This window comes from Hemicordylus capensis, chromosome 6, assembly GCF_027244095.1.
Source record: "Hemicordylus capensis ecotype Gifberg chromosome 6, rHemCap1.1.pri, whole genome shotgun sequence".
NCBI classification, from domain to species: domain Eukaryota; kingdom Metazoa; phylum Chordata; class Lepidosauria; order Squamata; family Cordylidae; genus Hemicordylus; species Hemicordylus capensis.
Genome location: NC_069662.1, coordinates 140,384,645 through 140,528,823, shown reverse-complemented (window position 1 = coordinate 140,528,823; position 144,179 = coordinate 140,384,645). Strand labels below are relative to the sequence as shown.

Below are 144,179 nucleotides of genomic sequence, written 5' to 3'. Positions count from 1 at the left end.
TTTATTTTTAATAGGACAAGATTTTTTTATTGAACCAACTAACTACCAAAGCATACAGTATGTTGATAGGGCTGAGAGAGAGTCCTGCCTGCAACCTTGGAGAAGCTGCTGCCAGTCTGTGAAGACAATCCCGAGCTAGATAGACCAATGGTCTGACTCAGTATATGGCAGCTTCCTATCTTCCTACACGCAAATAATGCGCCATGCACAGTGTGGCACACAAAAACATTATATCTCACCTCCAGGTCCCCACCTCTGGCTCTGACTTTACAAGAAGTAAGGTCTCCAGGATAGCTGAGAAGAGATAAGTATCTGCCTCTCAAGCTATATTATTTATGGCCTATAGAAGAACAGGTTCATTTCTCATGGGGTTATGAAATCTCATGGCTCCTCTGTCCCTTACAGATTATTATTACATGTATATCCTGCTCTTCCTCCAAGGAGCCCAGAGCAGTGTACTACATACTTGAGTTTCTCTTTCACAACAACCCTGTGAAGTAGGTTAGGCTGAGAGAGAAGTGACTGGCCCAGAGTCACCCAGCTAGTTTCATGGCTGAATGGGGATTTGAACTCGGGTCTCCCCAGTCCTAGTCCAGCACTCTAACCACTACACCACATTTATACATATGCTACATGGAAGATGCTGAAAGGCATAATATCATACTGCACGGGAGATGGCAATGGTAAACCCCTCCTGTATTCTACCTAAGACAACCACATGGCTCTGTGGTCACCAGGAGTAGACACCAACTCAATAGCACACTTTACCTTTACATGTCCAGAACTAAATGAGGAGTGTGTGTGTGTGTGTGTGTGTGTGTGAGAGAGAGAGAGAGAGAGAGAGAGAGAGAGAGAGAGAGAGATCCGTATGTATATTCTTTAAACTAAGGTGTAACATATAAGTAAGGTATTCATTTCACAGCAATTCACTGGCCAGCATGAACAACCACCTTTACATTTTTGCTTACTGTTTTTGAAATATGAATGATAAAGGATGCTTCCTCTTTGAAATGAAACTGTGCCTGTGGTCTTGCTCCCCATGTCTCCTTTCTCCTCACTCTGACCTGAAGAGCCTCCCTCACACATGAGGTGAGGAGTGACTATGTGCATGTACAGAGAGTCTAGCCCAGAAAGCAAACGAGGGGAGGAGAGCCTCTTTCTATGTGGCTCTGGTCAAGTTTGTTTGAGAGTCCCTTTGCAAAACAAAGAGAGTCCCTTTGTTTTGACTTGATGACTTGTTGACTCAGACTGAGCAGAACAAAGGGAAGCCAGTCCACCCACCTCTGCTTAGTCTGTCTATCTTTGCAAATTGCAATCCACCTGTATGCAGATTCCCTGAAAGAGACAGGCAGGCGCCGCAGGACACACAGGAGAGGGTCAGAGCTCAGGCTGAGGACACAGCACATTCTGAGACTGTTGTTGCTTTTCTTCAAGTTCCATCGGTAGCGGCACCTTCCCAGCCCAGTGGGTGGTGCTCTGCACCTTCCAGCAAGCTGTGCCCGCCCCGATGCAATGCGTCTGTTGCATCCTCGGAAAAGCCGCTCCTGCCTGTTATCCTGCCTGCACCCCTGGTGTTTGCCACGGCTACTGCCCTGATCACTACTGCGGCCCTCAACTTGCTGGTACCAAAGGCCGAAGCCACCTCTCCCGCCAATTGCAGTTACATCGGGCCTGGCCGCTCCAGCTCCATTCTCCACCGCTGGTTTGCTGCTGAGTGGGGAGGCATCGGTTTCGACATCGCACTTGGCCTCAACGTTGCTCTCAAAGAAAGGTTTTGCGAGACCTAAAAAAGGGGTGGAGCCTATCTCGGGTCCATCAGGGAAGGCAGCAAGGACAGTGAAGCATCCTGCTGTTCCCCCTGCTATTGACTTGAGTCAGCTTTCAGGCACCGTACTGACAGGGGCTGTACCGTCGGTACTGAAGAAGAAAAAGAAGGCTAAAATACAAGCTCCTTCAGCCCCACCCACAGAGCAATTGCAAGGGGAAAAGAAGATGAAAACTAAGCACCTAAATCCTCCCTTGGTGTCTGCTCCGGCTCTGCCTATTATTGACACTGAGTCAAACCCTGACTCTCTGGATTCCGGGAATGACCCAATTAGCCCCAATTTGACACCCAGATCAAGGAGCTCACCAGGAGCAGAGGGAGGCTGGTGGCGGCCCATGTTTGGCTGCTGCAGCAGCCTCCTGGCCCCGCCCCCACGTCTGACGTCAGACGCAGGGGGCCAGCCAGCCACACCTCTGCGCCTGACATCAGGCGCGAGGGTGTACTCTCCCTCCCAAACAGGGTCATGTGGCCCGTTTGGGAAGGGAGATCAGCTCATACTACATTGGGCAGCGTGGGCCGGAGCAACTCTCCCTGCCTTTAAAGGGGGCTTCCTTTAAAGGCAGGGAGAGCTGTTCCAGCCATGCTGCCAACACAGTGTGGGCCAATCTCCCTCCCAAACGGGGCTGCGTGGCCCCATTTGGGAGGGAGATCAGCCCCACTGCATTGGCAGCGAGGTCAGGAGCAGCTCTCCCTGCGTCACTCCGGCCGCACTGCCAATGCAGCATGGGCTGATTTCGGTTTAAGAGCCAAATAATGCCCCCCGCATCTGACATCAGACACGGGGGGCTTGTCTGGGGCCATGAGGTGCGGCCCCTGGGGGTAGCGGCCCAGGTTCTTTGAACCCGTTTGCCCAATGGTGGATCCGCCCCTGGGGCTCACAAAGTAGAAGCCCAAGCATCTCCTCCAGTAGGTCTAAATGTAAGATGTAAATGGCTGCCCAAATGTAAATGGCCACCCAGAGATGTAAGTTTGGGGAGGGTATAAATTAGATAGATAGATAGATAGATAGATAGATAGATAGATAGATAGATAGACAGATAGAGACACAGAAGCTGCTCATGGGGCAGGTCTTATTCACCTAAAGGACACTATGAGGCAAAGTATTAAAGACTATCTTCAGATGGGGACTCCTCTCAGGGAGGTGATGATCCAGATTTTTATTATGAGGATCCTTTTGACTGCTACCAGTTTTCAAAAAGGCATTACACACCCTTCTATGATTACTATGCACCTGGATGCCATTATTCCTCACTTAGTCTTACCCACATCACACATATGCAAAGAGACCCTGCTATGACTCTTACCATAAGCCAAGGGGCCCCCGTCACAGGTCCAGGTCCCCATCCAGGTCTCAATCTGGATCCCCAAACCAGCCTAAATTGCACTCAAGGTCTCCTCCTAAGCCAAGTTTGCCCAGTGTGCCAGTGATTCCACAGCTTCTGCCTGTTCAGTCTCCTGCTGGTTTGACTCCAGACCAACAGCCTCTGCCTCAAAACCCTCCACCACAGGTCCCTGTGCCAGCAGACCCAGAGTAATCTAGTGGGAGCACAGATTCCATGGATTCTGAGACAACCCCTGACATGGTTACTACCCTGCCAGTCATGGAGGATGGTGCGCAAGAGCTAGTAGAGGATCCCTCACCATAGGAATCCAAACACTATGCTGAACAATTGGAACATAGGGCTACTTCACTAGGTCTGCAAGTCCACCAGCAACTGGTGCAGTTGGAAGATCCCATTTTTTCAACTCATGCAAATGGAATCTCATGTCCCAGTGGCTCTGCCTCTAATGCCAACTCTCATCCAAGTCATTAAAGTATCATGGGAGAAAACAGCCCATTTCTGCTACCTCCAAAAAACTGGAGAACATGTACAGAGTGCAGTCTATTGATACAGCCTTTCTAACCAAGCATCCTGTGCCAAACTGAGTAGTAGTAGAGTTGGCCCAGTCTCGTAACAAGCAACACTTGCTTACTGCAACTGTTGATAAAGAGGGCAGAAAGTTCGACTCCCTGGGCAACAAGGTCTACTCCACAGCTGGCTTCCTAGTGCAGGTGACTAACCACCAAGTGTGCTGGGTGCGTTACCAGCATTTCATTTTGGAGAAACTTGCGCCTTTTCTCCAACACTTCCAGCAAGACCATAAGGATGCCATGTTGCTTTTCCTGAACGAAGGTCTCTTTGTAGCGAAGTAACAGCTATATTCCTCAAGACACTGCACCGGTTGTGGTTCTCATGCCATGGTGTCTGCAGTCTCTATAAGGAGGCACACATGGTTGAGATCTTCTTCCCTGTCTGAAGAAGCCAGGACACGTGTAGAGGACTTGATGGTCCTTTGATGGGGAGGTTCTGTTCGGAGCAAAGATAGATGATACATTAGAAAGAGTGCAAAAACTGTGCACTACAGTAAAATCAATGGGTTTTCCCCAGTCTGCCTCCTCTTCCTCCACTTGACGAAAGCCCTGACCTCATTACTCTCAACCCAAACAATCCCCGTATCACTTGGGAGATTCCTTTAGTCAGCAGCACCATTTCCAGCAGCACAGGGTGCCCAACTCAGAGTCCAACACGAGATACCAATCAACCTTTAAACCAAGAGCATCCTACACCAAACGGCAATGACGTCACTGCTCACCTGCCACTGTTGGCTTTTTACCAGGCCTGTAGGGACAAAACATGAGACTCCTGGGTCCTGGCTATTGTGAGGAACAGGTACAAAGTAGAGTTCAACTCCTTGCCCTGCTTTTCAGGAATCCGTAAAACACCGCCCTCTTTTCACCTGATGATGGAGGTCAAATCCCTCCTCAAAAAAGGAGCCATTCAAAGAGTCAACCGCAATGAAAACTTGGGCATATTTTCCTGATACTTCAAGGTCCCCAAGAAGGACAGGGGTCTGAAACCTATTCTCAGTTTAAGAGAAGTAAATTACTTTGTGGCGTACAGAAGGTTTCTCATGGTGACCATCCCTGCTATCCTCCGTCTCTTCTTCCTGGGCACCAGAATCAGCCTCAATTCGGCAAGCAACACACAACTTCTGCATGTCGCGAAGGCACAGTGCAAGATTTGTGCAGCGGCTCCTGGGCCTGATGTCATCATCCACAGCAGTGCTCCCTCAAGCTCGCCTTCACCTGTGGGCACTTCAGGCCTGGTTCCTGAACAACTTTAGGCCGCAAATTCACTCACAACGCAGGCTTCTAACAGCTCCTCACAGGGTGCAGAGATCATTCCTGGTGGACGAGGGTCTCCAATCTATCGCAAGGGACACCCCACCCTCACTATCACCACAGATGCCTCCAACACGGGGTGGAGAGTGCATTTTGAGGACCTGATGGTCTTGGGACATTGGTCACAGACAGAGTGACGACATCACATCAGTTATTTGGAGCTCCTGGCAATGTTCTGGGCTCTCAGGGCATTCCACCACTGGATATTGGGGTCCTCAGTGATGCTCCTCATAGACAACACGACGGCCAGATCATACTCAAACAGGCAAGGGGGAACAATGTCTCAATCCCTCCTCAAACTGGCAATGCACCTTTGGATGCGGTGCTTGGACTGGGAAAGCTGGCCACATCCAAGGCAAAATCAACACTCTAGTCATCTAATGGATGCCCTGAGTCACTAGAACACCCTATCTCACGAATGGCAGTTAGATCCTGCTCAAATTCTTTCAGTTGTGGGGAAACCCTCTACTGGATTTGTTCGCATCAGACCAGAACACTCAGTGTTTTGCAGCAAGGCAGGGATGGACCCATCATCGGAGGGTGATTCCTTTCTCCTCCATTGGGGCGGAAAGCTTCTGTTTATGTTTCCACCATTTGCTTTAATCCCTCGAGTCCTCCAGAAGATTAATGAGGACAGGACCAGGTGAATCCTGATTGCTCCCTGCTAGCCAAGGCAGTCCTAGTTTACTACACTCCAACAACTGTCACAGGACACTTACCTTCGCCTTCCACCAGTACCATACCTGGGTCGGTGTCTGCACCTAGACGTGGAGACTCTACACATCACAGCCTGGAGGATAGGAATATGACTTTGTTCAGTTGTCAAGTGCAAGAAGTTTTGACAGCCGCAAGGAAATTCTCCACACCAAAACTGTATGCCGCTAAGTGGAAGTGCTTCTCAAAATTTATGGATCACAATGGCCTGTCACCCTCCTAGGAACCCTTGTCATTGATTTTTGAATATCTGCTTATGCTGAAAGACAGTGGGTTGTCCCACTCCTCATTGAGGGTTCATTTGGCTGCCGTAGCAGACAGGCGTTCCACATCTGGCTTGTTCTCTCACAAACTGGTTAAGAAATTTTTGAAAGGGATCCTTCATATGTTTCCTCCTGCACCTAAGTGTTCCCCACCTTGGAACCTGTTGCTAGTTCTTAAGCAGTTGATGAAGCCCCTCTTTGAGCCCATGGTTACATGTAACTTCAAGCTGTTGTCTTTAAAAACTGTTTCCTTGGTTGTAATTACTTTGGCAAGATGAGTAAGTGAGTTAAAAGCATTACATAAGATGCTCCCCATTGACTATTCCACAAAGATGGAATTATTTTGAGACCTGACATCACTTTTCTGCCTAAAGTGGTATCTGAGTTTCACCTGGCACACGACATAACACTACCTACCTTCTTCCCTTCACCTATCATGGGCCTATCATACATTGGACGTAAGAAGAGCCCTGGCCTCCTATATAGACAGGATGTGGCCTTTCCCAGGTCTCAGCCTCTATTTATATCATATGCTGAACTGTCAAAGAGCTTATCTGTTACCTCTCAGAGGATCGCTTCATGAAGGAGGCAATCTCCTTGGTGTATCATCTGAACCGTTGCCTTCCCCTATCAGGGCACATTCCACTCGAGCAATGGCAACCTTTTTACATGGCTTTTTACAGGAGTGTTTAATGGCTTTTTTACAGGAGTTTTTAATGGCTTTTTACAGGAGTGTTTCAATCTTGGACATCTGTAAGGCTGCTACATGGTCCCATCCAACAACATTTGTCGGACATTATGAGCTGGACATCCACTCCAAGTCCCAGGCGGTGTTTGCTTCTGACCTCCAGTCTGCCTTTCAGTGATTCTCCTTCCTCTTTGGTTGCACCCTCCATCCAGGTAAGGAAGATTGCTATTACCCCACGTGTGATGCACAGACCACGAAGAAGAAAGACAGGTTTCTTATCTGTAACTGTAGTTCTTCAGGTGGTCTTCTGTGCATTCACACATCCCACCCTTCCTCCCCGTTGCAGCATGAGTTTAACATTACCTTTGGCTAATTATGGCCTCTGCTCTTAGCTGCGGTGGTCGCTCGGACTGATGGAGTGTGGTAGTCTGTCAGATGGGGGAGCCGTGTTTCCCGCTCTTTTTTCCTAATATGGTAAAGCTCTAGAAATATCCAGATGTTGGCTCTGTGCAGGTGCAAACCCTTGTGTGAATGCACAGAAGACCACTCAAAGAACTACAGTTACAGGTAAGAAACCTGCCTTTCTTTGCATGGCTGCCTCTTTGTTCCCTGCTGCCTCTTCTTCTCTCCTGGCAATCTTCAGCTGCCCATAAGCCTCTGCTTCACTATCTGTGAAACTGAATGATTAAATAATTAGTGAAATGCCTAGACACACATAGAAGGAAATCCCTCTTTTAAAATGGTCCTTGCCCTTGGCAGTTTCTTCTTAAAAACAGTACAACTTACAGTCTACTGCCTGATAAGGTACCTTTTTAGTTAGTTGAAATGTTTTCAGTCAGTTAATATTTCATCCCTACTTAAACATACCTTTGCCAAATTCAGCTCACTTCTTGTTCTCTAGCATGTAACAGTATCCACAACTCTGCTTGGAATAGCTCTAAAAAGCATTTGAGTTAACCCAACAACATATATATCCAAGTCAGTTTTAATGAAGTGTGCTGGAGAATTCCTTCTCCCAGATTTGCTTTGGCCATAGCCCAGACCCAGTAAGGATTTCCCAAGGAGTGGTCTACCACCCACATCAAATGCAAAACATACTTCAGGATCTTCAGTTGACAGCCTGGATGCTTCCAGGCAGAACATGGTCCTTCACTGCTAGATCCTTCAAGTCATGATTGCAGAGTCTGTAGGGTAAGGCAAAAGAACTCATCAGAAAGAGGAACAGGAAGGTCCAGTTCTAACACACCTAAAGGCTGGCATCTGCCCAGAGATCCTGCTACAGCTCTCAAAAGCAAGGGTTGCTCTCCTCTTCTTCTTCTGCTACTACTACTACTACTACTACTACGAATAATTATATACTGCCTTTCAAAAAAAAGGTTCCCAGTGCGGTTTACAAAGATATAAACAAGCAAATAAATAAAATTGCTTCCTGTCCCCAAGGGGTTCACAATCTAAAAAAGAAACATAAGATAGACACCAGCAACAGGCACTGGAGGGATATTGCACTGGGGTTGCTGAGCTCTCCTGGAGGTCCCATCCATGTATCATATTCAAGAGCACATGAGGGAACATTCCTTGGACCAGTCCTCAGTTCCAGATTGTCAGGGGATGCACAATTTGAAAGGCAAACCTCATGGCTGGAGGCTGAGATCCAAGGAAGGTACCTCATCATCATCAACATCAATTTTATTACAGCCTTAAGCCAACCAAAGGAAGGTACCTGAAAATGCATCAGATCAGGCCCAGTCCCAAACACAGCTGCCCACACCCAACCATGGCACACATACCTGAGGACACAATACTCACAATTTTTTGTCAAGTCTCAAAGTCCTGCATATGTGTAAGTGTGTAAAATTCAGAACATTCATCTTCAAAAAACTGGAAAGTATTTTTCTAGGTAACCTGTTCTAAAGCAATTGCATTGGCTACCAATAGGTTTCTGGGCAAAATACAAAGTGCTGGTGATTACCTTTGAAGCCCTAAACGGCTTAGGACCAGGTTACCTAGGAGAGTACCTTCTTCCGCATGATCCTCACCACACATTGAGATAATCGAGAGAGGTCCATCTCCATATGCCGCTGGCTTGTCTGGCAGTGACTTGGGAGCGGGCCTTCTCTGTAGTCGCTCCTAGGCCATGGAATACACTCCTTATAATTATTGTTTTTATTTACTACATTTTAATACCACCTTTCTGCCTTCTGGCAAAGGCACCCAAAGCTGTTTACAATATTAAAAGAAGCAAATTACAGAATGTTAATAAAACGTCGTCTCAGGCTGTCGGTCTTTTCAGGAGCTGAGGGACAAGAGCTCCCTGGCCTGGGTGCCTCCTTCTCAGTGCCTCCTTAGTGTGCCTTCCTCTTAGGGCACACTGGTCTTTCAGTACTCCTGGGAAGGAAGGGGAAGGCCTGCCTCAACAGTCCTCACAGGCTCCAGAGCTGGTCTCTATGGGGGCCGATGTTATGCTCTCCTCTGGCCTAGGCGCCTCCTTTCTTGCCTTCCTCTCAGGGCACACTAAAGACATTTGCAGTTTAATATCTTTGCCAGCCTTCAAAAGAGCCCTTACGACACTTTTTTTTTCCCCAGCCAGGCTTTTAGTAATCTTTTAATGTTTAAAAAATTTTAATTGCTCTTTTTAACAGTTTTCTTGTGTTTTTCTTGTGTGTGTTTTGTGAACCACCTAGACAGCCTTTGGAGTCAGGCGATATATAAAGTAAATAAATAAATAAAAGTTCTGTGAAGATGCAGGAGCTAGATCTTTTTAAGGGGGCATTGTCAGCACCCACTCCAAATTTTAATTCCCAGGAACCTTTGGGGCAAGCCACTATAGCCAGCATTAAACAGATAGATGCCTCCGTAGCATATTTAATCTTTAAATTTACATTCATCCCACTCTTTGACCCAAAGCTAAGGGCATTGTACATACTTCTCTTCCTTCCCCCCACTCAAAAAAAACCCCCTTTTAGACTCACAACAATACTATAAGGTAGGCCAGATGGGGAGAAATTGGCCCAAGGTTGCCCCAGTGAGCTTCATGCTGAGTGAGGATTTTATTTGAACCTGGGTCCTTGTCTGATACTGACTCTTACTACATTTGTTGGGTTGCCATGAAAGGCACAGGAGCAGGGCAGGTAGGTGCTGGCAATTCTAAGGGAAAAGAAAGACCAGAAAGACCATTATTTCTGCTCAAACAACACCAGGGTTCTATTGTTTACTGTCACCATGGTGCTCAACGGCTGCTTTGGATGACAGGGTTGGTAGTCTTTGTGGAATGAAGTCATCTGGTCTGTGTTTGTGCCCAGGGAGAGGAGAGCCAGTTTTTCAAGGCTTGCTGTTCCCCACAGTATGGAGGTGGGCAAGGCAGAGTGGCTTTTCAATGTGTGCACCATTTTATCATGCATGGGGGAACTAGCTACTGCTGTTCTGCTTTGGCTGTGCATTCTGTGGTGCTCTTTTAATTTTTTTTAACTGCCTGCAATCTTTGGAGAAAGGCAGGGTTCACATTGTAAAATAACAGCTAGGTATTTACCTCTGCCGGCTTTTAGGGGCAGGAAGCAAGCCCTGCTCACTGGGCCAAGAGGCACCTCTCAAAGTGGAAATTCCCTTTACATTAAGCAGTGAGGGTGGAGCAAGTGGCTCCATTCATCCCTAGCACAGCATCTCTCCAGTGGCAGTTGCCGGGGTTTCCCTTCGTTCTTCTTTGACTGTGAGCCCTCTGGGAACAGCAAACCTTCTTTCTAGGTAGATTGCTTTGAGAAATTTTGGGTTGAAACACAGTACAGTGGTCCCTCAACTTACGAAGATAATCCGATCCGAACGCACGTTCGTAGGTCGGAATTTTCGTAAGTCGAAAAGCGCATCCACGGAGGTCCGGAACACTCATAAGTCGAGGAAACCGCATCTAAAAATTCGTAGGTCGAGGAAGCCACATCTAAACCGGCAACAACTTCCGGTATTTTTTGTCGTTCGTATATCGAAACATTCAGATGTCGAGTGCTTCGTAAGTCGAGGGACCACTGTATATAAATAATAGGAATAATAAAGCCACAAGAACTGTGCTTTCTGTCTTCTAAAGAACGTTATGTCCTTTTGGCGCGCCCTCTTTCTTGTTTCTGGCTGTCTTGCTTGTGTCCATTCCAGTGCTCAAGTAACTGGAGGTTTTACACACGGGGCGTCTGCCCCGAATCTCCTTCAGAAGAGAGAGAGTGCATTCACACGCCAGCTAAACTTACTTCGAAGTCCCTTCGAGATTTTTGGACCCACTCCACACACGAACCAGGCTTTGTGATGTGAATTCTAGCTTATCTCGACATATGTCCGGGTTTTTAAAATGCTGGTTTTAAACTACTTTTCCTGAAAATGCCGGAACCAATGGGAGAGGCACTGGTGTACAGTCATTAGCATGATAAGAGGCATACCCTCTTCAGAAATGCAGAACTATCTCTGCAGGGGCTCGCTCTCTCTCCCCACTTTGAGGTGGCTTTGCTCAACGTTTACCCCGAAGCCTGATGCCAAGTGTGAATAACTCCCTGGTGAAGGTTTTCTAGTGTGGATTTTCACTGGGGAGGACTAATCTAGTGGCAGCAGATGAACAGAACAGCAGGGGTTGTTTTGGGCTTTTCCCCTTCAAGGAGGTTTCTTTAAAGGTATATTCTGGGGAGTGGTGGCTGAGATAGGAACATAGGGACACAGGAACATAGGAAGCTGCCATATACTGAGTCAGACCATTGGTCTATCTAGCTCAGTATTATCTTTACAAACTGGCAGTAGCTTCTCCAAGGTTGCAGGCAGGAATCTCTCTCAGCCCTATCTTGGAGATGCCAGGGAAGGAACTTGGAACCTTCTGCTCTTCCCAGAGCGGTTCCATCCCCTGAGGGGAATATCTTATAGTGCTCACACTTCTAGTCTCCCTTTCATATGCAACCAGGGTGGACCCTGCTTAGCTAAGGGGACAAGTCATGCTTGCTACCACAAGGCCAGCTCTCCTCTCAGAAAAAAAATAAGCAGCAGGCAGGTGCTCTTCCCAGAGCGGCCCCATCCCCTAAGGGGCTTCTCTTGCAGTGCTCACACAAATAGTCTCCCATTCAAATGAAAACCCAGGCAGACCCTGCTTAGCAAAAGGGTCAATTCATGCTTGCCACCACAAGACCAGCTTCTTTCCTTCCAGGAATCTTCAAGGACCCCCTGGCAGCTTTAGGGAGATATTCAGCTTTAGGGAGATATTTTAGGCAAGATATTCAGATCAAGGCATTACTCTTGGGGGAAGGGGAGGGGTCAGCTCAGCTTTCTGCTGCTCACAGCTACTTCTTGAAGGGAGAAATTCCTTTAGTTATATAATCATAGAAGTTTCCTCAAACCTGGTCTGGCAGAAAGAAGACACAAAGAGAAGAGGACCCTCCTGCCAGCATGGCTGGTAGGCAGGTAGCAAATGGTAGGCAGAAGCAAAGAACCAAAGGCCAATCCTGTTAGATTATTAATTTTTACATCAGTGGGTAAAACAGCAAAGCATTGAGGAATGGGCACACCCTCCCGTTACAGAGTGGGTAGCAGAGGATTCAAGTATACGCTGTTGGGATCTGAGCTGTTGGTGACTGACCAGGAGAGGGATCTTGAGGTCATGGTGGACAGTAAATTGAAAGTGTCGACTCAATGTGCAGCAGCTGTGAAAAAGGCCAATTCCATGCTAGGGATCATTAGGAAGGGGACTGAAAATAAAATGGCTAATATTATAATGCCCTTATACAAAACTATGGTGCAGCCACATCTGGAGTACTGCGTACAATTCTGGTCACCACATCTTTAAAAAGGACATTGTAAAACTGGAAAAGGTGCAGAAGAGGGCAACCAAGATGAGCCAGTGTGGTGTAGTGGTTAGAGTGCTGGACTAGGACCGGGGAGACCTGAGTTCAAATCTCCATTCAGCCATGATACTAGCTGAGTGACTATGGGTCAGTCACTCCTCTCTCAGCCTAACCTACTTCACAGGGTTGTTGTGAGGGGAAACTCAAGTATGTAGTACACCACTCTGGGCTCCTTGGAGGAAGAGCGGGATATAAATGTAAAAAATAAAATAAAATAAAAATAAATAGAGCACCTTTCTTATGAGGCAAGACTACAACACCTGGGGCTATTTAGTTTAGAAAAAAGTCGACTGCAGGGAGACATGATAGAGGTCTATAAAATCATGCATGGTGTGGAGAAAGTGGATAGAGAGAAATTATTCTCCCTCTCACATAACACTAGAACCAGGGGGTCATCCCATGAAATTGATTGCCAGGAAATTTAGGACCAAGAAATTGAAGTACTTTTTCATGCAACGCATAATCAACTTGTGGAATTCTCTGCCACAAGATGTGGTGACAGCCAACAACCTGGATGGGTTTAAGAGGGGTTTGGATAACTTCATGGAGGAGAGGTCTATCATCGGCTACTAGTTGGAGGGCTAAAGGCCACCTCCAGCCTCCAAGGCAGGATGCCTCTGAGTATCAGTTGCAGGGGAGTAACAGCAGGAGAGAGGGCATGCCCTCAACTCCTGCCTGTGGCTTCCAGCGGCATCTGGTGGGCCACTGTGCGAAACAGGATGCTGGACTAGATAGGCCTTGGGCGCCTGATCCAGCAGGGATGTTCTTATGTTCTTATTATATTAGAGAGTTTTTTTAAAAAAACCACACACATGTAATTATTCTTGGGTGTTGGTGTTGGTATGATTGAGTTTAATTATCAAAAGGGGAGTTGTGAGTCCAGGGCCCAGATCTTTTAAGTAACTAGCAACACTGTCATTAATACTGTATTATAATCTAGAATTGTAAAGGATTATTTTATCTTCATAAACCTCTCTAGAGTGGACCTGAAATAATCCTATAGTCTTCCATGGGACTTTAGAGTCATTCTAAGCTTTGTTTCCTACTGCAAAAGTGCAGCTCACTCTCACCCATGAGCATCCCTTGCTCCAGAATTTTCAAAGAGATAGGAAGAAAGATGGAAAGGGAAAGGGAAATGAATAGAAAATGAAAGAGGTAGACAGGGAGAGTGGGAGGGAAGGAAGAAAAGATACAGACAGGCACAGACACAGAAAAAGACACAGAGGAAGCAAGAAAAGTGGAGGTGCTTTGCAAAGAATTGGTGAAAATGGGCTAAGAATCTAATATACTTTTCATATAAGGTTATCAAGATTAAATGGGGAATGTAGTCATCTTTATTTTCTGTTTCCGTTTCTCTTTTGATTTTCTCTTCCATTTCTTTTGAAGAAACAACCTACTTCCTTATTAAATTCTCTAGGTCCAACTGCACAAAAAACAGTTTCCACTGCACAATTTTATTTTATATTCTTTTTGCATAAAATGTATATAGCTCTATGTTAGAATAAACCTTGGGGAGATCTTTGAAATAGTTCAGTTGCAGCAGCCAAAATCCATTCATTATAGATGCATCTTTTAAAAGCAATCCATATTTCAAGTTGGAAAACTATAAGGAGATTTCTCAGTGATCAACATAGTCCTAGCTATGTCAGTAATCAGAAGCAGGTGGTCATATGAATATGTTGGCCCAAGACAGGCACAACCTTTGATGTAAGGAGGACATTTATGCGAAGTCACACCATTTGTTCACCTGATTCTGTATACACTTTGCCTTACTCCATGGGAATAGCTATCCAGAATCTCAGGCAGGATTCTTTTAACTGAGCGTGGTGGTGATTGACCCTAAGCCCGTCTACATGCAAAACATCAGATCACTGATTATGAGTTTTGTCTTTCCCAGTGAATTTACATATGCAATTGTATAATCATCAACCCTCATTTCTATATAAAGGAAAGTTGTGCTACTTGTCAGCATATAATATGTAGATTTCTTCCCACGCTAATGTTTAGAAGTAAAGTGGTAACTGAAGTAAAATTATGCAGTTTAGAAAACTTTTAAAAAATCCTTCAAAACCCACAACATGACAATAATCAAAGAAGTATGTTGTATTCTATCTAGTAATCTTTTATGTTGTGTTGTTGAGAGGTTTGTCCCAGTGGGGATCCTGTTGATAGTGTGGGGGTTGGAGTCAGAAAGGCGAAGAGAGGGAAAGGAGAAGGAAAAAATGGAGTTGTTTCTGAACAAACCTTTAGTAGAGGTGTGCATAAAACCGGCTGGCCCTGTTCAGTTCAAGTCCAAACTAGACCTGGACTGGACCAGGCCAGTTCGGTCCAGCATGCCCTCAAACACTCCCGCGTTCCCTTTGGGTGGGGAGGGGTTCGCAAGCTTTTTTTGGTTAAAAAAATCTTTTTTAATTTTAATTTTTTGTACTTACCCTCTCTGGCGGGGGCTTCTCTGAGGCTGAGTGGGTGAGGATCTCCGGAGTTCCCCTTCCCCCTCATGGGCCTCCATTGTGTATTTTAATCAGTGATTTTTAATATTAAAATTTGTACACCACCTAGGGATGTACATATCAGGTGGTATAAAAATATGATAAATGAATAGTGACTGACAATGGAACATACTTTACCTACCTCATTTGAAATGGCGCAATAATTGCATAACCATGAAATAAAACACAAGACTACTTCCTTGTACCATCTTCGAGGGAATGGCTTAGTGGAAATAATGATCTGTTTAGTGAAAGAGCATTTACAACTGGCTACTACACAACAACAACCCTTGAAAGAGACAACCTGTGAAACTCTATTTGCTTACTGAACTACTCCTCACCCTATTACAGGAAAAGCACCTTTTGGACTGCTGAGAGGACACAAACCTACCACCAAATTTACCCTATGGCAATGACTGTGTAGGGCTTTCCATGCCATCTCACGCTGAGGATGCAGAGATTTGTGACTGCATGAGGGAGAAGCAACAAAAATACAAATTTTATGTAGGTCAGAAACGGTGAGGGACTTTGTTTGAGTACGGCTGCCTTATAAAGTGAGAACGGGATGTTCCTGATATTCTGGACCAAAATAAATAATCGAAACCCAAGGAGATTATGTAATACTGGATGATGGAAAGAAATGGAATAGTTCAAGACTTTCCAGCATACATACTATGAGACAAGAGGGAAGGGAGTCTGATCTCAAGGGAGGAACTGGAGATGACTTTGATCTTGCCTCCAGTTTTGACCCACAGAGGAGGCTGATGAAAGTGATGGATAATCTTCTGTGTCAGAAAAAATATCACTAACAGCTCCTGTGCCAGAGAATCCAAGAACTAGGAGAAGTGTGTGCGACAGGAGGCCACCTAAAAAACTTAAAGACTTTGTCACTAAATTTTATTCTATCTAGTAATCTTTTATGTTTTGTTGTTGAGAAGTTTGTCCCCGTGGGGATCCTGTAGAGTGTGTCTGTGGGGGCTGGGGGGATCAGAAAGGAAAAGGGAGGGAAAGGAGAAGGAGAAAATGAAGTTGTTTCTGAACAAACTCTTAGTTAAATCTGCGCAAAAGAAAATATTTGTGTCTATGAGGGAAGGAGCTATAAAACAGGGGTAATTTTAAGCATTTGCCTATGGTCTAATTTACCTCTTCCCCTGTCTGACTCATTTTCACATGTACATGTTTGTAACATGTGAAATCTTCCACTTTTTGAACATGTGCTTTCTTTAAATGGTTCAGTTATTATTCTAAAACCTTTGCCTGCCAGGAGATAATTTTGCCCATCTTTTGCCATTTTTAGCAAGGTACATTAAGATCTCTCCCTCCGTCTCCCCCCCCTATATATATATATATATATATATATATATATATATATATATATATATATATATTCTATATGTTCTAATCCTTTATGTGTTCCTCAAAGTAAACTGCAGCGTCTGATAGTATTCTTTCCTTACTCTGCTATGTCATGCTTGGATATTATTAAGCAGTTAGCAGTTCCATGGTGAAAACAAAGCCTATTTGCAGTCCGAGTCACCCTCTTCCTCTCCTAGCCCTGCTGTGCTAGCAGTGACCCTGCTGAAGGCACCTGCTGTTATCGGCGGGGTGTGGTGGGGTGGGCATGCATATCTCTCCTACTTCATAAGAAACACAGGAATTTCCGTGCTTCAGCTTAACGGGAACACAGTGTCTGGCCAATGGTCACCCACTATAAGCTGCCCCCAATGGTTTGTGGGGTAGCAGTATAGCTGCCTCTGCTTATAATGGCACCAGCTATAACTGATTTTTTAAAAAACCCAAAAGAAACCCCTCTGTCTTTCTCAAAAGAACAAGAGGCTTGTTCACACCACTACTGACAGGGTAGGAGAAGTGCCCAGCCTTCATCTTAATCTTAAAGATTAATAAATATTACATATGATGTCTTTGTGTCTCTGTAGGAAGCAGCTATAAAACAGAATATTTAGAATAGGTTAGCCTTTGCTAACTGGCGAAAGAGGCACCTTTGCAAGTAGTAGTTCTCCGTCATATACAGCAGCGGGAGAGCAGCAACTGTGTCAGTTCAGCCCACCAGCGTCTTTCCAGGAGGCTGTTGATGGTGCCTAACTTGTCTTTCCTTTCAGGCTGTGAACCCTTCTGAGGCAGATAACCATCTTATTCCTTTTCTGTGCAAACTGCTTTGAGAACTTTTTTTGTTGAAAAGCGAAGAAGAAGAAGAAGAAGAAGAAGAAGAAGAAGAAGAAGAAGAAGAAGAAGAAGAAGAAGAAGAAGAAGAAGAAGAAGAAATAATAATTAATTCAAAACACTGTGATAGCTAAGCTAATTCCTGTCATGTTTCGAGTACTTACTTATCTTACATGTTTGCTGTATCCAGCAGAAAGCGCATTGCCACACATCCAGTTCAGGGTTTTTTGCATTTGTTTGTTTGTTTGTTTGCTTGTTTGTTTGTTTGTTTGTTTGTTTGCATGGCTATGAGATTGCTTGTGAAATGTGCAGTGTGACTACAGCTCCCTCTGTTGGTTTCTGCCCAAATCTGCATTGTGTGTTACATTGTGGACAGGTATGAAAAGGTGCACAGTAGAGATCGATTTGATCTCAAATCAATTCAAGTAGAATCGGGGCAATTCAAGTTTCTCAACACTGAATCACCCTTAAAATAAAGAGCATGATTTGAAATTGAATAGAATCATCCTTGATTCAACTCAAATCAATTTTAGTGATTTGAGCGCCATTTTGAGGCCCATTTTTCCAGGGAGAGCTGGAAAAACGAGCCTCAAAATGGTGCTGTTTTTCCAGGGAGAGCTGGTCTACCAATTGGGGTTATCACGTAGACCAGCCCTCCACTCCAGACTTCATGCTTCTGTCTGCCTCAGAGAACTGGCCAAGTTGGCTGTTTTCAATGAATCAGTTCAAGGATTTTGCTATTTGGTTCAACCTCAAATTGAATTGCAAAATCTGATTTGTGCACACCTCTAGTGCACAGTCTTTGCAGTGGCTGTGCAGCTTGTTCTGCAGCAGGGTCTCAAAGTGTGGCCCTCCTGCAGTTGTTGGCCTACAACTCCCTTCATCCCTGGCTACTGGCCACTGCGACTGACACTGATGGAGTTGTAGTCTAAAAGAAGCTGCAGGCCTACAGTCATTATATATGAACTGCCTTGGGATTTTTTAAATGAAAGGTGGTATACAGATTTAACAATAAATAAATATATATATTTATTTCTAAAGTCCAGCAATCCACTGTGGACATTATGCAACATTTGCACAGCTTTCTAATTGCCACTTCCACATACAGCAGGGCAAATGAAGTTCTTGCCTATGGGCAGTTGAAGAGCAGTATAGGGGATCAGGAGAAGAGAGCAGCGGTCCAGATCATGGGGCAAGATGAGCTTTGGGGCTACTTCTCAGGCAACTACCACGTCCTAAGTGGAAGCCGCCACTGTCCATCAGAGTTCCATCGGTGCCATTGCAAAATAAGGAATTACAGGTGTAGTTTCTGGTTGACATGAACACTAAGGTACATGCAGAGGAAAAACTTTTCATCAAAACATTTTCTAAGAGATTGGCCACTACACAGAGAGAAAGTGGATCTAGCTAACTTGGCAAAGAGGCACCTTTTACTGTGGTGATTCTCTTTATTTAGCAGGGGGAGAGTAACTGGCCCTCTCCACCCCCAGCACAGTACTTCCAGTGACTGTTGCTGGTGTGTGTCTTATGTTTCTTTTTAGAATGTGAGCCCTTTGGGGACAGGGAGCCATCTTATTTGTTTGTTATTTCTCTTTGTAAACCACCCTGAGCCATTTTTGGAAGGGCGGTGTAGAAATCGAAGAATTATTATTATTATTATTATTATTATTATTATTATTATTATTAATGAAATTGAAAGGCTGTGGCAGAAAAAGACCAAAATAATCCCAGTGGTAATTGGCGCCCTGGGTGCAGTTCCAAAAGACCTTGAAGAGCACCTCAACACCATAGGGGCCACAGAAATCACCATCAGCCAATTACAAAAAGCAACTTTACTGGGAACAGCCTATATTTTGCGACGATATCTATAATAACCAACAGTATTGATGATAAAATTCTGGCATCCCAGGTCCTGGGGAAGCACTCGATGTCTGGATGAAACAAACCAGTCAATAACACCTGTCTGACTGTGTAAACAAGAAATAATAATAGCAGTACTTATGGGCTCTCAAGAGTATATACTGCGGCCTGCTGTCAAAAGCCACAGATGGCATTTGAAGCCATGCCACTGACTCTCTTTCTCCCAGGCCTGCAACAGTTAACACGTTGGATTCGTAGGGGTTTGGCTGATACAAAGAAGCTGTGGATTTTAATCAAGTAAAAGATATTTTTAATCAAGCAAGAGGGATGGAGCAATTGCTCAGTGGTAGAGTATCTGCTTTGCATGGAGAAAGTCCCAAGTTCAATCTCTGGCAGCATCTCCAGGTAGGACTGGGAAAGACTCCTGCCTGGAACCTTAGAGAGCTGCTGCCAGTCAGTGCAGTGGTGTAGTTGCAAATTCAGAAATGCAGCCATTCTCCATGGCAGCCCCCATAGCCATGCCCCCGCAATGGCCACATTCCCCACTTAGATAGTTTAGATGCAATACTTTGGGCGGGTTCTGTGACAAGATGTCAAGAATAGGTTCCTAAGCTTAAAGAAATTGAATGTGCGATGTGAATAGGCTGGATGAATACCCAGAAGAGCAGTCTGGATTGTCATGTCAGCCACAATAGGTGGAGGATGCTCCTTGTAACCAAACGAAGTCAGGGAAGATGGTAAGAAATGTTTGGCACCATCTTAGCAGAGACATTTTCTTTTCTTTCATGCAGAGGAGGGAAGATCTCTTCTAAAATAACACTTTGCTGCAAGATATGCATGCACCTTTTAAAAAAAAAAAGATTCCCCCGGCCCCTGCCATTGCTCCTTCACCACTGTGCTGGGAGGGACTATGGGCACAAAGGCAGCCTTGGGGATTGGCAGTAAGCCCTTGACAGCTGCCCACCAATACGAATATGACGACTATTTATATACCGCTTTTCAACAAAAGTTCCCAAAGCAGTTTACATAGATATAAATAATGCCAGCCACCAATGCCAACCACTGATGCCAGCCTTGATTGTATCCTAACATTTCTTTCATCTGGACTGGAGGAAAGTTTCGTGATCCTTGTTGACTGAAGGGCCACTGGAAACCATTTGATGGTTTTGACTGCAGCTAGCACAGAAGACACTGGCCGATATGATACGTAGCAGTAATTCAGGGGGGAAAGGACCGCATGTTTGCAAAGAGTCTTCAGTGTTCTTGTGCTGGAGGATTCTTGTGCAGCTGAGTGGGTGCGGCAGGGAGAGGGGATAATTTTCACAGTCTCCCCTCGCTGCAAAAGACCTTTCCTCTTCCATAAATACGTGCCTGAGGGCAGCATGAGCCTCGGACACATATTTATGTAAGCAGAACAGTCTTTACAGTGAGGCAGAAATGCAAAAATCACTCCTGAAGAAGCCTGCAGTGCAGGGCTGCTGAAAGCAAGTTGCAAATGCACAGTTCTTCTCCTGCTGATTTACTGCTGCATATCATGTTGGCTAGTTTTTCCAGCTGGCTAGCAAGAAGCAACTTTTAAGGGTTAAGAGCTTCCAAGGACATGCTATTACTTTGGGATACTTGACGTTGCCTTGAAGATTAGCAACATCTAGGCACTTGCCTAGTCCCTTGCATTCAATGCTCAGTCTTCCTGAAGAAACTGAACTTGTAAAAGGTAGCCCCTTGAAACTTCTTGCCATTTGGGGAAGCAGAAAGCATGAAACAATATTTACGTTTAAGACAGTTTCGCCCCAATGACTTTTCTGATACGGAATCAACTTAATGAAAGCACCTCACTGGGCCAGATTGTGGATCAGACTGTCAGAATGTTTACACAACAAAATTGTGGCACCAGTTGTGTCTGTGAGGCCAGAGAGTGTGATTCCTTGCCATGAGCTGGACTGGGAGAGACACTCTCCATGCACAGCAGCCACCAATGCTAATAACTCCTACCATGTAAACACGCCTGACCTTTTTTTGACAGTAGCTAATAACATGGCTGGAACATCAACAGTGTTATAATCACTCTCAAAAATATGGCTATGTATATGTGACCTTGCTCTAAGCCCAGACTAGATTTAAAGCAGTGACCTAGAAAACGGAGGTCTCTGAGGCTTTTAACCAGGCCCCTGTGTAATATATTTCCCCTGTCAGGATGCTATAATCCAAACAAACCCCAGGAAGGTTTCAAGGTTTGGGAGTTTGTGGGCTGTGTAACCATCAACCTTCAGAGAAGAGGCTGGATCATCCCCACTTTACATTTCTTGAATTCCAAGGAGAATCTTAACACTGGCTGCCATGATGGGGGAATGTATCTTATCTTATCTTATCTTATCTTATCTTATCTTATCTTATCTTATCTTTCTATTTTGCATATTCTCCCCTATATGTTTCGACACTTAAGTCTTTATTAAGGAAGTTCCAAAGACTCATTTGATGCAATATTAATTTCTCCAAAAGACAGAGGAACAGGATGCTATTAAGCTGAATTCCTTCATATGTCTTCAAATACTTCATTCACTGATCAGATGTAATACTTTTTCCAAAAGAAGAATTCCTACAACAGCATTACATCATGTAATGCTACAAATAATATATATTTTGCATATTTGAATACGGTCCTAACGTTTGTCTCTGGGTGATTTACAAAAAAATATAACATAAAAAGTTAAAAACAATGAAAACATTAAAAACAAGTTAAATGCCTAACTTGTCCTTTTAATTTCAACAGGACTACTTTGAGTAATTTTTGTCATGTCAACCTCTCTCTCTCTCTCTCTCTCTCTCTCTCTCACACACACACACACACACACACACATTCTCTCGCTCTTTCTCTTTCCCTATTGGGATTTGAGAAAGGAACATCCAATAGGCTGGTGTTTAATTATTGTTTACTGTGACTTATTTCTTGGGAGTCCTTCTCTGCCCAAATATTTCTGTGACAGACTGTGTGTGAGTGAAAGACGCTCCAGTCTCCAAGGGGACCTGCCTGAACTATGATGAGTCTTGCTTCTGCCACATTGGGGACACTCTTTTTCTATTACTGTTTTCACAACCCTTAGACTTGATCTGCACCTCGGGTGACAGCTGCTTGTTTAATTGGTTGTCGCTGACATTCCTTCAGGGATGTCACAAGTGAAGACGCAGAGCCCAGAGACAGAAGACTGGATATATTCGCTCACTTCTCATGTACAGGCCTGACAGACGTGTTCCTTATTCCTTCTGGTGTACCATTACCACCCCATCTCAAATGTAGCTGCTGTACCATCATGAAATACACAGGGGAGAGGGAAGCGGGATAAATACACACACACACACACACACACACACACACACACACATATATATATATATATATATATATATATATATATGTAAAAATAATGGTGTGATCACACAGGCTCAAAATACAGGGTTCAAACAGAGATCTGGTGGGGAGGAGAACAGCAGCCAACAGCACCAGCGTTTTCATTATGATTCCAATATTCGCGTTATCACAAAAGCCGGCAGTTTTAATGACAAAGTGCTGTCATCGCATAAAGCATTTTAAGAACTAATAAACCTCTCCTGAATACCAGGGTGAAGCATATTAGGATTCAATTCCTGTATTCATTAGTAAAATCAAATAGCATGTGGTAGGAATATATATTCAGAAATCTATTCAACGTAACTTGATCTCCACTGTCAGGAATAACATGGAACCTCTCTGCTTCCATAGCTTCTCAACCATTGCAGAGCCCACTCTGGCCTTTGTGTTCCTAAGCCGATAGATTTGCATATCATTTTAGATTTACATATTTTAATTTTCAGACCCGCTTGTATTTCACAGTTGACAGGTCTGAGTTGCTTTTTCACATTAATCCCAGTCAGATATAAAAGTTAAGAAAAGCAGGGCACTGACAACATCCAGAAATCGAACATGGTTCACTTCAGCCCTATATGTTTGTTAACAGGAAGTGGTTCCCATACTCTGATGCCTGCTGCCTTCTGGCAAAAAGGACCAAGGGCTGATTCACACAGCTGGTGAGCGTATGGTTACTGAAAGTGGCACACAAATGATTCTGAATGTCACTCATACTGACTCCTGGCTGCACCACTGAATTTAGCAGGAGCTTTTTCAGATGATGATCTTGTCGCAATTTTACTTTGGGAGGGTGGGTGTGCCAGCGTGGTGTAGTGGTTAGAGTGTTGAACTAGGACTAGGGAGACCTGAGTTCAAATCCCCATTCAGCCATGATACTTGCTGGGTGACTCTGGGCCAGTCACTTCTCTCTCAGCCTAACCTACTTCACAGGGTTGTTGTGAGGAGAAACTTAAGTATGTAGTAACACCGCTCTGGGCTCCTTGGAGGAAGAGCGGGATATAAAATGTAATAATAATAATAATAATAATAATAATAATAATTCACATATCGGCCAGATTTACCCTAAAGTCTGTGTGATATTTTAGAGAGCACTTCACACACAATTCGGGTTTTCTCCTCTATATTGGAACCTAGCCTGCTTTATGTCCTGGGTAAAATAAATCCTTTTTTATTTCTTTTTCTTTTTTTGCGTCAGAGTATCCGTTATGCCCCGAACTCGCAGTAAAGCTTCGCAGTAAACCTGTGGTAAAGACTGCTGTCAGAAGAGCCTCAAGCAGTCCATTCTTCTGTGCTAGATCATCTTTTCTCCTATGCCCAGAAAGGGTTGCTGAAATTTCTCCATGTCTGTATCCGGGGATGGATATTTTCAGTGAGCGTTTCTCAGAATTCTGCTTGTTCAGGAACAAACCTTAGATTAGGTATTTATTTCATTTTATTGTAAAACTGTAAACTCCCACTAGATACAAGACAGAGACACTAGTGTACTACACTGGATCACATTAAACTGGTAAGATCTGCATTTAAATTTAAATTAAGCTTATTAGGCATTTAAAAAACTATATGTACTTTACACACAACAATAGTTTGTATAGCGAGAGAGCCCTTCTACATTAAAATATATTACAGGCTTGAGAAGTCTTAAATTAGAGTGAATAAAGGAAGACTTGGCACACCTCTTCTGAAAGTTTACTAACTCCTGGGCTAGATGCTTCCCCTCTCTCCAGATTGGACTGTAGTTTATCCATGGTGAATGGGCTGTGTGAGCGGTTTCCAGACAGCAATAAAGTGTGGCACCTACAAAGCTTTCACACACAATCCAAGTGCAATCTTACTCCTGCAGGCTTCCACACTCCTTCCTAGTGCAATCTTACTCTGTACACACATGCTGAGCAGAGAACTTGTGCAATTTCTGCACCACCACCTACTGGCCAGCTCTTGAATTTCAAGAATAACCACCTTTTTCATCACTACCTTTCTAGCATCTGTGGGAAAGGGTGGATTCTTCCCAGAATGCAAGAACTGGCTGGCAGATGGTGCTGCAAAAATCATGTGAGGTCCCTGTTTGGCATGTTTACAGATGGAAAGATCACACTAGGGAGGAATACAGAAGCTTGCAGGAAGATTGTATGGTAAGTAAGATTATGCTTGGAACTTAACATAAAATCTTTGTGATCCCACATTTTATTGCTCTTGGAAAACTCGTGAGCGGGTGGGATACAGTTGGAGGTATTATTACAAAACTTCCAAAAATGCATGGTGCTACATTTTTGCAGCTGTGGATGTTGATGATCTTGCATGATCTGTTCACCATGAAAAAGCTGCAATTCAACCTGGGTTCACATACACACAAAACCCAATTTCCCCCTTTCTTCATGGTTGTTTTGCCACTCTAGAACAGACCTGATTTCAGTTCAGTCCATATGAAAAAGCCTGAACTATTTTTTTTTAAAAGATGACTTGTTTCACTGAACAAACATAAGCAAACTAGAAACTAGGCTTTTTTCTTAGGCTGTAGGCCATAAACCTTTGAATGGGCTCTGATCTTTTATGGTCTCTCATTTGTATTCCAAAACCAGATTTGAGGATTCAGGGTTTTATTTTATTTATTTATTGTTAGGTTTTTATACCGCCTTTCATCAAAACAATCTCACGGCGGTTTACCAAATGGTTAAAAACAGGACAAAACTATCTCTATGTTTAATTCTCTAAAGTATACCCGTGGCTAATCCCATGTGTGGCAGCTCTTGCAAGAGTTTACAAGCAGCTGCCAGATAGCCATAGGTATGCCGCTGCCAGCTGCGGATGGCGAGGGAAAGTACCACCACCAGGCAGCGAGGGAAAGCACCGGCAGCGGGCTTACAGGTGTTGAGGGAAAGCACCACGGTTGGGTTGACAGGCAGTAAGGAAAAGTGCTGCTGCCACGTGGTGAGGGAAAGAGCCTGCCAGGCCAGTGGGTGGCAAGAGAAAGTGCTGGCGGCGGGCGGCGAGAAAAAGCACCCACTAGGCCAGCCAGCGGCAAGGGAAGGAAAAGCACTGGCCAGGCCTGTAGGGGAGGGAAGAAAAGAGTTGAGTGCTGGCCAGGCCAGCAAGTGGGGGGCGGGAGAAGGGAAAGCAGACTGGGAGGGGGAGAACAGGCTAGGGCTGAAGGAAGGAAGGAAGGAAAGACAAGGAGGACTAGAGGCGCAGATGTTCTGCACCAGATCAACAAATTGAACTATAACAAAAAATACAAATTTAATTACAAGGGTGTTTTTTTAAAAAAAAAGAAATACACAATAAGGCCATAGGACACAGAGCAGAGGCAATGAAAAGAACACTCACATAAAAGCCTGGGTAAAAAGCCAAGATTTTGCTTGTTTTCTAAAAACTGTGATGGAGACTGAGGAGTGGACGTCTACTGGGAGAACATTCCAAAGCCTGGGGGCAATAACTGACAAGGCCCTGTCCAGCATGCACAACAGCCAAGCCTCCCTCATCATTGGCACACATAGCTAAGCCCACTTCAAAGACCTCATCAAGCGGGCAGAAACTCTCGGGAGCGGGCAGTCTCTCAAATATCCAGGGCCCAAACCATTAAAAGTAAAAACCAGCACCTTGAATTGGACCTGGAAACAAATTGGCAGCCTATGTGGGTATTTCAAAATGGGTGTTATATCTGTAATATTTATTTATTTATTTATTTATTATACATATTTTTATACCACCCAAAACTTATGACTCTGGGCAGTTTATAACATAATAAAATCAAAATTAAAACATTAGTTAAAAACAAAAACAAGAAATTTAAAATATGACAATTTAAAAATTGTAAAACAATATTCTAAAACAACATTAAAAACAATCAAAACAGTATCATTTAAAAGCCTGGGTGAACAGGTGCATCTTTAAAGACTTTAAAAATTTGGCAGAGATGGGGAGGCTCTTATTTCACTAGGGAGCGCATTCCAAAGCCTCGGGGCAGCAGCGGAGAAGGCCCATCCCTGAGTAGCCACCAGACGAGCCAGTGGCAAATGCAGACGGACCTCTCCAGATTATCTCAATGGGTGGTGGGGTTCATAACAAAGAAGACGTTTTCTTAAATACCCAGGGCCCAAGCTGTTTAGGGCTTTATAGGTTATAACTATCACCTTGTGTTTTGCCCGGAAACATATCGTCAACCAGTGTTACTCCTTCAATACAGGAGTAATATGGTCTCTCCTAGATGCCCCAGAGACCAGCCTGGCTGCCACATTCTGGACCAACTGTAGTTTCCAGACTACATACAAGGGCAGCCCCACATAGAGCGCATTACAGTAATCCAGTCTGGAGGTTACCAGCAGATGTACCACTGTTTTGAGGTTGTCTATCTCAAGAAACGGATGCAGCTGGTGTAGCAGCCAAAGCTGATAGAAGGCACCTCTGGCCACTGCCTCAACCTGGGACACCAGGGAGAGACTTGGAGATCTCTTTACAACAGCTGATTAAGTAGTCCACTGTTTCATCAGCTTCTTTACAAAGGCGGCACTTGCTGTTTGTTGTTGTCTTTTCTACTTTTGCTCTTATTGCATTTGTTCTTAGCGCCTGTTCTTGGGCAGCCAGTATTAAACCCTCTGTTTCTTTCTTCAAGTTGCCATTTCTTAAGCCATTGTCAGGTCTTGGTGATGTTTGATTTTCCACTTATATTGTGCAAATATTGACCATGCAGTGGCTTATTTTTCCATGTTTCTGCTCGGTTCTTGACTTGTTCTTTCTTGTAGGCCTGCTTTGTTTCATTGGTGTTTATATCCTTTATATATCCTTTATGTCCTTTATATATTCTTCAAGGCCTCTTTTCTCCTCCTCTACTGTTTGATGAACTTGCAGCATTCCAGCTCATTCCACCTGAGCTGCGAGGGAGGTAGAGCCCATCTACATCACTGCAGGGGTGCAGAGCATGATTGATGGTCATGATTTTCCTGGTCTTACGATCTAGCGTCTCTAGCTCTGCCTGGGTCCAGTCTATTATTCCTGCAGTGTATCTGATAACAGGTATAGCCCAGGTGTTTATGGCATGTATGGTGTTCCCACCATTGAGTTTGGAGTTTAGAATTTTTCTAACTCTCCTGTTGTATTCACTTCCAATATTTATTATTATTATTATTACTATTATTATATTTATATCCCGCTCTTCCTCCAAGGCGCCCAGAGCAGTGTACCACATACTTAAGTTTCTCTTTCACAACAACCCTGTGAAGTAGGTTAGGCTGAGAGAGAAGTGACTGGCCCAGAGTCACCCAGCTAGTTTCATGGCTGAATCGGGATTTGAACTCAGGTCTCCCCTGTCCTAGTCCAGCACTCTAACCACTACACCATGCTGGCTTCTCCCAAAGAATTCTGTAAGCTAGTTTGATGAGGATGCTGAGAATTCTCTGCTGCAGGTCCCTAACCCCCTCACAGAATTCCCAGGATTCTCTGGGAAGAGAAAATGAAGGTCCAACCTGTAGTGCAGATAATGCCTTAGAGTTGCTAACTTCCATTTCCTTCAATTATCTGCAGTAGATAGCAAGATAAACTGAAACTTTACTGAAGGTCAGGGGCGTAAACGTCATGAGGGCAGCAGGGCTCAAGTCCCTTCCGGGATTTCCTGGAGGGGTCAATGCCCCTGCCATGCTGCCAGGTGGGGGCTGTGGGGCTCAAGCCCTCCTCTGGATTTCCTGAGGTAGGCAATGCCTCCTCAGCTGCCAGGTAGCATCAGCAAGCTTGCATACTCAAGTTCATCAGTCAGTTGAGCAATTTGTGTTGCCTTTGTAGCAACTCTACAAGTTCTTAGGAGGCACAGCTGCCTCTCAGGGTCCTTTCACTCTATCATTCTCTGATTACAAGTAGTATAGCAAGGAGAAAAGCTAATGATAACTGGCTTGACCAGTTTGAAATGACCAGGCTAATGTCTTTCAATGATCAGTGAACACCACATTGGGATACAAATTCCACCCACCCCCCATGAAAGGTGGGAGGGGTTGCAGAAATGTGGATTAATTGAGATTGGCCTACACATTGTCTTTCCCTGGTCTACAGTAAAGCTGTGACAATACAAGAGACCATGAGGTAAATAATTATTTTATCTTCTTTCACACACACACACACACACACACACACACAGTCTGATTCCCAGCCAGCAGCTACCCTGTTTGTTAGGTATTGGCGGGGGGGGGGCATTCCATCCTGGGTACTATACTCTTTTGTAGGGTTGTGGTGGGGGAGAGAGTGGGAGATTGTCATAAATCTGCTAGCTCGGCTAACCCAACAGGATTTACAACCCCCTTCAGCACTCCCCGGTGAGTTAACAGAAAGCGGCAGCAGAACTGCATGAGTGAAAAATAAAAGGCTCACAAAGAAAAACAGTAAATGAATTAAGTCCCCTGAACTGCACTAGGTACCCCAGTCTAACAATAACTGAGTAATAAGTGAAAGAAAACACAGAGCAAAGGAATGAAAATAGCAAAGGACAACAGAAGCAAGGAAATAACAGAACAAAGCAGGAAGCATAAACAAGGCAAACTGGAACTCAGACAAAGTTTGGGAATTCAATGGCACACTGTCTGCAGCCAGCGAACGTTGCAAACAGTACCTGAACAATTGAGAGACTGCCAAATATATATGGCTCAAGAGAACCAGCAGCCAATCAGGCTTCCCTGAGTCAGCACTTCGGCTTCCTCTCTAGTGATCTCCTGAGCCTGAGTGTCTTCCACTGAGCCTGCCTCTTGAGACGCCTTCTCAAGACAGGTGAAATCCCAGGCTCCTCCCCATCAGAAATCATGTCTGGCAGCTGTTGCAAATCCTCAGCTCCAGAGTCTGGGCTCCCTGCCAAGTCCTGTTGCTGTGCCTCTGAGCCCTCACTAGCAGGCGAATCCTCCCATTCCTGCTCTGACTCTTCTGAGTCAGAAGTCTGAGCCATGACAGAGATTTTCATTTGCTTCCTAATTGCAAAGAGGTGAAAGAAAATGAGAATCCTTATGTTTGTGTGGCTGGGAAAAGGTCCTATGTTTCCTATGTGTAGAGTCCCGTGTCCATCCAGTCCAGCATCCTGTTTCACACAGTGGCCCACCAGAGGCCTCTGAGAAGCCTACAGGCAAGAGCTGAGTGGGGCATGCCCTCTCTTTTGCTGTTGCTCCCCTGCAACTGGTATTTGGAGGCATCTTGCTTCTGAGGTGACTGGAGCTGGCTGCACACAACCTGGTAGGAATAAGAGAAATGCTTCTATCTGCCATGCTAGATTGCTGAAAATGCTTTTTGTGTGTTCATTTTATGGGAAGTGTTTGAGGACCATGTTTGTTCTGATCCTGTGTATGTTTGTACTTTGTTGTGCTATTTCTAGTATGCTATCTAGACTATGATGAGTTGGAAGTCTAGTATTCCCCAAAACTCACTGGTGATGTTTAAGCTACCCTGACCTTTTGGATGTTGTCCCATTTTTAGCAGTATCCAGAAGAACACTTTCCCCACTGGAACAGGTCGGGGTGGGGGGCAGGATGTGATGGAATGGGCCTTCATTCTGCTTTAAAATGCATTCGTTTCATATCAGAACTTCCTTCAATTCCAAAAGCCAGTTTTGACGTGGGCCACTTGCTCTTCCCTTGTGGATTTCTTGTGTCTCACTTCTTTGTCAGGAATCTTGCTCCTATTGTTCAGAAAACTCTACCATGAGGGAAAAACATCAAGCTTTTGATTATTTTGCTATCTCCAAGAGGGGATAGTTAACCTCTTGTTAGGTGAGGAGAGGGATTCTTGAGGTTGCTATTTCCAACATGTTACTTTGGTGTTAGTTTAGCTTTGTTAGCAGAGACCAGGCTGTAAGGCTCCTGGGAGTGTGCAGACTTCACCCTGATGCAAGCTTTTGTTTTCTGAACTGCAGTTTAAGACCTAAGAGCTACTGATCCTTCTGTCGAACACCAGTCAGGAAGAAAGGTATCTTGCTTGTGCATTTTTACCACTTTGCTTTGTTTGCCTGTGAACTGGCCTACTTTTTATATCTATTTAAATAAACTAGCTTTTGATTGTTTTAAACTTGATCTGGCTAGAAACATGCTCCATTCTGTCTCCCTACGTGCCTGCTCTGGTGGGCCACTGTGTGGAACAGGATGCTGGACTAGATGGGCCTTGGGCCTGATCCAGCAGGGCTGTTCTTATGTTCTTATGTACCCACTCTTTAAAGAGGTTTTAAGGCATTTGGGCTATATTTTGAGTTCACCCTGGTTCTAGATAGAACAGGGAAGGTTTTAAGGTTATTTTTGTCTTATAGAAGACTGGTGGCAGCTCTGCCAGAGGATTCATTTAATTCATGTAAAACGTTACTTGATTTTTATTTTATTTTTTATTTCATTCTATTTTATTTATTTTATTTTTACATTTATATCCCGCTCTTTCTCCAAGAAGTACATGATTATTTTTATCCTCACAACAACCTTGTGAGGTAGGTTAAGATGAGAGATAAATGACTGGCCAAGAGTCACCCAGAGAGTTTCATGGTTGAATGAGGATTCAGACTTGGCTCTTCCCAGTCCTAGTCCAACACACTAACCACTATGCAATGCTGGCTCTCAAGCCCACCACACCCAGTATTCCCAGGTGGTCTCCCATCCAAGTACTAACCAGGCCTGACCCTGCTTAGCTTTCAAGATCAGATTAGATCGGGCACGTTCAGGGTAATATGGCCACATTGTGGGCTTCAATTTACAGAGTGAAAAATATATTCCATTTTTAAAACTATGTGATCAATTATTGATGAAGAGTTTTTTTCTAGAAATATAAATAATGAATACATATAGATAAATAAACCTGTGCCTAGGAAGTTGCCCTATACTGAGTCAGATCTTTGGTCCATCTAGCTCAGTATTTGGATCATCTAGCACAGGTCCATCTAGCTCAGTGTTTTCGACACAGACTGGCAGCAGCTTCTCCAAAATTGCAGGCAGGAGTCTCTCTCAGCCCTGTTGCTACCAGGGAGGGGAGGGCACCTGGAACCTTCTGCCTGCAAGCAAGTAGGTGCTCTTGCCAGAGTGATCCATCCCCTAGGGCAGTGGTTCCCAAACTGGGAGCCTCCAGATGTTGCTGAACTACAACTCCCATCAGCCCCAGCTGCAATTTATTGTGGCTGGGGATGATGGGAGCTGTAGTTCAGCAACATCTGGAGGCTCCCAGTTTGGGAACCACTGCCCTAGGGGAATATCTTACAGTGCTCACACATGTAGTCTCCCATTCAAATGCAAACCAGGGTAGACCCTGCTTAGCAAGAGGGAGAATTCATGCTTGCTACCACAAGACCTCTCCTCCCATGTGCCCCGTGGGCCCGGGGACATTGAGAAGTCTATGCCCCTGCTCAAGGTGAACAGTAAGGCAGCCAAGTTTAGACTCCTGTCATGCTCCCTTTAAAATCAAGGAGTGTGTCATTCTCCTTTTTCACAGCTAAGACCATGGAGCAGCTCAGAAGCCTGATTCTGCAGAGCCCTACTGTAACATGATTCAGCCGCCCTTCATATTTCTTTTCGGCAGTGACTCTGGAAAAAGAAAACATGTAACTTATCAGTCCTCCCGGCTCTGCCACACTGTGAAACCAGACACCCCTAGAAGGGCCCCACAACAAAGAATGAAAAGATTAATAAGAATATTGCTCAGTGTTCAGTGTGTAGCCATGGGTTACCTCGCTGTTGGCTCACGTTACCTCCAAGCTTTCAGAAAGGCCCGTTTTCAGCTATACCAGCCCAGTTTTCATATGAATAGAAGTAGGGTTAGAGAAGAACTTCCCTTTTGCTGCCTTTTTTTTTTTAACTCACAGAGAAAAAAGCATATGAATGAGAACAAAATAAAAGCCATTAGAACTCTTCTCAAGATTTGCAAATTAGCTAATTTTAAACAAGGATGTTTGTACCCCGGAAAACCAATCAATAAAAGGCCTCCTAAGGAATAATTGCATGCTGTCTAAAAGATAGCTGGGGCACATTCTACTCCCTCTTTTAATGAGCCCCCCCCCCCCGAACAGGGCTACCCCAAGCCCCACCCCAGTATCTGAGTTGGTGAGACAAAGAACCACACTCCTCTTTAAATGGTGCCATTCTATGTGCAAACTAGGCCCCCTATCTGGCCATAATACACACCCCTTATCCAGGGCTGGGCTGTTTCTGATCTTCTTTCCCCCTCCCTCTTACCCAATGGCACACTAGCACCACCACTTCAACTCCTCCTCTTCCTTCCCTTCCCACTATTTTAAGAAGGGGAAAGAGCAGAGGCGGGGAGGGAAGGGTTAGACTGTGGGTTAGAGTAGACACTCTTGCCCACAGTCTCCTCTGCTCCACACACCCTCTTTCACTCCCTTTCCCCCCTTTTAAAGCAGAGGAGAGTGTGGGTTAAACTAGACACTCTAGTCCACATTCTCTTCTGCCCCACACTTCCTTTCCCCCTCCCCTCTTTTAAAATAGAGACATTTGTGGATTAGTCTCTACACTCTAGCCCACTGTCCGCTCTACTTCACACACCCTCTTTCACTCCCTTCTCCCCTTTTAAAACAGAGGAGAGTGTGAGCAAGCTCTTCGGAGTCATTTCAGGCAGCACTTGCTGCCTGAAAGCATCTATTCTTCCTTTCTCTCCCTTTCTCAAACGCTGCCTGAAATAAATGGCAAGTGCTCACTGGGGGTGAGGGAATCACAAGGGGTTGACTGTCTGTCTGTACACGGAGCTGTAATCATGTTAGAAAGGGACAAGCTGAATTTTAAAGCAGCAGTTGCTCCATAAATGGCTGTTGAATGCTGCTCTTTTTATTTTTGCTGGAGCCAGACCCAAAGAGAAGAACTTGCAAAACTGAAAAGAGCAAGCCATCCTAAATATGATGGGAGATTGTAAGCTAGATCTGCAGAATGTGTGCTCCCATTTGGCCATTTCCTTGCATCAAAATCTGCCCACGATGAGCAAATTTTGGGGATGTTTCAGGTTGTCTTATTTAAGCCTAGTGAGGGCATGGCTCTGCTTTAATAGCTTCAAACAAGTAAGAGAGAGAGAGAGAGAGTGTGTGTGTGTGTGTGTGTGTGCGTGTAGCAGAGGGGAGGGAGGATGGAATGATAAATGATTTAATGTCCAGTCTTTGAGGAATCAAGTTCTGATTATTTATTTATTTATTTATTTATTTATTCGGTTTCTATACCGCCCATCCAAAAATGGCTCAGGGTGGTTTACACAGAGACATAATAAATAAATAAGATGGATCCCTGTCCCAAAAGGGCTCACAATCTAAACAGAAACATCATATAGACACCAACAACCAGTCACTGGAGGTACTGTGCTGGGGATGGAGAGGGCCAGTCACTCTCCCTCTGCTAAATAAAGAAAATCACCACATTAAAAAGGTGCCTCTTTGCCCAGTTAGCAGGGGTTAAAGCAAACAAACATCAGGCAGCTGATGTAGTCCATATTAGGAACAATGGTGACCAGGATTATACCATTCCCTTTGTGAACTCCTACAAAATGGTGATTTAGTCATGGATTTTAGTTTTAATTGCTCTCTTTGTCAACTAAGGCAGTGCATATCTTCTCTAAAATGGCCATCTTCTAGTTTTCCTAACTTTGAAATTGTAACATAAAACAAAGCATAAATGCATGAACAAAACAAAAAATAAGCATCATGACTCAATATACATGTATTCTTGCAGTCAGAAGTAAAACAATGATGTACCAGAACAAGTGGGGGGAGCATATTAGAGGTTTCAGACTCAGTTGTTAAAATCAGACCTAGAGCCAACAAAGAATCCATGCTGCAGACCCTCCACTATATCACAAAGGAAACTTTGTGAAGTATTTGGGGGTATGCTTGTAGTGAGATGTGCTTGTAACACACTGTTCTGCAAAAGCCCAGCCTTCCACTGATTTAAAAGCAAAGAGGGTGTTTGCTGTTTTGGTTAAACATATATATTTAATTAACATAATTGTATGATGATCTGCTATACCAGTTTAAAATGTTTGGACAGGGCGGCGGGGGGGGGGGCAATTTCAGTGCTTGCCCTTGGCACCATTTTCCCTAGTTACGCCTCTGCCTAGATCCACTGGTTTTGAAATATGTCGCTGAGAGAATTCCTGCCATGTCCTGCACATGAGCAGAATTTTTGACATTTTTTGTTTGCAGCAGTCACAAACAAGTCTATCGTTGGGGAGCCCCATTTGTTGAACACCACCTGCAGGTAGGTGCTGTTCAGCTCCCATTCACGGGTCTGATTCTTCAGCAGCGTGCGACTGAGTTGGTCCGCTTGCAGATTGTCCTCCCTCTGTATGTGTATTGCAGAGGGAGTTATGTTGTGAGTTAAACACCAGCTCCACAGCTGTTGACTCAAACGACATAGAGAGTGGAACACTGTTCCGCCTTGCTTGTTCAGGTAAGCAATAGCCGTGGTGGTGTCCAACTGGACCTGGACCACAGTATTTCACAGCACTGGCAGGAAGGCTTTCATTGCCAAGAATACCACTAACAGCTTGAGATAATGTACATGTTTCCTTCGCTGCACAGCTGTCCACCGACCCTGCACCTGATGGTGGGCACAGTGAGACCCCCAGCCCCACAATGATGTGTCTGTTGTCAGCTCTGTCATTGGGGTGGGTGTCTGAAAGGGCATTCTAGCTCACAAATTGGCCTCCACTGTCCACCATCTCAGAGTAAGCAGCACATTTCCTGCAACGTGAGGATCTTTTGCTGGGAGTCTCGATTTGGATGGAACTCCAGAGATACCACATTTGAAGAGTCCTCATATGAAGTCGGGTGTTGCACACTGTGGTGGCACAAGAAGCCATCAACCCAAGTAACTTCTGAATGGTCTCCGCAGGTTGTTGCAGTGTTCTGGTGAAGAGAGTTATTACCTCCTTGAACTGTACATATCAGCTCTCTGGCAGGTAGGCTCTTTTCGCCTCCATGTCCAGTTCTGCCCCTATGTAACTTATGCATCTTTGAGGCTCCAAAGTGGACTTTTTCCAATTCACATTGATGCCTAAGTCCTACAGGAGATGCAACACAAACTGGATCTGCGAAAGTAACCGTTCTTTGTTTTCACTGACCAGTAGCCAGTCGTCCAAAAAAGAACAAATCACTACTCCTTGTGTCCTTAAGTATGCCACGACAACTGCCACAACCTTCGTGAAAGCACGTGATACTGTAGAAAGGCCGTATGGCAAAAAAACATACTGGTGTAGAATTATGCTAGCTTTGTGATAGTAGTGATGCATAAAGAACTTGGCTAACTTGCAAGTTTATAAAGATCCAGAAATAAGAAACAATATATTAATTTGTAACAATGAAATACTTGGCTGAATCGCAAGCTTATAATGATCTAGAGATAAGAAACAATATACTAATTTGTAATAGCTCATTTCTGTAACCCTATGAGCCATGTGATCTTGACAAATTAAGAAACTTAGCTAGTACGTGCAAACAGTATGTATGGAAGAATGCATGAGTGAGCAACATCAAGTGTGCGCCACCCCCACTCTCTCTCGAACACAAACAATGTTGGGAAAGACGCCAAAGGCCTGAAGAATCGGTGAAAACTGGGGAGAACTGCCAAAGACATTGTAAAGGAGAAAGAACTGGGAATAGAACAAAAAGATAAGATGAGTACGTCTTGTGATCACGGAAATGGAAGTGGACTGCAGACGTACCAACCGGAGTGGAAACATCCCTTTATAAGTCAGGCAGGAAACCAGAAGACCCCTGAGAAGCATCACCACCCAGTGTGAGGCCTCCACGCTTCTTCCAACACCCCTTTCAAAGACTGATCATCTTTGGAGTGGGGCTGGTGAGTATGAGTGTGTGTGTGTGTGTGTGTGTGTGTGTGTGTGTGTGTGTGTGTGTGTGTGAATTAGGAGCTAGCTTGCTGTTTAACTGACTATAACAAACATGAATCATTGATTGACTAAAATTAGCTGGTGTCTGTGTCCGTTTTCCTGGGGCTACCTTGTTGTTGGGCCGTGCAGTGCTAGAGGACTTAGAGTAAATAAAGGGTCCCACACTGGTACACTATATCTCCAACTGTGAATCGTAGGTATTTTCGATGTTATTTGGGTATTCCCACGTGAAAATAAGTGTCCTTCAAATCCAAGGTTGCCGTCCATTCCACTCTGGCCAGGAGATGTGAAATACCCTGGAGAGTTATCATCCTGAACTTCAGAGTGTCTATGAATTGATTCAAGTCCCTCAGGTCCATTATTGCTCGGATTCCCCCATCCTTCTTGGGAATTTGGAAATATCTGGAAAAGAAGCCTGACATCCTGTCCACCCACCGCACCTGAACAATTGCCTCCTTCTGTAGCAACGCTTGTACTTCATCTTGCAGAACCGTGGTTTGTCTGGTTTATTTTATACCCTGGAATGGTGGCAAAGCTTTGAACTCTATTGCGTAACCAGACCTTATGATCTTCAACACCCACTGGTCTGATGTTATGCTGTGCCATGCTTGAGCAAATGCCAAGCAAATGCTGGCTGTCACAAGGCTGATGTTTGGAGCCTTGGGTGCTTCTTCTTGCATTGCTGTGCATATGTACAGTGGATGGACCTGACCATCAAAGAGACTGCTTGGATTGCTCTCTGCTTTGTTTTTTGCCTCTTGGCTTCTGCCCATAGGGCTTATTGCGTTGAAATGGCCAGTATTGTTTCTTATAATCTCTCTTATCTTGTCTATAGGATGGGCGATGTTGCTGCCTACCATACAAGTGATTACGGCCGGACTGGCCTTACGTTGATGTAGACACCATGAATGATTTTGCAGTGAAGTTTGATTTCTTCCATGACTCCATGGTAGCATCTGTAGTTTCTGCAAACAGTCCTTTTCCATCATAAGGTAAGTTCTCTATTTTATCCTTCATTTCAAACTGTAAATTAATGGATCCCAGCCAGGCGTGGCATTGCAAGGTTACTGCAGTGATCATTGCCCGAGACTCAGTCTCTGCCAAGTGTTTGAATGTGCTGAGAAGACGCCTGGTCACCACGGTGGACTTCTCATATGTTTGTGCAAACTTCTCCTGCAATTCTGAGGGGGTCATCATAAGGTAGTCCTAGAAAAGGACATCTCAGAGATAATGTCCATATCTTGCCAGGCAGGCTGAATAATTGGCTATCTTGATCGCCAAGCAAAAAGTAGCTTAAATTTTACAGCCCCAAACATCATGTTTCCTTCCCTCTTTCTCCACAGGAGTAGTATATCGTTGCCCTCCTCTTGAGGATGCACATTCTACAACAATGGAATTTGGAACTGGGTGCTGTATGAGGTAGGTGTTCTCCTCCTCTTGTATCCGATACAAGTTTTCTAATTTCCTTGACGTGGCTGTAGAAGTGCGCAGCACCTCCCATGCTGACTGTGCAATAACTTTTGTTATTGCAGGGAGCATGGGAAGAGACACTGGGTGCGATAACTTGGCCTTTGCCATCATGTTGTAAACTGGGTCTTTGAGTTCCACGTCTGGCAGTTTAATTTCAAGTCCCAATGCCTCCACCATCTCTCTTATTTGCACGTGATATGCTTTATGTTCCTCTGTTGGCGAAACAGAAGTCCTTGGTGCTACCTCTTCAGGAGAATCAGATTCCATTAGGTTTGTTTCTACTGTACTCTCATCTTCAGTTTCAGATGCATAAGAGGTGTCGTCATCACCCTCCTCAGAGGGCCCTGCATGTGGTTTATCTAGTCGAGTAGGTGCTGGTCTACATGGTTGATTATGCAGAACAGGTAAGCCTGAGTCACATACCGGAGATGCAATACATGTCACCCTTACTACTGTTTCCTTCTGCAATGGCCTTGACTGCAAAAGCTGCAGTTCCTGCTGCACCTTCCAAATTTTATATTTGGCATAGTCAGCAGGGTAAATTACTGGTGGATTATGTTTGAAATCCACATCTATGGGAAATATGGCCATGTCTCTGAGTCGCAGCATAAGGCGCATAGGTAGCAACAGGTTGCGGGAACATGGGTATCAATCTGGCCATTCCCATTCTGTCAGTCGTTTGTGTCATTTGGAGTGCAATTGGACTCATCGCTGCTGAAACTAGGTTCAGTGGTGCCGGCACCGATGGCCGTACTGGGTCCAACAGTATTGATCTAATCAGGAACATTGAGGGTGTCTTCAGTACCGAGCACACCCCTTTTTCAGTACCGCACTCGGCTGCTTGCTCGGTATCGAGGGTAGAGAAGCCTCTGAAAGTTGAGCCTGAAAGTGTGCTTTCGCTGGATTCCAAGAGCATAATAAGAGAAGTCTTAGCCTTCGGGTCCAATGCAATTTCCTGTCCCGCCACATATCTCTCTCTGAAGTCTAAATAGTCTTCTGTCTCGTAGGTGGCCTGCAGTGTCTCCGCCGGGGACTGGATTGGGGTACGAGCTGGAGTAAAAGACATTCAGCTGTGGTGCACGACCATAGATGTAGTCAACGTTGGCGGCATGATGCTTGTGGTCACTTCCTTCGGTGCTGACACCAGTACCATCATCTATGTCGCCAGGGTGCCTGGTGAAGCAGTAGTCAACTGCACCCATGACAAAGGCGCGACCTCCAGCACAGTATCCCACTCCTTCGATTCAGTTTGTAAATTTGTCGGGGATGGAGTCCTGCTTCTCAGATGTGTTTACTTTGTTCTCTTCCTCGGCGACGAGGACTCACTTTCTCCATCCGTAGATGACTGGCACCTATGTTTTTTATGGTGATGCTGCCTCTTTTCGACAGACCCTGGCTTTTTTAATTCGCTTCCTTCAGTGGCTTTCGATTGCTGCCTTGCAGATTCCACCGCCCCATTCTCGGGGCCTGAAGAGGACCTTTCAGTCGTCATCTTCCTCAATACCACTGCTCTCAGTATTGATGGGCCAGTCGCCGATCTTGAAAACGACGGGCTTGACACCGATTTCATTGTCATCATCATCGATGGTCTCAGTGTTGGCAGGCGAAGTGCATCATCATACAATGCAGCCCTTAATCGCAAAGCATAGTTCTTTAACATCTGCTTTGAAAAAGAGCAACATATGTTACAACTTGCCGGGGTATGTTGTTCACCGAGGCAGAGTAAGCATGCTTCATGGCTGTCTGTCGACGGCAGTTTTGTGTGGCATTTCGTAGAGCATTTAAAGGTCATTTTTGCTGTGGGTTTAGAGGCCATCCTTAAGCCTTTAGCCAAGCCGCAATACAAGATTTCATTCTCTCTTTTTTCTTTCTTTCTTTCTAAAAAATTCAAACTATGTCCATTAGCTGCCTCCCCTGGACAAGTCCGGGGGAAACTCACGTTGATCTGCTTGTTTGAAAGGATATTCCTAGCTGTTTCCATAGTCTTTTCCGAGTCAAAATACCAGTTCGTTTTCCTCCTACTTTCCGAGTCAGTTACCGAGACCTATCAAGTTTTTTTGTTAAACAAGGAGCAAATAGTTCCAAGGTCTAGATGCAACAGCAGTCTAAAAGAAACTGAGAGAGACACGCCCCAACTGCCTAGTAAAACGGAAGCATAGACCAGGGCAGGGCAGCTGGGGGCGGCATGAGGAGCTAGTCAATCTATCCGCAAGGTCCCTGTGCAGATGCAGAACCCATTCCTTATGAATACAATGGATCACGATCCAGATCACTGGGTTATGGGCCCAGATGTGAAGCAATGGGTTATGAGTTAACAAAGAGTTTGTAGGCAAAAAAAAAGCTAGACAAGAGAACTACTTCATCATCTATGTGGAGGCACCTCACTGCTCAATGAAACAAACTACAGAAAATAGACCTTCAGAATGAAGGTGTTGCTTAATATTCTTGGACTATCATATGTTCTGGAGGAACAAAGACTAACAGAAAATGAAGAGAAACAGTGAGAATGGGATTCTGCAAAGAAGCAAGCCATGGGACACATATCTCTGACTGTAAGTGATCAGTTAATTTATCATATAGAACAGGGATCCTCAATGTTGGGCCCCCAGATGTTCTTGGACTTCAACTCACATAATCCCCAGCCAAAGGCCACTGGGCCTGGGGATTATGGGAGTTGAAGTCCAAGAAAATCTGGGGGCCCAACGTTGAGGATTCCTGATATAGAAGATGAAAATACAGCAAAAGAGATGTGGGAAAGATTAAAGAAGGTCTTTCAACAGACAACCATGAATACTCAAGTTTCTCTTATGCTGCGTTGTGTAACAAAAGATTCAAAGAGGGAGAGAGTCTGCAGGAGCACGTATGCACATTTTTGGCAACACTGAGAGAGTTGCCAAAAATGTGCATATGTAAGAGATAAATGCATATGCATATGCAACAGATAAATATGCCAGAACAAGCAAAAACTGGACTTTTGCTTAATACCTTGCCGAAAGAATATGATAATATTGTCAGTTTTCTGCAAATTAAAGAAAATGCGACTTTCAGTTTTGTGCAGGAACATTTGCAAAAGTTTACTTTGAAAAGGCAAACAGAAAAGGAGGAATAAGTTAAAATTCAAGCCTACAAAGTTGCTGATGGTAGGCAATTTTTATATGTGTCCTAGTAAAGAGCAAGGGAATTATGCTCAACAGAGAAAAGGGAGTTAAACTAAATTCCAGAAAAAATGACTTTCTAAAAAACGTACTTATGCAAAAGTGAAAGCAATGAAAATAATACCAAGAAAAATGAAAAACTGTATGCTGCAAAAGAAATCATCTGCAGGGTTGATGCAAGTTAAAGTAGAAACAAAATATATTTGGATAGTGGAGCTACTTCACATTTCTTCAATAATTTGCAAGATTTATCAGAGATAAGTATAGAACATTAAAAATCCTATATACTTTGCTAATGGGCAGCAATTTTTTTAAGAAGGAAAGGGGACAGTTTATATGAAGTCTAATCTTGGTGCAAATAGAGTGAACGAAGTGTGTATTCCAGGAGCATACTATGTTCCAAGTTTGCAAAACAGTTTAATAAGTGTAAAAACAGACACACAGTATGAGTGTAGAGTTCTTTTCAAAAGGGACTGTTGCTTTATTTTCAAAGGAGAAAAGCTTCCGATGAAAGGCATGTTGAAAGATTGTGAACTGTGTGAAATAGATTGCAAAAGAGAGCAAACTAATGTTGCAAGTGAATGTGCACACAAAGATTGCACTAGTCTTTGGCATTGCCAATTTGGACATCCAAGCAAGGCATGCATTTCAAAATTAGTTTTAAAAAGAACAATTCGCAAGAAACCTTCAAGTTAATCCATGCAAATCCGAAGTCAAATGCACTGAATGTGTTAAAATAAAAGAAACAAGGGGCATATATTCATCAGCCACAGAAAGGCAATCGAGTGAGGTTTTGGGTTTGATTCACAGTGATATTTGTGGGCCCTTTCCAGTAATGGAAAAGATGATAAGATTATTTTTCTCCCTATAAGAACCTAAAAGATTGTCACTGGCAGCCAGAGAGGAGAAAGTGCCAGAACCTACAGATTGGCAGAAAATTGAAGGCATGCCAGATTCAGAGATGGATAAATTGTTGCAATCAGGAAAATAAAATATTGCACCACACCATAAAATAAAACATGGGACTTGAAATTCAAGAATGAAACAATGCGAAGGGGAACCTTGGGGGTTTGCAAAGAAGTTGTCTCAGTTCTCTGTGTGGTCATGCTTGTATATATTTGAATGTATCTATGTACTGGCTTGGGGGTGGAGTCACAGTGTGTTTGTCTCCTCCTCACTTGCTGTCCTGAATTCAAACTGTGAGATTCTCCCTCTGTCTGTATAAGAGACTAGTGATGTGCACGGACCGGTCTGGATGCCATTCTAAAGGCCTCCGGACTGGTCCGGACATGGGGCAGTTCAGCGGTTCGACGCCAAGGGGGTGGTTCCTTTAAGGGTGGGGGGAGGGTGTACTTACCCCCTCATCTCTTTCCCCCCACCAGCGCATGTATTTTAGTAAGCATTTGGGGCGGCAGGGTACCTCCCTGCCGCCCCTTCCCCCAGTCATCAGCAAAAGGCCTCAGAAAGCCTTTTGTGCATGCGCACAATGTGCGTGCACATCATGTTTCCGTGACGTGCGCGCATGTGACGCGGAGACGTGACACATGCACATGACTTGCGCATGTGCAAAAGGCTTTCTGAAGCCTTTTGGTGACAACCAGGGGAAGGGGCAGCAGGGAGGTACCCTGCTGCCTCAAATGCTTACTAAAATACGTACGCTGGTGGGGGGAAAGCATTGAGAGGAGTAAGTACACCTGCCCCCCACCCTCAAAAGAACCCCCCACCCCAGTGCTGGATCGCAGCTCCGTGGTTCCGTGCACATCCCTATAAGAGACTATTAGCCGGCTCATTGTTTTCTTAGCCTATGTTTTAGTTAGTAATAAATATCAAACTCTTGTTTCTCAGTTAAAGTTGGCTTCCTGTTCAGTTACTTATAGAGCATAAGTAATTTCTCTGAAACAGGTTTTTGATGTTTCCTTGCCCTCCCCTCTCTCATTGAAAGGCACAAATAATTGAGAATGGGGACTTTTATTTCTCTGATTCTTTTTTTAGTTTGAAACGCAATCTGTCTGCAGGCTTGCCTGCTTTGAAAAGTGAGAACATGGAGAATAGTACAGTGGGAGATATTTATAATTTTCCCTGCTTTTCTCTGAATTGTCATGCAGATGAGAAGCACATGTTCTGCTCTTTGTATACAGAAGACATCAATAAAGCTGGTAGCCCCAATGAGGCTGTAAGAAAAATAAATCCAAAGCTTAGAATGTTCATGAAACAAAGTGGAACAGGTCCCTTCATCGTTTGTTCTTGCTCAACTAGCAAAGAAGAATGTCGATCTTTTGCATTTAAAGGTATAGTGCATCAATTAGGATCTGTGCCATGCTGTCCAAACCTATATGCTTCCTTGGAAGTAAACCTCACTATGTCTCATGGGGCTTACTCCCAAGCAATTGAGCCCAAGATTGCAATTTTAAGAGCTTTCTCATAAGGCCTACAATGCAGATTGTGATGGTTACTCTCTTAATGCTAAAAGCAAAGATTACACATAGTATAACTCATATAGCTGTTTGCCCCAGACCATGACAAAGACCATGGCGTATATTTTCAAATGCATAAACTCTGCATTTCACTCTTGGCAAGCACCATTTATTACATCTGAAAACTTTATCCAAGTCACAGACTAATTGTGCTTACATTGAGAATTTAATATTCTCCTGCTTCCAGTGCACAGTTCAGTTCAAAGTATTTTTATCTTATACAATTTGAGCTAACACAGAAGCTTTTTGTCTTGAGGTACATTATGTCTTTTTGCACAGTTCAATAGTTCACAGTGTTTGCTCTTAAGGAGTAAAAACAATTTCATCCTTGCTTTCCAACACCAAATTGGAGAGAGAATGGCCATTGTGATCATGAGAGTGCCGAAGGCCTGAGCAAAAAAAAAAAAATCAAGATTCTGCACCAGTGCTCAGAATAGGCATTATGAAAAGCTGGATTCTGCATCCTGTATCAATTATGTATTGTTAGCAAATTTGCGTATCCTCACATTCTTTACAGAATTCTGCTAGGGAGAACACCCCGGTGTTCTGCAGGACACTGCAGGGAATGGAGCCATAGTTCAGTGGCAGAGCATCTGCTTTGCAGGCACAAGGTCCTAGGTTCAGTCCCTGGCTTCTCCACGTAAGACTAAGAAAGATCCGTGCCTGAAACCTTGAAGAGCTGCTGCCACTCACTGTTGGCATTAATTTCTAATGCTGAAATTATTTATTTATTTATTTATTCAATACCTTTCTATACTGCCCAAAATGCAAGTTCTCTGGGTGGTTTACAAAACAATAAAAACAGCCAATAAAAGATTAAAACATTTCAACAATTAAAATTAAAAAGTTAAAACTATTTGAAATTGAGCTCAGAAGAATATTGGGTAACTATTCTTTTTTATTGTGAAAAAGAAAAGTTAAGGATTAATTAAGATAAGACAAAGGTGGTGGTCTTCGGCAGTAGGAAAAACAAACAGATGGTTGCTTGGTTGGTTAATTAATGCCCAGCAAATTAAACAGTGCTCCTCCTCCAAATATTTGGGAGTGATTTTTCAGGACTTCCTTTCATGGAGAGTGCACCTTAACACTGTGCTTATAACTGCACACTGAATAGTGGTGGCCATTTAAAATTCTTCTATTTTAAGGGCAGCCAGCTTATATTCCTCGCACTTGAAAATTTTCAGGGTAAAGTAATTGCTCAGTTTCTATACATGTAGAGATCTGGGGTGGAATGAGAAATTGGTTGCCCAGTTGAAAATAATCCAGAATAATTTTTAAGGAAGATTCTTGGTCTTCCCCAGGGTACTCTTGCCATGCATCTAGGAATGGAAATAGATTTGCCCTCCATTTCTTTCAGAGTTCATCTGGAATTGTTAAGTTATTATAAGAAACTTGATGGGCTTTTGGAAAACAATCTAGTGAAATTCTGCTATTTGTGCTATCTGAAAGGGAGGCAGTGGGCTAAAAAGTTGTCTTACAGCAATTCTCTTTACCATTGTTGGAGAAGCTGAAGCTCTGGGATAGGAAGAAGACATGTGATTGGCTTTTTCAGTGGGATGCTAGCCGGGATATTGATTCAGTTCAGAATTCTAAATTTTCTGTATGGGATCCTTACTTTAATAGTGCACATCACTTGGTCAATCTCACTAGAAGGGTTTTCACCAGCTTACAATTCCAGACCATGTCATCGGAATATCTTGAAAGCAGATACCATAAAAACTGGCCATTTTGGAGGCCGCTGCGCATGTGCAAATGGCCTCTGCAAGGCCTGGCATGGCCGTTTGCGCATGCGTGGAGGCCATTTTTTTCTGGCAGCGGAACGTTCGCGGACCCCCCCGCGGCCTATATAAAGCCCCCTGAAGGGGCAGAAGGTAATTAAATTTATTTTTTTTAAAAAAAAATTAAATATTGCTAACCCCCCGGGCCAGACCAGACTGGGGGAGGGGTTCGAAGGGTGCTGGACCGAACTGGTCTAGTCAGGTTCGAGTCTGGTCTGGACTCGAACCAAACTGGGCCAGCCGGTTCTATGCACACACCTAAGTAACAATGCAATTTTTATTTAAATTTTTAAAAAATTCATGAGCTGGCTGGGGGGATTTGGTACCGATCCGGATGGAACCGGGGCGGGGGGGTGGATTGGTTTGACTCTGAACCCCCAAACCCCTGAACTGGACCACTGGACCTGTTTGCACATCCCTATTTTTACTTACAGTTGCTATGACCTATGATTACAGCAATAAATTTATTCAGTTCAACTCAGCCAGTCACTGTAGAAATACTGAGCAAGATGGACCAATCGTTTGACTTGGTATAAGGCAGATTCTTATGTTTCTATGACCAAAAACATTGAACATTTTTAACAATGGGCCAATTCAGACTTCATGTGGAACAACTTGATTCAGCACTACGCTCCCAAGCTGCAAGAGCTTCCACAGAATTGTACTTCCAATTGTGATTAAAAACAAACCAAGATCAGACCCAATGTCTGATCAATCATAGTTTATTCTAACCAACTTCTCTAAAATAAACTGAGATCAAACCTGGAGTTCAGATCTCTGTTTAGTTCAAGGAAGTTGATTAGAATAAACCAAGACTGATTGGTTCAGACATCACAACCGATCTTGGTTTATTCTTATAATTTAACAACAGATTAAATTAGGGGAGTAGATTAATTCTACTGACCTGTAAGAGAGAGGAAGCATCTGCTCCCAAGGCTTGAGGATGTCACACAGAACCAAGATTTAAATGTGGTTCTGTATGATATCTGAATTGATTTAAGCAGTGAAATGAGAATTGCTGGTTATCAAGGCAATGCACACAAGCACTGAGATCATCATATTTACCTGAACAGAAGATGATTCCAAGTTTAAGACAACTGCTTGAAAAACAGAGGTTAAATACAGGTTATATTATCTGTATTTACCCAAAAGGAAGATGACTTAGAATTTAAGATGATCCCCTGATTTCTTGGGGGAAAGAACTTGGGAGGTTCATGCTGATTTCAGCATGTTTGAATCAGCAGTGGGAATACTGTTATAGCCAGGTAGGTCAATAGGTCAGGAGGATTGGGTAGGAGCATATGGCCATTCTTGGCTGTGCCAAGTCCCTTCTATACCATTACTGGCCTTTTGTACTGACAAAATTTCTTTAAAGACAGGAGGAGTTCTCAAAAGAAGCCAACTCCCAATTTCCAGGCAAGGCTAGTTAGTTCATGGAGACCCTTCAGCAGCTAGTGCAGAGAATCAAGCTCATCCTCTTCTCCCAAACATGCATTTCTTATCTTGATGTGTATCCCCTAATTTGATCTTTTGTTAAGCATACACCAATACTGCACAACAGTAATTGTCTAATTGGTATTCACACTAACCCAAATTATAGGGCTGCCTTCAGCATGCAGTGTTTTATGCCAACGCCCATATTATTTATGTATTGTTTAAAAGAAAAATAAGAAACTATTAATTTTTATACAATAGAGCGAACACTGGCAGAGCTTAATTATTTACTTAATTAAGTGTAACTTGATTGCTAAGATATTGTAAAAATCAATAAAACTTTAAAATGGCAAAATGGGCATGCCAGCTAAAAATTGCACAGCTTCCACCAGCAGTTGAACCAATTAAATTTTTAATTTAAAAAGTTCCTATAAGTGCTAAAACTTTCTTTTTGCTTTAATTTTGCAGTGTTTCAAAGGAACTTTAACTTTTTGACGAGGATGTTACATTTTATTTATTTATTTATTTATTTATTTATTTAGTGCAGTGCATTTTTATACCGCCCTAACCCAAGGTCTCAGGGCAGTTGAGATTTCTCTCTGAGATAATTCTCATAATGAGTTGCTCTCCTAAAAACAAAATATTTCCTTGATTATCACATTGATGATGATGACAATTACATATTTACTTGGAGGTAAAGACTAATTCACACCACCATCTGATCACTCATTGGCTACAAAGAGTGCACCACTGAGTGACCATATTGATTCCCAGACACTATAACAAACTACAGCAAACTGGCCATGCATATCCATAGCCAAATGCAAGTTGCAATGTTCATCCACCACAACTGCACATTTGCAATGGTGTACAAAAAGTCAGCTCTGCATGTAGCAATGAATATGCACAACCAGTTGCCAAACAGGAAGCAACAACATACACTATGCTTCCCCTATGTGTGTTATATATCCATATAGTTGTGTGGAAAGGCTTTAAGATCCAGTCATTTCCATGGAATCTTCTTTTAGAAAGAGTGGAATTCAGATGGCGAAATGTGGATTGCATCCAAAGTGTGTCTAAAATGGTAGCCTAACCATCCTATAACAATCCTATCCAATCCTATAAAGATCAATAGCTGCAATGGTACTTCACATTACCTGTATCAATTTAACTACAGGAGTATTCCATGATTGGCAGATACCCCATCCTGTTATTCTGCTTGTCAGCTGCCACCACATTATATAAGCTTGGTTAAGCTTGGTTACTTCCATATGTTAGGCATGGATTGCACTGATATCGGTGATCTGTGGTGGTTTGGGTGTATTTTGAATGAGCCGAGTAGTTAGCCATTCTTCTTCACATCACCTTGACCTGCATTTCAGTATTAAAAACTATTATGTCACTACATGGCTCCTGAATTTTGTGGGTATATTTATTTATACCTATTACTAAACACAATTCAATGGGAAATTGCCCTCTACACAGCATGTTAAAATGAATGGGGTCCAATCCAAACAGCCATTTCAAGGTAGCTTGCACAGAACTTCCTGATAGACTTTACTTATTCAGTGAACCATCTAGCCAAAGTTAAACTTTTTTAGGTCTCATTGATTTTAATAGGAGGTGTGCATGTCTATGCATGTTTCAGTTGGATTCAGTTGAACTTACTCCTCGGTAAGCTTGTACCAGACTGCAGAGTTGAGTGTCTGCTTAATTTCTCTCACTAAATCAATGGAATTTATTAATCTTATGTAATTTTCCTTGTTTTAATATTGTAAACAGCTTTGGGTGTCTTTGTTAAGGCAGGAAGGCAGTATAAAATGCAACAAATAAATAATAATTAATAAACAGGATTTAAAAGGTCTTGATTTTGACAGGATCATGCCTTGGGTTTTTATCCCACCCTGTCCAAAAGGCTCACATCAGGAAAGGTTGCAATTTAAAGTAAGAGAGAGAGAGTGTGTGTGTGTGTGTGTGTGTGTGTGTGTGTGTGTGTGTGTGTGTGTGTGTGTGTGAGAGAGAGAGAGAGAGAGAGAGAGAGAGAGAGAGAGAGAGAGAGAGAGAGAGAGAGAGTGAGAGAGAGAGAAGGGGAAACACAATAAATAATACAATAAAATACCAGAAAACATTATGCTTAGGACCAACAAAATGAACAGAGAAAGAGAACAGCTACAGCCCGTTCTCTTCTTGTTCTTCCCCCTAACTTGACTTGTATGCTCCTGCTCTATGGGGATCATCACCACCCCACTTCAAAGACCAACATATCCACTGTGAACAGGCATCCTCTAATCCAAACAGCCAACAGCTCCCCAAAACTTCTGATTCTTACAGAGTTTCAGGGTAAGATGGAATTGTGGCAGATTGCTGGCCAGATTGGAGTATAGTTATAATTAAACAAGCTGTGGGGGATAAATGTCCCCGGGCTTCCGTGGGATGGGGCCCAGTGGCTGGGTGATAACTAGCTCTTCTAAAGTAAAGATCGGGGGGAGGCAAAGAAGGCCAGGGCCTTGGGGGCAGGGGCCCATCTTCACTTTTTGTCCCAGATCCCATTTCAACCTTGCTATGCCCTGGGGCCAGATGGTTGCTGCAGTATAATATCTTTCCCTCCTTCCAAAAACAAAGGACTGCAGGATTTTGTCCCAGCTGCTGCAGCTTTCTGGGTTGGTGGCAAGAATGTTCTCATCAGCTGGCCAAATCTTAACAACTGGTTTCAGCTGCATGAGTGTTGGGGCAGCCCTTTAGTGAGGCAGGGTGAAGTGGGCGCCTCAGGCGTGGGAACAAGGAGGGGTGTGAGGGAGGCAAGTGCCAGTCCATGGGCCTCCCTGCCGCTGTCCTCCCTGCCACAAGTACCCATCTGGGGCCATGCTGTTCATTTTCCGCTCCTCGCCCTACTACTCTCTCTTTCCTCTCCCCCCACAACAGGAACTAGGAACACCCCTGCCACCATTGCCTGACATGGTGGCATAAGCCGAGAGTGCTTGTGTGCTGCCTCCGCCGCCGCATCATGGCTTGAGAATGCTGAGCACCTTCCCATGGGGAGCATCACACTGTCCTTTGCCTCAGGCAGCAAGATGTCTTGGGCCTCCCCTGAATGGTGTTCAAGTGAATCAGACTTTTCCCTTCTTCTCCAAGGGCTATGAAGACTTAAGGGGCCCTAGCGCTCGCCTCCCACTTTCTGGTTTGGTAGCAGCATAAAGCCTTTTAACTCCTTGGCTTGTATAGCTGGGCAGATGCTATGTGCCAGTCAAATGTCCTGGTCATGAATGTGCTGACACAGCAGCACTGCACACACATGCACACAGACACATACACACACTCCCCAAAACCAATCCCGGCTCATTAGCACCATGGTTCATACACAACCAGAATCCCCATAAAGGCAAGATACAACATCCACATTTTGATAAAAGAGTGTTGCCTAACAACACATGTCCTTTGTTTTATACTGTTGTTCAAATGCCATTGAACAGCAACTTCCAACAAGTTCTGGATACAGAGCACATATATGTCAAACATTTACATATATCTAGAAGACATGCTACTTCTTAAAGATATGTCAAGAAGACTCTTGACATATCCTTAAGACTCTTCTTAAGGAGAGTTTCTTTGTGCTCTCCAGCAACATTACCTCAGCAATAACTGGCTTTTTCCCAGCCCGTTTAAATGGAAGGGACCTGATCTAGCTGAAACACAGAACTGCTAATGGTGTTGGGTCCACTTTGATTCCCTTGGCAAGATGGTTCATTTTTTTCAGGCCCAGGATGCAGGCATAGCCTGACCTAGCTGAGAACCAGGTCCATGAGGGTAGTGGTGAAAGGCGTGGTCTACTAATTCTTTAAAATGACTTGCTCAAAATGATATAAGAAAGCCACAAAGCAAGATCAGTATCTTGATTCGAGGTCCATAGAAGCAGAATGCAGAAGTCTATTGTGGGAAAATATTTCTTGTTTGGATGCACATCCAAGACTAATTTTGCTTCTGGACTGAAACCCTTGATGTTGTTCCCCCCGCCCCTGCCGCCTTCCAAGCCATTAGAAAATTGCAGACTTACCAGGACTCTATAGCAGGGGTGGCTCACCTGAGGTTCTCCAGCCATTGTTGGACTACAACTATCATCATTCCTAGCTGTAATTTATTGCAACTGGAGATAATGGGAGTAATAGACCAGCTAGAGAGCTGTGTGTGGGCCATCCTTGCTGTATAGAAGGGGACACAGGGACAGTTGATGCTGCGATGGGCAGAGAAAGATACGAAAGACACAGTTCCACTCCCTCTTGTTGGGGGGGGGGGTCCTTGGAGTATAAGGCCACTAGTGACCACCAGAAAAGGCATTCTTGGTGAGTGATTCACGTCTACACCATTCCCTTCCATTGGACATTAATCAGAGCATCTTTCCAAAAGAATACAAGACCTTGCTACTTGAGATGCATTTCAATTATCAGGGCAAGTATGAATGAATGACCAAACTGGAATAACCTATACTAGGTTATTGAAGACAGACAAAAGTCAAAGAGTGCATGGAATGTTAATCTTAAGTGGTTTTTCTGCAGTGCTTGACAGAAGTAACATTCCCACTTTGAAATACCCCTTGACTCATATCTATTATGGATCTTTAGGGAGACGTTGAGGCCAAGATAAAACACAAGACATTGGCTTTACAAAATTGAAATATTTTGTTCTTGAATGCAGAGTTTTATTTGATAATATCAGGTACCATCATGTTGGGTAATGAGGAGTTTGTTGGGATGTGGTTTTTAAAAACTTTCTTTTAGATGTTGTGGGAACCAGAAGTCTTGAGCAATCCGCAAGCAAGATTCAAAGCAAGACTTGTTTTCAATGTTCCTTTAGCTACTTACAAGCAGTCTGCTACCCAAATAACAGCTGTCCTGAAATCTACTGAGTTACAGAGGGATGAAATTGCACCATTAAAAGCTTGGGTGCTAAAAGATCAAACACCCATCAATTTACCAGTCACATGCTAGATCTTCAAGATGTCCAGGAAAGAGTGCTGAGGTTGAGGTGATGCAAGGGTTAAACAAGAAGTGGGAGCAGGAGGGCCAGTTTGCCACTTATTTGCTCATCTGAAGTCAATTCCAGCAATAGGACAAGGCAATAGTCCTGCAAACTACTTCAGTGCAAGTCCACTGAAATGAATAAAGGCTGTGCAGCTCCAGTGCTTCACATATGTATGGCGCTGTAATCCTCTAGCACAATCATCTCAGAAGATCAGATCGGACAGCTGCTTTGAAGATTGCCAACATATTCAAAAAGAACGCTGGACCCTCCATTGTCAAGGCCTCCAGAAATTCTGAGACATGCCAACCTCTTAATAAACGTACATGGCAGTTTTCCCCCCCTTAGTTTACATTTCCAGAAAACCACACATGGATTAAAGATGTCTTCTTGTTGTCCTAACTGATTGGTAACAGAACAGAAGGTATTATATCTCTCAAACTAGAATTTCCCAAACTATATTTGCTTGCCACTCAAAAAGACAAATAGGAAATAGAGTGATTTTTCTATTGCAAATGCTGAAGAGCTTATAGAACTGGCTGATAATGTTCGACCCTTTCCAGAAGTGCTTCGGAATATCCAGGGGAATAATATCTGAAAGAGAGGAGAAAAAGAAGTGCCTTGATTAAAACTCATCATGCTAAATACAAAAACTATAGTCTAACTCAGAATTAGGCACAATTCAGTCTGGTGAAATAAATCATTAGACAACCTCCAGGCTAATAATGCATGTGCCAAAGAGCCTTTTGCACATGCAATGGAAGAAGGGTTATTTTTGTTGATTCCCCCCTTTCCTCTGCAGTCCTCTGTACCTCCCAAAAATATGTCCTTGGGAGTCCCACAACTGAGGATCAGTGAAAAATTGCCTCTGCCCCATAGCACATGCAAAATGTCACTTTGATTAAGGTAGATCAACTTTTTAAACTGGGTGACTGCCCACCAACTGGGCTTTGAGGGAATGTTTTCTAGCAGCCTGATGCCTTCTGAACTCACATGCTTACATCAAAACAAGATAGCATTAGAAGACCAGGGTTTTCAAAGTGATTATTGGGACAGGGACAGGCCTAGTTAGATGCAGGGATGGCCAACCAGAGCCTCTCCAACTGTTGTTGGACTACTACAACATCATCATTGGCTGGGGATGATGGGAGTTGTAGTCCAACAACAGCTGAAGAAGCTCAAGTTGGCCACCTTTGGTCTTATGTATATATAAATCCCTATCACCAAACAGAACACTTGTTCACATGACCAGTGGATAGTGCTGGGATATCCCTGTGCTGGCGTGGAGAACTCCGGGTGAATAGGAGCTATTCCAGGGCGGGGCTCCCGCCACATGGCTCTTCCCAGCTTTGCCAGCCATGGGGAGAGCACAGCACTGAGTGGGCCACCTGTGTCGGCTTTGACTGACCCCCACAGAGAGTGAGCGAGACGCCGACACAGAATGGCGTAGTCTCGCGAGACTTGAGGGGGTCTCTCGTTAGATCTCGCTCCAAGATCTCAGCCAGTGCCAAGGTCTTGCAAGAGTTACCTTGAGTGTCAGGGAATATATAAAGGAGGACTGGCCGATGATGAGGGGCCAGTCCAGGATGAGGGCTTCTACTGGAAAGAGCCCTGTGACTTCTACTGGGCACTGGGGAGCAAGACTGGGAAAGGTGTGTGAGCAGAACAAGCCAGGCAGTAGCTCTTGATTCCCAGTGACTGCCCGACTCTGAGGCTGACATCACCGCCATTCTTCTCCACCAAAGGGCAATCAAGCCTTCTATCCCCCCACCCCACCTTGTGGGCTTGCTCCTGATTTTTGGTCCTGTGAGAGTAAAAAGTAAGGTAGGAGGTTGGGAGTGTGGTCATCTGCTAAGCCTCAGCTGGGTAGGATGAGCGTACCCTGCCCAGATTCCATCTCCAGCTTCTGAACGAGGTAGGAGGAAAAACAGTCCTACACAGCTGGTGCTTAGCAGACGATCACGCTTTCACCTTGCATTTTACTTGAACACGACCAAAAATCAGGAGTGTACACAGCTCCAGAAGCTGGGTAGAACACTTGTGCTACTCACTTAACAGTCATGTGAACAAGCTGCTGTAACTTGACCTGCCATGACGGAGAATGCTGCAATCAATGGAGCAACTCTCTACTCTTTCCAGATTGTTTTATGCTTCTCTGAAGTCTATTTCTCAGTGAACTGAAGCATGCCAGGGAAACATGGCCTAGCCCCTTCACTTTCCTCAGGGTGCAAATATAATTTAAATGCCAAGTTAATTTCTAGTGTGCTTTGAACATACAAATCCTTCCCAAGGATAAATCAACAACAGGAAAACTAGTCTGACTTGTTCTCTTCCAAGCTACTCCAGAAAGTTGTGTCCAATTTTTCACAGGTGTGAAAAACTACATTCTGCTCAAGTTCACTCTTCACTGAGAAGCTGCTATCTCTACAGTTGCCTGGGAGAACAACACACACTAAAAAGTTGTTTCCATAGCTCTGATTTCCCCTGTGGAAAATCCTGCATGTCCGAGACACGTCAGAAAGCAGACTGAGAACTGGACACCGACCAGACATTAAACTGTTTCTTCACCTTCTGCATATTGGGCGCTGTGTTGTGATGTGGCCCTGGCTGTTTGCAATTTGTCACTAGAGCCTAAGAAATGGATCCCTTTGTTCAGCACAGGGCTGGAACCTCAAAACAAGTTCAGCTGGCGTCCCTCTATTTAAAATGTTGATTTCCCAACACTGCTTATTCCTGTTAAGATTTGTCAAGAAGATGTTGCAAGAAAAAGAGCTGCACATTCTTCTTCAAGGGGTGCCCTTTAGGGAAGGCAGGTGTGTGCCAAAGGGTCAAAGGAACCCTTCTACAAACAAACTCTGGTTGACAAATCTGTAGGGACTGGTGCCTGAATAGGCTTGTTTTTCTCTTGCCTTCCCATCCCTTTTGTATCATTTCTGTTAGACTGTAAGCTAGCAGGCAAGGCCTGTGTGGTTTTTTAACCTATGCACAGTGCCTAGAAAATTGTAGGAACAACAACAACATGATTTATTTCTCAGGAACACCTATTCCAGATGATTAGAAGGCAAACATGGTAACCACAACAAATGCCTTTCAAGTGAAAGCTCCTTCGTTTGTACTTTAATCTTGAATATATTTCCAAGAACTGGCCTTTGACCCCTGCTGAGAAATGCACTTTCCCCCTTCTGCCTTCACTGAAACCTAAAATTGCACCCCTGCTTCCTTGCTGTTTTGCTTAGAGATAGCAAAGAAAAACACAAGTGTCCAAAGACTTCTCCTGAGAGAGCTGTCTCAATGGTTGTCAGATCCCTCAAAGATTTTACTTGGAAAAATTTACGGCTGTCTAACTATTCCCTCTTGGGCAGGAATTCAAAGTATAGAAATGTGTCCTCCTCACCACCCTCATATCCCAGTATAAAGGTCAGCTCTAAGAGCAGTATGTGGTATTTACACACACAGAGGGTAAGAAACTGTATAGGCAGAACTAGGGGAGAAAATAGTTCCTTAATATTTCAGACCACACCCACACGGTCTTTTCTAGACAAACACAAAAGTGTCTGCGAAGGCACAGTAAGGCTTAGGGTCAAAGTAGACAATAGGGCTATTCAAACAGCCAGGTGGGCAGGGAAGCAGGTGGGTGGGTGAAGGCTGCGCAAACCTTACCTTCACCCCAGACAAGTACACATATGTTGTTGGGAGCGCAAACCGTGCTCCCAGATGAGCAGTGCTTTTCTGAGCAGCGTGCAGCTCCGGAGGTTGGGATAAGACGTCCCAGCTAGATGCTCTACCACTGAGCTACAGCCCCATCCCCAAAAGGTGGCATACGCAGGTCTTCTATCCAGGCATGGACCACACCAAGTCCTGCTTAGCTTCAGCAAGGTGGCTATATCATGTGCCCTTAGACGACGATCTGGGAATGGGGGGATGGCCAGCTTTCCCCGCCACATGCACAATGGTCCAGATCCAGATTCAAGTCAGAGGCCCCAGGGAAGGGGGGGGGTGGGGGAAACCAAGTACACGAGAAACTATCAAGTGCTTAATGTATTGTCTACTTTGACCCTTATCTCTAGGTGAAACTGCAAACAATTAAAAATACAAAACAAACAAGTTGATCTTTCACTGAACCAACATTTCTTGATGTGGGAGGATGCAATTGTTTGAATAACATAGACAATGCTATTACTTTAACACTGTTTGAGTGCTATGTAAATAGAAATCTGGCTGCATTGTATACATTTACTAACAATGTGAACATCTGTTGAAAAACCTACATGCACTTTCTTGGAAATAAGTCCCACGGAAATGAGTGGTTTCCTTGAGAGAATATATATATATATATATATATATATATATATATATATATATATATATATATATATATATATGGGGGCACACACTGCATGGACAATTATTAAAAATATCTATCTGCCACTTTTCAGCAAAAGCTCTCAAAGTGATTCATTTGCACAGCAAAAGGAATGAAGATATGGTTCCCTGTCCCAAAAGGCTCATAATCTAAAAAGAAACACAAGGGAGACACCAGCGGCAGCCACTGGGAGGGAAGCTATGTCAGCATGAATAGAAACAGCTACTTTGTCCCTGCTAAAGGTGCCTCTTTGCCCAGTTAGCAGGAGCTTACACCAGATAAAATGAACTGGCACCTTGATCCTAGTCATGGAGGTCATTCACACAATCAAAAGCTGTTCTACCGGGGTTTGGGAGCTTTGTGTGCTCCCAATTTTCAGTTGTGTGGAAGCAAGGTTAAAGAGAAACCTGGGTAGAGTGATTGTGTGGAAGCAAGGTAGGAGGGAATCCTGGGTAGCTTTTCTTCTTATCTTGCTTCCCCACAATCACTTCTACCCAAGTTTTCCTCTTACCTTGCTTCCAAAATTGGGAGCACACATAGCTCCCAAACTCAGGTAGAACATAGTTTTTGATTGTGTGAATTATCTCATTGTCTTTAGCACATCTGCCTATCAGACCAGCCTAGCAAGTTTTCTGTGATGTTAATATAAAGGTGTGTTCCGTACTGGAGACAGCAACCCTGGACACCTTTTGTGGGAAATATTAGACCTTCCCCACCCTCGTCCCACCCCCTCTACTGGTTCCTTCTGGGAGAAATAAAAAGAACTCTGTTGAACCTTCCCAACTGCGGGAGCAAGCCACGACACACTACTACATTTCTATGGAATTCTCACACAGATGGCCAACAGAGAGAATGCAGCCGCACGGCACTTTTGTGATCTGGGTGAAGTAATGTCCTTGCAGAGCAGGGCTGCCCAAGTTTGGCTCCTCAGCTGCTATTGGACTAGAACTCCCATCGTCCCCAGCTACAGTGGGGACATCATCCCCAGCTACAACCATCAGGAATGATGGGGGTTGTAGTCCAAAACCAGCTGGAGGGCCGAAGTTGTGTAACCCCATTGTAGAGGATAGGCCAACTTCTTACACCGACTTCACTAATGTAGCTGGTTGGGAGACAATTGCACTCCAGGAAAGGGGGTGGTGGGAGCATTAAGGGAAGTTGAAATCCAGTTTAGGAGCCTAAGATTTAGGCAGGTGGGTAAAAACTGATACCAACCATTTGAGGATGAGGCCACAAAGCTAAGGAACAGAGGGCTACGACTATATCTCCTATATTCTGTCTCTCTCCTTGATTAGCCTTCTTGTCCAGATAAGATCATCTTTATAGCTAGATGCTACCTGTAGGCCTCCAGTTAGCCAGCTGTTGCTAAGCAGAATTATGGAGGATCGTTGCCTCTGCACTGTGTGACTTTATGACTGGAAACATTGGACGGTAATCAATTTCATAGCATATTTATTAGGGCCAAAACCTGCCCTCTGTTCTGCTGTTTGCTATCTGTGCTATGCTTGGCATTCTCCAGAAACAAATGTTCTGGAGAATGCCCAGAGTATTCTTTGTGTGCAATCATCCTGAATACTAAGATTGAGAAGTACTTCCCAATACAAGGAAGTATTTTACTTCCCAATACAGAGAAGATAATAATACAGGTAGATCATATGCACATTTAGGAAGATCACATCACAATACAGGTAGGTCAAATACATATGCATTCTGCTATATATGCTATGTAGAGCATTCCAAAAATTCACGTTTTTGTATACAATCATCTTGAATACTGTGGTTGAGGACCACTTCCCCAAACAGGGAAGTAGATCACAATACAAGTGGGTTACCTGTATTAAATATGCACATTTTTCACAAATGTGCAACTGGTTTTGAGTTAGTAAAAAGATAAGGAAACATCTGGAAAACACAGTCTCATCCCAATATATGCTCAGCAGCATGGGATGTATCAACTGTCACACACGTACTGTGTCCAGAAAGTGATGTTATATGGCATTAAATGCAGATGAAATAAGTACATACTTAGGATCAAGATGCAGCCATTTTATTTTGTAGAAAAGTTTCTTAGGCAGAACTCCTTTATTTTGTCATGTTGAATGCTGCACCCTTTGTTCATCATCAGCATCCTCTTCTGCTGAATCGCTGTCAGGTGTAAAACATACAGTGGATTCTTCCTTTTGGTCATATTGCCTTGATTCTTTCTCCAACAAAACAGGCTCTAAGTTTGGCAGTTCGCTGGTGGTTGGTTTTTCATTTTCACTGAAGTATGCTACATTGCATATTTTAATTGTTTCTGTGGCAAGATCTAAAATCCTATATCCTTTACATCCTATAGAATAGCCAACAAGTATTCCTTCCTCATATCTACAGTTGAGTTTAGTCCTTTTGGCTTTTGATATATTATACCTACAAAGATTAGAATCATTCAGACAATGGTTTTTCCTGTGGCACTCTATGGATGCGAAAACTGGTCTTTGAAGAACCAAGATAGAAAAAGTATTGACGCTTTTGAACTTTGGTGCTGGTGAAGACTTTTGAGGATGCCATGGACAGCCAGGAAAACAAACAAATGGATCATAGAACAAATCAATCCAGAATTTTCACTCAAGGCACAAATGACCAGGCTCAAACTATCATACTTCAGATACATTATGCGAAAAACCAGCTCCCTAATGCTATTATGCATTATGAAGTCCATAATGCTAGGAAAAGTTGAAGGAAAGAGAAGAAAAGGACGAGCAGCAGCAAGGTGGATGGACTCGATTATGACAGCAATGAAGAGAGACCTTACTGAGAGACCTTAAAGGCCAAGCTGAAGACTGATCATCCTGGAAAGAATCTATCTATGTGGTCGCTATGAGTCGATGTCGACTTGATGGCACTTAATCAATCAATCAATCAATCAATCTTGGTGTATTCTTTAGATCCAAACACTCTTATATGTCTCAAAGTGGGCTTGTTGCCATGCCATAACTTATGTGGCGTTGTTCCTGTGGCCTTTGTTGGCAATCTGTTTTGCAGGAAAGTAGCAGTCATCACTGCCTCTCCACAAAATTTAGTAGCCAAACTAGCATCTACAAGTATGCCTCTCATCATTTCCATAAGAGAACGGTTCATTCTTTCTGCCACTCCATTTTGCTCTGCAGTATAAGGAACAGTATTTTTATGTTCAATGCCCTCCGCCTTTAGGAATCTTATGACATCATTCCCAGTGTATTCACAACCATTGTCAGTACGGAGATTCTGTAGCTTTCTCCCAAACTTGTTGCTCACTCTTGCAACATATTATTTTAGTCTTTCAAGTACTTGTCCCTTTTCATTTAACAGGTATGTATATGTGTTTCTAGAATAGTCATCAGTGAAAGTAATAACATATCTATTCCCACCTGATGTATTAACTTGCATAGGTCTACAAACATCACTATGAATCAGTTCCAAAGGATGCTATGTTTCCCTTTCTTTGCATGGAAGAAAAGCAGGCCATGTTGCCTTTGCTCCTATAGAGCATGCACACTTTGATTCAGTGCTGCAGGGGGCTATTTTTAGCCCCTTTACCAAATCCAACTTTTCAGCCTGACATATCATTTTGGCATCTCTATGGCCTAACCTTCTGTGCCACAGATTCAGACATCCTTTGTGTGTGCATTCCTTCACTGTTTTGGCTTTTTCAGTCACACATTCTACTTCAAACAATCCATTCTTTTGTAAAACTGCTTTCATAAGCAATTCCTGTTTATGAGTAATGAAACAGTGCCTTCCTTTAAATTTTACTTTGTAGCCCCTTTCTGTAGCATATTTTACAGACATCGCACTTGTTTCTAGAGTAGGCACATACAAAGCTTCTTCAATTGTTAATCCAATGGTTTCTCCTTTCTCCAGTTTGCAGAGCAACTGTGCAGATCCTTTCCCTTCTGCATACATCAGTTTCCCATCTGCCAAGTATATAGGGACTTTACAACTTCTATCTAGGTGTATAAATCTCTCCCTTCTCTAATCAGGTTGCACGTATCACCTGGGTCAGTGCAAATGCCACTGCTGCATTTCTCAGACTTCTCTTCCAAAGCTTTGTCTGTCCTTGCAAGTTATGTCCTTTGCTTATTAGCTTTAGTCCCTTATTCCTTGTAAGTTCTGTACTCTGTGTTCCCAGATGACTCACTCTCTTTGCAACTTTGTTTTGCTTGCCTTTTGTCAGAACTCTTTATTCTTGGGACACTTGTTCTGTAAGTGTTTGGGGCTTCCACAAATAAAGTATTTCTTATTTCTTTGCAAGGTTCTAAATGCATTTTCTTCACTTTCCTTTGGTTGCCTCTCATCCCATCTTCACAAATCAAAGTTCTCTAGACAGTTAATTACAAATTGTAAGTCTGCCATCCTCCTTGACTTCCAAGGCACTAGTAACACTATCAAAGCAATATGGCAAACTATTCAACAGCAATCCTATCAAAACTGCATCTGGCATGATTACTTCTTGAGCTTACAGTTGCCTAGATATTTCTAACATTTCATGTATGTGCTTGGACAGGCTTTCTCCTTCTCTAAGTCTTTTATTGCTCAGTTTTCTTACTAGATGCACTTTGGAAACTACAGACTTCTTTTTATATAATGTCTTCAGAGTTTCCCACATATCGTTTGCATTTTCTTTGTCTCTTAGATGCACTAAGATTGGGTCATTCATTGCCAAACAAATAATTCCTGATGCCTTTTCATCTGTTCTGCCCCATTCTTTCTGCTCCTTTCCTGCATCTGCAGGACGCTGAGTGTGCAGAACACTGCCAAGCCCATGACTCTTGAGGAGCATATCCATCTTGAAAGACCAGAGTTCATACTCAGAATCTTGCAACTTTTCAGTCATTTGGAATCCTTTTGCTGTCTCCATTTTCAAAGCTTTTCTCTTTTCTCTGCTCACTGTTTAACGTTCTAGGCTTTTCTTTTTTATTTACTGGCTTCTGGGCTCATAAACCTTTGTAGGGGAAGAATGGCATTTCAGTCCCCAAATAGCGGAACAAAACCAGTTTGGTGAGAAAGCAGCAAAGCAAGAGGTCTTGCAACAGTTCTTTAGTATTGAAGAACTACAAGGATTTATTTAAAGAAAAGGTTACAAACAGCTTATTTTAGCTGTAGCTCGTGGCTGAAGAGAGTGACCAAACAAACAGCCATCTCTGGAGAGACAAAATGGAGACTAACACTGGAAGAACCAAGAGGGGAGGAGTCCAGCACTTTTATCCATGACCTTAACCCCCCACCTGCCAGTGGTCACTATGAGACACTGCAGCTGAGAGCTAATGCTGCCAGGGTCCTAGCTCCAACAGTTCTCAATATCTCGGGCAGGCAATCACAAGACTGATTTTGGTTACGAGACTCAACACTAACTTTTGGCTGGGACATTATGGCCAAGATCCAAAGATACTTTCAGGCAGTCCAAAGCACTTGTGTGCAACAAATGGGATCTTTGTAGAACTGGAACACTGTAGAACTAGAAAAGGTACAGAAGAGGGCAACCAAGAACATCAGGGGCCTGGAACACCTTCCTTATGAGGCAAGGCTCATAAGTCTTTTATTTTATGAAGAAAGGCTCATAAGTCTTTTACACCTGGGGCTTTTTAATTTAGAAAAAAGAAGACCGAGAGGAGATATGACAGAGGTCTATAAAATCACGCATGGTGTGGAAAATGTTGACAGAGAGAAATTTTTCTCCCTCTCACATTCAGGGGTCATCCCATGAAACTGATCACCAAGAAATTTAGGACTGACAAAAGTACTTTTTCCCCACACAACCCATAATCAACCTATGGAATTCTATGCCACAAGATGTGGTGACAGCCAACAGCCTGGATGACTTTAAGAGAGGTTTAGATAAATTCATGGAGGACAGGTGTACCAACGGCTACTAGTCTGAGGGCTATAGGCCACCTCCAGCCTCAGAGGCAGGATGCCCTGAATACCAGTTGCAAGGGAGTAACAGCAGGAAAGAGGGCATGCCCTCTGCTCTTGCCTGTGGGCTTCCGAGAGCCCACAGGCTCTTTCCAACTCAGCTCTTGCCTGTGGGCTTCCCAGAGGCATCTGGTGGGCCACTGTGTGAAACAGGAGGCTGGACTAGATAGGCCTTGGGCCTGATCCAGCAGAGCTTTTCTGATGTTCTTATATATTCTTATGTTCTCTCCCCACCTTTGAACTGCGGGTCCCCATGCTTGCCACATCACAAACTACTTTTGGAGCATGACATCAACGCAGAGGAGCTTCAAAAACACAAGCACAAACAAGTTGGACCTGGGCTCGCATTTCCTTTTAAGTAAATTAATACATAAATATACAAAACTTAATACAAACGAAACAGTTCTCCAGACAGTAGAATTCTTGAGGAACATTAGTGATCCAGTTGCCGTGTTGTGCAAAGTGCCATTATTGATGGGACTGAAAAAGAAAGTCACATAAGCAGCTTGAATTATACAATAAACCTCCCATCTGTAGGCACTGCTTTGAAGAGAGCAAAAGTGAAAATCCAGCATCCTTTTCACCCCCTCACCTGACTATTTCTTCTGGATAACAATTGTTAATCGTGTTGATGTACTCTTGAAGAAGTGATCCTGGCTCTGCTTTTATCTCTTGAACCTTCTGAAGGCCACCGCTTGTTACAAAAAGGCGCCGGGCTTTGGTATCATGTGGCAGAACCTGTTAAAATTGAAGATCAGAATACGAAACTCAGTCTTGCTTTTCAGAGGTTCTTCTCTACCGCAAAGATTTGATCCATGAAAATGAAGTTTGAGAGACACAGAGGGCACAACCCAGCAGAAAGTTCTCTTGTGCAAACTTCACTGAGATGAAATGGAGCAGGATGAAAGCATGGCTCCAGTGGGGATTTTGCAGGAGAACTTCCTGCTGGTTTGCATGCTAAGAACATGGAGAGCAAAAAGGAACTGCAGATGCTACTCAGGGCACTTTCATGCACAATTAAAGCAGGTTTTGCTGTCATTACATATAATATGAATGGACAAACTATATTGGACAGAATGCACATTTGAATTATCAATGCTCTCTTCGGCTTTCTGTTCCACTTTAGCAATGCTTTATCCCATGCTCACATCAGGAGAGGCTCAAAAGCGAGGTCAGCCTTACCTGTAAAAATGCCCTCAGTCAAGTACAAACAAATAAATATTGTTTTACTTTGAAACTTGGCATTCCCTAGACAGCATCTCTACATCAGCACCTCACAGCACCAGCAATGCAAAACCTATCGCGTGGGTAGCAGCTTTTCTAATCTGAACCGTCTCGGTCCGCTTAGCTTGCATTGCATCGTAGGTTTTCCACTCGATCTGACTCAGGCCATAACCCTCCTAATAAAATCTTAAAAGCAGAAAGGTTATCCTTTATTTCACCTTGCCCTCAGTGATTATTTCTAATAATTTAAGGTCCACTGAGCATTGACACTAACCTGTACTACAGAGTGGAAAGAAAGATTCAGCTGAGGTCACTGGGGCTAAGTTAGATGTAGTATGATCCGGGTGGTGACCATGGGGGAGAGAATATATATCAGAGTTCTTTCAGGATTCATCCCTCCTGCCCAAAAGCACTAACAGGCAAAAAGGGACTGGGGAGGTGGGGGGGACGGGACAACTCTTCAAAAGGAAAGGTGATCCTCAGAACAAATAACACTTGTTCCATATAAAGCTACCCCCCTCGCAAAAGGGCTTCAATGAACCCTAATAGGTGGGCCACTTCCAACACAGAGTTTTTGCTGCATGAGGGTAAAAAGCCCTCTAATTTCCAGAGGGCTTGTCCACATTAAGAAATAAAGCCTACCAGAATCAGTCATGCTTGGAGGCAGAGAATGACCCACTGCAGTGTTTACTATGAGACAGCTACTAGATCTGGGCGGCTACATGGCAGCAAACCCACCTATGTAGCCTCCCTTCAAGATGAGGTTAAGGGAGTGATTGCTCCCTTAACCTAATTTTTCTGCTCTGGCACACTCGGGGGAGGGGGATCCCAATAACGCACCGCACACTTGCATGGTGCATTATTGGAGCTCCAAGGGCAGGGCAGCGTGCGGCAGCACTTCCCTGCACCCCAACCCTCAGAGCAACAGAGGAAGCCGCCACTCGTCTGAGCGGGCGATCTGCCCACCCAGGGAAGGAGAGGGAATGATCTGCAGGGAGGGTGAGTGTAACCCACTCTCCCTGCAGACTGCCCCAGAGCTCTTCTCACTGATTGTGAAAAGAGCTCCATAGTTTAGAAACCAAACCATGGTTCAACCTTCCAAATGCACAACAGATAAACCATGGTTTGGAGCTGCTTGTCTGCTCTTGTTTTCCTTCTGCTTATAACTCAGCTTCAGGCATGTAGTGAAGGGTGGGGGTGCCCAGGGACAGTGCGCTGGTACTTCTCGGCTTTTCTGGCTCTCTGGGTGGGCATGGCCATGGGGGATATCATGGAGAGCACCTGCACTTCTGAATGTGCGACTACACTACTATTCAGCTTCATTAGTTCATTTCCGTCTCCATGCAGCCTCTTCAGATGGAACAATGACTATAACCGCAGTTTGACAACTGTTTGTGAACTCACAGCTACCACGAACTGGTTTGAAAACCAGCTTCAAACTATAGTTTGATACAGGACTTGACAAATCCTGGGTGCCAGTGAGACATTATGCCTAAAAATTTAACTGTGGTGCCTAGATTAGGATATTGATGTAGAGTTATGTAATGAAGTCTTTATTTGTCCCAGACAGCCATGCTTCTGTTCTAAGTATGTTACTTGTAAAGGAGATAATGCCCATTTTCTCTTCCCCTCCACAATGACAGTCACTGAATCCAGTAATTCTATCAAGGGTCCATTGTCTGGTTACTAAATTCTTCTTCGGCTGGCTCCAAGATTCAAAGAAAATCTGTCAAGATCTGGTTTGATATCCTAGTTTGCCCGCCCTCAAAAACCACAGTTTGTGACATCAGTACAGATATCAAAACAAATCCCAGCTTGGATTTAAAAACCATGGTTTGGCATGATGTCTGAAAGCAGCAATAGGGCCTTTCAAGTCCTCTTCAAGCACAGAGGGGACAAAGTTTTGCAACACTGATCCCTGCAATTGCACACAGTACAAAGCTTCTGGACTGGCAGCCAGTATAAAGACTAAGAGCCTAACCTTCTTCCCTTGCCTAGTTCACAAAGCAGAAATGTCTGCCTGCTGCATTCTCAACTACCAGCCACTGAATTGGAGAACACTCCGGAACCAGATTCAGGTACTGCTGCCCACAGATAAACAAAGAGGGATCACAAGTAGCTGAAAGAAACAAGACCAGCAATCCCCTCCAGCTTAAAGAATCATATGCAAATGTCCATTTACCTTACTGAACTGACCAACTATGTGCTTCAGAACATTGGGAGGAGCATCTTGCAACAAGGGTTCGAGTGCTGGCAGATGAGTACACTTCTGCAGAATATTCTTTAAAGCCTTCTTTGTCTATCAAAAGGCAAAACATTTGCAGTCAACATCAGCTGACAATCCTCATCAGGAATTGAACAAGCCCACTTGTAAAACCCAGCCCAAGTTACCTCAGCAATGCACAAACTTCAGGTGTCCTTTCAAGCCCTTCAACAATCTTGAAAATACTTCTCGTATATCAAAGTCTGGTTTCTTACAGAAGACAGTAACATTGTGTGCACAACCAGATTTTTTTTAAAGTTAGCAACAACCTTACAAATGTAATGTGCAATACACGTCCCAATGAAATCGATAGGATTTAGGCTGCAATGAATGGCATAACTATCATTGGGTGGACATGTCCTACAAATACGAGCTGCCCCAGACCCTACAAGAAGAGGGCCTGCCAAGTAACACTCACCTGCAGTTCGTCCCCCCCACCATGCTGCTCACCTGTTACCTCCATAGCAGCCCCACTAAGCCCACAGTCACTCCCCCCCCACCCCGGCAGTCCACCTTGGCTTGCCATGGCACAGTTTAATGATGTCATGGCCCGTCAGCAAGCACTGGGCTGTGACATCATCATACTGTGCTGAAGTGGAGAGTGGCGAGGGGAAGCAGTGGCGGCAATGAGGGAAGCAGGAGGTGGCAGGAGGCAGGCAGCAAAGGCAGGCGGAGGAGCCCATCTTCAAACATGGCCCATGGCCACCTTTGGCACTGGAGAAAAGGTCCCCCTCAAAAAAAAAAAAAAATTGGCGGTGCCATGAGCACTGCTAGAACAAGGGGGCCAATGTGCAATTATTACACACGGACCCCTTCTGAGCTTGTTATTCCACTGGCCACAATCCTATGTACACTTACTTGGGAGTAAGCTTCACTGAACACAGTGAGACTTATCTCTGAATAGACATGCATAGGATTGCACAATACAACCTGCATAACTTAGTGTCAGATTGTGGCTACTAAGTCTCATTCCACACAATGAAAATGAAGAAAACAGGCAAAGCAACCCCTGAAATGAAAGGTTGTGTAAAATAAGTACCAGCTTTACTGTATTTAATGTAATGAATTGTCTCAACATTTGCCCAAATGACCATTCCTTACCTGTTTTGCACAATACCACCTTTACCACTAATGCAGACTAGGAATGAAGATCTAATTTTATGTGGGCAAATGATTATACAGAGACTTTACAGTCTATTCAGAGACTATGCTAGTGTCAATACTGTGAAAACTGCCTGATACAGACACAAGCTGACGAAAAAACCAGGAAGCACCCAAACAGAATAGCGAAAAAGGAGACAGTCTGATGGTGCTGTGGAAACCAAGCTTGGTGTAAGAAGGCAAAGGTTCACTTGTAAAAAGGTCTCTTGGAAATACTACAATATTTGCCCCTGAAGAAGGCTTTGGCTGAAACGTGTTAAACGTGCTAATAAAAGTTTCCACAGCACCGTGAGACTGTCTCCTTTTTCACTTTTCGATACAGACACAACCCAATATGTATACAGCTTCTCTTCTGCATTTAAATGTGTGTGGCAGGCTATGTGGAATCTGGTCTAGACATTTGGATTCTTGAACATTTCACACCCACCTACCAAGCCCTTTAGGTGACTAGCCCTCATTGTAGAGAGTTCTGAAAACGTGCAGGCAGTTTCTACAAAGTGTTTCATTAGTCCAAAAAGGGGGCTCCTGTATCCTGCAGGGATACCTGTCCCTTCCTCATGACCTCCTGCACTCTAACTTCAAATGCAATTAGATAATGACATGACATTCTATCCCTCTGCACTAATGTTGCAAGTGGATTAAAATGTTGCAATGATTAACAGGGTATATAGAGCTTCCCTTTTCAAGAGTTTAAAGGCAGACACAACTGAAGCTACCCATGGCTCGGTCTCTAAGGCCTTTGTGTGGTTAACTAACATTAATCACTCAATAGCCACTCCGACCCATGACTTTAGCAGTTTGGGGAGGGGCTGGAGCTCAGTGGCAGAGCACATCCTTGTATGTAGAAAGGCCCAAGTAGCTGCAGTGCTATCACTCAGAGCAGACAATCCTGGGCTAGGTGGGCCAATTGTCTGATTTGCTATGAACTGTTGATGTGTTGCAGGACCCTTACATTTTTATTTTCCCTAACAGAACAAGTACGGTATTGGTTTTCGAATCAGTGGAGGACCAGAATTATTATTTAAAATTATTTATATACCACTTTTCAATCAAAAGCTCTCAAAGCACTTACATAGCAAAAGAGAGGAGGAAAGGGTTCCTTTTCCCAAAAGGGCTCATCATCTCAAGAACAAGCCAAACACAAAGGAAACGCCAGAGCTTCTATGCTGGGCTGAACAAGGACAGTTGCTCTTCCCCTGCTAAATATAAGAGCGCCACCACTTTAAAAGCAGAGGCGCACATGTCCTGCAGCATTAGAAGGGCAGAAGCTGTGTTTTTGGACAAGGCTGCTTCAGAGCTCAGCTAGAGCATTGCCAAGGAGCCAAAAGTGCACAGACAGGGAAGAGGGAGCGATTGTTACTGATCTCCCCTCCCTCTAAAAGTGCTATCTGGCTCCCAGGAAAATGTTCATGAGGGTCACACAGCCCTCAGAGACATATTTATCCCAGGTTTGAGTCCCTGGGATAGACTGCAGCCAAGAGTGCACTAGAAGCTACACCATTTTGAAATCTGGCAGTGGTGGAGGACTGTAGCTCCATGAAAGAGCATCTGCTTTGCATGCAGAAGGTCCTGGATTCAATTCCCGGCATCACCAGTTAGGAATAGAAAATACCCCTGTCTGACAGCCTGGAGAGCCACTGACACACTGTGCAGACATTCTCAGGAGCCCCTGGTGCTTCTCCCTGTTCAGCCCAGCATAGCAGCTCTCCATTGCCTATTGCTGGTGTTCCCTTTGTGTTTTCTTTGCTCTTGAGATTATGATCCCTTTTGGGAGAAGGAGCCATTCTCTCATACCTTTTGCTATGTAAAGCGCTTACATAGGAATGTAGGAAGCTGCCTTATACCAAGTCAGACCGTTGGTCCATCTAGCTCAGCATTGTCTGCAAAGACTGGCAGTGGCTTCTCCAAGGTTGCAGGCAGGAGTCTCTCTCAGCCCTATCTTGGAGATGCCAGGGATGGAACTTAGAACCTTCTACATGCAAGCATGCTCTTCCCAGTGTCCCCACCGCCTAAGGGGAATATTTTTACAGGCTCACATGTAGAGGTCATTAACACAATCAAAAACTGTGTTCTACCTGGGTTTGGGAGTTGTGGGTGCTTCCAATTTTAGGTTGTATGGAAGCAAGGTAGGAGGAAAACCTGGGTTGAAGTGATTATGTGGAAGCATGGTAGGAGGGTTAGCTTTTCCTCCTACCTTGATTCCACACAGAGAGGCGATTCACACGATGGGAGAAAATCAGGCTAGAGGAAGACCATCGTGTGAACCACCATCATGTGAACCACCGGGCTCGGCTGCGAGCCCGGTGGTTCATAAGCGGTTCACCCGCCAAACTACCCCTACCCTTAAACCAGGTTAGTTTTTTGTAACCGTGAGTAGCCGCAGCTACTCACGAGTAGACCCTCGACCGGGAGGATGAAGAGTAGCCTCCCGGCTCGGGGGTCTCTCCAGCATGTCCTGCACACTCGCACAGGGCATGCTGGAGCTTCCGGGGCTGCACAGCCCCCCAACTCCCCAGTGACGGAGCTCCCCGTGATGGAGCCAGCAGTCATGTGGTCAGCCACCCAGAACAGACTGCTGCTCGTGTGCGGGGAGAGCGGGCTTAGCCTGCTTTCCCACAAACCCCCTAGAGGCTCTTCTCACTAATCGTGAGAATGGCCTCTATGAGGCTATTCTCACGGTCTGGCAAAATCGGGCTAAGGGAGTCTAGTCCAATTTTGCCAGACCATGAGAACCACCGGGCTCACAGGCGAGCCCGGTTTCTCCTAAGCGGGTCACCCGCTTAACTCCCCCTCCCCTAAACCCAGGTTAGCAGACCGAGCGCTCCGCTAACCCGGGCTTTCGGATCATGTGTTGCTGCGGCACGACTCCGCACCATGGCAACTCACAAGGAGACCCCCAACCAGGAGGCTAAAAAGCAGCCTCCCAGCTCAGGGATCTCTCTAGCATGCTCTGCGCACTCGTGCAGAGCATGCTGGAACTTCTGGGGGCTGTGCGGTCCCTGATCCTCACAGCCCCCACCGGCTCCATGACAGAGCCAGCAGTCGTGTGGGCAGCCGATCTGACTGCCCAGGGCTGCATCAGGGATCGTCTGCAGGGAGAGTGGGCTAAGCCGTTATGGCGGTTCTCACCGATCATGAGACCCGCCTCAATCACTTCTACCCAGGTTATCCTCTTACCTTGCTTCCACACAACTGAAAACTGGGAGAGCGCACACAGCTTCCAAACCCAGGTAGAACACAGTTTTCGATTGTGTGAATGGCCTCCTGGTCTCCCATTCAAATACAAGCCAGGGTGGATCCTTAGTGAAGGGGACAATTCATGCTCACCACAATACCATTCCCGGGCTGTGGAATGTGCTCCCTGCTGAAATCCGTAATTTGCATTCTCTATTAGCCTTCAGGAAAGCCCTTAGAACGTATCTGTTTGGCCTGGCTTTCCAGGGTTTTTTAATCATTTTTAATATTTTAACCCGGTTTCAGGGTTTTTAATTACTGCCACTGTTTAATTGTTGTTTTAAAATGTTTTTTAATTGTTGTTATATTGTTTTTTAATTTTTGTTTTAGTTCTTTACTGTTTTAATGGTTTGTTTAAATTGTAAACCACCCTGAGCCATTTTGGAAGGGTGGTATAAAAATCAAATCAAATCAAAATCAATCAATAAAGTACCAGCTCTCCTCTTTCATTGAAAAGCCATATATAAATAATTTAAAATAATAATTCTTGTCCACTGATTCAAAAACCAAGAGAGCTTGTTTTATTGAGGAAAATAAACCTGTAAGGGTCCTACAATGCATAGATAGACTAATGGTCTAAGTGAGTATAAGCTTGCTTCCTATGTAACGCTTGGTATGTGACTTGGGATGTTTCAAACATGTCCCTCTTTTCAACTGTGAAGTATTGGCGGGGAGGGTACACATTTCCCCGGTGTGGGTGCAGCTGTGCCAGTAGCAGACACAGAGAGGGCAGGGCCAGCTCCCAGGGTTGCAAGGTCACATGAGCAGACTAGAACCCAGTGCTGGATGCTTCTGTAAGCAACAGAGCACAACATCGGGTTTTTAATCTTCTCAGATCAAAATACTTCAGCAGCACCAGGGTGAGGATTGTGGGGGGAGCCCAATTATGCCTGATTTCCACATGGCTCTGAAGCACACAAATTAAATGCTGAACGGATTCCACAAACTCAAGCACACACATGTGTGCACACAGCATGGCCCTCACTGGCCTGTGTTGTGGTGGATGATGTGATACTTGGTCGCCACCAGGGGGCTCCCGGGAAAAGTAGAAGGGCCTGATCCATACAGTGCCAGACTCTTGTGGCTTGCGTGGCTTGATGACATTATCACACCTACTCCATGAAAACCAGCTTCGACATGCTTCTTCCATTCCCCACCCACCTCCCCAGTAGTGCATGGTGCACGGTGCAGCATGGCCTGATTATGCAGTGCAATCAGCTGGGTATGCCCCTCTGCATAGACATCATCATGGCACAAACTGGGCCCTTTCTCCAGCTGCAAAACAGGCCAAGAAAATCCTGTTAGCAGTCCTACAGGCATCCCCGGTCATAAAAAGCGATTTCCTCCCTGGGGTTCTCTGATGTTTGCCTTGAATTATGACTCTTGGATTTAGAGAGATGATTGGGAGCTCCTTGGATGGACGGCCATCTGGAAGGCTATATGTGTGCTCAAGTCTACAGAAGCAAGTGAAGTTTAAGAGATGCGTGACCAGGAGAAGCAGAGAAACACACACAGAAGAAGAAGAGAAGAGAAAGGAAAATACACCTGTGGAGTCCATGATTGTGTGAGCTTTGGGGTTTCTTGTGGGGAGTGCAACTTGTCCTCTTTGCTACTTTCCATTTGCTTCTCCCCAGTCTGACTGTAATTTACGCATTGCTCTCCAGCTGCTATCCTCAAAAGGAAGCAACATCTAGAGAGGCCCCCAAACTTTCCATGACTCAGACAACATTGTGTCATATCCTGTGCAGCAGAAATGGCAAAGACAAACACCCTGGACTGAACTATTTCTCTTGGAAGCGAGGCCCAATTGATATGTTACTGCAACACTGGGGGGAGCCACTTCCATGTTGCTTCTTCTTCCCAGGCAGCTCTGGCAATGGCCTGGGGTACACATGAAGCAGAACGTACCATTTCAGACTGCAGGTAGGGAGAACCACACGGTCTAAAATTCTCACACATTAGAAAAAAGGAAAAGGAAAACTGCAAAGTGGAACTTCTGTCCCTGCTACACTAATGTTCCATGTGCAGGAAGTTTTCCTTTTACACAGGCAATTATTCTGTTGGAGGCAGGGATCTAGCTATAACACAGCGGATGGGTTCAAAAAACCTGAGGACCCCCAGCTCCTGAGAGCTGCCTGGCACACCCCTCCCTATTTTCTTCATTTTCTCCCTCGCTCCGCTCCGAGGGGCCCCTGGGGATAGGGGTAAACACAAGCCTCCGCTCCCCTAGCTATGCCCCTGGTTGGAGGTGGTGGTAGCACACTCCACCACCTCAGGATGCTCACCCCCACCACCTCATCCTGATGCTTATGTGGACCTGGCCAAAAGTCTAGGAAGAGCCAGACGGAAGGGCCAGATGTTGTGGTTCCTTTCCACGCAAAATCACCCTTAGAAGATCATGCGGCAAAAGAATGATGCCACATGGCCCATCCAAGTGCTTCTTCCATCCAGCCAAGGCTGCACAACTTTGGCCCTCTGGCTGTAGCTGGACTATGGGTCACAATGGCCAATATTCAGGGATGACAGGAGTTGCAATCCAATGACAGCTGGAGGGCTGAAGTTTGTGCAGCCCTGATCTAGACCTTACCAGAATGGCATAGGAAGGGGTCACAGGGAAGTGGCTTTCAGAGTGTTGCATTGGGGTGCACACTGGCCTACCTCCCACCTGGCTTAACTACTTAAGTACTTAAGCCAGGGTACTTGCTTCCACATCAGTGGCTTGGATCACAGCATATGGGGCAGTTCAATTGAGTCAGGAGGTCTCAACATGAGAATGCTGCAGATTTGTTTATTTACTACACGGATGTCTCTCGCCTGTCTTCAGTCATGAAACTCATGTTGGGTTAAATGGGATTCCCAGGTGCTCCCGCATCCAGGCACTGACAAAACCTAGATCTGCTTAGCTTCAGCAAATATAATGGCGGTGGCGAGCAAACAGCAGTGCCGGCGGGTGCAAGGAGAAGGCAGGGGCGGGTGGGAGAAAATGGTGGCGGTGGCGGGGAGGGTGGGTGGGGGAGGAAATGGCAACGGGGAGAACTAGAAAGCGCCAGCCAAGCACCGAAGGAAAGCCCTGCCAGCCAGGGGTGTAACTATAATAGGGCAAGGGGAGACAGTTGTTTGGGGGCCCACGGCCTTGGGCACCCCCCCAGAGGCAAGTCACATGACTGACTCCCCCAGCTGCGCACCAGCCCGGGCTTCTTTAAGTTGTATTCATCCTCCAAAACTGATGTGAGTGTTAAGACCTGGAGCTACCAGAACAGCATGTCTTTCTCCAGTACCATTAAATATCTTGCATCACCCACAATTTACAAAACCTTTTTGAGCTGAGCTTCAGTGAGGGGGCGCCCATTTTAAAATCTTGTCTCTGGCTCCACTCCAACCTTGCTACGCCCCGGCTGCCAGCATGCACCAGCCAGGCCGGCTGGCGAAGGAAAGAGGACTGGGAGGGGGAGATAGACGGGGACTGAAGGTGGGGGAGAATGAAGTTAGGGAGGAGAAACAGGGAGAACTAGGGGCGCAGATGGTCTGTGCTGAATCAGCTAATTCTACTTAACATCAGTGTTAAACTAGTTGCTATTTCCAACCCAATGTTAATTTTTTAATCTAGATTTTTTTTAGTCCACTCTGGCTCAAAACTCAGGATGGTCAGTAATTAATAAAACATAATAACATAACAGCAATTAAGAATAAAAATCATGCAATTACTGTTACATTTTATTTTTAAAATGTTGAAATGTAAAGTTTAAATTTCTAGGCCACATTTTGATTCAAATTAAGCTATCCAAGTGGCTTTAAGTAATAATGGGTTGTTAAAACCACATAAAAACAGCAGATATAAAAACAACAGACATAAAAACAAACTATCTTAAAAATGCAGCAGCAATGGCCTTTGGCCAAAAGCAATAACGATTTGACGGAGTGACTACAATGCAGCAGAGAGATCACAGAGAAATCCAAGTCAATAGCATTTTTAAAAGTGCAATTAAACATAAAGGCTATAATCCCATACATAAAAGGGACCCCCCACCCAATAAAACTCAATGGAGCTTTGTTTCTTCCCTGTTGTTGTTGTTATCCCGCTCTCCCTCCAAGGAGCCCAGAGCGGTGTACTACATACTTAAGTTTCTCCTCACAACAACCCTGTGAAGTAGGCTAGGCTGAGAGAGAAGTTACTAGCCCAGAGTCACCCAGCTAGTATCATGGCTGAATGGGGATTTGAACTCAGGTCTCCTCGGTCCTAGTCCAGCACTCTAACCACTATACCACGTTGGCTACTACTCGTCCCACCTACTCGTCTCTATGGCTTAAATCAACTGAAGGCTGACATCCCAGGTTGGCACCTTTAGGCTGCTCCAAAGAGCCAGTGCCCTGCTGTGGCAGAGCAACTGTCGCAGCCAGGAGAGTCTCTCTACTGACACTTTCTCCAGGCCATCCCATCTGCAAATGGGAACTCCCTCCAGAAGTCCACCTCTTCCTTTCCTCCCGCAAATGGGAGCCTCCCTGCAGAGGCTGCCAAGGGAAGCCAGTAGACTGAGGGCTCCTTCAGACCCAGAGCTGGCTCTGCATAACTTGACCACCTAGGAAAAAAGCGCTTGGTAGCAGTGATATGGGAAGAGCACACGGAAATCCCATTTTCTGCATGGAAAGAGAGGCAGGGAAGAAAGGGGGATCTGTAGAGTCCTATGGGCAGCCCTGAAGACACGGTTGTGTTATACCAAGTCAGACCATTACAGTCAGTCCAGTATTGTCTACTTTGACAATACTGAGGTGGGGTGATTTTAATTGTTTTACTACATGTGTTTTTAGCTGTTTGTTTTGTTTTTAGATTTTATGTAAGCCACCTGGAGCTTTATATATTAGACAGTATACAAACGTGAGAAATAGAAAAGAAAATGAATGAATGAATGAATGGCTATGAGTGAGAGCAGCTCTCCAAGGATTCAGATGTGGGCCTTCCCTGCCCTGCTACCTGAGATCCATTTTTTAAGTGGAATACAAATACGACAAATATTTATATACCGCTTTTCAAGAAAAGTTCCCAAAGCGGGATAGATAGATAGATAGATAGATAGATAGATAGATAGATAGATAGATAGATAGATAGATAGAAAAATGACTCCCTGTCCCAGAAGGGTTCACAATCTAAAAAAGAAACATAAGATAGACACCAGCAAACAGCCACTGGAGAGATGATGTGCTGGAGATGGATAGGGCCAGTTGCTCTCCCCCTGCTAAATAAAGAGACTCACTACTTTAAAAAGGTGCTTCTTTGCTCAGTTATCAGGAGATGTGAGGAACTGAACCTGGGACCTTCAGCATGCAACACACATGCCTTATTGTTGACCTATAGCCCCTCCTTTTGCTGGTACTGTGCTCATGCAGAGAAGCTTCAAACCTGCAATATAATGGGGGCCGAGCGGGGAGATAAACTTCCCACTATTATCCACTAGCTCAATCCAACTAGGGGTCATTTATGCATAGAGCCCTATTCTTAGTTGGATGTGAATGCTGCTGCAGCCAGAGGCATCAGGTTTGGAGCCCCAGTTAGAATCTCTGCATACTACCAATCATCTATCCAGGAGAAGCATGTCGGGAAGCCAGGATTTAATACATCCTTCCTCTCCTTGCTTATTTGTGGTTGTTGTTAAAAAATAGTTATATTTTTTATTTTATTTTTTTTATTATTTATTTTATTAAAACGTTCTTATACTGCCCAAAACTTATGTCTCTGGGCAGTTTACAACAGAATAAAAACAAAGTAAAACATTCCTTAAGACAAAAATGAGGGGCGGGGCAGGGACACAGATATTACAACAATTTTAAAATTGTAAAATAATTTAAAAATGTAAAAACAGCATTAAAACCATTAAAACAACATTAATTAAAAGCCTGGGTGAAGAGATGTGTTTTTAAAGACTTTTTAAAAGCTGTCAGAGATGGGGAGGCTCTTATTTCACTAGGGGACGCATTCCAAAGCCTCGGGGCAGCAGCGGAGAAGGCCCGTCCCCGAGTGGCCACCAGACGAGCCGGTGGCAGCTGCAGACGGACCTCTCCAACAGATCTCAGTGGGCGCTGGGGTTCATGCCGAAGAAGGCGTTCCCTTAAATACCCAGGGCCCAAACTGTTTAGGGCTTTATAGGTTATAACCAGCACCTTGTATTTTGTCCGGAAGCATATCGGCAGCCAGTGTAGTTCCTTCAATACGGGAGTTATATGGTCTCTCTGAGATGACCCAGAGACCCCTAGACTGCGTACCTGTTCCTTCTGGGGAAGTGTGACCCCATCCAGAACAGGCAGATCAAAATCATCTCTTGAGTTCCGACCCCGCACAATGAGTAGCTCTGTCTTAGCCGGATTCAGTCTCAGTTTGTTATCCCTCATCCAGCCCATCACCGACTCCAGGCAGGCATTTAGGGAGGTTATGCCCTCTCCCGATGATGCTGACATGGAGAAATAGATTTGGGTGTCATCAGCATACTAATAGCACCCTGCACCAAATCTCCAGATGATCTCTCCCAGCGGTTTCATGTAGATATTAAACAACATTTGAGACAATATGGAGCCCTGGGGAACACCATACAAAAGTTCAGATTTTGAAGAACAGCAGTCTCCAAGGGACGCCATCTGGAACCTGCCCGAGAGGTAGTAGTGGAACCACTGCAAAGCAGTGCCTCCAACTCCCAATTATATACCAATTTTCAGAATAAGAAGAAAGTTATTAAAGCCATTTACACAGAAAAAATTAATAAGATGTTTCTCTGCCCCCAAAAGGGCTCACAATCTAAAAAGGACGACAACGGAAACAGCAACAATAGCCACTACAACACACTGTGCTGAGGCTGGATAGGGCCGATTGTTCTCTGCCTGTTAAATATAAGAGTCATCACTTTAAAAGGTGCCTCTTTGCTCAGTCAGCAGGGGCTAATCAAAGAGTCTCTAAGTGGAGCTATGAACATGCAGCCTTGTCTGCTGCATGTGAAGAAGTATGGATTGGGGCCTGAGCAATCAATCAAATTAACAGACAAAAAGTGGGGGCTTGCACATGGTCTTACTTTGACCTGAAGATCTTCTGAACTTTCACGTGCCATATACAGAGAAAGCAGCACAGGTAACACATTTGCTACCGCAACGGCACGGGCATGTTCTGGAGTGTGCCTCCCGATCTGTCCCAAAGACCAAGCAGCTGCCGCCTTAATGTGATCTTCTGGTTCTTCTGACAAGCACACCGCCAGTTGTGGAACCCCCTGTGGCATTTGATCAAAAGCACAGAACATTGTGAATCCAGGCAAGGTTTGGAGAACCTTGTAGACAGGATTGCTAGGAGGGAGGAAAAACAAAAACTATTTAAAAAGTTAAATGCTTAGCTCAAAGCACTACTCTGTTGCTTGTATGGGCTGTAAGGATCATTCCTGAACACTATGAATTGAAGGATCAGAAGTATATTAAATCTGCCAATTTCTCTGAGATAAGGGCAGTTAAAGCTGACACATTTATGGCTTCAAAGGATTCAGAGAGCAGGTGCCACAATTCAGGCCACAACAGAGAGCAAAGCTAGTGCTTTTATCAGGCACTGAAATTCCAGGGTTTCGGGTTTCCTTCGCAGGTTTTCTGGAAAGCAACCAAGCCCTGCACCCCTTCCATTCATTTCAAGAAGACTCGCTTGGGGCTTCCGCATAAGCCCCACCGAAATGAATGGATGAGGTGCAGTTGCAGTGCTTGGAGGGGGGTCGTTGCTTCTCCTCCCCCTTCTCCCCAGCAGGAATCTTTTATATATTTAGGCTCTTTTCTTCCTTCTTTCACCACACACAATAAATTTAAACATGACTAACAAGTTATTATTCATGCAGGCACTGACCCTTATGGATGTATATTGGAACTTTCATCAGTCAGATTGCCTTTTAGTCCTGACAATTTTATAATTAGAATACTTTGCAAAAAAAAAAAAATCAATAAAATTCTACCATCCACCAGTAACCATTTGATGCATTAAAAAGTGGGGGGAGTGGGGACAGACAGACAGATACAATACTATCAATACCTATATTGCGCATGTGGCTTTGAAATATTAGATTTTTTTCTTCACTGTCAGGTTATCTAGCAGAACCCATTTCAGGCTGAAAACACGCAGACACAAAAGCTTTCCCTAGCAGCCTGTCCATTTCAAATAAAGCAATGATATTTTGTGTTTTAGGAAGAGATTGTTCAGTTCCTATGATACTTGCATGTTCAAGAAGGTTCCACAATTGCCAGTCTTTTGATAACCGACTGGAGAATACATATTGGGTTTTCTTTGTCTCATTTTTTAACAAGCACATAGTCTTCCTTGCCTTAAATGTACTACAACAGGAGCAAGGCAGACATCCTGACGTAACAAAAGATGGCCCATTTTATCCATTCTCCTTTTAAAAGACAATTAAAGCTAGACATCAAATATTTATTCTAAGAAGCTATTTGCCAGTTTCCTGTCTGCTATTTGGAAAAATGCAACTCAATTAGCATCTCATAAAAATGCAGAACTATGCTAGCAAACTAATCCATAACCTTTAAAAAACAAAACAACCAAGAGTCTACTATTCCACTGCATTCTAAGTACAATGTGTAGGGACATAATTCAGGTTGAGGAGTACAAGCTAATATAGTAAATGATATTTTTGTTCTGGAAACAAAAACATTCTACCTTGGCTGTATATTCTTTTTTATATATGTCATTTTTAACATGCAATTTTCTTTTTTGCCCTTAAAACAACCCTTGGCAGTAAATCATTACTATCTCCATGGCATTTGTAAAGGATAGAAATAATGCAAGCTACTTAGTAAACAACAGGGGAAATCCAGTGAAATGTCAACACTTTTAAGTCCCACTGATTTCAATGAGATAAACATGTGCTTAAATTTCCCTTTGAAATCCATGGGATTTAGAACTGGTTAACTCTGATGAGACTGTGACTAAAATATTCTTTCTATACTGTGCATATAGACATTATGGAGTATAGCAAACTCTAAGAGAAATAAATGTTTTATTAACAGTTTTATGAGTGTGATCCTGAACTTCCTCTTTCTGAAGTAACGGCCACTAAAATCAACAAAAGCTGATCTCTAAATAATTGTGTTTAGATGTCACAATGAACAGGAATTCCAGTACACATCTGAAAATTGTTTATGTATGTTCTTTGAGGCAATTCTCTTCAGCATTGTTCTCCCAATCATGATGTATATATGTTGATGTTTCCAGTGTTCATGATGTGCTCTAGTTTAATGGTTTATGTTTCCTCTGGTTTTTGCCCCCACTGCTGTTTTAACTTCGATTGGCTGACATTCTGCCCAGGGTAATGCTGACAATTTAGTACCATCCATTCCACTGCAAGTGTTAAACACTGCCCTTGGAGTTGTGGAAAAGCTCTAGTCCGCTGAGAGCCTGAGACAGTTCTGTAACACTACATACATAATTTCCAGTGGACACAGCATTGGGCAAGTGAGGTTGTGCAAAACAGGGCTGTTCTGTAACATTCTGGGTAGCGTTTTAGACACTTGCAGCAGTGAGGGTGGTGCTGAATAATCTGTGTTGCCCTGCACAGAATGTGAGCCCTTATTTAGGATGTTTTTAATCAGATACTTGAAAGTTGCTTGTTGGCTATCTTGGTGATCTTGCTAAGAGACTAAAGGCGGGATATCCATTTTAAAATAAACACTTTGGATAGTATCCAGACTAAGTTAATCATGACTAAGTCCCAGTTAAATTAATTTAAATGGAACACAGTCATTACTAACAGCTCTCATTGATTTCAATATTGCTTAGCCGTGACTGCATGCTACCCACCCAAATGTCTGAATAAGCTGCTACACCGCAGTGCTTTTCCAACTGCAGTACCATGGCAATAGAGTGGGTAAGATGTTCACAGTGAATTCAGACAGCAAAAACAAAGGAAGAGATGCATATGCCATAGCCATCCAATATTTTTTTAAGGGCATTCCGTGCCTTTGGTGTGTTTGGCCAGTCCAGTGAACAGATAGTTGTGTTGCCTGACATGCGCAACCCTGCACATGGATTGTATTTTTTGCAGGGGACCGGGAAACCAGAACTAACCTTAGAGATTATAACCGCCATGGCCAGGTTCTCCGAATGAGCTGCCACATATCCCAGCATCATGATCCCAGGGAGTCTAACATTTCCTTTGCAGCTGCCAATACAATCAATCACAGCAGCAACTCCCCCTGTATTCACTATAAGTTGCGAAAGCTGGAAGCAGATAAGCCAGAAAGGTTAGAGATGCTACAGTCCCAAGGAACTGTCAAACTATATGGTCAAGCCAGTCCATTTAAACAGATATAATTGGACAGGGGAAGCCCCTAGTGGTCAATCAGCTCCATTATGTGCAGAATGCTGCAAATCCTTAACGGCTTGGGTCCAAGGTATTTAAGAGAGCACCTTCTTTGTAATGAACCCTATTGTCTACTAAGATCATCTGGGGAGGTCCGGTTACAGTTGCTGATGGCTCATTTGGTGGCAACTCAGGACCGGGCCTTCTCTGTGGCTGCCCCAAGGCTTTGGAATATGCTCCCTGTTGAAATAAGGCAGTATAGAAATATGATAAATAAATAAATATATGGGGAATTCAGATTTAACAAGTTCAGTGCTATCCTGGGTACTCATTTTTGCCCCATGGACAGTTCAGAATGTAATGTTACATGCTGATTTGAAAAATATGGGACTTTACTCCTAAGCAATGGGACATATTAAATGTTAAGTGATCAACTGGATCCAGTGATTGTTGTAGGGACAGAGGTTTGAGAGTTCACAAGGACAAGAATCTTCATCCTGTTCTATCTCAAAGGCTCAGAGGGAGTCCCAAGATAGAACCCAACCAAAATGTTGCCCAATAGCAGCCTAACCTTTGCCATTCAAGTAGCCCATGAAGGAAATTGTACAATACTTCCAAAAACAACCACTCTTTAGCTTAGGTATGTGTCCAGTGGGAGGGAACTGTAGAGAAACCATAAAAATTGTGCCTTCATCAGCCAGAATAGCTAAATTAAAATTAATATCACTTTTGTAGCCTGCCCTTCCTCCATGGAACTCAATATGGCATGCAAGGGGTTAGCTAACTGCATATTTACAGCAACACTGTGAAATAGGTTAAGCTGATAGACAGTGGCCATATTCAGAGCAACACACTTCAGATGCATCAGAAAGATATGTCCACACTGCAGAAAGCTTTCCTAGCTGCACAGCATCAGGCACGCAGCACAGCGGAGCAAATTTTGACAATTTGCACTGCCTCCAGAAGTGCCCTGTGTTTCCCAAAAAGGTGTCCCTGAGGGTCACGCAATCCTCAGGGACATATTTTCAAGTGACACAGTCTGTGCCGCTAGGAAAGCTTCCCACAGCACACATTTATCTTCCGAGCACATCCAAGGTGTGTTGCTCTAGATGTCAGTCACTTACTATGAACATCACTTCTGTGTGCTTTATGGCTAACTGGGGGCTTGAAACCAAGTCTCCCCAGTTCAGAGTCTGTTCACAGACAAAAGGGTTCTCAAAGATTGCAACTTAAAGATCTATATGTGACTGGGAGAGGAAATAGCCTCATCAATATCTGGAACTGTATAAAGCTGTAAAGGTCAAAAAAATCAGCACCTTGAATTGTGCTTGGAAGGCAATTGGGAGCTGTCAAAGAGTTTGGATCACAAGAACAGTATTTGTACTAGTATTCCAAACAACCCACCTCCTCTTTTCATAAGGTAGTGGGTTCACCCTTTTCAAACTGACATTAAAAAGCAGCACATCACAATGGTTTATGGTGAACATGTTTCACCGAAAAGAAATTACACTGAAAAAAGCTTAGCCCTCCTTCATGCTGCCATCCTGCATATATTTACTCCATGCATAAAGGTCCTCTGAAATCCATGGGATTTACAGACACATCAGTGGGTGCCAGGACCACATCCTTAAAGCATTTTTAAAAAGTCTTTCTGAGACTCCACTTATTCTAGAGTCCTCTATATCACACTGTGAAGATGCTGTCAATAAGCATAGAGCTAATCTTTTCTTATTTTGAGGACTCCTCCGATTTACTCAGAATACCAACTATAGAAAATGATCAGTCTGGCTGGGATGGTTTAATAGCCCAGCTTAGCAGATTTAGTTATGGTGAAAGCTTTTCTGCCTCTGTCAACATTTAGGGTCAAACAGGCTATGCACCAATTTAATTTTTAACAAGACCAGCTAACCTGATAAATGCATGTGAAACCATGTAACTAATATTACGTTTCACATCAATTTAGCATCACCATGAGACACCAATTTTGTTCACTAAAGCAGCGTGTGTGTATGTGTGTGTGTGTAAAACACATACACATACATAAGAAAAGCCCTCCTGGATCAGCCCAAAGGCCTATCCAGTCTAGCATCCTTTCTCACACACTGTCCTTTGAAAAGCAAGAATCAACAGGATTCTCTCAAGATCAAATCCTACATCCAAGTAGAAGCCTGGTGAGAAAGAAATCCTCACACTGGAGTGCAACAGCAGATAGATTCACTCCACAGAGACTGCTGCAGCCTGCAATTCAACCAGCCCCTCCCCCCTCCGTCTCCTTTGCTTCAAATGCATGAGCTTTTAGGCACAGAGCGAGGACTCCTGTGGAGATTGTGCTCAGTGGCACAAAGGAAGTTTTGACTACAGCGAGGATTCCCCAAATCCTTCCTCCCCCCCCACCCCCACCCAGCAACATCAGAGCTGCTAAAACGACACCTCTCACATTATCCTTGTGACATCTGGGGGGGTTTCCCTAAAGCCCAAGAGCACCTGAAATAATGAGAATATCGGATTTCGATGTGAGGTTTTGTGGCTTAAATTAATAAAAAGCTCTCAATAATGAGACCCTAGTGCGCTCTAAATGTTCATGAACCACAAGAGAAAACCCCTTCTCCATTCCCTTTTAACACATTATGACCTTTTCGGCCTACTTCATGATTTTTGAATACCAGTTGTTTCATCTAATTTTTGAGAACTTGGAGATGTTCTGAAGTACTGAGGTTTCACAATAGCAGCAGAAGCAGCTTAAAAAATAATGTCCAGAATCTCCTTGGACCTTGACACATGGCACTGCACATTTGTTTTAAAAGTCTGCAGGAGACAATTACTTGGTACATAATTTTCTTTATTCAACTCAGTGGAGATGAGGTGGATGACTGGCTTGGTTTTCTGTTCCTTTTTATTTTATCAGACTTCATAATCGATGCATGGAGCTTTGCTTTGATCCTCTCAACATAACACTGTGGTTTTTGCATTTAGAGATTTTTACGCATGTTTACATAAAGCATTTTAAAGATAATGCCGTCATCATCATCTTAATAAGGAAGCCTATTTTTAACTTGATTTCCAGTTCGTTCACTAATTTGACATTCAGAGTCCATGTTAAAAAAAACCCGGAGGTGCCACAATCCAATACACCATTAAACACGCACACATCCATTGACTTCAGTAGTTAAAGCATGCTTCATCATGCATTGGATCGTGGCCTCCGAATCAGATTTCATAATAGCCTTCAATACACTACCCTCTGCCTCCCTTTAAGCATCCTCTCTGCAGTAACACCCACCAACAAGGAAAGCTGATTTTGCCTATTTCCCTATTTGTATTCCAAGCACATCCAATAACAGCAACAAACATTTCCTCTTTCCCCCCACTTTCTTCTTTGCACCAATGGAAATTCCATAGAGCTTTTTGCTTTGCCTAATGACAGAATAATACTGGGGATTTTTTGAAAACATTTGTTTAAAGTATAAACACTAATAATGTGACCTTGTATTTGCATTCTCAAGGTTTTTACCTCAGGCGTATGCCTTGCTATCTCTCTAATTAGAGTTGCAGCATTTTTCTTGACGTATTCATCCGAGTCCTTCAGGCATGTGAGTACAACAGGGAAAATTTCTGCTTCAACCACCATTTCTGCCAGATCCACAGAATGCTTTGCTATCTGGCTGAGAGCTGAAAGCACCTGACGCTGGTAAATAAGAATGATTGTTTTATAAATGGCTTATTGGGCAAACACTTTCCAAGCAGAAAAAGAGAGAGGAGGAGGAGGAGGAGGAGGAGGAAAACTTCCCCTCTGACTAGGAAGGTACCAAACCACCCACAACTGTTACAAAATTCAGTCTGTCCATGTTCCAATTTAACAGCAAAACAAAACATCACCTTTTCTTGATCAACATTTCTCCTCAGTAAATAAAAACATATTTACTTCGAAGAAAGTTTAATAAAATTCAATGGAGCTGCTTCTGAGTAAATGTAATTAGGAATTCAAAAGGGAAGAAAATGAACTTACACTACAACAAACGCAAAACAGAAGGCAAGCAGTTTATTGCTGTCTTTGAACAGCGTTAGACATGAGATAATTGCTTGTTTCTTTTTAGTTACAAAGTACAGACCTCACAAATCTTCATCAGCTGTTGTCATTTAAATATTAACATTTGAAATAAATTTTTAAAGTTGCTATTTTAATTAAATGTGCATGTGGAAAATGCTCTTTGCTGTTAAATTTTCACAAAGTGCCGCATTGTTAAAAAGACAAAAGGGGTTGAGGTACATTAGATACTATTATTAAATACTATAACTATCCAGCTGATTGTGCCATGGTCTTCTGTACGCAAAGGCCTAGGACATAAACAAGTAAAAACGAAAACATGCATACACCTCACTGGAAACCTACAGCCCTATACCCAGATCCTAATGGAAAGCAAGTTCCACTGAAATAAAGACAACTACTTTCAAAACAAACATGTTTTGAAATCCAGAATTACAAACACTCAGAAGTGCAATTATTATATTTGCATAGTATCTAAATTACAAATGTTGGGCCCACTCAAACAATTTTAGGAACGTTTCAAATAAAAAACAAGACTACAGTATGTCAGATTAACTAGTATAGAAATCTGCTCCTATAATGCTAAGGGCACTAACACAAGATCCCTAGAAACCCAGTAATCTCAGCTTAAAGATGTATTTGCTCCTTCCTTACCCACCAGTTATTTCCACCATGTATACCCCAGTGACATCTCCCCTTTGTTACCAGTAGCCCAGTTAGGACTTTTGTATTCTGGGAGAAGAGCCCCTTTCGATTAACGCGCTTTTCCAGAATCCCATCATAACTGGGAGGCTGGCTGCAATTCTTGGGGAAGGAGAAATAGTTGGGAAAGTACCTTCAGTTTGGCATCAGGGTTGAGGATCATCTGAGCCAAGTGAGCAATTGCCCCCGCATCCACCACCGTCTGCGCTAACTCTGGAGAATGCTTTGAAATATCACTGAGTGCCGAAGCTGCAATCCTTCTCAAAGCAATCTCTGGCTCCTGGATACAGAGCACTAAGAGAGGAATGGCTCCCGCATCCACCACAGCCTGTGACAGTTCTGTTGGACCAATGAAAGTAATTAAGCGAGTATGGGTGAGTGACCCTTGTGCGAGCCATTTTTCACCCTGACAGATACAGCAGGAGGGGGAGAGGGGAGGGTGTACTTCAGTGCCTTGACATCTGCATTTCAAATCAGCTCTCCTGGTTTCATAAACCATGTGGACCAATCCTCGGCTGAAAAGAATACAGGTCACTAGATGGACCCCCATTTACATGTACACATTTGAGGTAGATTAGGCTGAAATGGTTTGTTACCCTGTGAGTGAGTATGTGTGTGTGCGTGTGCGGGTGTGTTGTTTAAAAAGAGTAAGCAGATGTCAGCTGTTTAAGCCCTGCCGGTTGTGCCCTGATCAATAGGCAAGGAGTTTTTGCACAGCGAACAACAAAGAAAAGCCAAAATGCCAAAATCTGCCCCTCTGCCCCGCAATGCTAATTTAGATGGCACTTCATCCTGTTCACACATGAGAAGCAGAAAATAATATGCCTAAAATACATTAATGCATTTTTAAAGCTGCATGTGGTATTTTCCAGCTCCTTTTTACATCAAAACACATTCTTCTAAAAAGAAAAGTACATTTTTCATCAGTAAACTATCAATAATATTCCTTTCCCACATTAAATTATTGCAGCAGACAGTTGGATTAAGCCAACATAGCCAGTTGCTTGCATCTTAACCTGAGAACCCACAATTAACTGATACAGTCAGTGCACTGTTATAGCAGAAATTCATTACCCTCCCTCCACATATTTGTCATTAGCTTCAGTAGTGAAGTAGAAAATTATGGGATAGCAAATGCAAGGATTACAACAAGGGCTATTTTTGAGATGATGAAAAATGAACACAAAAACCCATTAATTTCAAATAGGCTATTCTAGGTTCTTAGATAAGGGTGGGTTGGGTTTTTTTTAGGTCTTCTCCTTGTTACACACATACTCTCTTATCTTTAACATTTAACCTGCCTTACACTGCCATGGCAACAAATAGCTGTTGTAATTCAAGGACCCAACTTTGATTTTGCATTTACAGTCCATCAGTCAAAGCTCTCTTCAGAACTTTCTTAATCACAATGTTATACAGTACCCACACAATTTCCCCGTGAGTAAACATGTGGTAACGGATATATTGTATTATTATTTATTTCACAGATATAGCACCTACAATGTACAAAGTGCTTTGCGCCTATGTTGTTGCCAAAAGAACATTTTGACTTCCATACAAAACAAAAAAATAGAAAATCAGTAGACCACTGATGGCTGAAAGGATGAAGCTCCAGTGTCTTATCAGACTATACCTAGGATTGTACCCAAGATATAAACACAGATTTTTCAGTGTGATCTCCATCCAAACCTGTATTGAATTCACAACCTAACAGCAAATGTATGTGGTGCATTTGTCTCAGAACTGAATATAGCTACTGGAAAAGTCTACTCCAACCCCACAAATTTGCTTCATCTTGCAATACATGCAGGATTAATTTACAGCGTAGCCTTAGTGGGAAAGAGAAAGGTATCTCTAATAACCTATCAATACAACAAAGTTCTGGGTAGTAGCACTGAATGGACTAAAAGCTACTAAGGAAATTGCCTCAAAGAAGGCCCCCACTACGAAGAACACTATCCTCACATTTTACATAGGACAAAGAAAAAGGGTGAGAATGTAAAGATTATAGCTATACCAAACACCTTACAAAATATTAAGAGCACTCCAAACAAAATTTTAAAAGAGATCATAAGCCAATAGCTCGTGTAGTAAGAACTTCAGCATGATTTATTACTCTTTCTGTTTTGACTGCCTCACAGTTTGGCATTCTGTTACTAAATGCTCTTGGTTGTATTTGAAGAAATATCTATATTCCCAATATCAAACTGGCTTATGGATAAAGATAGAATTAAAATGATCCCTAGGTGTGTTAGCCTGGAGAAGAGAGGATCAGGGAGGAGGGGGCATACAACAGCACTCTTCAAATACCTGAAGGAGGACTGTCATATAGATGAAGGCCAAGGGTTATTCTCTGCTGCCCCACAGGACAATGTTACAGGGAGGTAGATTTTGGCTAAACATTAGGAGAACAGTAAGAGCACTTTGACAATGGTACCAGTTACCTTGGGAGTGGCGAAGCTTTTGCCTGCTGGAGGTCTTAAAATAGAGGCAGCTGTCTGTGTCCTAACTCTGGATTCCCTACATCATGCAGGGAACTGGACTAGATAATCTACAAGAACCTTCCAATTCTATGATTTCTATGACAACATATTTCAACTTAGTTTTAAAAGCAGAGTTCAATTTTAAACCCAGTTCTTCCAGTTTTCTGTCTCAAAACCTTCGGCAACACTATCCTGTATTTCCCCAAAGGTATAAAATTAAGGTATGCATGTACAAAGCTTACTTTCTCACTCTCAAAATAAAAACAATATGATTTATTTTTACATTGTTTCTCACACTCTCTAGTGAGTTCCCTTCTTTTTCTCTTCTCCACAATCTGGATTACAAAACAAAACAAAAAAGATGACAAAACACTTTTAAATAAAGAAAATCAGGCTATTGAGATGAACTCCAGATGAAAGGCCTGAAATGTTTCTGGATAGAGAATAAGGAGTTTCAATAAAGGGAGCAGAGGGGAGACCTCTGTGAAGGGAGTTGATAGAGACAGAAATCGGCTTATATTTTCATGTATTCGCTGAACTGTGGCCATCTTGAATTGAGTTCCCATCATGCCTGGTAAATCAGAATTAGGTCAGGAGGTAAGGAATTAAAGGTTAAGCTAGTCTCAATATACACTGAAACCCTTAACAGCCATTGTGAAGGTCTTCCTTTGAACTCCAAGGTGTGCTTTTCTGCCCACTGGGATGCCAACACCAGGGATCAACTTTCCCTTCAGCTTTCCTGTTTTGTTACCTGTGACAATCTGCATACTAATTGTCCATGCTTAATTGGGGCACTTCAAACAAGTGTTCTGCGATTGGCTATGCCCCCAGTAAGTCTGATGTCACTCTGAATCAGTCATTACTCTGAGAAGGAGGATTCCCCAGTCCTCTGTGCGCTGCGTATTACTGTTTCCATGGACACAAGTTCTCTCCGTGTCTGAATCTACGATTGCTTCATGAGGGGAGAAGAGACATTGCTCTCTGGAAGCATGCTCTGGTGATTTATAAACTCCTTATAACAAGTATTTTGCCCTGTCTTCTGGTCTTCATCACAAAACTAGGACAGTGTACACGACAGAAATTGATTCAATTTTACTTTCATTCCACCCACCACCACCCCCATATGCCTGGATTTATGTTCTGGGTTTTTTCCTAAATAAAACTTACCTTTGTTTTAGGAATTCATTGTTTTGCCTCTAGTTTCTTTAGAAGCTTTGACATGCAGAAAAGTCTCCTCTCACTTGGAGAACAAAGAACTTTTGATCATACAAAGGAGGATTTGAAAGGCATGGGCAGAGCTGCACATACTAAACAATAATAATAATTTGGTCCTTTCTGGCTTGGAACATACTTAGCAGAAACTGGACAGATAGCAAATAGGGAACACTCTTTAACAGACTGATCCAGAACACCAATTCTGATGAATGCTTGTTGGTGTAATATGATATAGCCTCAAGTCCCCAGATGGACTGCAACTCCTGTCCTTCACATCCACATCCTTTCATCCATTGTGTGGCTGAGGATGATGGAAGTTGTAGTCCACCAGCATCTGGGGGAACCCAAGGCTCAAGCTGGGAACTCCTGTGCTATGTTATCTGTATGTCTGAAGTGGCAGAGAGAGAAAAGCAGACACTTAAACCAGTGGGTGAAAGAGGACAACTCAGCAAGCACAGAGGCAGTATTTAATTCCCCATCAAAGTTGCCAACTAAGGGGAAATTTTTTTTTTAAAGTCTCTATATAGTGACAGTAGTAGCAGACAAGATATTATAATTAACATTTATATAGCAGTTTTTGAGTTGTCAGACTGTTGAATCCTCACACACCACCCTGTTAGGTCAGTATTATTATCCCCATATTCACAGGAGAGGCAAAATTTGAACTAATTAGCATACACACACACACACCCTGACCTCCCTCCAAGGAACTGGACACAGTGTACATCATTCTTCTCCCACCGAGCCCACCATTTTATCCTCACAACAACACTATGAAGTAGAATAGGCTGAGAGTCCAAGTTCACTCAGTAAGTGGGCTTTTAAACATGAATCTCACCACTCCTTAGAACAGGTCTGCTCTGCAGATGTTGGCCTACAACTCCCATAATCTCGGGCTATCCCCACTTTGGCTGGGGATTACGGGAGTTGTAGTCCAAAAACAACTGGTAGCAGGCCTGCCTTAGAATGACACTCTAACCACTAGACCACACTGCCTCTTCTCGGCAGCTGTTACATCTGGCACATGCCACCCCATGAAGCTGTCATGGTTTTCACATGGCTTGCTACCTGTTAATTTGGGGGCACAAAAGCCGACGACATTTATCACACAACTGGCACTAAAGAAACACTAAGACATTAGGAACACCGTTACCTGCATTGTGTCTTGCTATATAGCCAAGAGCCCAGGATGCGGCTTCTTTGACTCCAGGATCAAAATCTTCCAAGCAAATCACCAGTGTATCTAGTGCTCCACAGTCCACTATTGCTTGGGCTAGCTGAGGAGAATGTTTCCCAACTGCTCGTAAAACAAAGGCAGCTGCTTTCTTGTAGAAACGCTATAGAAAGGCATGTGGGGGAGGAGGAGAAAGTAAGAATCAACTGCAGCAATGCATGGTGGATTTTCTTAAGCAAATCAGAAAGTAAAGTAGTTAATTATTACAGCTGGTTGTTTCTGCAGCACTAGGGGCACTAGCTTCTCATTCAAGTCAAAGGATTCAGTTTAAAATGTTTTAAACTTTTTGTTTTTGTTTTAACTAATGTTTTACTTTTTGTTTTTATTTTGTTGTAAACCTCCCAGAGACGTAAGTTTTGGGCGGTCTAAAAATATGTCAAATAATAAATAATAAATTAATAAATTAATAAATAATAAATTCTCATTGTCAAAATGCACACAGGAAATTCTGCAGTCTGTTCTCATTGTATATATCTATCAAATTTGTAGACTGCCCCAAACAGATTAAAAATGAAAACCTTAAAACAATTTAAAATCACAGTCAAGTTAAAAAGATTGGGTGAAAAAATAAGTCTTTAGATACTTTTTTTTAAAAAAGTTGTCAGAGAAGAAGAGGCTCTTATTTCAGCAGGGAGCGCGTTCCAGAATCTCGGGGCAGCAACAGAGAAGGCCTGTCCCTGTGTAGCCACCAGACAAGCTGGTGGCAACAGACAAACCTCTCCAGATGATCTCAGTGGGCAGTGGGGCTCATGGTGAAGAAGACGTTCTCTTAAATTCCTCAGGCCTACACTGTTTAGGGCTTAATAGGTTATAAGCAGCACTCTGTATTTTGCCTGGAAAGTTACTATCGGAGTAATATGGTCTCCAAGATGCCGCAGAGACCAACCTGGCTGCCTCATTCTGTATCAACTGCCATTTCTGGACTACATATAAGGGCAGCCCCACATAGAGCGCATTGCAGTAGTCAAGTCTGGAAGTTACCGGCATATGTACCACCAGGGGTGTAACTACCATTAGGCAAGGGGAGGCAGTCGTCTTGGGGCCCCACTGCCTCAAGGGGCCCCCCCAGAGGCACATCACATGACTACCCACCTGCCCATCTTGCACCCCCTATGAATTATGTTGAGTCTCTTGGAGATCGGCAGGAGTAGAGAGTAAAAAAACTAGATTCAATGTGAACTAGATATTCACCATATTCATAATGGGGATGTGAGTGCACTATATATTGTGAAGTGTGTTTGTGTGTGTGTATCAGCGAGGGGCCCATTTTAAAATCTTGTCTCTGGGCCTCCTCCAACCTTGCTACGCCCCTGTGTACCACTGTTCTGAGGTAGTTTATCTCAAGAAATGGACGCCGCTGGCATATCAGCCAAAACTGAAAGAACACAGCTCTGGCTACTACCTCCACCTAGGACACCAGGGAGAGATTTTAGGTCCAGTAGCACACCCAGACTGTGCACCTGTTCCTTTTGAGGATGTGTGATCCCACCAACAGGTCAAGAACTTATCTGTTCGTGAGAGTTCAGTGCGTAAGCAAATGAATAAATTTATATTCTGGTTCCCTAGGAAGCTGGAAAGAAATGGTTCAACACACATATACACTCTAGTGTCGCATGTACACACGTGCAGATCTGTATGCACGTATAATGATTCACACATTCTGTTCCATGCACCTATAAGTAGTACACTTCCTATGTACACCCTAGATTTGAGGGTCTCTATCCAGGTTCACTTTTAAAATGAACACATGTACAGTCATTCATGCGAAATCATGTACAAGAGTACAGATACCTGTACACACAGCTTAATGTCGGAATAGGGCTATAGTGTGCAAGACTACTCCCTCCAGGTGTGTGCACATATGAAGCTAGAGAGCGACTCTCCAAGGGAGTCAAATAGAATCCTCCCTCACCCTGTGAACCATTGCCATGCCCAGGGCAGTCCCTTCATGAGGCAAGGTGAGGCAATTGCCTCAAGCAGTGGGTTGTTGGGGTGGCAGCAAGATGCCTACTGCTGCCTCAGGTGCTGCCTGCTGCCCACTGCCACTGAGCTCTTTAGAGCCACTCTGACCCTTGCAAGGCGAGAAGACGGCTGCCCTCCTCTCCTTACTTTCCCTGTATAGCTTGCAAGATGTATAAGCAGAGGAGGAAGCTGCCCCCTTCCCAACGTTCCTTCCACCCCTCCCTCTGTGCCACTTTTAAAGCTTGCAAAGGTCCTTTCTGAAAGGGGGCTGCCCCTGCAGGGGTGGTGGGCAAGACAGCATTTGGTGCCTCACCTCAAGCGCTGCAATACCTCAGGCCACCCTGGGCCATGCCTGCGTGCTCCCTCACCCTGTAACCTATAACAGAGATGCCCAGCTGTTATTGACTGCAACTCCCATGATCCCCAGCTGCAATGGTCTTTAGCTGGGGGATTGTGGGAACTGTAGTCCACGACATCTGGGAATCCTTGTTATAGGGAACACTGCCCCATACAGTCAAGCGTGTTCCCTCAAGTTGAGGCCCTTCCTCACTTTACATGGGACAGCCCAGCAGCCTGCTTGCTGCTCAAGCCCCACACGCAGCCCAGCTCCAGCTGCCACAGAGAGCAGCTAGTGAATGTAGGGCACAAGGATGGGGAAGCTGCTGGCTTGTCCCATACAAAGCATGAAAGGGTTCCTGCTTCACACAAAGAGGTTGGGTGGGTTGTTGCATTTGTTTTTAAAGAAAAACAAGAGCTTCTCAGGAGGCAGGGCCTCAGTTCAGACACGGCCCAGAAGTCAGTCTTTCTGTGCAGTAAAGGACTGGAGAAAGGTCCCTCACCTCCATCATGCATCTAAATATCCCCTGCTAACTGGGCAAAGAGGCACCTTTTACCGTGGTGATTCTCTTTATTTAGCAGGGGGAGAGTAACTGGCCCTATCCACCCCCAGCACAGTACCTCCAGTGACTGTTGCTGGTGTCTATCTTGTGTTTCTTTTAGAATGTGAGCCGTTTGGGGACAGGGAGCCATCTTATTTATTTAGTATTTCTCTGTGTAAACCGCCCTGAGCCATTTTGGAAGGGCGGTATAGAAACTGAATTAATAATAATAATGCATGGTCAATATTTGCACAATATAAGTGGAAAATCAGACATCACCAAGACATCAGACATCACCAATCAGACATCACCAAGACCTGGCATGGCTTAAGAATGGCAACTTGAAGAAAGAAACAGAGGGTTTAATACTGGCTGCACAAGAACAGGCACTAAGAACAAATGCAATAAGAGCCAAAGTCGAAAAATCCACAACAAACAGCAAGTGCCGCCTTTGTAAAGAAGCAGATGAAACAGTGGACCACCTGATCAGCTGTTGTAAAAAGATCACACAGACTGACTACAAACAAAGGCATGACAAGGTCGCAGGGATGATACATTGGAACATCTGCAAAAAATACAAGCTACCTGTAGCCAAAGATTGGTGGGACCATAAAATTGAAAAAGTTGTTGAAAATGAAGATGTAAAAATATTATGGGACTTCCGACTACAAACAGACAAACATTTGCCACACAATACACCAGATATAACTGTAATCGAGAAGAAAGAAAAACAAGTTAAAATAATCGACATAGCAATACCAAGGGATAGCAGAATAGAAGAAAAAGAAATAGAAAAAAATCACAAAATACAAAGATGTACAAATTGAAATTGAAAGGCTGTGGCAGAAAAAGACCCAAATAATCCCAGTGGTAATTGGCACCCTACATGCAATTCCAAAACAACTTGAAGAGTACCTCAACACCATAGGGACCACAGAAATCACCATCAGCCAATTACAAAAAGCAACTTTACTGGGAACAGCCTATATTTTGCGACGATATCTATAATAACCAACAGTATTGATGATAAAATTCAGCCATCCCAGTGGTAATTGGCGCCCTGGGTGCAGTTCCAAAAGACCTTGAAGAGCACCTCAATCTGGATAAAACAAACCAGTCAATAACACCTGTCTCACTGTGTAAACAAGAAATAATAATAAAATGATGGGTGATGGGGCCCACTATGAGGTTTGTATAAGCATGGGCCTCTTCATGCATTCTCCCCACTCTTTTTTTGAGGGGGAAGGATAATGTGAATTGGGCCTCATACAGATGGATGAACCTTTCCGGGAACAGCCCATGTCACTCGTCAGTTTACGGGTGAAATAAAGGGGAGGGGTGTGTGCTCCTCCAAACAAACAGATCAACTGGCTGGGTAAATGTGTGAACCAGAATAGAGTTAATATTATTATTAGTGGCTCAGGCCGACATCCTGATGAATGCTGTGCTTATGCAACCAGCAAAGTTCATGCAGCTGCTCTACATCACAGGGGTTTTCAGAAGTGCACTATTGCAGTTTTGCACAAACGTCTCCTGCCAAACATACGAGGCATGCCACAGATTGCACATCTTGTAGTCTGGAATGCAAGCTCCAGACTTAGCGCAACAGCCTTCTGCAAGCACAACGTTAATGAGGGTGTCACCCAGGATTAGTAATATTTTTTAACAAACATCTTTATATATTCCTTTTCAACAGATTTTTTTTCTCTCTACAGAGAAAAAGAATTTCCTTCAAATGGTTTCCTGTTCCCAAAGGGCTCACAACAAAGCATACACACACCAGACACCACCAACAGCCACTGGAGGGATGTTATGCTGGGGGTGAACAGGGACAGCTGCTCTCCCCCTGCTAAATATAAGCAAGCCACCACTTTACCAGGTGCCTCTTTGCCCCGTTAGCAAGGGTTGCCGAGGACTCCCCCTTTTGCACTCTTTAATCATCCTGCTATATTAAAAAGGTAAAGAGTGGGCTTCTATGATTTCCGTGCATGTATACAGAAGAGATGGGGTATTAGGAACCCATTTAGTGACTGAAAAGATGGAGCCAAGAATGGCAGTTCTTTCAGATTTAATTAAAAGGGGGCAAAAGCATGTGATCTCACAGAATAACAGTGCTTAAGCAGGGCAGCAGCAACAGCCCTGAAATGGGCTGGTTGGCTGCCATCTCTCTACACATAAACAGAGGAACTGTGTAATGTTCACACATAAGAGACTGCTATGGTTAAAAAAGAAAAAAAGAAGGGAAAATACCCCAAGAATGGTCAGTGTGAAAAGGCTGTGACATTGAAACAGAAAAATGTAAGCGGTTGTTGTCTTCCAAACAGCAATAACATTATAATAGACTATAAAATGCTGTGAAATGTTGATGCCTGCTCAAAGAACAATTTAAGAGCACTAGCACTATTATTAGCAAGTACTTGTATGCGCAGCAGAGCATGCATATTATTACTTTCAAATAATTATGTTTTAAGCAGGAAGCCATATTTCGAAGGATTTTTAATATCAGTAGGTGAAATCCGCTGGGAGGTTCCTCCATGCAATTCCCATTCATTTCACTGGTGCCTGCACCACGAAATCCCCAATGGATTGCATCCATTATTATTATTCAAAATGAGCTACTTCTGAAATAATGCACATTACAAACAGTCACGATGGACCCAGGGGCTGATGTAGTGGAGCCGACATGCTTCACACACTCAAGAGTCAGCTCCAGGGCGGCTTTTAATACATGAGAGGAAACAAGCTAACCAAGTTTCACATTCCTGCAGAATCCAAGATAGCTGTCACTTCTCTGCCGTGTTTTATGTCTGGGCATGTAGAGTTCCGGGGTAGCACACTAAAATGGGGTTTGCTGGTACTGAGATCAAAACTATGCACCCCTTTCTTCTTCACTACAGGGGTATTTTCAATCTCAATAGTTACCTTCCTAAAGAATCATTTATCTAAGCAGCAAACAGAGGTTGACTGGCTTATGTACAATGCAATGCCCTGCCAGTCCAAGAGCAGGGCACATGCTCTGGCTCTGTGCATCCTCAAATCCCACGAACATTGCTAGCAAGCTCACAGAGGCTCCATCGCTAGTAACCGTTGTGTCATTGCTGCAGCAACGATTCTCCCAAGGAGAATTGTGCAGATCCAGGGCAGGGATCTGGATCGGCAGGGCACAGTGCAGTATGTAAGCCACTCACTGGTAGATCAGAGCTTCTGAATAATTCAAGGCAAAAAACAACACTCTTAAACCTTTTTGTCATGAACCCCACTGCCCATTGAGATCATCAGGAGAGGTCCATCTGCAGTTGCCACCGGCTCCTCTGGTGGCTACTTGGGGATGGGCCTTCTCCACTGCTGCCCCTCCCCATCTCTGACAATTTTTTAAAAAATCTGTAAAGACACATCTGTTCACCCAGGCTTTTAATTAAATACCGTTTTAACATTGTTTTAAAATATTGTTTTAAAATTTTAAATTGTTGTAATGTTTTAACTTTTTGCTGTCATTTATTTTAACCAGTGTTTTAATCTCTCTGTTGTCATTTATTTGTTTTAACTAATGTTTTAACATTTCTATTGTCATCTTTTTGTTGTAAACCGCTCAGAGACATAAGTTTTGGGCGGTATAAAAATATGTTAAATAAACAAATACATACATACATACATACATAAAATAAAATAAACAAAGGAAAAGGTTTGTTCATGGAAAACAGAAGGGATCATACAATCAGACATTTAAGGGAACGGACATAAAAATAGCACATTGATGTCGCTAAAACAAAACATCTTACTCAGAGATGGAAAATTCAGAGTCGAAACAAAGTAGGCCTAGCCTACATGTGCCACAGAATCAGGTGGCAGAATGGACTGTGCCACTTCATAATATAGCTGAGTGGTCATATTGTTGAATGGTCTCCTATGTTAAAAAAACAACAACAACAACTCTTGCAAATAGAAAACCAGCCCAGGGAACAAAGGGCTGGTACAGAAATGTTCTCCCTGCTGTGCTAGCTTTCTATTTACAGAGATGTTTGCTCTGAGCATTCAAAACTGGAATTCACCAGCAGCAGTCTGAAATGGTGAAGTCCATGCTAACACCTATCACATTCTCCGGCATGTATAGGCCAGCAGGCCCTAGGTCTAACATATCCATAGTTAGAGAGAAAGCTACTACTTGGGTTGGGACTTGGGGACACAGTTATATGGTGGCTCCGCTCCTACCTAGTGGGTCGTACTCAGAAGGTGGTGCTGAGGGATGCCTGCTCCACCCCTTGGCCTTTGGCCTATGGGGTGCCACAAGGATCTATTCTGTCCCCCATGCTGTTTAACACTTACATGAAGCCCCTGGGAGAGGTCATCTGTAGGTGTGGGCTGCGGTGCCATCAATATGCTGAAGACACCAAGCTCTACCTATCTTTTAAGACAGCAGACACCAGGGAGGCAGTGGATGCTTTCAAACGGGGCTTGGAGGCTGTTCTAGACTGGATGAGGGCAAACAAGCTGAAACTTAATCCAGATAAGATGGAAGTGCTCTGGGTTGGTAGAACATCCGAGTAATGAGGTAAATCTGATCTTGGACGGGGTCACACTCCCTCTTAAAGACAAAGTCCACGGCTTGGGGGTGCTCCTGGACCCAACGCTGACCTTGGAGGCGCAGGTGGTGGCGGTGTGCAGAAGTGCCTTTTACCAACTACGGCTGGTACGCCAGCTGCAACCCTACTTGGAGAAGTCAGACCTGACCTCAGTCACTCATGCATTGGTAACATCCAGATTGGACTACTGCAATGCGCTCTACGTGGGGCTGCCCTTGAAGAGTGCTCAGAAGCTTCAGCAGGTTCAGAATACTGCCGCAAGGATGCTCATGGGTACAAGTCGCTTCATGAGTATTACACCCATCCTGCATCAGCTTCATTGCCCACTTCTGGGCTAGATTCAAGGTGCTGGTATTGACCTTTAAAGCCCTACACGGCTTGGGGCCAGGGTACCTGTCGGACCACATTCACCCATATGAATCTGCCAGGGCCCTCCGCTCATCATCTCAGGCACTGATCATGACCCCACCACTAACAGAGATCCGGTTGGCGGGGACTAGAAACAGGGCCTTTTCGGTTGTGACCCCTCGGCTTTGGAACGCCCTCCCTGAAGAGCTTCGCCATGCTCCCTCCCTCAGTGTTCTTAAAAAACATCTTAAAATGCACCTTTTTAAGGAGGCTTTTTAATGCTCAATTTTTTTGTTATTTCTGGTAGGTTCTTTAGCTTTTCATAATTTTCAGTTTTTAGCTTGTAAATAACCTTTAATTTGAACCTAATAATGATTGTGGTTTTTAATCTGACAACCTTTTGTTTAATTTAGTTAATTTTATTACTTTTATTGTATCTTGCAAAGCAACCATTTTTCTCACATCGAGAAAAGTAGATTCCAAAAAAACATCCTTCCAGTCCAAGAAGGGAAAACCCTATATTTGTTTATAGAAGAGAGCTGTAACAAGCAGAATTCTGAGTGAGCTACATCTGTAAGGAAGGGGATGGATGACCTGAACAGGGAAGAAGTGGGCAAGAAACATCACAGATGGCTCACCTCCTGCTTTGCTGGCGATTTTAAAGAGAAAGCACAAATCACCAATTTTAGCCTGGCAACCCTAGCAAGGAAGCAGTGCCTTACTGTAAGACCTGAAGAAGTCCTCTGCCCACTCCTCTGCTTAAACAAGAGGTGGCCAGATGATTCCTACACCATGGCAATCCAGAGCAAGGCTAGCACTAGCCAGTTTAACAACAACAAATATTTATATACCGCTTTTCAAGAAAAGTTTCCAAAGCGGTTTACATAGAGAAATAATAAATAAATGGCTCCTTGTCCCCAAAGGACTCACAGTAGAAAAACAAACATAAGATAGACACCAGCAACAGTCACTAGAGGTACTGTGCTGGGGGTGGATAGGGCCAGTTACTCTCCCCCTGCTCAATAAAGAGAATTGCCACGTCAAAAAGGTGCCTCTTTGCCCAGTTAGCATTAATTGATGTTTATTTTAAGTATTTATATACCACTTTGCAGGCAAACCTTGCCAAGTGTTTATGCTATGTATGTAATTTAATATTTCATTTCCAGGGGGGAAAGCTATGTCAGTCTGCTGCAGCAAAAACAAGAAGAGAGTATTGTAGCAGCTTAAAGGCTAATACATGTATTGTCACATAAGCTTTTGTGAACTGCTAGATCTGCAAAATTCTATCTGATGCATGAGATATTATTCCTAGCTGGCATATAAGTATAGGGGGGAGGAGGGGGGGAGGGAGCAGTGTTCTCTCTAATTTTTTTCGTCTGTGTGTGGAATGAATTTTGTTCTGGGCAGCAGTATCAAGGCAGTGTGCACACACATGCATTCAAAGTGGGGCCTTCCTGATTAACTGAGTGGACATCAAAAAATTAATCATCAAATTAAGTGAGTGGACATCAAAAAATGTGTGAGCGTGTGCACACACGCATGCCTTAGAGGGAGGGAGGGCGAGGGCGAGAATGGATATAACTGCTTACAGATTTGTTTTCTCTACACTTTCTCATCCTTGAGACCACAGCTCAGGGGTAGGCAACCTTGGCTCTCTAGCTATTTCTGAACAACAACTTCCATCATCCCCAGCCACAATTTATTGCAAAATGCATATATTGTGGTTGGGGATGATGGGAGTTGTAGTTCTAACAACTGAAGAGCCAAGTTTGCCTACCCCTGCCCTAAATGTTGTTGGACTACAACTCCCATACAATAGCGACCACTGTGGCTAGGGATGATGGGAGGTGTAGTCCAATAACATCGGGTGCCCCAAGATCGAGCACCCCCTGCTCTATACCAGAGAGTGTGTGCATGTGCATGCATACACACACAAACACATGCACACTCCGGCCAGCTGAATATAGTACTCACGCATCTGATGACGTGAACTCTAATTGTCCATGAAAGTGCTACAATAAGTGTGTTAGCCTTTAAGGTGCCACAAACCCCGTTGTTATAATATTTCATGTCACAGAGCAAACAAGTGGATCAAACCCTTTACTATATGGCCTATTTATGAGCAAATATAAAAGCTTTTAACATATTTCACTGTGCAACATATCAATATATTTGAGTGTTCAGTGCTATGGATTTCTAGACTTTCACACGCCTTGCAGTATGATCTATGGAATAACAGAAGTTTACTCTATACGCATTTTCCGAACAGTCGTTAACGGCTGCTTCTAGCTAATTACTAGCAGAGCATTTCTGATTATTACCATTTATAAAGAAGCCTTCTCCAAACCATCATTTTATTAAACAATCCTGAAAATAGAATTACCAGTAATGTACTTCAGCTAAGGAAGTAAAAATAAAATCATTTTTGGAAAGCAAGGGGGGGGGGAATCATTAAATCACAATTATGGACACCTTCTGTCAAGAGAGATCAATGCACTTACCATATATGGTGCAGCAATAACAATACACAAATCTAAAGAGACTTATTAAATATCTAATTAAGACAGAAATTTTTTAACCTCATTTGGCAGCTAGAAAAGACTTGTTTAAGAAAATAAGAGTTCCTTACATTCTGTTCAGCCAATGAATACACGAGCTGTGGAAGAATATCTCCCTTAACTACAGCTTCTGCCAGGTCATCATTATAGTTGGCAAGCCTCCCAAGGGCCAGAGCAGCCGTCTGTTGAATATTTGGAACCACATCCAATAGGAGCGGCCTCAGCAGAGCCATTACACCTGAGTTATGAGAGAGGAGGAGGAAAGAAAAGCCCACATGGTAATTAGAGAAACAACTCCAAGGCAACTTTAGAAAAGAAAAACAACACCACATTACATGCTAACTTGAAGAAAATAAGGAAAAAGCTGCAAAGGAAACCTAGGCTGAGTGTGTTCCACGGCAGCTATTCCCAGCTGTTGGTGGAATATACATTTTAGAATACATATAACTTTCAATCAGTGCTGCATTTAATGTGGGGTCCAGAATTGAGAAATCCCAGCTTTCATTTTAAAACACATGTTCAAGCATTTGTAGACTCCTTTTTCTGTCCCAATTCAATGTGGCTGAAATGTAGAATCACATTCTGATGCTTCACAGTGTCACATGTTGATCATTCAGATCTAGATATTAAAAGAACTAAGTAGAATTAAGACCTTAAAAGACCAAGCTGAAGACAGATCATCCGGGAGAGAATCTTTCTGTGTGGTCGCTGAGAGTCGGCTCTAACTTGACAGCACTTAAGCAAGCAAGCAAGCAGCTAAACAATGACCAACATCCTAATGCTGTGCTTGCACTCAGATGTGCAAGGCAGGGGCGTAGCTATAATTGAACGAAAGGGTTCAAAGAACACGGGCCCCCAGCTCCTGAGGGCCCTCCAGCTCCACCCCTCCCTATTTTCTTCATTATCTTCCTCACTCTGGAGGGGCCGCCAGAGAGAGGGATGAACACAGGCCCCCTCCCCCCTAGCTATGCCCCTGGTGCAAGGCTATCATGCTAGCTACTTGTCCTTACTAGTGTTGTGCTCATGCAAGTGTGCTTCCGCTAACACAAGGTATGCAACCTGAGGAACACCCAATATGTTTTGCAGGGCACCTTTTGGAAGAACACCACAGCACAATTCCAGAAATCCCCATGACATTGTGCAGCTACATAATCTTCTTGCACTAGCACACCTTTGTTCATTGTGCAGGCACAGCATTAGTCAGGAAGATGAATAACTTCAGAGTTACTCATCTGATGCCTCTCAATACCAGTTGCAGGGCAGCAACAGCAAGAGAGAGGGCATGCCCACACCTCTTGTCTGTGGGGTCCTCAGAGGCATCTTGTGGGCCACTGTATGAAACAGGATGCTAGACCAGATAGGCCTTGGGTCTGATTCAGCCAGTATCATTTTTCTAATTAACTAAACTCAAACCTCCAACATTTCACAGATTAAAACAGGAACATGCTTCCAACACCCAGTTCTCATACACATAGGCTCCAACAGTCTACAACTACTATTTTCTAGAATCTATCCCTGGTAAATCACTGTCCCTATTTTTGCCTCTTGAGGATGCCATTCCGCCCCCTGCATGCTGGAGGTGTAATTCTTCAGGATTCAGCACCCTCCCCAGAATCTCTAGAAATTAAATCTCCAGTTGAGATGCATCACGTCTCTAGGGCACCATGCATCGTGTCTCTAGGATACCTGCATGCAAATGGGTGCAGAATACTAAGGCATGATGCAGTGTACAGCGTAGAGTGGGTGGGATCCCGTCTTCCGCAATGTGTAATGGCGGAGAGCGGGGCCTTGGGTAGTAATCTTTGATAGGAGAATACGTGGTTACAAGTGCAATCCGAGGTTCATCCATGAAATGTTAAGGGTGTGTGGGCTTGGCTCATCTGCTTTGGTAATCTGGAAAAATATACTCTGCAGTCTGCACACACTTAATTACCTGCGTCCAGTTGTGGCATGCTGGTAGTCAATCAATCGGTTTATTGCGATCAAAGAACAGATACTGATTGTAGTCAGAACTGTATGCATAGCAAGGTTTGAGAACTCCGCCCCCTCCATTGGTAAACACTGAGGGAAAGCTCTTCACCACCTGGCTGGATGCTGTATTCATCCATTTATTCTGCAGGTCCCCTGTCCACCACCAGCTTAAAAGCCTGGACTCGGATTTATGTTCTTTTGGTTAAAGATATACTGAGCCCTTTCTCACAACCAGTGAGAAAGGGCAAGGGGGCTAGCAGGGAAGAAGCCGTAAAAAGCTTACCACCCTGCAGACAACTGAGGGCTCCTTTTTCAGCGGGCGGATTGCCTGCCCAGACGATTACCAGCTACCACCAGTAGCTCGGAGGGTCGGTGTGCCAGGACGTGTCACCCTGCATCCCAACCCCCCCTCAGAGAGCACATAATGCACTGCAAAAGTGTGTGGAGCATTATGAGGAACTTCCCTCCCCTCCCCAAAGCTGGCCGGGACTCCGGGAGCCCTGCAGTCTGCCAGCCCTGGTTGCACACCCTGGTTGCAAGCAGCCAGGGCTGGCAGGCGATCAGAAAAACGGGGTTAGGAGAGAACTTGCTCTCCTAACCTTGTTTAGGAGGGTGGCTCCAGAGGCAGGTTTGCCACCGTGGTCCTGCCAGGAGTAGGCTTGATCCCGGCAGTGCACATGCACAGGCAAAACCAGGCTGGGCTTCCTTAGCCTGGTTTTGCCTGCGCGTGTGAATAGCTTCACTACCTAGAGAAACAGAATTGTCTTATGCTATGTTCTCAATAGTTCAAAATCAGCTGCAATGCATGAAATGGCAGGTGGCACGCTGCACTCCTGTAGCCTCAGCATCCATACACCTGCATTTATCTACACCTGTGCACACGCGAGACAAAATGCATCCTCCCTCCCACTTCTACAGAGCCTGGGGAGGGAGTCAGTGACCCTGAAGTGACACCAGCAAATCACACAAGTCATTCAGTGTTCCCTCTGTGCACATGTGCGCATGCTTGCACACCTTTTGATGTGCACTCAGTTAATTTTAGATCCTAATCAGGCTGAATCAGGAAGATCCCACTCTGAATGCATGTGCACAGACACTGACTTGATACTGCCGCCCAGAACAAAAATCATTCCGCACACAGATGAAAAAAATTAGAGAGAATGCTGAAGCCATTCCCCTCACCCAAAAAGGCAAAAATAGGGGCCGTGCTTTATCAGAAACAGGCCCAGTTCACACTTAACAGGAAACCAGAGGTCCCTTCACTTCCAGTTCCCAAACCTGAACATGTGAACCAGGCAATTGCAGGTGTTGTTGTTGTTTTTTAACGGACCCGCGGTTTCCCTCCCCAAACTATGTATTGTCACCTTCAGTTTGCTCTAAGTTTCCTTTGTCTGTCTCCGGTTTTCCTTTGCCAACATTACATACAAACACTGGCACACAGTTTCACAGCTCAAAAACTAGAGTTAAGGGAGGAAGCTCCTCCCTCACTCTGGCTCCTATTGGCTGTGCAGGCTGTCCTTCAGGAAAGAAGGAAGCCTGCACAGCCAGCTCCTCTGGCTCTCTGCATTGTGACTGGAAAGCGGGTGGAGGTGGGTGTGTGGAACCTTGGGTCCACTGGACCCGCGGTTCACAGTAACGTATGACCCGGCCCATAGAGACCAGAACAAAAAGACTCTTGCAGTTATCCAGCTCAGTTTCTGGGGTGGGCCTTTTATGAGGCAAAATGAGGCAGCTGCCTCAAGTGGTAGATTGTTGAGGTGCCAGCAGGGCAGCAAGATGTCTCCTGCAGCTATTGTTGGAACAGCTTTTTGGGACCAATCTGATCCATGCAAGCTTTGCAAGGAACACTCCTCGCAAAGTTTGCAAGAAGCATGAGGAGAGAAGAGGGGTTTGCTGGAACCTTTCCCTCCTCCCTGCTCCCCATGCACTTTCAAAGCTTCCAAGGACTGGTTTTGAAAGGGGGCTGACCCCCACATGGGGCAAGACAGCATTGGGCACCTCACCTCAGGCACAGCAGTACCTTGGGCTGCCCTGATCAGCTTGGGAGCAGCACATGTAAGATGAGCTACAGAGTAAGGCACAAAGCAAAAGTATATCTGAAAAGAAAAAGTCTTCACATGCTTTCTAAAGCCCCCCTAATGTGAGACTGGTTTCCCTGAAGGAAATCTGCAATCAGAGATGTGGAGAAACCACCTGAGAAAATTCTCCTTGGGAGAAACCTGAAATTATATCAGCATCAAATCAGTTTTAGCAGATTAATCATATGTCTTTTAAAGCATTGATTTAATCAGTTTTTTAAAAATGTGCACATCACTGAATCCTAGTATCTTGAATATTTCTGAGAGAACGTTTTCTGCTCCACCTGGAGCAGGGCTCTCGTGCATGGAGATGCCTAGGTAGGGCTGTCCTTAGAGAGCCCTGGCAGGGTGCAGAGCCCAAGGCAAATCAGCCAGTGCGGGGCCCCTTCCAATTAATTCTCATAGGGAATTATGGGGGTTAAAAGAGCATGGCCTGGGGCAGTTGCCCTGCTTGCCATGCCCTACGGACCCCCCTGGACATAGGCTTCCAAGACCTAACAGGTGTGGAAAGGCTTGAAAGCAGGTGGCTGATGCTGAAATTTCAGAAGCAGAGCGTGAAGCCAAGTGGGACTTCCTGCAGAGCTTCATTGCTCTCCGAAAATTACTAGCCCTACCCCACTGTCCCCAAGGAGAGCTGAAAGAGAGAGCAGTCACCATTAATTACAGGCACAACTGTATTTTTTTTTTAAGATAGCATTGAATCTTCTGGAAGTTTTCCTCTCCAGCTAGGTATTGGGACCCTCTAGTGATGTCCTTGTCTCTTGTAAGGTCTTCAGAGCATCATGCAAATAAAAAGTTCTATTGACCTAACTCCCTATATTTATGCCCTTCGTGTAGAGAAATGCAATACTCTACAGGCCATTCTCTTGTTTTCAGAGGTGCACCTAGGTAATTTTGGAGCCTGGGCCTAAAGGCCTTTGGAGCCCCGCTGCCCCCCGCTGCAAGTTAAGCATCATTTTTTAACATGTAGGTTCTTGAGGGCACAAGCCATACAACCCACGACAGACTAAAGAGAATTTGGAAGCCCCAGGGGATGTGGGGGCCCTGGACTTTGGCCCCAAAGTGCCTCTGTATGTTTTCATTAAGGTAGGTCTGCTCTTAGTGATTTAAGGAAGCCATGCTTCTTCATCTCACTGTTCCTAGGCAGCTTAACCATAGCACATTCTTAGGCTGCTCCATCCCTGGGATGGCTCCGTCACAAAATAGCAGACTCCTGGTTCAGACTCCAGTCTGGCACTTGCAAACTCCATGAGGCTCCCCACATGGGGGGGGTTGTGGGGAGAGCGGGCTTGACCCGCTTTCCCCGCACACAAGCATGCAGCTCACCCTGCTCTGTTACTGACTCCGTCACAGAGCTGATAGGAGCGGCGGGGATCAGGGGCCTCCTGGCCCCTGGAAGTCCCAGAATGCCCAGCCCGAGTGTAGCTTGTTGTAGCCTCCCGGTGGGGGGTCTCCTCATGAGTCACCGTGGCGCGGAGCCATGCCGCGGCGACACATAACCACAAAAATGGGGTTAGCGGAGTGAACCCCCTGCTAACCTTCTTTGCGGGGGGCATTGAGGCCGGCTTGCTGCCGGGAGCTGTGTGGCTCCCATTGCAACACACGACCCGGCGAAACCGGGCTAGGCTCCCTTAATGAGAACAGCCTCCATGTCTGTCAGAGCAGACACAAATTAAGCAAAATAAGTAACTATATGGAAATGTGCTTAATTTGCTTCCTTTATGTAGGTCACAGGATTCAGTCTTTCTTGGCACAAAACTTCAATTACTTTGGCACAGAAATTCTTTTTTTCTTTTTTAGCACAAAATACACACAGCCCTGAGTAAACCATTAAAAATAAACACAACCTATGCCAAGCTCTTCAGATTCAGCAAAGCTTTCACTTCCAGCTCCATTTCAGCCAATGAGGGCACTTTTTTTTTTTTTTAACACAAACACACATGACATACTGTTTGTAGTTATTCAGTGGCCAGTGATTCATTTCAAGAAAGAGATGAGCCAGATCTAATCTCTTCCTGTAAGTCTCATTCTGGGACATAGAGGCCCTGTCCCCTAATCTCAAATACGGCTGGAGCTACTAGGTGGGGAAAGGCCCAGGCCCAGGCTGAACTTGCTGTGTGCTCAATCCTCACCTTCAGCCCTCTTGCAATAAGAACAAGGCAGGAATTGGAGCACATGAGAATTAGAACAAACGTGATCTGGCTGACTTTTTTTGGACTCCCAAAAAGCTTTTGACAGAGTTCCCCACCAAAGGCTCTTGAGTACACAGAGCAGTCATGGGATAAGGGGATAGGTTCATGTGTGGATTGGTAACTGGTTGACAGACAGGAAATAGAGAGCAGGAATAAATGGACAGTTTTCACAAAAGAGGGAAGTAAGAAGTGGGGTCCCCCAGAGATCTGTACTGGGACCTGTGCTCTTTAATTTGTTCATAAATTATCTAGAAGCTGGGGTAAGCAGCAAAGTGGCCAGATTTGCAGATGACACTAAACTATTTAGGGTAGTGAAATCCCAAACAGATTGAGGAGCTCCAAAAGGATCTCTCCAAACCGGGGGTGTGGGCAAATGGCAAACACGGTTTAATGTAAGGTAGTGTAAAGTTATGCATATTGGGGCAAAAAATCCAACTTCACATATACACTGATGGGGACTCAGCTATTGGTGACTGACCAGGAGAGAGATCTTGGGGTCATGGAGGACAGCTTGTTGAACGTGTTGACTCAGTATGCAGCAGCAGTGAAAAAGGCCAATTCCTGCTAGGGATCATTAGGAAAGGGATTAAAAATAAAAATGCTAATATTATAATGCCCTTATACAAATCTATGGTGTGGCCACATTTGGCAGTTCTGGTCACCATATCTTAAGAAGGATGCTATAGAACTAGAAAGGGTGCAGAAGAGGGCAACCAAGATGCCCAGGGGCCTGAAGCACCTTCCTTATAAGGCAACACTACAGCATTTAGGCCCTTTTAGTTTGGAAAAGAGGTGATTATGGGGAGACATGATAGAGGTGTATAAAATTATGCATGAGAGAGTAGAAAGAGAGACATTTTTCTCCCTCTTTCACAACACTAGAACCAGGAGTCATTCGATGAAACTGAAGGTCAGAAAATTTAAGTTAAGTAAGTAAGTGTGCTGTTGAGTCGGTGTCAACTCCTGATGACCACAGAGCCCTGTAGTTGTATTTGGTAGAATACAGGAGGGGTTCACCATTGCCTCCTCCCTCACAGTCTGAATGATGTCTTTCAGCATCTTCCTATATTGCTGCTGCCCGATATACGTAACCACGGAGATCCAAACCAGCAACCTCATGCTTGCTAGGCAAGTCATCTCTCGCTTAGCCATTAGGTGACTATCTGGAAAATTTAGGAGCGACAAAAGGAAGTATTGGTACACACAGCACATAATTAATCTATGGAATTCTCTGCCATGGGAGGTGGTGATGGCCACTAGCTTGGATGGCTTTAATAGGGGTTTAGACAAATTCACAGACAGTTCTATCAATGGCTACTAGTCTGGTGGTTATAGGCCACCTCCAGCCTCAGAGGCAAGATGCCTACCAGTTGCAGGGTAGCAACACGCCTTCAGCTCTTGCCTGTGGACTTCTCAGAGGCATCTGGTGGGCCACTGTGTGAAACAGGAAGCTGGACTGGATGGGCCTTGGGCCTCTTCCAGCAGGGCTGTTCTTATATTCCTGTGCTAAACTAGGGCATGGACGGCCAAACTGCAACATAGGTCATAAGGCTTTGTGACACAGAACAGCAGGAGTTCCCGTGGGCCCAGCCATGGACCGGAAGCAGACCTGTGCTGCCAACTCTCCAGCTCCACAGACTAGGGGCAAAGAGATACCAAGACATTGCCATTTGCAGTATTATTTCATTTTCTATATTTATATTCTAAGGAGTGCAGGGAAATGCACAGTTCTCTTCTCTTCTTTTTTCCTCACAACAACCCTGTGAGGGAAGTTAGGCTGAGAGGTAGTGATGAGCCCAATGACACCCAGTGGGCTTCATGGCTGAGCAGGAACTTGATCTCCCTGGTACTTGTCCTGGAACATAGGAAGCTGCCTTATACTGAGTCAGACCATTGATCCAACAAGCTCAGTATTGTCTACACAGACTGGCAGCAGCTTCTCCAAGGTTACAGGCAGGAGTCTCTCCCAGTCCTACCTGGAGATGCCAGAGAGGGAACTTGGAACCTTTTGCATGTAAGAATGCAGATACTCTTCCTAGAGCAGTTCCATCCCCTATGGAGGACATCTTACAGAGCTCACATGTAGTCTCCCATTCAAATACAAACCAAGGTAGACCCTGCTTGACAATTCATGCTTCCTACCACAAGATCAGCTCTCCTCTAGACTTGCTCTCCTCCTTTCTAACCACTACACCACACTGTATTGCACACTTTGGGACTGATACACACACACGCAAAATAAGACTGGCTACCATTGGGCTAAAGTCACTTTGTTTACATGGCCAGAGCCACACCATTGCTGTTTGCAAAGGAAAGATATGGCCAGGACCAGCCCCAAGATATTTGGCTGACTGAGGCAAAAGCCTATATGATGCCCTCCATCTGTGGGCGGCTGCACCCAGGGTGGTACGAGGGCACTTGCTACTTCCTGTGCCTCTCTTCACACTCACACCTGGGGCGACCACCTCACCCTTCCACATGGAAGGGTCACCTCTAGATGTAGCCACTGAGCACTTTTAAGCCCAAGATACTGAACAAGCAAGATGGTTCAGTGGGTGGACTATTTCCCTCATTCATGTAGCTCAACACCTCCAATTGTGAATGACACTCACTCACTTAGGGCCGGTTTCTATTGGGTACAAAAGACAGGGCCTTTTCGGTTGTGGCCCCTCGGCTTTGGAACACCCTCCCCAAAGACCTCCGCCATGCTCCCTCCCTCGGTGTTTTTAAAAAAACAATTAAAAACAAATCTTTTAAAAGAGGCTTTTTAATGTTTTATCTGCTGCTTATATCTGGTCGGTTCCTTAGTTTTTACAGTTCTCAGTTTTTAGCTTTTTAAATAACTTAATTTGAAATTTTCCTTTTTTTAAAAAAAATATAATTTTAAATGTGGTTTTAGCCTGGTATTTTAATGTAACTTGTTTAACTTTATTAGTCTTATTTTACATTGTATGTTTTATTAATGTTATGAGATGCCCTGAGCAGCAGTGTACTGGAGGGGTGGGGTATAAATATTGCAAATAAATAAATAAATAAAACACCACTCTGAAATTCCTGCCTGTGTCAGCTGCCTGCCTACAGCCACCTGGTTGTGTGCAGCTGCTGCCACCTGCAAGACACCACTTTTTTCTCTTTTTTTGCACACAGCTGCAAATTTCAGTTCACAAGGCATTTGCAGTGGCATCCAACAAGGCTTAATCTGGTACATGGTTCCTCCACATGACAAACTGGCCCTGGAAAGGGTCTGCCATGCCATAATTTCAGGTACCAGCTGCATGAATCAGCTCCAAGTTGCAACTATCAGTTTAAGTGTGTAGACATCTCTTCTTTGAGAGACAGCAAACATTGCATACAATTGCTGACTAACAATGCTATATGGTCAGTCAGCAACATACTCAACCCTCCCTATTCCTGTTTGTGAGTGACAGCTTGTAGGATTTAAAATGATAGCTTGTTGGATTTAAAATGTTCAGAGACAAAAAGGAACTAAGTAAAAATTGTGGCCAAATCAGAGTGGGGTGTTGTGTTTGGAAATTCCCAGTTTCAAGGTGCTGGCTGATATCCAGACTCATAGGGAGCCAACATACCAGAATTATCCGTCACACAGCAGCGAAGAGATTTTTGACACTCTCCTCTTCCCTTTGCAGTCACTTGTACCTCCCAAAACTATGTCCCTGAGGGTCACGCAACCTTCACAGACATAGTTTTGGGAGGCACATACGAATGCAGAGGGAAGAACACTGACAATCTCCCCTCTCCCATGCACAATGGAAAACGCTGGCATATTAGCACAGCATTAACCTGGATGTCAGCTGCTATTCTGTACCTTCTCAGAGAATCAAAACTGGTTCTCATATGACAGGATAGCATAGTTATCAATACTCCATATTGGCTTTCTATACTGCTCCACTAACATTCAAACATGGAGTGCATGTGGAAAGGGTTAACAGTGTGTCCTATCACAATAGTGCTGGCAACATTTTGAGTACTGTGTACAGTTCTGGTCACTGTATCTTGACATTGTACAACTGGAAAAGGTGCAGAAGAGGTCAACCAAGATGACCAGGGGCCTGAAGCACCTTCCTTATGAGGCAAGGCTACAGCATCTGGGGCTTTTTAGTTTGGAAAAGAGGAGACTAAAGGGAGACATGACAGAGGTCTTAAAAAGCATGCATGGTGTAGAGAGAGTGGACAGAGATAATTTTTTTCTCCCTCTCACAGCACCAGAAGGTTTTTTCTCCCTCTCTCACAACACTCTCTCACAACATCCCATGAAACTGAAGGCCGGGAAGTTTCGGACCGACAAAAAAGAAATACTTTTTCACACAGCACACAATTGATCTATTTTTTGCCATGGGATGTGGTGATGGCTTGGGTGACTTTAAAAAGGGCTTGGAAAAAATCATGGAAGACAGATCTATCAATGGCTACTAGTCTGGTGGCTATAGTCTACCTCCAGCCTCAGAGGAAAGATGCCTCTAAATACCAGGGGATCAACAGCAGGAGAGAGGGCATGCACTCACCTCTTGCCTGTGGGCTTCTCAGAGGCATCTGGTGGGCCACTGTGAAACAGGATGCTAGACTAGATAGGCCATGGGCTTGATCCAGCAGAGCTGTTCTTATATTCTTATAAAGCAGTGTGGGACAGAGCCATGGCAAACCAGCTACCAGAGGTGAGACAGGTGGTGACAGAAGTGAGAGACAGGTGGTGACCAGAAACATGGCCTTTTTTTGTAGCGGCACAAAATGTAAATCTGTTTATTATTGGGTTGCTGTTGCTGATGCATTTTAATTGCTGATATTACTGGTTTTATTGTATGATTTTAAATTACATTCTAAGCAATCTGGAAATCCCAGGATTGAAGAGCAGTGGCCCTTTACAACAGAAAATTGGGACTTGTTGACAATTTATTGTACACTAGAGCATTTATTGTACACTGGGGACCTTGGGGCCCCAGAAATGGCCACTGTGGTTGGGGATGGTTTATTTATTTATTTATTTATTTATTTAGCAAATTCATGTACTGCCCACTACCGAAGTGTCTAGGCGGTTTACAGCACAAAACAAAGCAAGAATTTAACACTTAAAACTTATAAAAAATCAAATTATTCATAAAAACACAAAGATCAAAATACCTATAAAAACACACCAACTAACTAAAAAACTTGACTGAAGAGATGTGTCTTTAGTTGTTTCCTAAAAACCAACAGGGATGGAGCAGCTCTAAGCTCAGCAGGAAGTGCGTTCCGCAGCCCTGGGGCAACTACAGATAAGACTCGCCTTTGAGTCGCCACCACACATGCCGGCAGCACCCTCAGACAGACCTCCCCTGAAGATCCTAATAGGCGGCAGGGTTCATAATGAAGAAGGCGTTTTCTTAAATACCATGGGACCAAGCCATTAAGGACTTTATAGGTAACTAGTGAATTTAAGCCCGTTAAATTAACGGGCACTAGTAGACCGCTATTGAGGCTTGCTCTTTGGGGCTGGCTGTTCCCTTCTCTCTCCTGCCCCACTCTCCCTCCCTCCCTTCTGCCCCACACTCTTGCCTCTCTTCCCCTCCCTCCCACCCCACTCTCTTGCCCTTCCTCCCCCTCCCACCCCTCTCTCTCACCCTCCCCTCCCTCTCAGCATCCGCTGTGGGCGGCCGGGCGGAGAGTTCCGCCGCCACCGCCGCCAAGAGTGCCGCCCGCCGCTGCTGCTGCCTCTTCCCTCCCCGCAGTCCCTCCGTTCCCGCAGCCGCCGCTTCTGGCCTTCCCGTGGCCGGGCCGGCCATCCAGCCAACATGGCCGCCTGGTGCCTGCAGCCGTATCTTCCTCGGACGTTCTGGGCATGCGCTCCACGCATGCCCAGAACGGCCGAGGAAGACACGGGCGCAGAGACACGGGCGCACACCCAAGACTTTTATTATAGAGGATAACCAGCACTTTGTATTTTGCCTGGAAACCTATTAGTAGCCAGTGTAGATCTTTTAGAACCGGAGTAATATGGTCTTTACAGGATGTCCCGGAGAACAATCTGGCAGGAGTTGATGGATGTTGTTGATAGTCCATCTGGGGACCCAAGGTTTCAGACCCCTGCTCTAGAGCAACATTAAGCCTATACAAACCAAGCCATAAAAGGAAAGGGACCAAAGGATTCTCTGCAGATACCTGGAAGGGCTGCTTCTGTGGTTTAATGTATTTACCATCTGCCAAGTCCATCTGCCCTAAACGAAAGAGCCTGGATCCTAGATTATATCACCAACTAATAGGGACCAGAAAATCCTGCCACACATTGCCTTATTGTCTGTTAGTTCAACTCCTGCCTGTGGCTTCCAGAGGCATCTCGTGGGCCACTATGCGAAACAGGGTGCTGGACTAGATGGGCCTTGGGCCTGATCCAGCAGGGCTGTTCTTATGTTCTTACCCCCACATACCCGTTTTGTAAAATTGTACCGTTTGTGTGTTTTAATTATAATTAAACACTGCTTTGTGAGCCAATAAGTTAAAAAGCAGATTCGTTCTAAGAACACATTTGCATCATTTGAACAAGACTGCACCCTTATATTCCGTGTTTAATTAACCTCCTCCCAATTGTGTCTGTAACTTTCATTTCACCCATATGCATACAAAGAACAGATGATGAAATAATCCTTTTACCAACCCAAGTTTGACAAGGTTATTAAAGGGCAATTAATCTGAATTAAGCAATCTGTAATAAGCACCCTCTGATTTACCTTTGCTATCTTGACAGTACCACCTCACAATAGATTTGGCTCTAATGTATCCAGCCACTATGAAGCATGAGTTACTTGTGTGATAAATTACAGGAAACCCAAATAAAAGGACTTTGCTCACATAAAACACATCAATGGGCTTAGTAGGGAGCATTAAATACTAAACAAAGGGTTATCACTGTGAACTCTCTTGGGATGTTCCCAGCACACTGTGAGATCTTATAATATAATTATCATCTCAGCTTCAAAAAGAGAAGAAAGGCTAAGATTCTGACAAGGATAATGGAGCAGTTTCCTGCTCTGAGCTAGACTAGTGCTAGACTAGAAGAACTTCAAGGTCCCTTCTAATTCTAAAATTCATTTTAGACATCATTATTGCACTGAATACTGGAAACGGAAGCATCTTACGCCTCCAAGAACAAGTCTATTTTCTTTTTTTAAAGCAACATTTTGAAAGTTATTTCAAAAGCATCAACTAAGATTTAGTGATACGAAAAAATATTTAAATCTAATTAAAAGTTAGGCAATTGATGAACTAAAAATTATTTAATCAGACAGATCTTGCTCATTTAGGAAATGAAAAGAGAATAGTATCACAGCATGTTGTGTTCTAAAAGCAACACTTTAAAAATGAATACTATAGGGAAACATATGCAAATATGTTAATGAAGACATGCAAACACACACAAATTCCATCTTGGGTCCAAAACTTTCATGAGCGTCACGTGTTGATTTATCAACCCACCAGAATTTCTTGATAGGATTACATCAGATTATGCATATTAGACACTACTAATCTAAGAAGCAGCCTCTGTAATCTATTGTCCATAAGGTAGCAATTACAAGGAAACCTCAGTGACTTTTGTTTATTTATATGCTTAATTACAGTAGCTCCCACAGCATTTATGCTGAGTCAAAGTGAGACAATGGCATCATCTCTAGGTGAAAGATTCCGTGTGTGCAGACTGAGAGATGCAGCATTTCTAAGCAGTATGTTCTGTAGCTAAGTGAAACTGGCCGTCTACAGAGACTCCCCAAATTACTCAGCAGCAGCTTTCAGCCACTTTCAGCTACATATATTTCTGACAGAAAAAATCCCAGAGAAAAATACATCATATGCATGGAAAGAACAAAATGTACAAGCAAGCTTGAATACTAAGTGCATAATCAAGCACCATCATAGATGTTTATGAAATTATGAGTGGGGTGGAGAGAAAGACATTTTTTCTCCTGCTCACTTATAGTGTTACAACTCCATATCACCCGGTGAAGTTAATTTGCAGTCGTTTTAAAGGTAAAGTGTGCCATCGAGTCACTGTCGACTCCTGGCAACCACAGAGCCCTGTGGTTGTCTTTGGTAGAATACCGGAGGGGTTTACCATTGCCGCCTCCCCCGCAGTATGAGATGATGCCTTTCAGCATCTTCGCATCTATCGCTGCTGCCCACTATAGGTGTTCCTCATAGGCTGGAAAACATACTAGCGGGGATTCGAACCAGCAACCTCTGGCTTGCTAGTCAAATCATTTCCCACTGCGCCATGTTAGGACAGACAAAATAAAATGCTCATCCCACTGTGCATTAACTTACCCTTATTTGCTACCCTAAGATGTGGTGATGGCCACTACTTAAACAGCTGTTTTAAAGAATTAGACAAACTCATATGAAGCGGTTCTATACAGAATTAGACTATTGCTCCATCTAGCACATGGTCTGTCATCAGCTCTCTAGGTTTTTCACACAGAGATCCTTCTCAAGGATTGAACCAAGGACCTTCTGCATGTAAAGCAGGTGACGCTCATGGAGGACAGACCTCGGTTCAGTTCCTGGTATCTCTCTTATCTTCCCTCCCTTTTGGGGAGACTATTAACCATAATAGCTAAATGGGATCTCTATTTACAAACAACAGGGGGTGGGCATCACATTCATGCTAGTGCATAAACATCTGACTAGCCACTATTGGAAACAGAATTACTGGACTAGTCAAATTGACTCTGGTCTGTTCCAGCAAAGGAATTCACAACATTTAGGAAACATCAACGAACATCAACGAACCAGAAATTCTTGGATTGTAACTAAGTCATCCTATTGGCTAAACTAGGTTAAGAGAAGGTTGTCTGGTTAGCTGGTTTGGAGACAGGGCTGAAGCAAACACAATTTGTTGGTACACATGTGATTTAACATCATGGCTATGGTATCCTGGTGTGTTTTCATCTTCCCCACAGATGACAAGCTTCAGAAGCCTTCTGGTAATCTGTGCCTCCTAGGGGCAAATATTTCAGAGCAGTCAGATTGTAAAGCCAAAGATATTGATTGATTGATTGATTGATTGATTGTTGAATACACAGAATTTAAAACAAAATTATAAAAGTGACACAAAATATTAAGCTAAAAATATAAAACAAATCTGATTAAAATTTAAAACACAAGCATAAAAACAGTACAAAATACAAAGAAGCAGCAGTAGAGACAATCATATAAAAGCCTGGGTAAAAAGCCAAGATTTAACAAGCTTTCTAAAAACTATGATGGAGACCGAGGAGCGAATAGCCACTGGGAGAGCATTCCAGAGGCTGGGGGCAGCAACAGAGAAGGCCCTGTCCAGCGTGCATGACAACTGAGCCTCCTTCATTGTCGGCCCCGGGCGTAACTATAATAGGGCAAGGGGAGACAGTTGTCTGAGGGCCCACTGCCTTGGGGGGCCCCCCAGAGGCAAGTCACATGACTGACTCCCCCAGCCATGCACCTCCCTGGGCTTCCTTCAGTTGTAGTCATCCTCAAAAACTGATGTGAGTGTTAAGACCTGGAGCTACCAGAACAGCACATCTTTCTCTATTACCATTAAATGACTTTCATCGTCCACAATTTACAAAACCTTTTAAAAAATAATTTAGGATGATGTTCTATTGGGGCACATAGGTTATATATATATATAAATTTTACTATGCTTTTTGTTACCACTATTCAGCCTCATTTAAGATTTCTTTACTTCATACGCTGAGCTTCAGTGAGTGGGGGGGCCCCATTTTAAAATATTGTCTCTGGGCCCACTCCAACCTTGCTATGCCCCTGTTGTTGGCACCCGGAGCAGAGCCCCCTCAGATCATCTCGTCAAGCGGGCAGAAACCCTTGGGAGCAGGCCGTCCCTCAGGTATCCCGGGCCCAAACCGTTAAGGGCTTTAAAGGTCAAACCAGCACCTTGAATTGGACCCAGAAACAAACTGGTAGCCAGTGAAGCTCTTTCAAAATGGGTGCGATGTGATCCCACCGGGCAGCTCCAGATAAAACCCTAGCTGCTGCATTTTGCACTAGCTGCAGTTTCCGGATATTCTTCAAGGGCAGCCCAACATAGAGCACATTACAGTAATCCAGCCATGACGTGACTAAGGCATGGGTAACAGTGGTCAGATCTGCCTTCTCGAGAAAGGGACGCAGCTGGCACACTAGCCGAAGCCATGCAAAGGCACCCCTGGCCACCGCCTCCACCTGAGCCTCCAAAAGCAGAACCGGGTCCAGTAATACCCTCAAGTTGCGTACTTGCTCCTTCAAGGGGAGTGCAACCCCATCCAGAACCGGTAAAATCTCCTCATTCCAACTAGCTCTCCTACTAACTACGTCCATCTTGTCCAGATTCAATTTCAGCTTAAAGCCCACATCCAACCCATCACGGCCTCCAGACCCCGATTCAGGACATCCACTGCCTCCCTAGAATCAGGTGACAAGGAGAGATAGAGCTGGGTGTCATCCACATATTGCCGACAACTCAATCAAAGTCCCCAGATAACCTGTCCCAGCGGTTTCATTTAGATGTTGAACAGCATGCGGGACAAGACCAAACCTTGGAGGACCCCACAGGACAATGGTGACGGAGCCAAGCAGTAGTCCCCCAGCACCACTTTCTGGACCCTCCCCCCAAGAAAGGACCAGAACCACTCCAACACAGTACCTCCGATATAAGCCCCATGTATACAATCAGCCATGCATGCAGAGGGAAATAGACTCAGGTTTACCTACCCCTAATGTTCACATGCTGGGCATCGCATTGGCAGGGGTCTGTACAGCTAGTGCCCATCTACACTAGCTTTATAGACCCCTAGATCATGACACTAGAACAGTCGTAGGCCCCAAAGTCATGATCTATACACCCTGCTTTGTGGTGTACAGAACATTCAGCTGGGGCATACACATATATTCCATGTGCATAATGATGTTCTATGAAAATGAAGATCCAGTACCTGAACCTTGGAGGTTGGAAGGTATGAGCATAATTCCAATCCCCTCTCCACACATTCAAACAAATGTATGTGTAGGATATAAGACTGAGCCATCCAGCATTAACTGCTTCAATTCCTCCAGATTAAGAAAGTAAATTTTTGGTTGTGTTCCTACAGTATTTCTCTTAGAGTAGACTGACACACACATTTTCCCCTGCTAACTGAGCAAAGAGGCAACTTTTAAAAGTGGTGATTCTCTTTATTTAGCAGGGGGAGAGCAACTCGCCCTATCCATCCCCAGCACAGCATCCCTCCAGAGGCTGTTGCTAGTATCTATCTTATGTTTCTTTATAGATTGTGAGCCCTTTAGGGACAGGGAGCCATTTTATTTTATTTATTTATCTGTTTTTATCTATGTAAACCGCTTTGGGAACTTTTGTTGAAAAGCGGTATATAAACATTTGTCGTATTCGTATATTCAACAGGAAAAGCTTTTCTTGCCATGGAAATAAAAGTGATGAGAAAAATCGATTTAATTGCTGTATGTTAGGCTACTGTTGAAAGCATAAAGCAATTAAAAAATAAACAGCAACCCCGAGAATTAGCAGGAGGTACACTTAACAGAGTTCTCAAGGTTTCTTTACTAGCTCTGCTCTGTACCAAGAAAATGGTTACCTACTAAATTTCCATGAGTCAAGCTGCTCTAGAAGGCACAGAAAACGGAGTTGGCAACCTTAGTTCTTAACCACAAGAGAATTGTGAAGTCCCCTCCCATTACTAATGGAAAAAGCTGTCTTCACCCATTTGTTTCAAAACACTCATTTGCAGACGACATAAAAAGCCTTTAGGTATAACAGTCATTCTCGGCCCAATGTGTGCCCTCCCCACAAGAACATTATTCATATTCCTCGGCTCACCCTTCTTATATCTGGGTACACACACAAATAGCCAGGTCATTGGTGCTGCTGAATGCATCCAGATAACTGAAGTTTTCAATAATGGGAGAAATCTTCAACCTTATTAACAGGCCCACTTTTGGATAACGGAGTTTGCGGTAATTGAGATTTGTTTAATCTCTGTAATGGCCCAGCCCTTGTTTGTCAGCAGGGTTAGAGAGGCTAGAAGAAGCCAGTGGTTGGCAGCTGCCTTTTCAAAGTTGTGCCCCACAGCAGTTTCACAGACTGCAGCGATACAGGGCAAAGGCAGAAGGTTACAAAGCAGTGTGAACTCTGTTAGCCAAAACCCAACAAGACCTCCTCTGCATGGGACATGGAGAGGGCAGAACTATGCAGATGGGGTGGGCCTAATTCTTAATGGCTCCCACCGAGTTATACGAAACAAAGTCAATGGGCTGCAGCCTGGGAATACTGAGAAAGGACAAAAGCTACTTCTCATTCTAAATCAGGGATTCTCAATCTTGGGTCTACAGGTGTTGTTGGGTTGCAACCTCCATCATCCCCAGGGCATATGCACTTTAGGTCTGTCTGTATGCATGTACTGCCTCCCTCCATGATCCACCCGCTCATTTCCTGTCATGTATGTATTGCATGTAGACAATACATAGGGGGCTGTGCCCCATGCGACAGGCTGCATGAAGCGAGGGGCATATGTGTCCATGATGAGACGTGCCTTTGGCCATGATGGCTGGGGATGATGGGAGTTGTAGTCCACAGCATCTGGGGACCCAAGGTTGAGCACTACTGATTTAGGTACTGGATTTAGCCCCTGCCTCAAGGATGTCCTTGAGTGCTTATCTTTGCTTTCTCCCACACAAGTCAATTTCTGGAATTCACTCCTAGGGCAGAAAGTAAAATGCGGCATTTGGGACAATGTTGAAGCACAGGCAGAATGGGGGCACCCCGAACTAGGAGCTGGGTTAAGGGAAAGAGATCCACTCCCATCTCAACTGCAGCTTCTGGGTTTGAGAAGATGGAGCGGGTGGGGAAGGTGCTGGGGGCAGGGGCAGGGGCAGGTTTGGAAAAGCAAGCCTGACCCCAGCCTTGCCTCCACATTTGAGAGGGACCTCCACTCTGTAGCAGCACCGGGCGGGGGGACAGAGAAGGGGCAAAGTGCATTTGTGGGTAGGCGAGCTGTGTCCCACATATCAGATTTCTGAAACAGAAATGGTGGGGGGCAAGCCACTTGTCTAATGGGCACTTGACCCCCTCGCCCCCTCCTTTACCACCTTTTTCTCCACTGAAGGACAGAAAAGTGGGGAGGAGGAGAGCAGGACTAGGGCAAGGGTGGCCCAAAATGGTTTTGCTGTCTGTGGCAGACAAAAAGGTTGTTCGCACAATCTCAGCTGCGCAGCTCCGGAGGGCTGGGGAGGAGGCAGGAGCTTGCCTGCCCTCCCCTGGACAAGCGGCAGCCGTCTCGGGCTCCACCACACCGTGCTCCCACACAAGCAGCACCACAGTGGAGTCCTGCGCTGGGATTGGGAAGAGGATCCTCCCTCCTGCATCCGTGTCCTCCTGCATCCCTGTGTGCCCCATGTGAGCAGCGGAGTGGCTGCTCTCAGCAGAGCTGCTGCTCCACTCTGTGCAACTACTCCCCACCCCCACGGCTAGCTGCTCAAAATGGCGACGGGCTGAGGGGAAGCCCAGCTACCCAGCGGGGATCACACACACACTCGGCTGCCAAGGTATAATGGACCTACAGTTCGTTCTACCTTGGTAAAATGCTGGGGAGAAAAGGCAGGCTATCCGTGACTGGAGCAGTCAGGAGCAGAGGGCCCCAGCGCTCCTCCAGACAACATGAGCTGCTTGGGGGTAACCCAAGCAGCTTGTGTCATGCGAATGGCCTCAATTTGTCATTCACCTATCTAAGGGTGGGTGCCCAGCATTCTCAGGTCATGCTGCTGAGGCAGTATCAGTGGCACACAAGCCTGGCAGTGGCAGCAGGGTTGCTCCTAGCTTATGGGGGAAGAAGTGGGGGAAGAAGAGCCACATCCCAGCAAGGTGAGGTGGGGAAAATGAGCAGCATGTCCCCATGGGGTGAGAGTGACCCCCCAAACCCCTCCTCATGCCTTGAGCTTGAAGCGACCGCCTCACCCTGCCTCATGGAAAGGCCGCCCCTGGCCTGGGAGGAAGTTGAACATCTTAAACCCCCTGCCACAAGTCAAGGAAATTTTAGGCAATTCTGTGCCCTCTTCCTGAGTATGTATATAAATCCCAGTGGCACTTGCAGACTCCAGTATTAGCAGAGTCTAAGCGCCCCCAGTGATGGGTGTCATGGAAAAGCCAGTTCTAGGAGAGACAAAATGCAAAGTGCCTGAAAATGTGCCAGCAATTGGTGCTGAGTAGCTTGCAAGAAAGACTTCACCTCTCTGCAGCCTTTTTTTCATGAGGCCTGGCCACCAGCTGCCTATAATAATGCATATCGAGACCAAAACCTCCTGGGCTGCAACTGCCAAGATAATGCAGATACTCTTAAAAGGCAAGGCCTAAAAATATAATCACAGAAACAGATTTGGTTCATAAATCACAGCTCAGCAGAAATAAAAATTTGATGGGGAAAATTGCTTGCCAATATCCCAGCCACATTTTCATCTGAGGAAGTGCTTCCCTCCCACCAACCCCCTCCATATGTCTGGACCTTAGGTATGAATTAAGAGCGCGGCATCTGCAATCTTTCATCAGGCAGGGTAGTATCACTCCCAAGAGCATACAGAGAGAGACTACATGGGAGGACATTGTGGGGAAGGTGCTCCTAAACAGAAGTCATAATTCTGCCCCATAGGATCCAATGCTTCCCCATATCAGGAGCTGTTGCAATTTATTTAGCTTATTAATAATAGGCAGAAAGTTACAAAACCACAGGGACTTCATAAAACTGTGAAATTACTACTATAATCCAAGCTATTCAGATAGAATGTTTAATTGCAATAACAGAAAGGGGCTACTATTAACAACATTTTGCTTTGCATTACAGGATTCTCCAGAATTACCCTATTCTTCCCCAAATGTGTTTAAACTAACTTTTCCAGACAAGGGATAAATACACTAAGTGATCTTATTCAAAGCAGCCAAATCCTCTAATTTAATAAACCATCCCCCAACTGGAGGATAATTGTTTGATTTGCATAAGAGCATTCTGGCCATCAGGATCATATAGGAGATTTTTCCTCTGTTTCTATCTCTATGAATGCCCAGTAAAACCATTTGGGGGTCTAATCTCAAACTGGTTTTCAGGATTTTGGCAAGCATGACTTATTTTATTGCAGACCTGGGATGAGAGAAGCCACACCTGCCAAACTTTTCACTGCCACAAAGCAAAGAAATCAGAGTAGTGTTTGTTTCAAGCACTGGCAACCTGGCATAACCTAAACCGCCACAATGGATCCAAAAGGCATTGGAGAATTTGGCCCCAAACGACAGTGTAGCTAATGACCGGTCCATACAGGCTACTGTTATACAGATTCCATATGCAATTGAACAGGGGTTCTCTAGCTTGAGCCACCTAATGGCACAGCAGAAGAATGACTTGACTAGCAAGCCAGAGGTTGCCGGTTTGAATCCCCGCTGGTATGTTTCCTAGACTTTGGGCAACAGCAATATAGGAAGATGCTGAAAGGCATCATCTCAGACTGCGTGGGAGATAGCAATGGTAAACCCCTCCTGTCAATGGCAGAGCCTGACCGCCGGCGGCCTCTGTGTGGCAACGGCGGCAACCCCACTGACCCCACCCCCTGCATATGACATCAGATGCAGGGGCTAGCCACACCCCTCATCCACCACGCCCCCGCATCAAACGCGGGGGGATGGTCTGGCTCCCGAACAGAGCCTTGAGGCTCAGTTCAGGAGTTGGAGTTTAACTCCCGAAGGGGCTGCATAGCCCCCGCTCAGGAGCTAAACCTGCACCCCTGCATCTGACGTCAGATGCAGGGGGCGTGTCGGGGCTGCAAGGTGTGGCCCCTGATTGGGCACGGCCCGGGTTCTTTGAACCCGTTGGCCCAATGGTGGCTCCGCCCCTGCCTCCTGTATTCTACCAAAGACAACTACAGGGTTCTGTGGTCACCAGGAGTCAACACAGACTCAACGGCACACTTTACCTTTACTCTAGCTTGGGTCCCCAGATGTCAGTAGACTACAACTGCCATCTTCCTCCGCCTGTGGCTGAAGATGATGGAAGCTGTAGTTCACCAACATCTGGTGATCCAAGGTTAGGAACCCCTGCAACAGAGCATGTCTCATCATGAGCAAATATGGCCCTCACTTCATATAGACTGTCACATGTGACACAGCCCCCTATGCAATGTCTACCCGCAATCCATACACCATAGAAAAATGGCAGATGGGCCATACAAGGAGGGAATGCATGCATACAGACATATGCATCTTATGCCCTAGATCACATCAGGGGTAACTCTAGAACAACTTTGGGGGGAGCAAAGCTGTGACAAACAACATTATTAGGGAAGTGAGGATTTTGCTATATATTAAATAATTACAGAGGTCAGACAATTAATGTTGTTGGTTTATTTACCTTATTAATTCAGCTTGCTTGATATTTTCAGACTTATTCAGAAAATGGGCCAGATTCCTCTTAGAAAATACTGGCTTACTCTTTTTGGATTAGGCCAAACCTTCCAGTCTGCTTTCCAGGCAAGTTTTCTCTTCTTATCCAAGACGATGTGGCAGGAAAGACTAGGGTATGCAGGGCTGTCTTTAGGCCATGGAAAGTAAGGCGACCACCCTGGGCCCTGCTCCTTTAACCCCCATTAGAATTAACTGGAAGGGGGTCCCGCACTGGATGATTTGCCCCAGGCCCTGCACCCCACCAGGGCTCAGGACCGCCCTGGGGGTATGGAGAAAGGTCAGTGCCAGGCCAGCTGAGATATGCAGGGGAGATGACCCTATACCACTCTGCACGCATGGGCTCACCCAGCCCAGTTCCTGGCCAGGAAAGAAGCTAAGGCATTGGACTGGTTTCTAGGAAGCTGAAGGGCTCTGCTACCTTTTGTGTCTGGCTGTACTGGATTCTGCTGCTTGTTTTGGGATAGAGGAGTTGGTGAAGTAGGCTTCTTTAAACAACTGAGACCTTTAAAAATAATTAATTTAGGCTTTAGGACTATAATATACTGTAACTGTAGTGTTTGACACTTTGCTGTAAAGTTCCAGTTTTGTGGGTGGGGGAGCAAAAGGAGGAGCAGGAAAAATTGGGGCGAACACCCACTACCCCTTGCTGCCTCCTTAGAGTCATCCCTGGATTACATCCATGTGATGTTCTATATATGCTGGTGGTGACCGAGGGCAGATCTCTGCCTACTGCCTCTAGTTTACATACACTTTGGCTGTTGTCTTCCCATATATCTTTCCATTCATTACTTTGTCTCTGGTGGTGGGCACAACCCGTGTCTAATAAGCAAGGACAGTCATTTGCAATCTAAACTAGGGAACTGTTTATTATTTAGTTAGTTAGTTATTTAATTTGTATGCCACCTGACTTGAAAGGCTCTAGGCAGTTCACAAAAATAAACACAATAAAGACAAAATAAAACAAACTGTTAAAACAGCCATTTAAAACAGTTTAAAACATTCAAAAGAAAAAGCCAGGCTAAAAAAAATGTGTCTTTTGAAGGCTGATAAAGAAGTTAAACCACGAGCCTTATTCAGACATTATTGAATACTCATACAAGAGTGTACAGTGTACACAGGTGCAGTTTTTCACATGTTCTGTTGAACATCAGTAAAGCAATACACTTCCTATCTGTACTGTGCATTTTGAGGGATGTGTACGCAGGTTCACTTTTAAAATGAACGCCAGTACCATCATTCATACAAAAACATGTACATGTCTACAGATATCTATACACATAATTTGCATTTACTTACTTACTTGCTTGCTTGCTTGCTTGCTTGCTTATTGAATTTATATACTGCCTAGTATAAAAATATCTAGGTGATATACAGAATTAAAACATAAAACATAACACATTTAAAATTCATAAGATAAAATCATAATAGATAAAACACATTATTAACACATTAAAATTTTTAAAAAATAATATCTGACTAGGGCTATTACCATACATGTTTTTGTGTGAATAACTGTACCTGCATTCATACTCTCTACACAGACTGCACAAGTGTTAAACATAACATACATAGGGCTTTTGAGGAACCTTCCTTGTACCCAGGTTCACTTTCAAAATGAATGCAGTTATAATCATTCACACAAAAACATGTACCTGTGTGTACAGATATCTGAAAGCAAATACAACATAATGTCTGAATAGGGCTACAGCGAAGCAGTCTTGAAATTAATTAAACTATTATGCAGACTTGAAATTAATTAAACTATTATTTCAGAGGCAGGAATAGTTGGTGACTACTGCGCCACCAAAGATCCCTGGAACACTGGTCAAAGCTCAGGCCCAAAGATTTTCTGCTTGGAAAATACTGCAAGATTTTTATTATTATTTTAATTGGGACTGCTCTTAATTGCTATGGCAACGACAGCATGAGGTAGTTTTAATTCCCTATTATATTTCAGCATATTAACTGGTATTTTTATTTACTGGTTTGGATTTTGGTTTTAGTATTAACTACCCAAATCCCTCAGCCAAAATCGAGATAGATAAAGATAATAATCCTTCTAATCTTCACCTCCCCTCCCACCGTCTTCCTGCTCTAAGATGGAATCCAAACCCCATAGAGAGGCCTCTGTGCGAGTTCCCAGTTACTGTAAAAGTGCAGAGATCTGCCTGCGCGCAGCAACAGGAGGCAACTTGGGCCATTCTATTTTTAGACACAGTTATGCTTTTAGGACCATATATCTGTTATCACAACTGCCAGCTGTTACTGAAGAGGGAGAAAGAACCCACAGCAAGGTCCAAGATTAGCACCCTGAGAAATGTAGTAGAGAATGGAACTGCATATGCAGTGCAACTACTCTGGGAATAATATAGCTGCAGCATGTAATAATATAAATACACCAAAATTTTCCCCAGCATTTCACCAACGGTTTTGTGGGGTGAAGTCATGTCCCAGCCTTAACACAAGGGGGAAAGCTGAACTTTGCTGGATCCTAGTATCCCCCACACCTACGCTAAAGTAAATCAGTGGAACCTCTGGCACTTAGTGAGTTTACAACTGGGGTTAGCACACATTTACTTAGAAGCATGCTCAGCACAAATAAATAGAACATACTCCCAAACAAATGGATAAAGAACTGCAGGAGGGAAAGAGTGTAAGTCAGTCTACTGTATAAACTAGGGGTTCCCCAGATGTCCTTAGACTATAACTCCCATCATCCCCAGCCTAATAGCCAAAGGCCATTGTTGCTGGGGATGATGAGAATCGTAGTTCAAAAATATCTGGGAACCCAAGGTTAGGAACCCCTAGTATAAACCAACATCAGTGGAACCAGAATCCATTGAATTTAAGCCAATTTTGTCTCATACACTTTCAGTGGGACTTTCAGTGGGACGTTCAGCCCACTCTTATGCATGTTTACTCAGAAGTAAATCCCACAGAGTAGAATTGGGCGGGTGGGGGGTACTCAAGTAAGTGTGTATAGGATTACAGTTTACCTAAAACCATTTCCAAGATCCACATCTGATATGGTGTCCAAGATCAACTGAAATGCAGATGAGGCTGTTCAAACATTTGTTTATATCTTTACACTATACTGGATCTTAGCCAAAAAGCCAAGAAGCGATGTTGGTGTTCTTTGTATGATTGAATTCTTATCAGAATGTAGTATTATTTGTTTGTTTGTACATCTGATCAATGATCACAATAAAGCTATTCATTCATTATATCTTTGATAATTTTTCTTTCAAAAAACTAAATTTCAAAATTTGCTCTGAATAGCAAATTAGCAAATTCTTTCAGTGTTGATTTAATACAGCTATAGTTCAGGGAAGTGTAAAATGAAGTGCATTATAGTTAACATTTTATAATTTAAATTAATACTATGAATTTAAAATGTGGTTTTTAAATGTGTAGAGAGATAATATTCTAAATATGAACTATGCCATGCTTTTTTAAAGCCTCTTTTCAAAATGCAGTCCTGAGTTCTTTGGATGTGGACAGGATGGATGGATGGATGGATGCAATTAGAATTCTCTCTCCGTTATTTCCTATTGTAATGTGAGGGAATGCTTTAATACAATAAATTAAAACCAACTTTTAAATGACACTGCCAGATGGGCTGCTTGTAAGCAAAGAAATTAGTTTTCTGATACAGATCAAGAAACTCTCAATAATGTAATCTTATAAAGTATTACAAAAAATCCTCATTTCTTAAAAACATTTAGGAGTAAGTTCTATGAAGCCCAACAGTGGCTTATTCACGTTTTGGGATACACTAAATAACAAAGGTTAGAACAATTTTGTAATCGCAGATAGCATGAAAATATAATTCTAAAGCATCTGTCCTGACTATACCAGTTTCAGCTGTAACAGTGCTAGCTAGGAATATTAATGGGAATACAATTGAATCTGGATGCCTATTTACACTTGCAGCTTGAGTCTATATGTGCTTACCCAGAGGTAAATCTCATTAGTTTCAGTGACTTACTTCCAAGTAAATGTGCTTAGGACTTCAAGCTTAATGTAGGGGTTGAATGTAATTAACAACTGAAAATGTTCCATCCATCTCCCTTTGAAGACAAAACAAACCTAGGGCACTCAGCTCCTTTCAAAAAAAAAGACTGCAATCCTAAGCAGAGTTACTTGAAAGTAAGCCTCAATAAAATCACTGGGATTTACTTCCAAAGAGACATGGTTAAGATTAGGTACAATGCTATGGCCACAAGTCAGAACAGAGTTAAACACTGGCAATGATCCTATATAGTACTCTCACCAGAGAGTAAACCCTAGTGAACTAAGTGAGACATATGTCCAAGCAAACTTGCATATTGGACTTAGTGCATACACACTTAAATTTCATTAAGTGTATGCATTCAATGCCACTATGCATTGGATTGTGGCCCACACCTTTTTAAAAAAAAACCTGACACCATCATTTATTTTTATTTATTTATTTTTACATTTATAGCCTGTTCTTCCTCCAAGGAGCCCAGAGCAGTGTACTACATACTTGAGTTTCTCCTCACAACAACCCTGTGAAGTAGGTTAGGCTGAGAGTGAAGTGACTGGCCCAGAGTCACCCAGCTAGTATCATGGCTAAATGGGGATCTGAACTCGGCTCTCCCCGGTCCTAGTCCAGCACTCTAACCACTACATCACGCTGGCTGCTTAGAAAATAATGTTTTCTTGGCAGAAGAGAGATAATCACAGCTCATTTTCTTTCTAGTGTTATAGAAGGTAGCTTCACTCCAGTCTTGGTATTTATTTAGAAACAGAAGAGGCAGCATAACAGATTTGTCTGTTATCTGCTACACAACTGTGTCGCAAACTGTACTTCATACTTCTTTTTTTGAAACAATTAACTACCATTCTACACTAAGCGTTTATAGCCAAAATACCACTATTATACAGGAAGCAAATCATACCTCTCTCTCTCTCTTGCGCTTGCTCGGTCTCTCTCTCTCTCTCTCTCACACACACACACACACACATCTTGAGTTGAGAGATTTAGTCAAGAACCATTATAATGAAAGAAACTGGCAGTGACATTTTCTGTTTCTTTCCCTCCTCCGAGTGCTACTGCTAAATGAGGTGAGGCGGGTGGTTACCAGGGAGAGGGCCTTTTTGGTGGTTGCACCCCATTTATAGAATAGCCTCCCCAGTAAGGTTCGCCTGGCTTCATCACTCTGTTCTTTTAGACACCAGGTAAAGACCTTTTTGTTCACACAGGCCTTTTAAATTTGGGGTTTTTTAATTTGGGTTTTCAGATTTTCAACCAATTTTAAAATTAGCTTTAATGCTGCTTTGTATTGTATTTTGTATTTTCTTTTTACCTTTTTTGTCTGTTATGATTTAATGTGTTATGTCTTTTTATTGTATGTTTTACTCCTCTGTTGTGAGCTGCCCAGATAACAATTTGTTATGGGGCAGCTAACAAATAAAGTTGTGTGTGTATTTGTTTGTTTGTTTGTGTTTGTTATTATTTGTAGGTCAAATTAATGCTAAGAGAGATTAACAGCACAAAAATGAGTCATGCAGAGCAGGTGAGTGTTGGGTAGCTAATGTGTTCCAACAAACCTGAGAGCAGACACCTGTATTCCTTGAATACATTTTGGTAGAAATGAGAGGTCTTTCAACTGAAACACTTTACCACTATTCCGTACCAACCTGAGCCAATTCTGAGAAAAGATTGCCTAAGAATCGAGGCAGTCGACTAGAACGCAAATGAAGAAAGACAAGACTTGAATCCAACAGGTTACAACATAGAGCACATTTGAAGATCTATGCTCTGGCAATATGCATGACAAAGAAGCAATTCTTTTCTGCCCACATTGCATTCACAAATTCACGTCCAGTGGAGTTGTCTAGGGTTGCGAGAGTGCTAGTATGAGCCCCCTCCCCCTTGAATCCAAATTTGGATCCATCAGTTACCCGCTGTTACACTTCCAATGTTTTTCGCAGACAAAATCTCTCATATTCGGGCTGAACTGGATTCTACAATTAGAGAAGAGTCTGTTATGGAGATATCCAGCAACTCCTCTTATGTGGTCAAACTGCATCACTTTCAGCTTGTGACTCTTGCGGATGCCAACTCCTTCAGACTGTGTGCATCCTACCACCTATTCTCTTGACCCATGCCCAATTTGGCTTATTTTATCTAACAATCAGATTATCAGAGAGGGCCTAATAATGTCACAAATGCTTCTCTGAGGGAGGGTAGGATGCCTCCTTATCTTAAGGAGGCTATCATAAGACCATACTTGAAAAAACCTACATTGGATCCCTCAGAGATAGGCAACTATAGGCCCATCTCTAATATCCCGTGGTTGGGCAAGGTGATTGAAAGAGTGGTGGCCTCTCAGCTGCAGACAATCTTGGAGGAAACTGACTATCTAGACCAGTGTTTCCTCCAAGGCGTGTGCATGTGCACACATGTTTTTTAATGTCTGCTCAGTTAATTTTCGATCCCGCTCAGGTTGAATCAGGAAGGCCACATTCTGAATACACATGCACACACACTACAGAGGGAGTATGACTCTGCTGATCCTTTTGGAACTCTCAGTGGCTTTCAATACCATCGACCATGGTATCCTTCTGGGTTGCCTGAGGGAGGTGGGATTGGGTAACACTGTTTAAAAGTGGTTCCGTTCTTACCTCTCTAGTAGATTCCAGATAGTGTCCCTTGGAGACTGTTGCTCTGCAAAGCGAGAACTAAAGTATAGAGTTCCACAAGGCTCCATACTGTCCCCAATGCTCTTTAACTTCTACATGACACCACTGGGAGAGATCATCAGAAGGTTTGGTGCAGGGTATTATCCATATACCAATGACACCCAAATCTACAGTATTTCTTCATATCAACTACATCAAGAAATTGCATAACTTCCCTAAATGCCTGTTTGGTGGCTGTAATGGGCTGGATGAGGGATAACAAACTGAGGTTGAATCCAAAAAGATGGAGATACTGACTGGGAGATCAAGATCTGAGAGATGGTTTAGCTCTGCCTGTTCTGGATGGGGATCAAACTCCCACAAATAGTACGTAGCTTAGGAGTGCTCCTGGATCCAAAACTCTCTCTGGTTTCTCAGAATTAAGCAGTAGCAAGGAGTGCTTTTTATCAGCTTCAGCTGATAATCAGCTACGCCCATTTCTGGAGGCAAATTACTTTAAAACAGTGGTACATATGCCAGTAACCTCCAGGCTTGACTGCTGTAAAGCACTCTACATGGGGCTCCCTTTCAATGTAGTCTGGAAACTACAGCTGGTACAGAATGCAGCCAGACTGTCTCTGGGACAACCCGAAGGGACCATATAACACCAATTTGAAAGGAATTGTACTGGCTGCCAATATGTTTCTGAGCAAAATACAAAGTGCTGGTTATTACCTATAAAGCACTTAACACCTTGGATCCAGGCTACCTAAAAGAACACCTTCTTTGTCATGAACCCTGATGCCTATTAAGATCATCTGGGAAGGTCCAGTTACAATTGCTGCCAGCAATGATGGCGACTTGGGACCGGGCCTTCTCTGTGGCTGTCCCAGGGCTTTGGAATGCACTCCCTGTCAAAATAAAAGTTTCTACACCTCTGATTGCTTTTAAGAAAAGACACACCTGTTTTCTCAGGCTTTTAATTAAAACTAATTTTAAACTTCTAACTGTTTTACTCTGTGAAAATGTTTTAATTGTTTTTATTCTGTGAAAGTGTTTCAATTGTTTGTATATTGTATTTTGGACTATGTACACTGCCTCTATATAGAGAGAGACATACACACACACCAGGCGGTATAAAATATGATAAATTAATTAAATAAATAAATGAGATTGAAATGAATTTGTTGTAAACGTAGTGGTTTTTAAAATTCTTTTGCGTGCTGTGAGCTGCAAAATTCTTTTGCATGTTGTGATCTTTTATTACGTGGGGTCAAAAAATGACAAAGAAAAAAAATGAACAGTTACTTGAGTGGTCTGTGGTAAATACAAACGCAAAACAAAGAATTCATTATTCAGTTTGTTGCTGCTGCTAAAATCAAGAGACCTTCTTGCTGCTCATAAAATGAGGGCAATACTTATAGATTATGAGCCCTTTTATCATTTCTCTCCAAACCTACCATCTGAGATCAAGTTGCCTTCTGAAGCATATGAACCCCTTTTTTCTTTTGGTTCATAGTTTGTTAGAGCCAGTGTGCCCTCTAAGGCGTGCACATTTGTGCACACTCACACATTTTTTGATGTCTGCTCAGTTAATTTTAGATCCTGCTCAAGTTTAATCAGGAAGGGCCCACTCTGGATGCATGTGTGCACTCACACTGCTCTGATAGTGCCGCCCAGAACAAAACACATTCTACTCACAGATGAAAAAAATTAGAGAGAACACTGGTTAGAACTGCCAGGTGCCCTTAATGAAATGGGTAGTCCTTCTCTTAAAGGAATATTAATGGCACATCTTCATAAATCAGGCTACATAGTTAAGACAAACACAGTCTAGTAGTCTGGCTTAACTGAATCTGCTAGCCTTGTATTGTAGCCTGCCAGATGCTAAACAACTTTCTTGTTTTAGCAATACCAGCCTGCAGCAAACAAAAAGGAGGCCCTGACAGGCCGCCATACAGGGCTTGTGGGCTCTGTTAAACTTGATAGATCATAAGTGTGCAAGACATCCTTTATTTCAGTTCAGCACTATAGTTCTATAACACTCCCAACAAGAGGGATCATAGCTCTGTGAGATCAAAGCTGTTGATGCTGTGATGGTCCCACAGAAAAAAATGTACAGCTGAGAAAGTGAAAAAGATTTGTTTTATGGGACCAACAAGTAGTTTAAAATATATTAGTTTTTGAACTATACATTTTACATGAAATAAGGCAACCATATTATTCAACACATTTCTAATTATGTTCCTGTTTATTTTCAGCACTTCGGAATCATACTGCATTTCTGTCACTTAAAAGAGAGACTGGCTGCAATCCTAAAAGCATTTCTTCTCTTACAACACTGATCTAAATCAGACTGTCCATTCTCCTATACTAGCTGGATCAAACAAAAACAAAAACCATTTGCAAATTTTATGAAAGTGAGATATCCTCAAATTTACTAGTGTGGAATATTCTTTTTTCCCCTCCCCCAACAATGATTCATTGTCATTTACAACTTCTGGCCTAAAATTAGGCAGATTTATGTGGGTGAACTCTTTGTAGGATTGGGATTATAATCAGGTTTCAGTTCAGAGAAACATTTTTTGATTTTACTAAATTTTTACTATATTTCACTATTAAACTAGATACTGTGACCTTAAATTGTGATTGGCTGTTAGCCAACAGGTCAATTTTAAGAAATAAATAAATGCATCACAGTCTTGCTTCAATACTTTGTTTTCTGCCAGGTATCCACAAAAGAAAAAAGAGTCAATGGGTTTTACGTGGTGTTATCTTCAGAACCAACAACATATTTTAGTGATATAATTTAAGATCATTATTATGAAAGTGTTTTTCTTTCTTTCCTTTGTTCCAGAGCACTTTAAAATAAAAGTTCATTTGAAAAGAGACATATTACAAATATTAAGAGCAATTCTACTGCCTTAGGAATATTCATAACCTTACCAAAACTGCAAGACAAATCTATCCAGATTAATCCATGTATTGTCTCTATAGCTGTTAATCTTAATTTGAATATCTGCCTCTTCCTCTAATACCTCTGCTCCTATAACTAAACAGTGAAAGACCTCCAAACAGATAGAGATCTTCCTAGAGAGGCTCTATCTGTTTGAAGGTCTTTCATTGCTTAGTTATAGGAGCAGAGGCATTAGAGGAAGAGGCAGATAGTTAAATTAAGATTAACAGCTATAGAGGCAAGACATGGATTGATCTGGCTAGATTTTCTTCATTATCTCCCTCACTCTGAGGGGCCGCCAGGGAGAGGGGTGAACACAGGCCCCCTTTCTCCTAGCTATACCTCTGGACTCACTGGAATCTTCTTCCAAGTAAATGAATTCAGAATCCAGTTATTGGTATACCTTACAAGGGCACACAAGCCACCTGGAAGTTTAGTGCAAGAAATGAATATATTTTCAAGCTGGGAACTATGTAAGAGCTCCCGAGTTCTATTCTAGAACCCAGTATTAAGAGTACCTCTGTGATTTCAATTTCATTCTTCTATCACAATATGATGATTAGTTGTTTAAAAACAAAAACAAATCATGGGCTAGTAGAATACTTCTGCATCTCTGAACACAATCCACCGGAAAGTACAATCCTACTGAAAGGAATAGCTTTCCAAATAACCATGAGCAGAATGAGAAAAGGACTTAGTGCTGTTCCATGAACCCTTAACACAGGCACAAGTGGAAGACTCTTGCAGTGTTGAGTCATACTGTGTTAGGATTTGAATTACAATACTTGGTAAATAAGGAAGATGCAGGCTGTAGGATATACATTCAAGGGAACCATTAAAAGGGGTTGGAAAGAGCTTGTGCAAAGGCTTTTTGCTTGTGCAAATGGAGGAACCCCTCTGGATTTGAGGCCATGCTTCTCCTGCAACACTCTGTGGCCAAGTCAGAAACAGAAGAGGCTTTCCACTAGAAATAGGGCATCTTTGGATCCAAGTTGTTGGCTTGGAGTGAGTTTGCACAGGAGCTCTTACATAATTCCCAGGTTGAAAATATATTCATTTCTTGCACAAAACTTCCAGGTGGCTTGTGTCCTTGTAAGGGATACTAATAACTGGATTCTGAATTCATTCACTTGGAAGCAGATTCCACTCAACAGACACAAGTAAGTCTTGTAGCATTTTAAAGAGTAATACCTTAAACAATTTCTAAAGAGTTTTAAAAATCAGTAATAAACAGAAGTATAATTTGTTTGCTAGCAAACATGTTTAAATCTATACGTAAAGTTATCAAAAAGCTAACAGACTATATCTTACCTAGTAAAACAGATAATTATAGAGTCAGTAAAATAGAGTATGTGCATGTACTTTAGTATACAATTCACTGAAATATGAGACTTAAATGTGCTTAACTTTGACTAGTTTGTGCCCTAAGAATACAGTTATCTTTCGAGCTGCATCACTAAAAGTCAAAGATGCTTGCGCGTCTTCAGACGAGCTTAGTGTCTCTCTAACAGCTCTGAGAAGATAAACTTATTTCAGTCTGTATCTGTTCATATTACATCTGAAAGCTCACATGGTTTGTTCGTTTTTAAAAAAGAATTAATTGAGAAGTATTCAATCCAGCAAGGCTTCATCTGCAGTCTAGGATAACCCAAACCAAATGCAGGTTTACAATTTCAGCTGCTGTTTATAAGAACTAGGCCTGACCTACATTAATAATTACAAAATTAATCGAGAATAAATCAAATGACTGTTAGCTTTCCTCAGATCATTATACTAATCCTATCACCATTTGTTAGCTATTGGGAGGGAAATACTAAACACATCCTGAACTAGAGGGCACATCTTTTTATACTGGGTTAGTAAGATGGGTTGTGTAGGATTGTTGTAATACCAAGATTTTCAAAAATTGCACTCCTAATAAATTATAATGTCTATAATACTGTATTTAATAACTGGGTACTGATTTGTATTTTAATCTTATTATAAAGTTAATTTTTTAAAAACCAGAAAACCCCTTATGTCACTTATCCATGTACAGTATTCTTTTCCTGATATAGTTATTTAATGTACACAATATTTATATAACATTTGTTCTTCTGGCGGGGAATTGTGTAGTTTGAAGCACCTCTTCCCTTTCCTCTGTTGTCTATCCTTGATGAAATATTATTACTATGCTGTTTTAACTGAGGTCTCAGAAAAATCAATGCATTACTTCTCAGATTAACCGCTTCAGTACTGGAACAGCCTGAACTGACCCCATCCATTTTATGTTCACATTTATTGCCAGCATTACAATTTTATCTTCCAAGAGCAAGGCATAAAGAAGCAGGAAGACCTCGGACACTGAAGTGAACTGCAGCCCTCAGCTCCTGTCCTGTATATGAAGTAGCCTGCTAACAGCCTATAAATAGTCACTTATGCCAGGAGTTTCCCTTCCCTTGGTGCAATGTGGATATGAAGCGAATATGCCAGCTGACTTTAATATGCAGATGTATGCCTTATCTGATAGTTTTCTCAAGTCATCTTTCACCTGTCTAAAAAGGTAGGGAATTCAAAGTACTAAATGACCCAAATAGTCAAGAGAATGTTATGGAAAATAAACTTATTTTTATTATTTATTTTTTACCTGCATTCTGCAGGGTCTCAATGTTTTGAGGCCTAGTAGCAAGTTCAGCAACAGTTTGAACAAACTGTATTCTGGCTCTCTGGTACTGCTCAAAGACTGCAAAACAGAAAAGAAAGAACAAGTTTCAGTGAGAAACCTTCACAGGACAAAAACACCCCAAAGAAGCCTGCTGTCCCCTTTACTGTGATCTACATGAGAAACTATAACAAATTCCACAAGGTGAGTTCTGCTGCAGCAAAGCCAACAACAAGGAGTCTTGTGGGACCCGGAAGACCAACCAGTCTATTTTGACACAACCTGACCTGGAAAGGAGGCCTCTTCAGCAGGTGTATCTGGCCCACCAAAGCTAATGCCATAATATCTCGCTTTTTAAGGAACTCTGTGTTGCTTTTTTACAAGGAACTGTGAAGATTAGTAACTCCCACACACCAGACCCCCAGTCAGTTTTATAAATACCTTGTAAGACCTGCCTCTGACTCATGGCTTTAGCGGATCACGCCCTTCTGAGAGTCTCACAAACTTCAGGGGCTGGGTGGCCTCGGATTAGGCTGCACCCCGATCTCCGTGCAGTTTTAGGGGGTCCCTTCCTTGGCCCCGGTTATCCCCTCGCTCAGAAATCCAGGCAGCGCCAAGTGCAACGGCCGATCCGCAGCCGGGGTCCTGCCCTCTTTCCCTAGGGCCTTTTCAGTTTGGGCTGCCGTGTGTATCCTTCTCCTAGGTAACCGAACGGAAGCGGGCGCCATAAAGGGGTGGGCGGGAGGCTGGCCGCTGCCTCCGCCCATTGTGACATCAGACGGGCATCTGCCAGTCCTGCCAGTCAGCAGCGCCTCGAGGGAGGCTGTCGCTGCTGCTGGCCCTCCTGTCCTGGCGGGGGACAAGCCAGCAAACACAAACTCTGCAAACTGCCTGCAGGCAGCTGCCTCCGCCCTGATTTCCTAACGCGATTTCCTAACGGGCTTGTTTCCTGAGCGCAGGAAGCTTTGATCTTCCTTATCCCAGTTCCGTGGAAGCAAGTGCAAGGTGTTGTGCGTGTGACGGACGGCTCTATACAGGCAGGCATATCTCATCAGCGCCATCCATCTCTCTCCAGTCGAAGCACTTGGGGGTTGTGTGACGAAGATGTAGCTGCCGTCTCTTAAGCATATTTACCCGGGAGTCAGACTCAATGAACCAATGGAACTTACTTGCCAGTAAACAGGTTTCGGATCACGATGTCAGCTTTTCCCATTGAAGTTAATGGGAGAGAAAATCACACCATTCATCGTTCAGTTTGTGTGCGTGTGAGGTGCAGCGATCCGAAACCTGTTTACCCAGAAGTAAGTTTCACTGAGTTAAATGAGACCTACCCCCTAGGGGCGCTTGCGACTGCAGTCCTCATTTGCGCACCAAAAAAAGTTACTGTCCTAAGTGTTGTCTGTCCAATGACTGGTTAGACTGAAGCATATTAAATAAAGCAATTACATCCCATAGAAGTTCCTTACTTCTTAATATCAAGCTTACTAGGAATGTGCGTGGGTGCGATCCACACACAAGTTAAACGGAAGTATTTGGCAGTGCGCGTATCCAAGGGACTAGACAGACTGTCTACTCTAAAATTGCTATAAAATTATTATAATAATAAACATCTCATTTGTATTTCCTGATCCATTATTCTCTCCCGCATAGGTCCAAATAGTAAACAACCAACACAAAACAACCTTCCTCACATTCAACAGCTCTTTCTTCATGGGTGTGCTCAGTGAATGAGACTGACATGTTTTATCCTTTAACACGTTAAACAGATATAAAGTAAATTCTGCTGCAGAGATCCTCCACAACCTGAAACTTTCCAGAATCTCTCCTTCACATTTTCCCCTCGACTCTTCAGCCAAGAAGCCTTACAAACACACAAAGAAACCAAATAAATGACTTGTTTATTCTTCCTAGGAACTGTAGTCTCACAGTCGGTGGTCCGTCTAATTTCTTTACCTTCCATTTATGTTGTGCAAGCTCCCTTTCCCAGAAAGAATAAGCTCAACAAGCGCTAAATAGTATCTCCAAGAAGTCCTGCGAACTCGCCAGGAGTCAATCCGGGGCCACTTCGCACGTTACAAAATTCCCCATAAGTACGCGTTTAGAGCGTCACATCTATCACACCGAGGCTTACTGCGCTCTTTCCTTCACAAAGGGACGTTTGATGGTAGGAATCCCTCTGCCCCGCCGGTGAACTGCGCTTTTCCTGATGGTCGAGCTTTCTGCCCATGTCAGGAGTTCAGACATTCAACAAGGGGAATCAGCAGCGCCTGCGTTTGCATTCTGTCAGGCATTTGGGCATGGAGTGGAAACACAATGACGTTCCCCATCCCAGTCGGGTGGCCCTTGTGAACCCCCCACCCCAACAAATTTTATGAAAGGGTGGTCGTGGCATCTCTCCCACATCCCACAACCTCGGAATATCTGGACGCTTAATCTTTCAAATCCCTGCCCTTTCCGTCTCTCACTATAATAACCACTGATCCTTTCGCTGTTTAACATAGAAATCCCTTTACAATATTTTTCTCATTCTCCTGTGGTCCCTCAAGCTACAGGATCCAAAGTCGACACCGGCCATAGCTCCCCGGCCACCCAGAACAACCAAACACCCCACGGCGACCTGTTTGTCCATCGTGTGTTACGGTTGCTGTTTGACTTCTCTATCACTCTGCGATGCAAAACGGTAAACTGCATGCGGCACCATGCGCAGATCACAGGCAGCAGCCTAGCTCCAGTCTCTTTTTGCAAGGCAGTGAGTGAGTCGCACTGGAAACCATTGGAACTTGTGGTAAGAATTTCCACCTAAACAGACGCAGAAAGGGTACAATTCGACAGCCCTAGCAAGCAGGTAGGTCGCTCCCACCCTTCAGATCGGGCAACTGAGTGCTGAGAGCATTTTAAGTAAGGCCGCGTACAACGTGGATAGTTTGAGGACTTGCGTTTGAACTTTGGACCTCGAGGAAGAAGTCTAGCACTGGGCGCTCGTTGGCTCTATCTATTAGAGAAAGAATTTAAAGGCGTGGTTTCCTATGTTTATGAAAGCATGGGGAACATTCCATTCCTACTTCACAGGTAGCCCGACGATCTCGCGTTCTATCTATCTATCTATAGCATGATTTTCCCCCACCAAACGACGATAAAGAATCTTAAAAACAAAAATTAAGCTATACTTTCATTGCTACCTGAGACTCAGGTATCCCTACAGAGTACCACTGCAGGGGCTTTCGTTTTCTGAATGTTCAAGTTTTCAGGTGGAGAGGACCGAACTTTTATAATGTGGATGTGGCCTCTTGAAAGCGGAAGGGAAACGTTTCTCGCCAGCCACGGAAAAGCTGCTTGCTGCTGCGCCTTTTAGGACAGAGACGAGTGACAGGGGAGGAAAACCAGCGCTTAAGCCTTGGGTCTATAGAAGTCACCAGCGGAGAGCTTTTTGCGGTTTTTAATGCTCTGGCTGTTGAGCGCTCACCTACACATGAGCAAATCCCACTGAGATTTAAGGTTGTAGTGCCTAGAGGTATCTGTATTACATTTACATGTTTTTGTGTGAATGATTGTACATGAGTTCTTTTTTAAAGTGGGTAGAGGTCCTTTCAAATGCAGGGCACAAGTAGGAAGTGTACCCGCGCTGAACACAAAGTGTGAATGTAATTGTACATCCGTAAACATCTGTACCTGCGTGAACTGTGCACAGACTGTACCTGCGTTGAGCATAACGTGTGAATAGGGCTTTAGTAGCCAGTCATCAAATTGTAACCTCACCATCCTCCCAGTCGCCTATATATGCTGGAAAGCTCATCGCCCGTGCCATTTGGGTACTGTGTCTTTAAGAAAGTGTATAACCCTGCTGGACCCACAGCAAAAGCAAGACATTATAGCCGCCCATTTACAATTTCAAAGAACAGATCGGCCTCTTTCTTTGCTCCGCGGGATTCCCCAGCTCGCTGGGGCTTTTGCCACAGGGGAAAGTCCGGCATTTCTGAGACTGAGAGGCAGAGAAACCCCGCCTAGGCCTGGGGGGGAGGCGTGATCCGAGCGGTTGGCTGGCCTCTTCCTGGCAAGGAGCTGTTGCCAGCGGCCCAGCCAGGCGCGACGTCCGACTCGAGCAGGCAGCCCCTGGTGGCGGGAGGGAACAGGAGAGGTTGATCCGATGGAGGAAGGGAAGCAGAGAAGGGCCCCTGCGCGAGCGACCTGTTCCCGCCGGGGTCTGAGTCAAACATTGCATGTTTCCTCGGAAGAAGTTAAGTCTCACTGTATTCGGTAGGCCTTCTTCCCTTCCTGGCCCGGGTGTATAGGATTGCCGCTTTAGCAGTAAAGCTGTGGGTGATTTGAGAGCACCAAGTTGCAAGACAGCAGCAGGGCCGCGAATCACTCGAGAGAAAGTTCCCGAGGAAGAAACGGGGCTAACTCGAAATAAAGGCTTGGAGAAAGAAATAGCTGTCCACGCAGTAAGATTGTATGCAGCCTTTCTGGAAAGCAAGTTCCATCCATACTCACATTCAGGGGATTTACAAGTAAATGCGTTTGGGGGCTAGCAAGAAACGACAACACTGGTCCCGAATCTAAATATTTCTCACTCTGGCTGCTTGAAGTAGTTCCGGACTGACGCCACCCAATAACAAAGAGACAAGTAAAATCCCTTTGCCGCCGCAGTGCGTACCGCAAGAAACCTGAGCGGCTTCGGCCTGGAGCGTGCAATGCGCATGTGCACCTCAGAACGCTGCCTTTCGTTTTTGCGTTTCCTTCCCCCAGGACCTGAAACGTCACACCATATAGATCGCAACCCGAAGCGCTGGGGAGGAGATCCCAGGTCTTTGCTTTTTCAGACAGTGCTAAATGTTAGATGGGCCCCTTTCTTTTCAAACATGGATTTTCTTTTGCATTACAGTACGTCATTTTAAAGACAATCGTAGGAAAAAGAACTTTCACATGGTTACAAGGTGCCTAATAATAATAATAATTAATAATAGTTTTAAAACACACACAGTCGAACAGAACACTTTGCTCAGTTGAAATTAATGGGACAAATTAGTCATGACTAATGACTAAATTAGTCATGACTAATTTATGTCACGACTGGGGGGCAGCGTGGTGTAGTGGTTAGAGTGCTGGACTAGGACCGGGGAGACCTGAGTTCAAATCCCCATTCAGCCATGAAACTAGCTGGGTGACTCTGGGCCAGTCACTTCTCTCTCAGCCTAACCTACTTCACAGGGTTGTTGTGAAAGAGAAACTCAAATATGTAGTACACCGCTCTGGGCTCCTTGGAGGAAGAGCGGGATATAAAATAATAATAATAATAATAATAAATGAGACTACTCATGAGTGTTTAGTCCGAATGTCAGCCACAGCCTGGAAACAGCCAATGTTCTGCCTTAAAATATAATATTTAGAGATGCTACAGATTATCATTACGTTAATTTCAAACAATTTCAAAATTTAAATCCCAGACTTGCGCTTGCCACCCATTTAATAGACATAAAGGCTGCGATCCCATGCACTCCTATAGAGGTAATGTGAAACAAGAATCAACACGCTTACTTAGCCTGCTTTAAATTCAATGGCATTATTCCCAAAAAGCTCCTCTTGAAATAGCCCAGTCAGCGGCTGACACAAAGGGTCGTTTTCCGGGAATCATGGGAGTCACTTCCAAAAAACAAAACAAAAAAAATCCGTGTAGGATTGAGATGTCCATCACCTTAAATCATCCTGCTCAGATCCATTGGGAATGAATTTAATGGCCGTGGTATATGGGGTTTTTAAAAATCATTTTTAAATAGTCTCACATACGATTAAGGGCAATTTAAAATATATGCAAATATTGATGTTAATAAAATATCCCCAAATCGACCAGTTACAGATGCAAAACTTAATTTTTAATCTGACATTTTTGGAAGAAAAATCTACTGGCTGATATCTAGACTGAGTTACTCAACAGTACTACTCAGGAGTTACTCTAAGGACTACCTACTTTCATTGGGGCTGCTAAGGAGCCATTTAATCTGGATGGCAGCCACTGATTTGAGTGGGACTATATCAAAAAAGTATAGACAGGATCTCAGGCGAAAACAAGGACTTTATAAAGCATATTATAGCAGATATTTCTGATAATCTTTTCCCAGATCATGCTCCAATATTCTCTCTTAGATAATTTCTCCACTGAAGGCAACTTTTAAATATAAGACTCATGCAATTCCATGCACATTTAACCGGGACACGATGGTCAGGATCCAAACTAGGTTATTAATGACTAAGCACCATTCAGATAAATGGGATATGGCTAACTTCCGCCCCATTAATTTAAATGGAGCTTAGTTATGACTGTTTTACTCTGGATTCTGTCCTGTGAGGCATATTTCAGAGTAAAGCATTGGATTTTCCCTGCTAACTGGGCAAGTGGTGCCTCCCTTGTGTTTCGAATGGGGAGACCAACTGTCCTGTTCATCCCAGCAAAACATCCCTCCCAGTTACTGATTTCTGGTTTCTCCTTTGTGATTTAGAAAGAAAATCACAAAGGGGGGGGGAAACCAACAGTCACTGGGATTGTGAGTCCTTTTGGGACAAGGAACCATTTTCTCTTACCTTTTGCTATGTAAAGTGCTTTGTTGAAGAGCAATCTATAATTATTTTTATTATTAATAATAATAATAATAAATAATCGTAAATTTAAGTTACATTATTAAAATTAGTGGGACTGTTAGTGGGACATTTCCACATAATCTGGACACCATCTAGCCAAATTTTAAATAACCAACTTTTAAAGAACCATTTTTCTAATGAGGAAGATTTAAGCATTTTTAAACGTGAAATTAAAGCCTTGAAATATATGAGGCGTACAGCACGACCCCATTTATATCTACTTACTTACTTACTCACTTATGTTTGTATACCACCTTCCTTCCATGCTGGAACGCAAGGCGGTTTACACAGTGTTCCCAGAGATGGTCGGTCCCCCGCATCCAGGCACTAGTCAGACCACCTAGACCTCCTTGGCTTCAGCAAGCTGACGGTCATCTTCTTCCCTGTTTATCCTCTTCCCCATTTACATAGCAGTACGTCCCACCGTGGTCAGTGAGACTTACTCCCAGATAAGTGTACATAGGATTTCAGTCTTAACGTGCTTAACTTTGACTGGGTCATGCTGCCTTGTGTGTTTAGAATGGGTTAGAAAAATCATTGCTAAAGGGAGGGGGCACATTCTGCTCCATAAATGAATGTATAAAGTGACGTAACCGGAGATCTCATCGTGTTGCATCTCACAGCTTAATCCTGAGCACGTCTACTCTTAAGTAAAATTCACTGTTATATGAGACTTCCTCTCTGGCGAATGAGTTTAGAATTGCAGCCTAAGCGGGAGGTCGAACGCGAACTGGAGGTTGTCCAACATCAAAAGTCAACAGTCTATTTTGCTTTGATGGTGATTCCAGTTACATCCTCTATTAATTAGTATATACTATTAGGTAGTCGTGCAGATTTGCGCTGTTAGTTTGCGAAATTCTACATGTTGAGAACCTAGGTCTCTTCATAAAGATCACTTTATAAACTCAGTTATAGTACCCATTGTGAAATCTGTGAGCATTTCAAACTACCACTGCACAAAGCCATCGTTTTAATTTGTTTTTTCCTGACCTGTGTCAAATATGTGTTTTTAAAGCGTAAACGCATAATATCGGGACTTCAAAAGTCTTACCCCCAATACTTCAAAATGTGTTCCTCAGATATTAACTTGCTACGTGTAAAGTGCAGACATAAATGCTTATGTGTTGTTGAAATTCAGACCAGTTCATACACACAGGCACACATACCGAGGTAAATTTTGATTACAGGCACCCAGGTAACTCGATTCTACAGAATGTGTAAACTGGCGCTGGGGGGCTTTTCGTGTGTTAGATGCTTATTTCAGATTACTACGTTTATATTTTTGGTGGATGTTAACGGGGCGGGGTGTCCCTCAGGAGCAAAGGTGACTTCCTTTTCTTAAAGCCCACCAAGGGTCTACACGGCCAAAACGCGAGATTCAGGCGTGCAGATCCCCCCTAAGCATTTGAGGATGTTCCCCCTCCAAACCTAGTAACCCATATCTCCCTTCAAAAGTGTCTTTTTTCCTCTCCCACATTTTTTTAATGAGGAGTTGCTCCTCAAGCTTACCCTCTGTCTGCACCCCTGGCAGAGGTTCTGGGGCCTTGATCACAGCCCTGGGGAGAAATGACCCCCTAACTTTAGAGATTTGTGGTCATTGCGCATTTTAAAAAGAGACGCTGCAAAATGCTTCATCATTAGTTAGTTAGTTAGTTATTAATTAGTTTAAGCGTGTGTTCTAGAGTGTGAGTTCCATTGATTTTTAACAAGACTTACTTCCAAGGAGGGATGCTTTGGTGCTCTATAAATATCTTCCAGAGCTGATACCTGATATGAAGAATAGGTTCCGGGGCTAAGCAAGCCAAGCGCTTCTAAGTGCCTGGTCAAACGACTCCCTGAAACGCAGCCAGCTAACTCATGAATGTGGTCTGCTTAGGCTGAAGTCAAATCACTGGAGTGAGTTGACTTCAGTCTAAGCGGATCACATTCATGAGTTAGTTGTCTGCGTTTCAGGGAGTCATTTGACCAAGCTCTTAGAAGGGCTTGCTTAGCCCCGAACCTAGTCTTCAGCAGAAAAAAAGGTAATGTGTGCATAATGCTCACGAGTCCGCTTTAAATCCAATGACTTGACCTATTTAGAAATCAGGAGATTAAGAAAATAACTACCAAACATTCCTCAAAGATATATTTCTGCAATTCTTATATGTTGCTTTTAAAAGTCCACGTCGGAGTTAGTAATTAATAAAATTGTACCACTCTAATCTTCACAAGTACCTTAGGAAGTCTTGTGGCATCTTGTGGTACCTTAGGAAGTAGCCAATATTATCGGGAGAGTTAGGTCTGACGACTAGTGGCTTCCCTAAAGCCATCTAGTGAGTTCGTGGCCTGGGTGAAATTTGAACCGGAGGCCTCCTGCATTTGGCTACAGCATGACAGATGACAATTGCTCTCCAAGGAGACACCGAAGGAAAACCAACTCTCTGGTCCG

At 43.8% G+C, this 144,179-nt stretch overlaps 1 protein-coding gene, 1 long non-coding RNA gene and 1 pseudogene across 3 annotated transcripts; all 3 read right to left on the bottom strand.

Annotated features, from left to right (window-relative positions):
* Positions 1 to 6,654: 6,654 nt before the first annotated feature.
* LOC128330558 (uncharacterized) lies at positions 6,655 to 10,012 on the bottom strand. Its single transcript, XR_008310146.1, has 4 exons — positions 9,794 to 10,012; positions 7,812 to 7,897; positions 7,077 to 7,390; positions 6,655 to 6,938 (listed from the first exon to the last, which is right to left on the bottom strand). It is a non-coding gene; the product is annotated as an uncharacterized LOC128330558 (long non-coding RNA).
* Positions 10,013 to 31,062: 21,050 nt separating this feature from the next.
* LOC128332207 (uncharacterized) lies at positions 31,063 to 31,181 on the bottom strand (annotated as a pseudogene).
* A 20,113-nt stretch (positions 31,182 to 51,294) lies between these two features.
* On the bottom strand, positions 51,295 to 135,950 carry SPAG6 (sperm associated antigen 6). Of its 2 annotated transcripts, XM_053263599.1 has the most exons (11): positions 135,560 to 135,937; positions 135,104 to 135,199; positions 100,233 to 100,399; positions 89,755 to 89,938; positions 85,037 to 85,242; positions 83,668 to 83,841; positions 79,922 to 80,074; positions 76,890 to 77,081; positions 65,362 to 65,478; positions 62,548 to 62,693; positions 51,295 to 52,252 (listed from the first exon to the last, which is right to left on the bottom strand). In XM_053263599.1, the coding sequence occupies exons 1-11, from the start codon at positions 135,582 to 135,584 to the stop codon at positions 52,186 to 52,188; spliced, it is 1,527 nt and encodes a 508-aa protein (XP_053119574.1). In that variant the 5' UTR covers positions 135,585 to 135,937; the 3' UTR covers positions 51,295 to 52,185. The 2 variants fall into 2 exon arrangements, with proteins under 2 accessions (XP_053119574.1, XP_053119575.1); XM_053263600.1 differs by lacking the exon at positions 79,922 to 80,074 and having other exon boundaries at positions 135,560 to 135,950.
* Between the last annotated feature and the right edge of the window lie 8,229 nt (positions 135,951 to 144,179).

Coding starts and splice junctions, on each gene's coding strand:
- SPAG6 (XM_053263599.1), bottom strand. CDS start 135,584: ATGAGTCAGAGGCAGGTCTTACAAG. Junction 89,939..100,232: donor ATTCATTGGCTGAACAGAAT/GTAAGGAACTCT, acceptor GCCTTTCTATAG/CGTTTCTACAAGAAAGCAGC. Junction 85,243..89,754: donor TATAGCAAGACACAATGCAG/GTAACGGTGTTC, acceptor TTGGTCCAACAG/AACTGTCACAGGCTGTGGTG.